Below are 125,326 nucleotides of genomic sequence, written 5' to 3' on the forward strand. Positions count from 1 at the left end.
AGAGAACTGGGGTGAGGGAAAGAGGGAAACGGAGGGGAGCGGGATCATGGGGAGGAAGAGAGCGGAAAGGGGGCGGGGGAGGAAAGGAAAGAAAGGGAAAGGGGGGGGCCGGCCCAGAGCGAGGGGCGGCGGCCAGGGGGCCGGACCGGGGTCGGTCCCCACCTGCGGGGCCCCGGCTGCCCCCAGGGGTGGAGGCCTGGGGGCCGGAGGGAGCTGCCTGGAGGCGGGCTGGGCAAGGAGCGGAGCGGAGGGAGGGGACGGGGACCGGGAGGCGGGGAGGAGCCGGCGCTCGGCTGGGCCTGCGGGGGCGGCGACGGCGGGAGCGGCAGTGGAGGCGGCGGCGGGTCCGGCGGCAGCGGCGGCGGCAGGTGGCCCCGCGCGCGGCGGCCGGCCCGGCCGGGGGCGGGCGGGAAGGTGGCGCCTCGGGCGGGGGCCGGTCCCTGCACCAGGTGACCTGTTCCGGCCCGGATCGCAGCGGCGCTGCGCGGGGCTCGGGTGGCCACGGCGGCAGCAGCAGAAACCCCCGCCGCCCGCGGTCGGCCCCCGGGCCGCAGCCATGGCCCCTCCGAGCGGCGGCGCCCCCCCGGGCCTCGGCGGCCGCCCTGCCTGCGCGCTGCTCCTGCTCTGCTACCTGGTGAGCGCCGGACCCTGCTCGGGTCCTCCCCTCCGCGCGGGGCCCCGGGGATGCGGTAGGGGCGGCCGGAGACCTCTGCCTCGCGGGCGGGCACGGCGCGGCTAGTTTTCTCTCTACCTCGCCACTGCACCCCGCGCAGTCCCGGCACCTGGGATGCGTACCCGGGGCGCGGAGAGGGGTGCGTGTACCGGACTTGCGGCGCTGCCGCTCTCTCCGGCGTCCGTTCCTCTTCCTCCGAGACCCATTCCAGACCCGTGTCGGGCTCCCCTCGAGACCCAGTCCTGTCCCCGACTCCACCTGGGAGCCTCTCTACCCTGCTTTTCTCCCCTCCTCGCCGCGCGCGGGTCTCCAGCCCCCTCCCTGCCCGTCCTGGGCTTCCCTCACAATCTTCTCGCCGCTCCTTTCCTTCCCGTGCCCAACTTCGCCTCTTTCTCTCTGCGAACGCCACCCGCCTCGACCCTCCTTTTAGTTTCCACCCGGTCCTCATGGCCCGGACCGTTTTCTACCGACGCACCCGGCGATGAGCCTCGTATTTCCAGAGCTCTTCAACTCCTCCATGGTCACTCCAACCAAGTTGCGGATGCCGGAAAGAAATCTAGTTTTTTGCAACACGCTTACCGCCAGACTGCTGACTTTAGCTGCGTCTTGAACATTGTCATTTCAGAGAACACGTTTGGCTCATGCATGCCAGTTTACTGTTTGCACACTTCTTGGCTTCTGTTTTAGTCTTCAAGTAAATGACAGTAACCTATTTTTCAAAACCAACTCTTTTAAAATACCAGAGTAATTTAGACCCTCAGAACAAGGTGGGGGAATATTCCTCATTTCCTTTGATGGCTTGCTTGCTTCTGCTTGGAATTCTCCTAAACAATAGTAAATTTACAGAAGGTGACACCCTTTCTGTCCAGCCTACCTTATGTTCCGGGATCCTGCAGAAACCTTGGGTTATCTCGCCATATATTACTGTAAATAAATGAAATGGAAAATGCTGAATCATGAAACTGATGTAATAGGAAATTCATGGAATGCTAAAAAGAAAAAGAAATTGAGCAGTGTCATTATCCAGAATTCTTTTTCATTAATGTGGCATTGTCATTATTCCGAATCTGTCTTCTCTGAGGCTAAAAACTGCTTAGGAGACACTGGCAGGAATTCGAATTTGATTCCAAAGATATTTGTCACCCAGCCCAAGTTTCTTTTAACATTCTTTACTTCTTAGATGTTTCATGTCTTGAAGCGAGAAGATGTAAAAATGTAGATTGTAATTCTACTTTTGCTTCTACCTGTTGAGCAATCCATGCTTTTCCTCATATTGTAAAATAAGCCAGAACCAGATTTGTGGTTGGATTTAGTTCCTATTTTTATAAGAAGTTGTCAGTTAACATGAATGATTTTTTTTTTACCCAGGAGATATTATTATTTAATATTTATGCCACAGGGTTACAGCACACAGGCTCATAAATAAAACTGTCATAACAAATGACAGGGTTTCAGTTTAAACAGATGATTCCCGTCCACAAGGCACTGTTTACCCACAGAGGCGGAAATGATGTAGTAGAGCAGTGTGTGAAACATTAATGTATGAGCGGTCGGAACGTTCCACAAGGGAATCCCAAGACCTGGCCAGGAAAGACCGCTTCTTGACAGTTGCAAGAAATCAGAGTAACAAGAACAATGAGGCCTAAGTGGTCCGTGGGAGCAAAGACAGATGATGGAGCAAGTAAAAGTTCTGTGTGGACCAACGGGGATTTGAGAGACCAGATCACACAGGGGAGAAAAATGGGGCTTTGGGCAGACTACGGTGAGTTCCTGAAGCGGTGTGGTAGGGCTCGGAAAAGAGATTATAGAAAATACTGTAAATGTGGGAAGTAACCAGAGCGTGGATGCGTATCTTGGCAGACAGGGAAGGAATGGATTTGGAAACTCTCATGGAGAGGGAAATGTCAGTGCTCCCTGACTATGTGGGTTTCCTTCAGATGGGCTTCAGATATGCTACTGTAAAAAAAAAAAAAAAAAAAAGACTTGGCTAAACAAGAAAGCCATTTTGCAATTGGAGAAGAAAGTTTTGCAAAATCTAGGGAAGTAAAAGTGTGACTTGGAAAGTGGGCTTCACCTATTGTCCTAAAGGTCTAGCCATTTGCTAGGGATTTTGCTCTAGAAGTATGTGCTACCCGAGAAACTGCTGACAGGTAAGCCTTCTTGACCTTGGAGAAGTTCAATTGCAAACTGGGGAAAATATAAAATGTCCGCATGAATGCATGAAAAACATGAAACCACTGAGGAGATGCATAATCATGTATATGTTGTGCATCAAGGAATATTTCCTAGAGAAAGTGATTGGTCAGGGGAGGGGGGTGGACAGGTGGAGGGTAGAAGTGGAACAGAATAGCTAGGCAGGACCTGAGAATATAGAGACACTGGAGGAAGTAAGCTACCCCATAATTTGGAAGCCTAATTAATAATAATAATAACAATAGTTTGCATTGTGCTAGGCTATTTATATTCATTATCCAATGTTAACCTTAACATTAACCTAGTGAGATAGGCGCTATTATGATCCTCGTTCAAATGAGGTAACTGAGGCTCAGAAATGGTTAAGTTAGTTGCCCTGGGCCACACAGGTAGTCCAAGATTGAAACCCAAGTCTGTCTCCTTCCAGAGCCTCAGTTCTTAGCCATGCTAGCATATTGCCTTCTAGATTTTCCTGCTTGTAACCCATTCCCCTCATTCATAGGTATATAGGCCATTAGCAAAGCTCTCTAAATTAGCAGCTACTATGAAATTGGCCAGGATGTGAGGTTATGTCTAAAGTAGCCTAAGATATGCAAAGCAGGAAGCCCGGGCCACAGAGTACACGCAGGATGTCAAAGAGAGAGAGAAAATAAAAAGGTAAAACCAGAAGATATTTGCCATCCGCAATTCAGAGGTGAAGGACGAAGCCCTTATATAATCCAGAGGCAGCCAGCAGAGTTTAGCACTTGAGTTCGTATGAACATGTGTCCAAGTGTAGAGCCGGGTGTGCCTTGGAATGTATTCCAGAGACAAATTGTCTGTGATTTGGGGACCGATTCCTGTTTCGTGTCATCCCTACCTATTTGCTTGTCATAAGGGCTGGTGTTTGACACTGGCTTTCTACATAGATGTCTTGAAGATCCTGGCCTCGTGGGGAGCATGCTTCCTGAAGCCAGGGTCCTAAGGTGATGGACACATTCATCCCCCGTTGGCTGGGACAGAGTAACCTTCAGCAGCAGCCCAAGTACAGGACTGTGACTGTAGCTAGGATACTGCCAAAGCATGAATAATTGTGACGAAGCCTGAAAGATAAGTCACGGAACGATGCCAAGCAGATTTCTGAAAACATGATCCCGGGTTCCGGCAGCTGCCAAAAAAATTATGAGGTCACTAAAGGTTAAGATGCAGAGAGGCTCCTCAGAGACGGTGGGGGCCTTGAAAGCCAAGGGTAATGGAAACTGCTTCCACTGAGGTCCCGGGTGCTGAGTGGTGTGGTCCGGGCTGGTCTTGCTCTGCCAAACAGACTCCCTTGCTGTTCTCATCCATCAGTAACTCTTACCGTCCTCCAGACTTGGCTAGAACAGCCTGCCCCGCCCCTTCTGTGACAATGGCACTTGTAGAAGGTAATTCTGTCTATTCCGAACTCTGGTCTCGAATGTATAATTTTTTTCTTTAAATGAGAAAACAGATCTCACAATGGCTGGTATTGATGTCAGCTGTAGAGCTGAAGTATTCCGAGTGGGTATTTGCTTTTGTGAGACAACCAGAGGACAAAGAAATAAGAGGGCATTAGTGGCCCAGATGTACATGGGGCTCATTAGCAGACAGTGGCTGTGACAGAATCTTGTACGGAATTCTCTGTAAGTGGCCACAGACCATCAGTTACCCTCTAGAAGTATTCATTAACTCCTTGTTTTGTGTAACACGGGACCTCGGAAGTTCACAACAAGGTATAGAGACCCTTAATTATCCAGTTTGTGTGACAGTGATCAGGGATATTTGAAATACAGAAGCCATTCTCAAACTTCACATCAGCCAGTAGCTTCCACATTCGTCCCGACAAGAGCCCCTAAAATCTCCCAAGCGATGGCATTTGCCTCTTGCCCTTTCTTCCTTTTGGCTGCCTGTGGGCAAAAGTGTAGGAGCCACGAATTGGCGGAACGGAGCAGCTGGAGGAAAAGTAGAAGAGAAGGAGAAGGGACCCAGGGAGTGCAGGGAGAAGATGGATCGGCTGGCATAGACCACACATAGCCTGATGTGAATTTGGTACCCCGTTTATTGGCTCATCCCACTCCCTGGGGAACAGCACCCGGGGCAGGAGGGTGTGCAGGACGTGAGGAATTACAGAGGGCAGAGGGTGTTCTGCTTTGGCGGCTTGTTTGTCTCGCAGCCTCACTTGAAGAAGGGCTCACTGGAGCTGGGGAGTTGGCTCAGTGCAGTGTGTGTGTGTGTGTGTGTTCGCATGTGCGCGCGCGTGTGTAAGATAATGTCTACCCTCCCCAGACACAAGGTGTAGGGACCTCATGGGATTTTAGCTCCTCACCCCCCATTTTCAAAACGGGAATGGGCAAAGTCCCAGGATTCCCCCACCTGTAGCCAGAAAGCAGTGACAGGTGTAGAAGTTAAGTGGGTGAGTTGAGGGCATCATTCTGGGTGTTTCTGGAAGGCAGGAAGCACACCATCACTGACTTTGGAGTCAGCAGCTGTGGATTTGAGTTTTGGTTCTGCTTTTTAGTAGCTGGTGGTTCTCGGGCGAGTTTCCAACACTCTCTGAATCCATTCTGTTTCCTCAGCTATAAAACTGGAGTGCTGGGTCCCTCAGGGGGCTATTGTGAGAAGCAGGTGAGAGGGAAGAAGTTCTGTGAAATTCAGTGGGAGAGGATGAGGTTAGAAGTGAGTGAGAAGAAAAACTTACTCTGCACATCCCAGTGCCCGGCTTAGAGTAGGTACTCAGTGAAATTAAACTGAACCAAAATGTAGTTTTCCTCGTATGATTTGTGTTAGAAAGAAATAGCATATCACACAGTTTTGAAGAGGGGAGAGGATGACAATGAGGAGCATTGATCATTATTGTGGTGGCCCTTCTTTAGCCAGCTCTCAGGTTGGGAAGGCACACTATTTGGCTGGGAAATGTGTCCCAAGGCGCATCTTGACTTCGAAGTCCATATTGATGCCCAGTCTGTTTAATTGCACACTTTGTTAATGTAAACAAAATTTTTGCTTATTTCAGCAGAAATCAGAAGGGTTTTTAAGCTGATACAATTACCTTTTTGACCCATGGAAAGTTTGATCCAGCCAGTTGGGAGAGAAAGTGCTCATGAGCCAAGGTTTTCTTCGGTGACCATGGGGTGGAATGGGCAGAGATGAGAAAAACTGTCAATTATTGTTTGCAATCAGATTTACCCACATACACGTGTAAGTGTAAATGAACTTCCTGTAGACAGACGCAAATGAATTAAGATTTTCTAATCTCTCTGTCCCTTCCTTAAATAACAGGGGAATCATATAGAGAAAAGAGCCAAGTTTTCTCAGCTCTTTTGAACAAGGGAAGGTTATTTGAATAGAGTTTCTTATTGATTTTGTTTAAAGGAATCAGATGCATTCATGCTAAAGAAGTTTGGGCACTATTGATAGATTTTTTTTTTTTTTTTCTATCCAGAAGATACGGAAGTTAATCTGTTTCTTGATTCCCAGGCTGAACTGAATGCATTTAGATCTCCAATTATGGGTCTTTTATCAGGAACACACATTAAATGACCCATTTCTTCCTTTTTTTTAAAAAAAAATTACAAGGCATACACAATTACACAAAGACAAAGGAATCTGTGTTTTGTGACTGTGTGGGATGTTGTCAAATTTGACTTTGATTAGGGCCTCCTGGTATAAGCAGATGTTTGAGGGTTCAGGCACCTCTCAGAGCCCAGCTCCACTGTATGCAGAGCAGGCCAGTAGCTTCCGAGGTGGAACATCTATGTGGCTTCTTGAATGGCATAATTTGAAAGGGCACAGAAATGCCCTTTGCACCCCAGATATCTTGCTTACAGCTGCAGTGCATTTGGCCTTTGTTTTTAAGGCATCGTCTCCGCGAGACTGGCACAGAAGTGCAGAAACGTGACATTGCCACAGTGCTTTCTCATGATCACGTTAACATGCGTGAACTTGCCAGATGAGCAGGAGTCCCACAGGAGGTGGAAGGATCAGAAATTTTTAAATTTTAATTTGTATTTTTGGTGTGGAGAAATGGAAAAGTTCTAGAATGTAGGGCAGTTGTCTGAAAGGTGTGGAGGGACTCGGTAGCTGAGAGAAGTTCACCCTGAAGGGGCAGGATGGGTGCCAGAATGCCCCCTTCCTTGACCTCACAGTCCCCCAAGTCAGCGCTGACCCCGAGGGACCCAATGAGATGCCAGAGGGTGAGGGCTCTTTGGAAAGGGATTAATGAGGCTGGATGGAAAACAGAGAAGTGCCAAGGGCCCCCTCCCAAAAGACTTGTGAATGTCAGGCAGTGTGGTGGAAACTCAGTCCTCTGGTTTATATGCAGGTGCCTCCAGGGCTGTGGGGCAGTCGACCTGAGACGGACCACCAGGTGCTCAGCAGAAGTGCCCCTGCCCAGTGCTTTATTTCAGCAAGAAACACTTCTCCAAATTCTACTGGGTGCCAAGCTCTACCTTAGAAGCCAGAGACATGATAATGAATAAGACATGGACTCTGACTTTATAATTTCTACACAAAGGGACGTTTGGGTGATTTTTAGCTTATGTTATTGCAACCTGGCATGTGAAAATACCTATGAAGGTTGGACACGTGTCATGCCTGTAGCTGAAACTCTTCAAGTTAATTGCCTTATGTTCTTGGCAGGAAATAGCTCATAACCACACACATGACTTGAGCCAGGAAGTCAGCTTCAGCTTAATCAATATTTAGAATGTGATGTGTTGCTAATCGGTGTTGGTTTTGTACATAACAGAGGTAGCCGCAACTCCTGGTGAAGCAGCTGCCCGCTGGGTCTGCTCCAACTCACGCAATGCCAGCTTCTTGTGTTACATGGGTGCCCACAAGACTCAGGATTGTTAATGCCTTCTGGAAGGACTTTTAGGCCGTTTGCCTCAAGCCACATGCAGTGATTTTGGGGTCCTCCTTGGGGCCAGCACAGCCATCTTATTAAAACATCGCCCCATCCCTGAAGTTGCTCTTCTTTTCCAGCTGTCGCTCATGCTTTTCCCACTTCGCGAATAATCTGTCCATGGAATTTGATCTCTTTGCCCAGCCTAACTCCAACTTCTCATCCCGCTTAGATCTTTATTGAAAGAAACATTAGCAAGATGTCAACACTGCCACGAGGGGCCCTGGGCAAAATAACAAATCAAGCCCCATCAACTACACATATGGGAAATGATGCCTGATTGGTCTATTCATCTCATTTCTCCTACATGATTATTCCTTTAAAATGCATAACTCCTGTCACTTTGTTTTCTTCCAAACTGTCTAGAATAAAAGCTTGATAATCTAGAGCAGCAGTTTGGGCAAACTATGGCCCCTGCGCCTAGCAGGCCAGCCACCCTTACCTGTAAACAAGGTCGTACTGGACCACAGCCACGCTCGCTGACTTGTGTGTTATCAATGCCTGCTTTCTTGATGGACATCGAGTGGCCTAAAAACTCCAAATAATTACCATATGGCCCCCTTTTTTTGCAAGAAAAGTCTGCTGACCTCAAATCTAGAAAAGTACCATTCGGTAGAAATATAATGTGAGTCACAAATTTGAGCCACATATGTCATTTCAAGTTTTAGAAAACAGCCACACAAAACAAGTAAATAGAAACAGGTAAAGTTAATTTTTAGTAATGTGTTTTATTTCACTCATTGTATCCTAATCTTATCATTTCAACATGTAATCAGTTTAAAAGTTATTAATGAGTTATTTTTCCAACCTTTTTTTACGTTCAGTCTTTGAAATCCAGTGTATCTTTTATAGTTACAAAGCATCTCAACTTGAATGCTTAGTATGACTGCCGGCTCCCATTCTGGAGAGCAGATGTCTGGCATCCGTCAACCTGAGATTTGCTTTTACTTCATATGAGACTCTGAAGCGGGTGAAAATAAAATTATCTTCATCTGAGTGTGTAGAGATTTCCTTGAAAACAGAATTTAAAGGGAAGACCCAGAAGAAAATACACAGTCAGGTGTCCCATACCTTCTTCATTCTCATCTCTCACCATCCAGCTGCAGAGAGATGAGCTTGAACCTGGGGTCTGGAAAGTTGTGGGTCACCAAACAATAGTGAAATTGCACTTAACTCGGAAAAGCGGGCCGGTGCATTTCTAGCAATAAGACGTAAACAAATGAGTGTGACTATTATTAACTGCACTTTCCAGTGAAATTTCATGACATCAGATCGCTTTTCCCCTTGGAATTCTGTTTCAAAGATGTTTTCACTGGAATTTCTAGCATCAGCAATAATATATATATATATATATGATTTAAAAAATCGAAGTGGGAGAATGGGGCCTGGGTGAGGTTTTAAAGTATACATGAAAAGAATGAGGAAGCGGTTTTAAGTCATTCTGTGAGAAAGAACACAATGGGATATTTAATCTACCACAGCATATCCTGGACTCTGCTTCCTATTGTCTCACTAAATAAGCAAACATCTCCTTCCCGAAGGGTTGAGAAAGGGAAGCGCTGGGGGCGTTTGGACCAGGGAGAGCCGGCCACCCAGCAGCACTGTTCTGGTCCAGCTTCCATCAGCTCCAGTCTCTGGCTTGGGCTGAACTCTGCTGTGGGCTTAACAGCTTGATTTGCATCTTGAGAAGGGGGCCCGCATCTCAGCATATCTGGCCGTAGAGGTAAACTGCCGCTCGTGGACAAATGCTGGCTCTCACTCTTTTCCTACGAAAGCAGAATTCAGCCTGGAAATGGCAACTTTTCCCTCTCTTGGTGTGTGCTACGGGGTGGAGAGTGTCAGAGTGGGCGGGAGGAAACGGAGCCGGGCTTCTGGGCTGGCCTCCGCTAAACCTCCAGCTGGAGGACGTCGGAGAACATCCCCTCTGGGTTCCCATTGCCTCATCCGAAACATGAGGCGGGCTGGTTCGTCACCAAACACTCACCTGCCCTGACATTCTCTACTTCTAATTATAATGTTATTTTTATTTTTGTTTCCTCTCCTGTAATTTGGAGTTCTAAATGAGAGCATAAAAAGATTAGATCCCTCCTGGCGGAGGCAGGCAGTTTGGACTTTACCCACCTCTTTGCATAGTTCATCCCACAGGTTTCCCATGACTAATCAAAAGGCATGGCCAGCTCTTCTGTCCTGCCCCTGCCATTTGGAGAAGCTGCATTTTCCATTTTCATCTTTTAGGACTGTTGCTTTTCTGTCCCTGCCGCCTCGACTTTTTTGGGGGAAATATTCATGTGGTACAAAAATTCAAAAAATAAGCAAAGACAGTGTAGATTTATCTCCTGCCCTCTCCCCTTGTCACCTTGTCCTTTTCTATGTGAGCAGCCAGTGCTGTGTGTGCTGCAGCAAATGTGTATTACCCATCCCCACCACCTTTTTTTAAAAGCCAAGTTGTACTTCTGAACTTGCTTAAAACAAACAAACAAACAAACAAAACTGGAGGTTATCCCGTTATCTGGACATGAAAATCTTCCCAATTTGAATAGCTGTGTGGTACTCCAGGGGCGGGTGTACTATATATAATCTATTGATCCAGACTTCTCTTGATGGGCATTTAGGTTTTCCATCTCTTGCTGTTACAATGCTGCAGTGAAAAATTGTTTGTGCATGAGTTTGCACAAGTTTGAGGGTGTATGTTTGTAGGAGAAAATCCTAGGAGAGGAATTCGAGGGCCAAAGGATAGGGACATTTACACTTGTGATAGATACAGCCTGATTGATATCCACAGACCTCACTCCCACCAGCAATTCATGAGAGGCATGCGTTCCCACTCAGGCCAGGACGATGTGTTTTTGGACTTTTTGATCTCTGTGAATCTAATAGGTTCAAAATAGTATTTCAGTGTAATTTCAGTTTGCCTCTAAGTGAGAATTTCCTTATCAATGAACAATGTCGTTCTCTCGTTTTTCTTGATTGTCAGTCTTGTTTCTAATTGACTGTCAGTGCTTTAAAATAGAAACACCATCCCCTTTTATAGAAACCTTCATCAATTCTTTGCTGTCAGTAGAATAAAAATCCACATTCTTTGGGCTAAGATTCAGTGTCCTCCAGAGCCAGGATTCTGCCTCTCTTTCATCTTCGTAGCCCCAAGTCCTTTTATGTCTTTACCCTTCTTCTAGTCTCTCATCAAACCAAGCTGCTTGCTAGACCCCCAATACAGCTGTATCTCCCTGCCTTCTTGCTCCTATTTAAGCTGTTCACACCACTTGCAGTGTCCTCCCCTTGCCTCTCTACCTAAAGAACTTCTCTTGATTCCTCGAAGTTCAACTGAGATGCCATTTCCTCCATAAAGCCTGTCCCGGCAAATCACTCTCCACTGCCTCTGTGCTCCCTTAGGGTTTGCTTATAGTTTGACTGGAACCCTGGCCAGGTTCTGCCTGGTGTCACTGCTGTTTATAAACATGAGTCCACCTTGGCCTCCCCTATAGCCCTATGACAGAATTGAAGAAAGGGGTCCCTATTCGTTCCTTCTTTGGAGAAGACCACAGTGACCTTTTTCTTTAAAACTGCGGTAAAGCTATTCATGGCATAAAATTTACCATATTAGTCATTTCAAAGTGTCTAATTCAGTGCCATTGAGTACATTCACATTGTTGTGCAACCATCACCACCATCCATCCCCAGAGCTCCTTTCATCTTGCAGAACTGAAACTCTCTACTCATTAAACCGCAGTGCACCATCCCCCTCCCCCAGGCCCTGGGAGCCATCATCTACTTTCCGTCTCTGTGAATCTGACTACTCTGGGTACCACAGATAAGTGGAATCAGACAGTATTCACTCTTTTGTGACTGGCTTATTTCACTCAGCATAATGTCCTCAAAGTTCATCCACAGGATGGCATGTGTCAGTATCTCCTTCCTTTTTAAGGCTGAATAATATTCCATTGTGTGTAATCTGCCTTATTTTGTTTATCTATTCATCCATCAATGGACATTTGGGTTGTTTCTACCTTCAAGCTATTATGAGTAATGCTGCTGTGAACATGGCTGTAAGTCTATGAACATATCTCTTCTAGTCCCTGCTTTCAATGCTTGGGTACAGACCCAGAAGTGGGATTACTGGATCATATGGTTATTCTGTGTGTGATTTTTTTAGGAACTGCTGTACTTCTTTCCAGTGGCTGCATCATTTTATATTCCCATCAGCAATGCACAAGGTTCTAGTTTCTCTCCATCCTTTCCAATGCTTTTTATTTTCTAAATTTTTTTTATAATAATAGCCATTTTAATGGGTGTTAAGTGGGCTAACATTTTTGCTGTTGTGATTTGGATGCCTAAATCACAAAGCCACATTTAGAAGAGCTCTTAGCATCCATACATCCGTGCCTCCTGCTCAAAACGTTGCCTTGATTTTATGACCAAACTTCCCAGACTTCTGGAAGTAATGTCCACACTGAGAAGGCTTCGTCATTTTAGGAACTAGATAATTAAACCGGCAGCTACAATCTTTCTTGGCATATGTGGCGCCATCCATGGTGAAAGATTCAGACAACACGGTCTGTGGTCCAAGCCTGACGGTGTCTGATTTGGAGCAATGGAAACCTCCTGCCAGCCCATTTGTCATGCACACTTGTCCTGGCTCAGGACTTAGGGAGAAAGAGGGGCTGGGTTGGCGTCCCTGATACGTTTCCTCACAGGTGCACTTTGAACCCTTCTCCTGCCCTTTGATTTGGCTGCATCTGACCACCATCTGATGTCAGGACAATAGTTTGAAAATGTCTGGAGCTGGGCTGCCTCTTTCACTCTAAGGCAGATTCACTGTTGCTGGATTTGTCGTGAACCAGCTCCTCCATTTGGAAACCAACTCTGGAATGATTGCCACGTAGCTTTGAAAGTCACATTCTGATCAGCAGATGCTCCTGAGTCTGGGGAGAGAGTTTAATGTGGTCTAATCTTCATTTGTGTGTATGCTGGTTTTTCTCCAATTGTTCAGTAGTGGTTTCGGCATCTTTTATCTTCCACATTCATTTCATTATGTAAATGGCTATATTTTTCTTCCAGGAAAATAATGATTCACGTATCTGTTAATATGATAATTTTAAAACTTTCTCTATTTCTTTTTTTTTTTTTCTTTTTAGAATTTTGTACCGTCTTTGGGTAGGCAGACTTCCCTGACTACGTCGGTGATACCCAGAGCTGAACAGAGCGTCGCTTACAAAGACTTTATCTATTTCACTGTGTTTGAAGGAAATGTCCGCAACGTTTCTGAAGTCTCGGTTGAGTATTTATGCTCTCAGCCTTGTGTTGTCAACCTGGAAGCCGTTGTTTCGTCTGAGTTCAGAAGCAGCATCCCCGTGTACAAAAAAAGGTGGAAGAATGAGAAACATCTTCACACCAGCAGGACACAAATAGTACGTGTGAAATTTCCAAGCATCATGGTTTACAGAGATGATTATTTCATCAGACACTCCATTTCGGTATCTGCGGTGATACTGCGCGCCTGGATTACTCACAAACATAGCGGTGGAGACTTGAATGTTAAATGGGAGGAAAACTTGCTACACGCTGTAGCAAAGAATTATACTCTGTTGAAGACCGTCCCACCTTTCGAACGTCCTTTCAAAGATCATCAAGTGTGCCTTGAGTGGAACATGGATTATATTTGGAACCTGCGAGCAAACAAGATTCCCCAGTGTCCTCTTGAGAATGGTAGGTCACTTGCCTTGCTGGGAACCCAATTCTCATTTCTTCAGACAGCCTGTGTCATAAGAGGAGGGCAGGGACACGTTCTTGTATTAGCAGTGGGGGACACAAGGGAGATGGAATCTGTAATTTTGGACTTTGGGGGCAAAGGGGAAAAGTGAAAAGGTGCAGAGAAGAGAAAGTAGGAGAGAAGAGGATGGAAGATGGAGGTAAGACAGGGACAAAGGACCCTGAGAGGCTTGGATCTGCTATACGTTGCAAAGGAGTGTTAATGACACTGAAACAAGGATCTGGAAAGTCCTCCTCCTCTCCCCCGACCCCCATCCACTGTGTTACTGAATGCAGGTTCGTGTGCCCTGTGAGGCCAGACAGACCGAAACGTCGGAGTTTGGAGCAGAGAAGGGTTTATTGCAGGATCGAGCAAGGAGGGTGGGGTGGCTTGTGTTCAAGAAAACCTGGAAAACCCCAAACTCCCCGAAGGGTTTCAGCAAAGCATATTTAAAGGCCAGGTAAGGGAGGTGGGTTTCAGGGTATGTGATCAACTCATGCACAATCCTCTGATTGGGGTGTTGGGGTAACAAGGAGGTCAGCACGATCAACCCCTAAGCCCCAGAAAGGTCTGGTGGCCACGTGTTCTCAATCATCAAGTGGGCAATTTCTTCCCTTTGGTGGTGGTTTTTAGCATCTAAAAAATTCAGAAAATATACATGAGATGCTATTATCTGGGTACTTCCAAGAGGAGGATATGGAGGAAGGGTCTGTCCCCGGAAGGCTCCACAGGGTCCTGCTCGGTTATACCCGGTCTCCCTCAAAAAACCCTCAAGTGTCAGTTTTAGTGCAGCATTGGCTTTGCAGCCAAGTTGATCTGGGTTCACCTCCTGGCTCTGCCACTTTGTGCCTGTGTAACTTTGGAACTTTCAGTCTTAGTTACCTTATCTGTAAAATGGGGGTAATAAATAACAATTCTCTCAGGGCAGCATTGAGAGAATTAAATGAGATGTAATTTGCTTAGCACGTAATCAGTACTCAGTAAAAAGTAGCCATCATGATAACAGAATGCAAACTCTGTATTTTATCCTAAATGTCACATGGTCCCAGGACCAATAGGGGAGGTTTCCATGCCCTTTTTCAGCCTTCTTTAAGCCCCGGGTTGGAGATCTCTAGCTCTGTGCATTTAGAAGAAGGGGACTGAAATTGTCTCTGTTGGTACCTGGGGCATCTTGCTAGGTGGAATCTGAGCACCTGCCAGCTCCTCTCCCCATCCTGCAGAGCCTACCCCGGCATGCTCCCAGGAGCTCATCTGGAGTCTGGGCAGCATTTCCTAAAGTGAGACCCTAGGACCACCTGCAACAGAATCACCCAGGGCTCTTGCTGCAAATGCAAATGCCCAGGCCTCATCCATTACCTCCTCAGCCAGGATCTGTGGGGTGCAGGGCCCTGGAACCAGCATTTAAAATACATTCCCAAGACTCTGATGCACCTTAAAGCTGAGACCCTCTGGAACAGGAGTAGAGCTGGTGGTACTCGGATCTAGAGTTGCAGGGGCTGAACACCCCAGGCAGACTTGGTGGGTGGAGAAAATACACAGGCCTGTGACAGCAGACCCTTCTATGGGACGTGCCTGACACCTCCTTGTCTCCAAGAGGACTGGTTTGGAGCAAGGTGACTTCAGGACACAGTGAAAACAATGGCAGTGAGGATTTCCTGGGGCCACCCCCAAACCACCCTACATATAATGGAAACTGAAAGGGCCAGAGCAACCCCGTGTTATTGTTGGTCAGAGGCCACTTGCCATAGAACCAATACATGTGGCATTAAAAAAAAAAAAACAACTTCATTATGAAATAATTATAGATTTGCAGGAAGTTGCAAAAATGGGAGAGAGTTCCCTATATCCTTCCCCCGGCTTCCCCTAATTGTGACATCTTCTATAACTAAAGTACAATATCAAAACCAGGAAACTGATGTTAGTCTGATACTGTTAACTGCAGACCTTATTCAGATTACACCTGTTTTTACATGCACTTTCGTGAGTGTGCATAGTTCTATACAATTTTATCCTGCATTTTTCAATAGCCCTGCTCTGTGTCTGGTTTATCTCGTGTTGGTGCAGTGCTTTAAAAACAGAGATACCTAGCAGAGGACAAATCCCCTTTCTGTGTGTGTGTTGAGGGGAGGGTGGGGTGGGCAACGAAACGTCTGGAATCGTCGCGCTGCAGGTGTCGTGGTGATCAGCGTGCAGCCCTCTTCCAGGCAGAACCCCATGCTAGCATCCTTCTGGAATGCCTTCCGCAGGGATACCTCACTTGTTAAGGAGAAGGAAGCACGGGGCACACGCAGCCAGTTTTGCCTTGCCTCCGATTGATTTTGTCAGGGCTTAATGATTCCATTTCATGTTTGGCAAATCACATATTTCTCACTGAAGAATGACTGAATTGCAAGCTGGAAGTTTTCAAATGAAGTCATTTACAAACCAGCCGAGTTCTTAGGGCGCCCAAAGAGGCCTTTAAAATGTGAAACGTCTTTTCTTCCTTTTGTTGTTCCTTCCCATATTCACAGGGCTCGGGAACAGCACAGTGGGATTTTTTTTTCTCCCCACCTCCTTCAGACTATTACTTTTGGGGTGAGAACTAGTCTAATAGAAGCATAACGCAGAGGAACACCTTTTCTAAGAGTCAGAGTCACTGGAAGTAGCGGGGAGGGGGCTTCGGCTACCCTCAAAACCAGCTGCTCGCAGGGCTGTGATTTGTTCACCCAAAAAAAGGGGAGCACTTCCTCTCCGTCTCTGAAAAAGACAAATCAAAAGAGCCTCTGCAACAGCCCTGCAAAGTGTCTGCGACCTTTGTTCTTGGTACGGCTGTGCGAGGGAAGGGGGCCCGGCTTCTGGCTTGTTCCCAGCAGGGGCTTCTTTATTCGGCTCTTGAAGAACCAGAGTCAGTCAGAACAACACGGTGGCATTAGGGCACCGCAGGGGAGCTTTTATGCCTAGCCTCGGCACAGTCTGCAGCCAGCTCCGCTGGGGGGTGCAGGGTGTAGGGGGACGTTTTCTGTGTCAAGTGCCCTGTATCCTACAAGAGCTCTGCGTCTGAACTAAGTACCCCCTGACTTGCTCGCATTTCCTTTTTTCTTATAAAGAGAGAGAGCCAAGTCCCCATGTGCCGATGTTCCATGAGCATGGATGGAGTGCCCCTCCACCAAAGCCTGAGGTTAGGCTCCTGGGGCCAGAGCTGTGTGTGTCCAGACACGCTGCCGCTTACCTCCTTTGCCAAGACCATGCAGTGATCTGATTTTCGGTGGAGGTGCCACTTACTTCTGTCTGGCCCTGCTGAGTAAACCTACCCCAGATCAGAAGCCGGCAGCCTTTCAGGACACGTGTATGCCATGGTTCAGCCACGTGCCCTTCCAATGCACCTGTTCCTGCTTTATTCTGGGCTTGTGGGTCATCAGTGGCTAGGGACACTGTGTCTGCGGTCCACTCATTGTTCCCTTGGGGGAGGTACTGGGAGGTAGCTGCTGTCCCTCACCAGTCACACATGTGCCTGACTCACGCATGAGCTCACCCAGAGAAAGAAATCAACCACACAGGCTGGTGGCTGTAGGACGCACCTGGACGTACGTCCTATTGTGAGAAGGCAGCTAGCCCAGCTGCCTTCATCTTCAGCCCATACTGCATATTCAGTCACTACTCACCACGTGTATTGCTGGCATCCTAGGCAAAGCCACCATTGTCCCTGTCTGGACTCCAGCCCTAGCCTGCAAATGGTCTTCCGGCTTTACCCTCGTTCCCCACACAGCAGTCGCTGCAAGCAGGTCACAGCACCCCCTGCAGGTGCCTCCTCCCATCACATTAGGAGGGGTCAGCCACAGCCCTTAGCGCGGCCTGTGGAATCTGTCCCCGTCCCCTTGCCGGCCTCATCTCCTGCCGTGCTTCCCCTTGCCCTCCTGTTCCTGCTTGTGTCTCATGAATGTACCAGTTTCATTCCCACTTTGGGATATTTGCTTTATTGTCCTCTAAGACGCTCCTCCCACAGATGACTACATGGCTTGCTCTCTTAGATCATTCCTATCTTTGCATGAATGCCGTCTCATCGGAGGCAGCTTCCTTGACCACCTTATCTAAGACAGCAGCCCCACCCCTGCTGCTCCTGCCCCATCCGTATCCACCTTTTATTTCCTCATATATTTAACGGCTTATTCCTATTGAGTGTCTCCATACTAGAATACACTCCGTAATGCCAGGATCCTGGTCTGTCTAGTCCTAGTGCCCGGCGTGGCACCCTGCACACAGCAGGCACGTGGTAACTGTTTGTTGATTGAGTGATGGATGCTTTTAGTCAAGAGGCAAGGACCCTTTCTTTCTTAGCTTGTGTGTGACTGTCACACTGTGACAACATCCTCTCATGGCTACAGCGGGGAGCATGTGGGGCTGGGGGGCAGCTGTGTGCCCTCCTCGGGGCCCGCACACACTCAGGCTTCCAAGTGGAGCCTGTTAGGGCTGTGCTGGTGAAGCTGTGGTGATCCTCCTTTGCAACCACACCTGAGTTCACCCTTGCCCTGTACCTGCCCTCTAGCTTGAGTCTGTGATTCCCCCTCCCCTGTGCTTTGGCTAACGCAGCCCCTTTTACCGGCAGCTGCTTTCCCTGGCTCCCTGCTCTTCCCCAACACTCCTCCTCCCCCACTGCCTCCTTTCATGTTTTCCCGGCAAAAATCAGTCTCATATTTCAGTAGCCCCCTCCAATTTCCACTCCTTCCCCACAAGCTTTTTTTCTTTTCTTCTCTCTCTCTTTTCTTCTTTTTTTGGATTCCCACATCAGAAATTAACTTCCTACCCAACCATTCTCTGTTGATACCCATCACCCCTTATGATGTGTATCATGTACAGTTCAGTAAAAACTGATTGAACACCTATCATGTACCAATTTCTGTACCAAGTCTGGAGGCTCAAAGATGCAGACATGGTTCCCTCTCTTTAAGGTGGTTATATGGGAGGTAAACATAGCTACCAATAGTATCAACCACTTTCCCTTACTGAGCACTTGCTATGTGCCAGGAACTGTGCTAAGCACTTTGTGCAAGTATCTAATTTAATCTGCCCAGTGCTCTACTGTCGTTATTTACAGTGGAGGAAACTGACTCAGAGAGGTAGAGTAACTTGTCTGAGATCACACAGCTAATGATGGAGCTGGGACTTGAACCCAGGTATTTTGGCCCCTACACACCACACCTAAGCATTAAGCTATACTGCCGGGTGCTGTCATGAAGCTATTTATTTATTTAAGTCACTTATTAATTGGAAAAAGTTACTGAGCAGTCTGCTTTGCTAGGGTTCTTCACAGAAGAGGTGACATTTGGACAGAACCTTGAAGGATGAGTCAGGTTTTCAGAGTCAGATAAAGGAATGGAGGAAGGACATCCAGGCAAAGGGGAGGAGATACAGACTGATGGGGGAGCGGGGACGAGCCTGCGTCCCTTGGTGTGAGGGTTGGCAGATGTGTTTCATCTTGCACGCCAACTCAGAGGGATCAGGAATGACCACCTTGAGCAGAGTGTGAGAAGGGCTCGGAGGCCGGGTCTGTGCTTAGGGAGCCGGGGCGCCCGGCAGGTTGATGCACAGTGTTTGCTGCAGGCAGCAGTAGCAGCACCTGAGAGATTATTTGTTCAAGTAGAGTCTCTGGTGTGAGATGGGCAATTCAGGAGAGCAGACTGGAAAGGCAGGTTGGAGGCCACACTTCGGAGGGTCTCAAATGTCACGCTAAGGTGTAGTAAGTGTTCTGTCCTACCACTATGAACGTTTTCCTGACCTACCCTCTTAGGTCAGAAACTGTGGAACATGGCAGTTTCCTTCTTTTCCACTCTCTTTTCCTTTCACTAAAAATTTATTCTCATCTTCAGACCCAATGGATTGGAAGTGGGATTTCTTATAACAAAATTCCGTTACAACAAAATCAAAGATTAAGTCACATGTTGGAGCCAGACTTTACCTGCCTCTGTGAAAAGTCTCAGTTTATTCAGTGGGACAATTCAAGTCAATGGCATAATGATACTTTTTGTAATTTTAAGAACTATACATTTGACACTTTTAGGGAAAAAAAAAGAGGCAGTTCTTTTTTTTCCCACCAGTTAATCACAGTAGTCTGAATTTTTAGTAATACCACTAATTAATGCCTAGCAGCTGCATTGCCCTTTATGATTTTCAAACCACTTTTCCCATGCACAGTGTCTCCTTTAATCTTAACAGTCCCATGGGAAGGACAGGATCCTCCTCCTCTCTTTACGGAGGGGAAAACTGAGGCTCAGGGAACTTGTTTAATGGAATCCAGTTCCTGATTCTTTCAACTTGGCTATGCCGCCTCTCTGAAAAATGCTAATGCAGTCCTAACCCAGGTTCTAAATTAGAAGGAATATGCTTTTTTCTAAGTTGAATTTTTACCGACATGAATCACCCTGTTTTCCTCACCCACTGGACTTTGCTCTTTGAAGTGGATTGAACCGCCCCGCAGCGTCCAGGGCGGGGAGGCCTCTGAATGTGGCCGGCTCCTTCTCCCCGCCTGCACGAAAATGCTCAGAGATGGTGTTCTCTTCCACTGCAGCCAAAAAAATAATACCTGGTGCCCGGTAAAAAAATCAGAGTGTTAAGGGGTTTGGGGGAGGAGTAAATTCCCACCCACCCACTCCTCTGGTCCTATTTCTAGAGGCAAACTCAGTAACACCAGTGTCTGTGTCCCCTTCCAGAGATGCTCTCTGCTCATGTAGGCTTTAAACTGGTAGCCCCTTCTTTCCATACACATGGAGGAGGATACCGTAGACTCTAACCTGTGCTCATCAACAACACAGCAGAGGTTTTTTTTCTACGGCAGTCCATGCTACACAGCCCCATTCTCTTCGATAGTTCCTTAGTATTGCATTGCCTGACAGTTTATAATTTATGTAACCTGCCTCTGCTGATGGTCATGCAGGTCATTTCTAGTCTTTTACTATTAACAACAAGATTTACCAAACATCCCTGGACATGTATCTTTGTGCAGAAAATAAATATGTTTGGACGATAAATTACTGGGAGTAGAATTTATTTATTCCTATGACTCCTGGTGTTGAATATTTTACAGACTTCCTTAGTCACTCACGTCACTGTCTAGTACCCCTTGGTGGGGGGGCGGGGGGAGTTCTGACCTAAATCATACTTGCTAGAAAATAGAGTTTGTGTTCTCAGGCTTTGGCTTTAAGGAAAATAAAACTCCTGATCGCCACTGCCTGTTCAGTGTCCTGTGTTTGGAAAGCAGACTGAGTTATCAGCATCCTAACTTTACTTCTCTGCTTTGGAAAATCTTAGCTCCTTTTCTTCCAGGTTCCCCTTACAAACTGTTAGCCACAGTTACTTCTTGCCTCAAGACTATCTGTAACTTCTCCACTAAGGGACTGAGGGCCTCAGCTGCATCATTGTGGTGTATTTGAAGCTCATCCTGAATAGGGCTTTGGCACATGGACACGGGATGCTCCCCAGAGCCAGGATCCATGTCAGGACTCTGATCACTCTGCTGAACCGGAGAACGTCCCCACAGCCACCCCACTCAGGGTGATATTCAAACTACTTAACAGATAGTTTGAGGTGGGGGCCCCAGTCTCTCTCGGGTGCTGGCCCTGGTGCCGAAGCAGGATGGTACTGGAGATCCTTGCTGTGCCAAACTCTACTCTGAAGGAGAAGCCAGGGTGGATAGTGGATGGGGGCCTTGGATGTTCAAGGCAACACCAGTCATCTAACCCATATGGATGTATTTCAGTATTTTGATAACCAGTGCAGGCACACAGGGGCATGCCAGCTGAACATCATGCCTAGTTCTCTCTGGGAGGACTTGTGAGATGTGCTATGGTTTAAGAAAAAGCCCATTGGTTTGCAGTGGGACACCAGGTTTGAGTCATACCTGGATCTCTTATTAGCTATACAACCTTCAACAAGACACTGACACTTTTCTTGTCTCCAAATGAAGGAGCTTGCACTAGGTTATATTTAATGCCTCTTCTTGCTATAAAATTTGAGAAAATAGAACAAGCACAATGGCCAAGGGATTCCAAACTGGCATTTTGGGTTTATGCCATAAGGATCACTTTTCTCTACCTAACTTCTTCATTTAAGATTAGCCAGAGAAATGGACTTGGGAGAAGGATCTGAATGAAAAGAAACTATTAATTATTTGGCTTGGGCAGCGTGGGGCACATTATAAAATTATGGAATATGTTGGGTGAAAGAGAGACACACTCAAATCCTGACTTGGCTGCACTTATGTTCATTTGTTCATTTGACTGATTTATTCATTTACTCCCTAAATATTTATGGAGCCTCTACCAAGTGTTGACCACTGTTCTGGGTCTGAGGATGGAATAATGAATGAAATAAAGTCCTTGCTCTCTTGGAACTTACATTTTTAGAGAAAATTGGGCAAGCCACTTAACCTCTTTGACCCAAGTTTTCCTCCCTGTAAATTCTTTAATGGGGAATGGCACTGGTACCATTACTCCCCATTCTAGTGCCTAGGACAACCATCACTAAAGAGTGATGGCGCTCCAAGCAGCCCATCAGTTACTAGAAAATGTTCTCTTGGGCTAGATGAATTCGAAAGTCCTTTCCTGCTCCAAAATTTCATCCTTATTAATTATTTCTAGTTAAATGGGAAGACAGTATTAAACTGAGGGAAAAATGAATAGAACTCCAAATCATAGAACTATTAAAGCTACAGTCTTTACAAGAAAACCACCATCACTTTGGTTTGATGGGATACAAAAGATACATGTTTTTGTAAAATTATTTTAGATCTTAGGTCTTAGATTTTCCCTCCACAGTCTTTTGCTGCAAGTTCTCCTATTCAACCAGCTTTACTTTGATCCCTGGATAAAGGAAAGGCTCATCAACATTCACTTTTAACTCCCTTCACTTTGGAAACCTTCCTTATGAGGCCACCTTTTACTGGAGTCAGGTTAGGCAGAATCAAATCACGCTCATGTTGATAAATGTTTCTGCTATATACTAGATAACTCAACAGCAATCACTAGCAGAAGGCGTCCCGGGGGGCTAACGTGACCATCTGGTCGCTTATGTTTTGCTCAACACGGTGGAAGCCAGCCGGGTTGGGCTGATATCAACCTCTTGGTGAAATTTTTTCCTTGGATTCTGAAGACACCCTTGCAGTATTTCCATTTCTAATTCTGTCTCCCTGCTCCCATAACTGACCAGCAAGTCCAGTGTGCCCAGGTTGAGCTCAAATTGCAAAGAAAAAAAAGATGTGAAGTATTTCTGTTGGAATTGATAACTCCACCCTTTTGGGTTTCCAAATGCATCTCTGAGACTATGAAAATGTTAATCTTATGATTTCCAAGTTATAATAAACCAGAAGTACCTCTTTATATAATACATCTTTTCCCCATTGAGATATGAGAGCTGGGATGTCCAATATCCCAGGCTGAGGCTCCTATAATTTTTGCCAATATTGGTATTTGGTAACTTGCACAGAAGTCAGCTCTTCCCTCTCTATGAAGCTCAGGAAGATAGATTGTTTCCACCATTTAATTCTGAATATTTAAACCAAAAATCATTTTGAGAAAGAGAAAAGTGATCTTTATTTCTAGGTTGTTTTTGGTGAATTATTTTTTCTTTGAAGTAGGGTGGGGGTATTGGAAATAAAAAAAATCCATATTAGCCTTGGAGGAATTAAAAATAAGTGAAATAACTCTTTCACTTTAAGATTTGTTACGGACCCTTCTCTTTTCTGGAGCCACAAAATTCTTCCACATTTGCAAAATAAAATGGGAGCCTTCCTAATTTTAAGAGGCATGGTTAGTAATATTTGCACAGGGTAACATGTTGAGTTTATGTGGAAAGTTTGCATAGAAAAAGAAAAAAACTATGTAATTTTAAGTTCATGGATCCTGAAACCAGACTGCTCAAGTTTGAATCCCTCTCATTATTTCACCCTCTCTAAGGCTTAGTTTTTTCATCTGTTAATTGGAGATATAATAGGATCTGTTTTCATCCAGATGGCCAACAGTCACATGAAAAGATGCTCAACATCACTAATTATTAAAGAAATGCAAATCAAAACTACAATGAGGTATCACCTCACACCAGTCAGAATGTCCATTATTAAGAAGTCTACAAATAGAAAATGCTAGAAAGGGTGTGGAGAAAAAAGAACTCTCCTACACTGTTGGTGGGAATGTAAATTGGTGCAACTACTGTGGAAAACAGTATGGAGGTTCCTTAAAAAACTAAAAATATACTTACCATATGATCCAGCAACCCTACTCCTGAGCATATGTCTGGAGAAAATATAATTCAAAAAGATACCTGCACCCTAATGTTCACAACAGAACTATTTACAAAAGCCAAGACATGGAAACAACCTAAATGTCCATTGACAGATGACTGGATGAAGAAGATGTGGTATATCTATACAATGGAATACTATTCAACCATAAAAAGAATAAAAATAATCCCATTTGCAGCAACATGGACAGACCTGGAAATCATCATTCTAAGTGAAGTAAGCCAGAAAGAGAAAGAAAAATACCATATGATACTGCTTATATGTTGAATCTTAAAAGAAAATGAACTTGTTTACAAAACAGAAACAGACTCGTAGACATAGAAAACAAACTTATGGTTACTGGAAGGAAAGGGGATGGGAAGGGATAAATTGGGAGTTTGAGATTTGCAGATACTATTACATATAAAATAGATAAAAAACGTTTCTTCTGTACAGCACAGGGAACTATATTCAATATCTTGTAGTAACCTATAATGAAAAAGAATATGGAAAGGAATATATGTATGTATATGTATGTCAGAAACATTATGCTGTAGACCAGAAATTGACACAATGTTGTAAACTGACTATATTTCAATAAAAAAGAACGCAAAAAAACCCATTAGAGTCTATTTCTTTAGTTGTGAAATTAAGTGAGATTATTCCTGAAATGTACTTAGCATGTTGCCTGCCATATTCGAAGGGTTACATAAATGTTAGTTACTATTTTGGCAGCAGTGTGTCCATTTCGTCATCTGTAGATTGAGGATACTAATGAGGATTGCATGAATTTTATGTTTACAGCACTGTGGACCATAGTGAGTGTTACTGAAGTGTTATCTGTTACTATCACTACACAAATTCAAAAAGCTTTTCTTAGCATTAGAAGGGCAGTGTATGTAAAATGGTTAAGCACATAGAACCAGAGCTGGAAATTTGAAATTTTGGTTCCACAACTTATTAGCTCTGTGACCTCAGGCGAGTTATTTTACCTCTCTATGCCTTGGGCTTTTCATCTGTAGAATGGGACTAATAATAGAATCTCCTTTATAGGGTTGCTATGAACACTAATTGAGATAGCTCTGTAAAGTGCTTCTCGGACGCCGGGGCGTATATTCAGTGTGCTAATATTTTCAGACTATCTCATTTAAATATGTGATAGGAGCTAGGCAGAGGTTTCCAGGAAGAATGTGATGTTGGAAGCAGTGTTTTTCTGAAAATAATTAAAAGGCAGCCATCTTGATGTTCACAGATGTGGTCACCCTCCTGGGCTTTCTCTATGCCTCCAGTGGAGAAAACACAGGCATCGTGAAGAAGTTTCCGAGATTTCAGAATCGAGAGCTGGAGGCCACCCGACGCCAGCGGATAGATTACCCAGTGTAAGCAGGGGCTGGTGAAGGGGGTCGGTGGGATGGCAGGCTCACTTTTTATCCAAGGACTAGAGCAGGCTACTGGAGCCAGTTAGGAGGACTTCCCTTTGTAATATGCTTCAGGAAAATGTTGAGATCTACTCAGCTTAGGCAGAATTTGTGGACCCGAAAACCTCAAAGTTCTCTGAAATTATTCTTGCACTTAGCAATCCTCAATTAGCTTCAGATTTCATACGTTGGTTCCAGGAATGACCCAAGTAGGGGAGGCAGGTGTTGGAGCCTGAGGCTTTGCAAGGTGGCGGGTGCAGCCAGCCACAGCCCAGCCCGATTGCAGCCTTTGCTTTACCTGTTCTGTCTTGGAAGATTGGATGAACTGCTTGAAATCTCACAGCTTCTGATCTCCTCCATTGATTTCAGCAAAATCCAGATATATATTTTTTTCCTTCTGCTGAATTGAAGATGCTGAAAATGGTTCCTGGTTCACCTCAGACTGGATGGATTTAGCAGAGTGATTTAAATCTTCCCATGCTGCTGGCTGTAGAAAGATCTTGAGTCACTTTACTAAGCGTATGTTCTTGCTAAGCTTCCTTGTAATAACTTATCTTCATGAGCTTGCTCAGCTGGTTGGGTCAGGAGGGAGCTGTGTGGCACCATCTGTTTGCATATCTCACCACCGATTTGGAGGCCATATTATAAAGCCCAGAATATTCTAAAGGTCTTGCTGGGATGTATCCCCAGAGAACTTGGCTACTGCCACTTTAACCCAAACTTTGAGTTGGTGACTGGATAATGGAGGGCATCCTCTGTACTGGTCTTGACCTTGATTCATACTTCACATGCAAGATGCAATGACTCCCAACTCATCTTTGAACTGCTGGTCACTAGCATGATGTGTGGCATCAAGCAAGTGTTCAAACAGCAAATATTTGTCGAATGATTGATGGATCACATAGCTTGGTTCAATGTGTCCTAGTTGAGTTGACTACTGTTGTTTTATCCTGACTCCACAAATCACAGATGGACAATATTTTTTTTCAACTAAAATAGCCCTAGCCCAGAAATGGAACAATTAGAGTAGCTGTTCCACATTGGTCAGCCAGAACTGTGATACTGAACAACCTAATGTGTGCATTAAAATAGGATCTCTGTGTCCCGATTAGCCTATAGTGATGCCATTTGCAGATTATGACATTTTTCTGCCTTAGGGCTTTTATCTTTGAAAGACACAAAATTGCTCAAAAAGCCCTAATTATGTTTTTTTTTAATCACTGAAATTAGAATAGCTTCTTATCAAATCACCTCTTATTAAAATCCAGATTTTTTTTCCTGAGTCTGGCTTTATAAGCCTTAATCAAGAATTCAAATGGCAGGCATGTGTGATTCTTAGAGAGGCACAGAGTTTGTGGTGCAAGGTACCATGTCTGCTTGTTTTGTACAATGATGCTTAACTCCTGTCTTTTGCAGTTACTATAACTACCTCCTTTATCTCAAAAATCAAGCTTTGCAAGCTGATCTCCCATGATGAACATGAAGGCATATTCATCCCTTCACTGGAAAGAAAACAATTTACTCAGTCGTTGTTAGCTGTAATTACCTGTTCTTGGATGATATCAATCTGCAGAATTTTTTCCCCCCTCACTCCTATAGGTTTACTGTTTCATTGTGGCTTTATTTACTCCATTATTGCAAAGCCAACCTCTGTGGGATTCTGTACTTTGTTGATTCTAATGAGATGTACGGCACACCTTCTGTGTTTCTTACTGAAGAGGGTAAGTACGAAACAAAACCTTTAGAACAATAGTGTAATTTTCTTATACTCTGTCTATTGACAGATAACGTCTGTCTAGAGTAAGGAAGATGTTCTCAGCATGGCAGGTCAATGAGAGTGATGGTTTACAAGTATGGGCTTCAAGTTAAACTTCTTTCCTGGAAGCTTAAAACAAACATCTTATTTATAGAGGAATGCACTCATATGTCTGTTTGGTTGGTTGATTTTGGTTAGTTGATAAAGGAAGAAGGAATGGGACCTAGTCTCATAGCCTTTTAGGACAATTGTTGGAAAGTTGTAACCACTTCAATCACTCTTAAGTACTTTTTTTTTTTTTTGGGTGATTTTTACCTGCTTTAATTTTTCTTTCAGGCCACTTGCATATTCAAATGCATCTTGTCAAAGGAGAAGACCTTGCAGTAAAAACAAAATTCACCATGCCTTTGAAGGAGTGGTTTCGCCTGGATATCTCTTTTAACGGCGCCCAGGTACTGGAGGCTCGCTCCCCGGCGAATCACGTCAGCATCATCACTTAACGTGGAGCATTGCTGTAAAGTCAGGGAGCTAGGAAATCTGCAAAAACAAATTTGTGGTAACTGATAAACTTTTACAACCATACACTTTTTTTAATCAAATTTTTATAGCTGGAAGTTTAAATCATAAAACTCTTATCCCATTTAATTAACTTTTCAAGTGCTTCTTTCAACTATACTGTGAATGAGTAAATAATATAGCCAGCTATATAGCCACAATTTTCCGAGCAATTCAGGCCTTGTCTCCCAGCTAGCTAGGCATTAGGGAGATAAATGTTAAAACAGCCTTGGCCATATTTATATAGTGTTATCAAATCTACAACTTTTTTTACAGGAAATTTATTGGTTAGTTCAGCCAAGAAATGCTTTGATTGTTTTTGGCAGTGAAAACAATTGCTTATGCTTGACATTAAACAGACAAATAATAACCAACAAACCTAAGTGATAATTCTGGTAAGATGGAGGGTTTTATCTACTTTGTACCATAAAATGCTACACATAACAGTTTCAAGCTCTCGTAACACAGATTTTATGGATTATGGGCAAATCTGTTGTCATAATTGAAGATAATTCCATTTCTTGATATATGCGATGTCAGTATGCTATGTTTTTTGTGGTTGCTTTATTTTCTCGTCAGCTTTCCATATTGATTTGTGATTTTCCCATAAGAAAAGTGGAAGAGACGTTTTGTTTGTTGTGTGCATTAGATAATACACAGACTTCCCTCGGTGGTTAGGTTTATCACATTTCCTTTTTCTGAAGAAAAAAGAAATCAGGTCGGTCCTTATAGCTTTCCTGAGAGGAGTCTGTAAGATGTTAGCTGGCATTTTTTGAGTGTTTGTTTCCTTAAATGATGTTAGGTGACATTGCTGTTGCCTGTGTTTTAGCTTCTCGCTGACTTGCGGATTATGATGGCATTATAGTTCGGTTGCTGCTTTTTCTTAAGGTCAGCTCAGTACCGTGGGTCACTTAGACAGGTATCAAATCACCAGAGCAAATCACAGATCTTATTTTGCACCTGCTGTATGCAAGGCAGTATGCTCAAGGAGCTTACAAACTTTTTATGAAAGTCACGTTAAGCAGGTGACGGGATGTCATAGGGTGTACTTAATTGCCGAATGACTCATATTGATTCACAGAAAAAGAGACAGCACTTCCTGCTGGGATGCTCAGGGAAGCTTTCATAGGGAAGGTTTCTACAGATGGGCAGAATTTAGATGGAGGAACAAGGAGGGGACATTTAACACATCACTGGGGGCTAGCAGATAAACCAGTCTGGAGTAGAAATTTGCAGACTGTAGAACACTAATAGAAGAAAAAATGTCTTAGGGTTAGAATGTGGAGAATCTTGAGTATCATGGAATTTGAATTTCTACTTGCAAGGCAGTATGGCATCAACGAAGGTTTTTGAGCAGAAGAGTAAGTTAAAGCTGTCCTTTCATTAAAGAGATGAATTTAATGGCAGAGTACATGATCAGGTAAAGCAAGAGAGAAGGATTAGGGAGACAGAGGGGTGGGAAAAAATGTAGATTTTTCTTTTGTAGACTTTGCCATTTGTCCTTCTTTCCTTCCATCCCATCCGGTCTCCCTAATACACGTAGATTGCAAAACAGTACTTATTGTTTTTCTACACAAAATCCAGCTCTGTGGTGAGACTACTGTATTCATCGCTTCGACTATATAGACAGATCTATGTAAAGTAAATAGTTGGTTTAGAGAAACAGCTGGTCTGAGTCATTTTCTTCTCCGAACCAGCATGTTGCTTATGGCTGAGCCGGGTTGGTTCCTCTGGGTTAGGTTGTCTTGGACACACAGTGTTGGCGCCAGTTCTTTGAGAATCTACTTAAGCCAGAACATGTTTCCTGAACACTTGCTCTGTGCGAGCGCTGGGGGAGCTGAAGGAACCCCTTCACCCCAGGGGCTTTCATGTTGCTGTCCCAGACACAAGAAGGATTCGTGACAGCTAACAACATTGGCGACGAAAACACTGTCACCATCGAAATGACAGTGATGAATCTCAGTGCGGAGGGAGAGAGGGCGGGAAACAGCAGTGCGTGAAGAGCGTTCAGCGCCAGTCTTGTTTTTCACCCTAAGGCTCTCATGGAATCAGAGTAAAATTTGAAAAACCCCTTGCAGCGTCTTACACATTTCCTTGTTTTGCTATGTAACCAGCTTTCAGGCATGAATACACCCAGTGAGTGAACCTTTGGCTTGTAGTTGGGAAGTGTCTGAAGCCCACTGTGGGGAAATTGCATTATAGATCTTTTTATCACATCGAGTCATTTGGAGAAGAATGTACACAGGGCTAGAAAACTGCTAATTTAATTTTTTTGTGGAAACTGATCAGGAGGAACACTTACGCATAATGGATACCCAGGACTGTGTTTCTGATGTGGGGTGTTGAGACATAACTGATCCTTGTGTATCTCTCCCACATAGATAGTAGTTACCACCAGCGCTGGACAGGATTTGAAAAACCACCATAATCAGACCATCAAGTAAGTGTGATTTTTCTTTGGATTCAAAATTTTGCTGGATGAGGGTTAGGGAACCTTCATACCCACACCCCACACTGTGGTTCTCCCGCCTCCTTATTCAGCTTTTCTAAGCCTGGACGATAACTAGTCTGCCCTGTAGCTAACCTTTATACATTTTTTTCTTTTTTAAACTTCCACAAACTATTTCTTCCACAATCTTTTTTTCTAAGCAAGAGAAACTAGTTCTCTCTCTGGGTCTCATTGTACATTCTTCCTTGCATGGCTCTGTATAATTCATTTTCTTTGAAAAGTACCTTCTACAAAGGATTCTGAAAAATAAATCAAAGGATTAATGTTGCTTATGGAGAAGAGTTGGTAACTATGGCTTAGTATAAAACGAACAAGCAGACTGCCTTCGTATTTATGTTTGTAATCTAGATTTGAAATGAATGCAACTATTGATGTTGCTCTAACTTTTCATCCTTGTACAATGATTCTCTACGAGAGTTACAGAAACTGAGAACTGGGTCTCTTGCTTGCATGTCATCATTTTTTAATTGACTTCTACATCCCGTGTGAGAGTGGGCTTATAGTGGCAGAACCATGGAGCAGCTTGCTTTAGGAACTCAGTATACCTTATCATAGATATATATCTATTTATATCTGTATCAATCTATCTATCTATGGTCAGATGCTTACCAAAAAATCTAAAGAACAGAAACAATAATTACCAGTTTCATATGCATAATTTAGAAGAATGTATCAGGACTGTTGGGTACTTTGGTTGGTAGAGGGGGGCCTCCATTCCTCCATCCTTTCATCATTTCACTATGCCAAGCAGATAACTGTCTCTCCAAACAGGCTCCATTCACTCAGAGTCCCCACACAATCCAAATTTTCTTTAAAAAGGAAATTTTAAAGAAAAGAAAGCCAAGAGGAGGTGATGACAGGGTATAAGGGGGGCATATTCTCTACATTTTTTCCCCTGTCATTTCTGTTTACATTTAAGTCAAACAATTTCTTTTAGGCCCTGGGCACATAGACCGGATTAAAGTTTCCAGAAAGGCTAAAGAAGTGTTATTCCTGAGCCTGCAAAAAGAAAGTCGGGGGTGACTTGATAGCTGTATTGAAGCATTGAGGCTGAAGTCTAAGAACAGAGCAGAAGCCTTTAACTCTGGTGGACTTAGACCGGTCAGAAAGAGTTCAGTAGATATGAGTGTTGTTACAGAACAGGGGCCATAGGGCCTTTGATGAAGAGTTGGAGCTTAGGAAAGGCCTGGGAATTTGCTTTGGAGAAACAGATGATGTGTGACCCCTTTGGAAATCTCTTCCAGTGCCCTCTTCTGCCCCAGAAGTTGAGACTTCAGAAGGTGAAGTCTAAAATAATATTGTTCCCTTTCTCCCCTGACACCCACCCCAACTAAGGCCATTTTTGACAACCAATTGAATCTCATAAGCTCTTTTTCATTTTCTATGTAAGGGCTTCCTTTCCTCTTAAACCCCAGAAATGCAGGTGCTGGCAGGAGTGGAGTGGATCACAGCAGGATGGAGGGCTGGGACCTTGGTGAGGCGAGAGTGAGACATATGCCCTCCGCATAAAATTTAAGGAGGCAGGCACCAGGAAATCTCAGAAGTTATATTAGCTTGCCAAGGCTGCCAGAACATAGTACTACAAACTGGCTTAAACAACAGAAATTTATGGTGGTGTTAGAAGCTAGAAGCCTGAGATGAAGGTGTCAGCTGAGCCGTGCTCCCTGCCAAGGCTCTGGGGAAGGATCTGCTTTAGGCCCCTCTCCAGCCTCTGATCCTTCCTTGGCTTGTGGCAGCATAACCTTGCATCTTCACATGGCGTTTTCCGTGTGAAAGTGTCTGTGTTTGTCCAAATGTCCTCTTTTCATAAGGACACCAGTCATATTGAATTAAGGACCCATCCTACTCCAGTGTGATCTCACTTTTAAATAACTTTTTTTTTATTGAAGTATAGTTGGTTTATAATGTGTTAATTTCTGATGTACAGCATAATGTTTCAGTTGTACATATATGTATTCCTTTTCATATTCTTTTTTATTATAGGTTACTACAAGAAATTGAATATAGTTCCCTGTGCTATATGATAGAACCTTGTTTATCTGTTATATATAGTTAGTACCTGCAAATCCTGAACCTCCAGTTTATCCCTCCACCCCCTCCCTGTTTGAGCTCATCTTAATTAATTCCATCTACAGTGACCCTATTTCCAAATAATGTAACATTCTGAGGTACTAGGGGTTCAGACTTCAACATATGAATTTGGGGGGAGTGTACCATTCAACTCATAACAGGGGCCATGATAAATAACATTTCATACAATATTTTTAAAGCTCAAAATTAATGTAAAGAATCCATGATGAACAAAATCACAAAATTTTAAGTGAAGACAGAATCAATATGCTCACATAAGATTCCAGAGATCAGAGCTGACATTCAGGTACATACCAATTCGATATTCCAGTGAAAGCTTTGCAGTGATTCCTCGCCTGGTAACGCTGGTAGTCCCCAGGCCCAAGAGTGCCCCTCACCACCACTTCAGCTGTCCATCCTGTACTCCTGGGGCCCCTTCCATCAGTAGAACAGCTGAAGAATTAACATGGGGCCCACCTGGGCTTCCCCTGGTTAGATGTTTGGACTCTCGTTCAGCAGTGAGATTTCAGAGTGGGCCAAGTCAGTGCATTGAACATCAAATATTTCAGATGGTTATAGGTATTCCAAGGAAAGCCCCTTAATTCTTCTTTTTATTTGTTCTTGTTGTGTGAACATAATGACAGCTGTTATCCCACAAAGGTGGTGTAGGAAGATGAGTAATTAAGTGCTCAGAGGTGCAGGGCTGCACACAATGAAAGGCTACAATCACAGCTGCAGACCTGTGTAGCGTGTGTTGCGTGTGTTGCGTTCATCCATCCATCCATCCATCCATCCAGTATATATTCATTCATCCAACACCTTTACCATGTGCCTGACACAGCGCAGGACTCTGGGAATAAAACGATGAGCAACAAGAATCCCTGCCTTCATGGAGCTAAAAAATCTAGCGGAAGGAAGATAGATCTTATACAAATACATCCACAAGTAAATTTAAAGTTATGAGTTGAGGTGAATGCAGGGAAGGAAATGTAGGTTGGCCTGAGAAGATAACAAAGAGGCCAGAATTTAGACCAGGCCCTGGGGAAGTGACACTTAAGATGAAAATTACTTTAAGGGATGAGAGGGACAGCTAAATTGAGGCTCTAAGTTTCCCTAAAGAACCCTCGAGCCAAAGCTGTTCCCTAATTCTGAGCGAGGCCTTTTTAACGATGGAAGCGGTTCTTTCCCACTGCTGGTCCTCCACAGTAACGCACCAGGGCACTCTCCCACGTCAGGTAAGAGTAAAGATAGTTTGCCAGCATGTCAGAGCCTTGAGAAGGGGACCAGTTTGGGCTCTTGAACCATCTAGCTCAGCTTTTTATGTCCTCGAAACTGATAACCATCAAACGATGCACAGTACAAGGAATCTCTTGCAGTCTTGGTGCAGCCACTGAGAATTCTAGAGGAGAAAAACGTGGAGGCACCGATGTAGAGGGAGGCCCAGCTGGGAAGCTCTATCAGTTTTATTAGAACAATGATAAAAAATCACAGTCTAGGACCGGAAGGAACAAGTAATGGATTAATTAGTTGAAAATTCAGTTAAAGCAAAGATCCATAAAAAAAGATTCCATAAACATTTTAATTAAAAAAAGGAAATGTACATTCATTTGTTTTCCAGATAGGGCCTTGCTTTTGAGTCTGGATCTGCTGATTGGAGTTCCCTGTGACCTTTCTCGCGTAAGCGGTACCCAATTTCTATTTCTCCCAAATGAAAAGAAAGCGAAGGCACTTGTGAAACTACCCAATCCACCTAGGTGTCTTCAGTTTCTTTTTCCAGCCTTTCCAGCTGTCCTAATTCCATAACAGTTTTTCAGTTACCATTCTTTGCTGAGTCCACCCAAAATATTCAACTTAATTTTTATAGAATGAACATCTCTTTCTTCTCCATCCATATTTTATTGGATTACATAAGATTTAATTAAAGCGTATGGTTACAGTGACTGTACAATTGGCAACAGAGAGGCTTGGGAACAAACACATCTTACTCTTGCTAAGCACTCAACTCAAGAAATCACAGCTAAAATCCAAGAGGGGACTAGGTTAATAATAATAATAACTAATAATAATAACTGGAGTTAATAGATATGGCGTCTACTGTATGCCAGGCAGTGTTCTAAATGCTTTGTTTAAATATCAGCTTACTTAATCCTCCCCCAAACCCTATAGATGGGTACTATTATTGTCTCCTTTTAAAAATTAGAAGACGAAGGCTCCAGAGTTGCCTCCAGCTGGCAAGCATCCAGCATGTCGCAGGGATGGGCCCCCAGGTGAGCTGGTGAGTTGGTGAAGCGGCGTTCCGTCACTAGAACTTCCGCCTCAGAAGCATCACTTTGTGTCCACCGAGTCCCGGGTTATTTCCTCGTGAGTGTAGCTGGAATGTTCAAATCTTTCGCAGATCTTGAAAAACAGAGTCAATTCACAGCCCTCAGAAATTGTAACTTTGTGGTCCCACCTGCAGACAAGGGAGGAGGTCATTATCTTCTCGTGGCCCTTCAAGCCTGAGATTCTGGAAAAAGAAACATAGGAGATAAAGCATTTCTTTTCCACTTTAGTTGCCATTGCAGACAGCGAACCCCTAAGTGTTCCCTCTTGCTGCCATCGGTTGATGTTGTCAGAGTGCCCGTTTCTTCACCTTTTGGTCTTCTTCTGGCCAGGAGCACCTGCTAAGGGTCGGGTTTCTGGCTAACAGTCAGTCCATCCTTTCTCCTGGGATAACCCAGGTTGCCTGGCTTCTCTGATCTGACCACTGGCAGCTGCTCTGTCCCTGTCCGTGTCACCTGGCCCGTCACTCTTTGATACCTGACCTGTTATGTTCTTTCCTGTTGCTTCCATCTGTCCCCTGCGCTCCCTGGCTCATTTGTTTTTGCCTGGCTCTTCACTTGATCCCTGTCTTGACCTCCTCCAACCCTGCTGTTCACATATGCTCTGATGGTCGCTCGTCCACCCATTCCTATTTTAATTTCTAAATAGGGAATAAATGCACAAGGTTTAAAACATCAAACCTCTGTGAAAAGGTATACAGTTAGTTGTCTTGTTTCCAGCTCTGTCCCCGTCCACTCCACCCTCTACCCCCCCCACACCATGGGGAAAATACTTTTATTACTTTCGTACAGATACTTCCAGAATTTTTCAATTCAAATACAAAAAATAAAAAAATTCATTCTCCTCTTTCTTGGATAAAAAGTGTAGTCATTGTTCTGCTCTTTCATTTTTTGATTTTTCACTTAACAATGTATTTTAGAGTTTTCTGCAGCTCAGTACACGGAGCCCTTTGTCCTTTTTTAAGCTATGTTTGAAAGAGCTCATGTTCAGGGCCCATCGGATGCGTGTGGGTACCAGTCCTCGTCGACAGACCCCTGGGTTTTCCACTCTTTTGTGAACGTAAACAATGCTACAGGGAACAACCTCGTGAATTTTATTCATGCCAGCTTTTCTTTCCCCTCCATTTTCCTTTCTGATCCTTCAAGTCTTTCAGGACAAAGCGGGCTTCCAACACATCACCCGTGCTGGCCTCTTGTCTTTGGCCAAGCCCTTTGGCTCTGCTGTGGCCTCCTTCTCCTAACTCTGAATTTGACCTCAGTTCTTATCTAATAGGGTGTGTTTTTATTTTCCTCCACAGCCATCTTCTGTCCATTCACCAAGTTTTCTTTTTTCCCTTTTAGAATAAAATACTTCCAATTAAGATGAGCAATTCCAAATAATTCCAATGATTCCAAACAATTTCACCAATATCAATAGCCAGCAAGTATTGAGTACTTATGCTCGATGCTCTAAGACTTTACATCTACTTAATCCTCTTACCAGTCTAGTAAGAGAGGAATTATCATTTTGCTAATGAGAAAACTCAGACTCAGAGAGGTTGAGCAACTGGTCCAAGGTCACACAGCTGGTAAACAGCAGAGTTGGGATCCTAGCCCAAGTCTGCCTGACTGCACCTTAGTCTCATCTTTTAGAACTCAAGAGTGAAGGGTTTGCGGAAATTGTGGGGTTTTAATTCAAGGAGTGTCAATGAAAGAGTCTCTTTTAAAAAAACTTTGGTTCAAACCCAGAGCCTTCTTAATCCTTTGTTCTTCTCTAGTTTCCGGGAGGATTTCCATTATAATGACACCGCTGGGTACTTCATTATTGGAGGGAGCAGATATGTGGCTGGCATTGAAGGGTTTTTTGGACCTTTGAGGTACTACCGTCTGCACGCTCTGCGCCTGACACAGGTGAGCCCAGGGGGCCGGGAAGCTCTCGGGTGCTCGTGGGTGATGGGCGTGTGGCTCAGGGACCTGCAGCCCTCTGCAAACAAAAGATTCATCCTAGCTGGACCTCGCATTGGCTCTGTCACCAAATATCATTAATATGGAGACTTTTCCCCCAGCAAATGTGATAATAGATTTGTGTGAACGTTTGGCTCATTTAGTACTCATAAAATGGAAACCATTTACTTCCTCTGTTTTAATAACTAGTAGCTTAATTATAGAGTAGATTTTTATCGGGCTGTTGCCTATCCAGTGATTAAGCTAATGAAAAGCGAGAATCTTAGTTATTTGGTAAAGCTTCTTTTATATGCTATTATTTAAAGTATCAGAAGAGGAGACACTCCAGCAAATTAGCATCTTGGTTCCGCTGACTGCTCTCTCCAGAAATGCAGGCCTTCGGCTCCCACTGGTGGGTTGGCTGCGGTGGTAGAGATCGTAAAGGGCTTTGTGTTCGGAACTGAATTTGCACATCCAAACCCAGCCACAAATGAGGTGGCACCGTCCAGGTCTCCAGGCCAGCTCTGGCGGGGCTGGCAGGTAGAGGAGGGCTGCCCCAAGAGAGAAACTTCAACGCAGTTGCTTTTTTTTGCCTTGGTTAGAACACCAGATACAGGAAAAAGGAGCATTGTTTCATTCCCGTGAACTCGTGGGGTTTCTTCTGAGAAAAGCAGGAGTTACTCAGCAAAGTCATTTGGAAAATGAGGCACCATATCACCCATGAGTCATCTTGGAGCCCCTATTAAGAGACCTCTGTAAGAGGAAAAAATGAAATTCATTTATTCATTTGTGCAGCAAGTACTTAAAGAGCAACTACTATGTGCCAGGCTCTGTGAGAGATGCTGAGGCATCCAAATGAATTAAGGTGGTGGTTTTCAAAGGTTTTTTTGGAGGTGATTCCCAGAAATCTATTTCTAGCATTTCTAGCAGTACATACATATGAATATACAAATACACACATACACACACACATGCACGTACATACGCACATATATACATGCACACATACGTATATATAAAACACAAAACTGAAACAAAAGTTTTACTAAGTATACGTGCCCTTGCTATGTTCAGTGTACTCTAATATTTTGTGTTCTGCTTTATAAAAATTAAAATCACTGTTGGTTACAATCCACTGAAATAATTTCATGACCCTGTAGTGGGTCACAGCTTGCACTGAAAATCGAGTTGAGGTAAGGCCTTTGTTCTTGAGGGGCTCCCTGTCTGTGTCTCAAACAGGTAACTCATGAAAGAATAGGGTATGTGCTTTAATTCAGACTCGAGCACAGTGTTTGGGAGTACGGAGGTGCCACTGTCTGCCTGGGTACATGTGTGCTGGTGGGGTGGGCTGTTAAGGAGGCTGCCCTGAAGTGATGGACTGGGATTTGGCTCTTGGAGGTTGAGGTAGGAGCCTTCGAGGCAGAAAAAAGGGGAGGAGGGCTTCCAGGCAGCATACGCAGCATCAGTAGACTTGGCATTCCTTTGGGAACTCAGGGGAAATAACTATCATTTTCTGGGGACAGCAGGCAGTGGTGGGGAAAAGAAAAGGATGAAGGCCTGGTCTCTGGGAAATCCTGACAACTTAAGAAGCTCTGCAGGGAAGAGGCTACAAAAAGAAACTGGAGGGAAGAGATCTGAGCCTGCATATCCTTGAATTACTAGTAACACCCTTCCCCTGAGAATCCAGGGTGGGTGACCTGTGTACAAATAACCACCTGGTAACATCAGTGAGAGGAGGAAATCCACCTGAACGTAGCCTCATAGGTATCCATGGGTGTTTGATGACAGTTGTTCATTCTGTTTTCTTGCCCTCTTGTAGATTTTCAATCCGCTCCTTGAAAAGCAACTTGCTGAACAAATCAACTTATATTATGAAAGGTGTGCAGAGGTTCAAGAAATAGTGTCTGTGTACACATCCACGGTACAGCAGGGGACCAGGAGACAAGAAGCATGTAAGTATTGAACTTCAGGTGGGCAATTTTTGACTCTGGTCATTTGTAGCAACACATCTGGCTTCTTTCAGGGGAGTTAAAATAGAACATATGTGACTTGACCGGTGAGGACAAGTGTGACCTCCCCAGATGGATGCAGATGAAGGTATCTGCATTCCACCTGAATTCCAATAAGACCAACAGCCAGCGAGAATCCAAACCTGCCTCGTGGCTTCAACCAGCCGTGATTTAGTTTAAGAATATAAATGAGTGTTTTGAGCCTCAAATTGCATTATGCCCATCTGTAATAGGATCTTAGGCCAGTCTAAGAAAATAAAAATGAATTGGAAAATAAATTAATCATCAAAAGTATTTCCCCATCGGTGCACTTTTGTCTTGGACCATTAATATCTGAATATTAGCTTTCAGAAATGTTGAACAATGACTTTGTTGTTTGGGGCTGGGTTTTTTGTTTTTTTTTTTTTAATCCTTGAAATTGACTCATTCTGGAAGACACTGGTAATTTTTCAACAGAAGGAATGAATTTCAAATTGACTGCTTTCATATCTGCCCATATTTGCACGGACAGCCTTTCATTCATACAGAGTGTGTGTCTGTTATAAAACTCATCCCGTCTTGTCTTCCAATGTTCCGGCTTGGATCTAGCACTTATGAATGTCTCTGGTTATAGATCTTCTTGCATGATATGGTGGCCCTAGAGTTACTCACATATGTTCCTTCTGGAAGAGAAATTCCTGTGGGGCCTTTTCCATCTCAGCAAAAGAGAATTGAGTATTTCTGTCCTGCCTAAATGTCTCAACGTCTCCAGAACTGAACTTCCCATCCCAGACCAGGGAGGGATGGATACGTCTTGAATATACCCCATCCCGATAAGATTCACATAAAACAGTCCTGGGAAGTGATTAGAGGTGGTGGTAGGTCAGTGAAGAAAAGCAGCACTTCTGCAATTTAATTTAAGAATAGGCTATACTGGTCCCCCAGCTGCCACTCTCACCGCTGAATCATCCAGAAAATATGATGCTGTCAGAAGAGGGGGGAGATATATAGGAATAGTAATATCCCAAACAGGAAAGAAACTGATTTTGATAGCTGATGCAATTTCAGGAGAGGTACCCAGAGTCTGAAGGCCAGTCTTGCATACTGATTGGTTTGGTGGCGTTGGGAAGACTTTCCTAACATCTTCTATAGCCTGGCCTCCCTGGGGGTCCCTGTGCTTTGCTCCTCGATTCACATTGCCAACAAAATGGCCTAGATATTGGCCTCCTGGGGGCCCATCCGAGGCCAGCTGCTCGTTCTGTAGAATTATTCAACAGCTATCAGCAACTTTGGCACATTTCCCTTGGACATGGCTTTGAATTTGTGACCTCAAGGCAGAGGCATCATAGCCAATTTCAAATCCCTGATGCACTCAAACCAACATCCAGTAACGTTAAGTCTGAGCTCTGATTTCTAGTTCCTCTAAGAGGAAGGGGTTTAAGGAGGGGAGACCCTCCCTCTCCTAAGGGGAATGGTATCTTGTGCTTCCCTTTCCTGTAGGTGACCTCCGGAATTCCTACCTGGACCTGACACTCAGGTACGGGAGGCCCTCGACGTGCAGAGCCTTCCCCTGGGAGAAGGAGCTGAAAGACAAGCACCAGAGCTTGCTCCGGGCCCTGCTGGAGATGGGTTTGGTGACAGGTAATTAAGTCTGCGCCTTGCCTTTGGACCCTGGCAAGGAAGGTCCCTGCGTTTCTGCTTTTCCTAGCCCTCTTTGGTGATTTTTACCTCGAAGTTATTTTTAACCCTGGTGCTCTAGCTTCATTTCAGATTTAAATTCTGCCCTTGTATGTCCACGGCTCTCAGTATCTCCGTGCCCATTTCCGACACTAAATACAAAAACTTAAATTTAGGAATCACTCGAGAAATTCTTCATTTAAAGCCAAGGCCACAGATGAACAGCTGGCAGCCAGAGCTGGCCCCCAAGTGTGGTTGCTTTGGCATAAATATTATTGTCAATTAAAAAAAAAAAAAGAGTTACCAGTATCTAAAAGCTTATATGAAAATGCAAATTTCTAGTTTTTCTCAAAAAATCCAAAGATCTGGCAACACTGGGCGTCCACTCCTACATGGCCAAAATCCCAGAGGTTGAATGGTCAGTATAGGCATGCTCTGTCCATCCACAGCCCCGTCCATCCACAGCCCCGCCTGCCTACTTCATTTATGGCTCTTACCTGCCTGGACCCTCAGGCATGTGAACTTGAGACCCCTGATTTGAAGTTCACTTTAAGCAGCATCTCAGGAATCTACGTACACATCCCAGATGTGGCCAGCTTCTCCTTAAGTCCATTGTGATTTAGGTTTGCTGAATAATTAAGTACACACTGTAGGACCATGAAGGATTGTGAAACAATGTGTTAGGAAGAGAAACCCTGGAGATGTTCTGCCTGGGGAAGGGAATGATAAGGAGGGTGATGACAATGATCGGTGAGCGGCAGCCTGTGTTCTGCATGCGACCAGATCCTTGAGACAAGGCCATGCAGAAACTGATTTCTGCTTCAAATAAGAACTTCTTAAGAACAGCAGTGTCCAACAAGATAGACTCTCTTTGCAGATAGTGACTTACCCTCACCCCGTCTTGTAAGAATTCAAGCCATACAAGATATTTCACTTCTGGTTCATTTGATATTTATTGGGTGACTGCTCGGTTACTTGGCTAGACTTCAGAGATAAGTAAAATAATACAAGTTTTCTGCCCTTGAGGGATAGACTTGAAAGCAAAGAAAATGGTAATGCATTTTTTTAAAAAAATAAAAGCTGTGGGAGTAATTGGCAAAGGCACCAAAGAAGAGAGTGGGAACTTTGACTTGGAAGACTAAGGTATTCAGGGAAGGCTTCCTGGAGGAGGTTGACACTAGGATTGTTCTTGAAGAGTCAGTTGGTGTTTGCCAGATAAGCAAGGTGGGGGTGGGTATTCCAGGCAGAGTAGAGGCAGAGAGCCGGGAAGAGCACAGCATTTTTCAGGATGTGCAAGGGGTTTGGGAAGCAGGAAAGGGCCTGGAGAGTGACGATTCTGACTAGAGCTCAGACACCATCCTGGAAAATTTTGGCTTTCCCTTGTAGGTGACAGGGACCCGCTGAAGGATTTCAAGCAGGGGATAGAGGCATGATCAGATTTGGGTTTTTGTGGTCACCCTTGGCAGCAGAGGGAGGTTGAGGGAGATGAACTAGAGGGGTGTGGAGCCGGACACAGGGGTCCACTGCATGGTCCAGGGAGGAGAGGTTGCAGGCTTGAATGGGACAGAGTGATGGAGACGGAGCCCAGGGATGTAAAGGGGTTGGCTCTGAAGGATTTCATGACTGCCTGGATCCCGGTGAGGGAGGCCACATGGAGTTGGGGACAGCATAGCCTCTGAAGCCAGGTGACCTCGTTCCGATTTTCACTTAGCCCTTGCTAGCTGTGTGATCTTAGGCAAGATACCTTGTTTCTCTGAGCCTCAGTTTCCTCATCTGCAAAATGGGAGTTCTAATAGTCCTTCTCTCCTAGTGTTGGATTAAATGAATTGATACTTAGACGAGTATCAGCACTTAGTAAACTCGATGTAAGCAGCGTTTCTCAACCTTGGCACCACTGACATTTCAGACTGGGTAATTCGTCATTGTGAGAGGTCTGTCCTGTGCATTATAGGATGTTTAGCTACACTTCTGGTCGCTACTCACTGAATGCCAGCAGCACTCACTACCCACCCATGGCTCCCCCTCTCAAGTATGATAACCCAAAATGTCTCCAGACATTGCCAAGTGTCCCCAAGGAGGCCAAATCGCCCCCAGTTGAGAATCACTGCTGTGTAAGTGTTATATTCTTATTACCCGGCAGAGAAAATTCTTGGGTTTTTGTGGGTGGTGGCGGGGCTGCCCCCTGAGACAGGCGAACAGAAGAAGGAGATGCATGTTGGAGAGGGTAGGCTAAACGGGCTAAAACCACATCCACCTCAGCACTGGTTTCATGAGATTTCTGATATATTTAAATACAGTTTTGCTGATTGGGAACAGAAGTGAATCATTCTCACAAAACATTCTTTTTAAAGCAAATACTCTCGATAAAAAGTGTTTTCATGTTATCTTTATAGCTCAGAAGTTTTGCTTATAAGAATTTAGAAGGATTTTATTCTCTGTGGAAGCCTGGAAAGGGAGCTAATTAAAAACCCAGATCAGGAGCCCTCAAACCTGAAGGCTTCCTGGGCTGCAATGCCTTGGAGCTGTCACACTGCAGCACAGAAACGCCCTCTGTTTGACTTCCGGGGGGGCCCCCATCCGTGATGGGAGATGGGGCTCAAAGCCAGATTTGCCACTTTGGGGCCCACGGCTGGTGCCCAGCCAGCCAGTTGAGTCCTTCTGGTGCCAAGTCTGCTTAGATCAGTGCCAACAAACGTATCCTTGAGGGGCCTATGTCTCTGGGCACACAGCCACCTCTTTTCCTCTTCTCCTACCATTTCCTGGGGCCCAGGAGCAGGCCGAGCGGAAGGGCAAGAAGGGTAGGCAGATCTCCAGAGCCCACCTCAGGCCCCCATTCTGCCTTCAGCCCCTATTTTACCAGTCCCATCCATAGGGACTGGGGAACCTTCTGCAGAGATAAGGCACTCACTCCTCATTGCAGTTCATCTCTCACTGGCACACGGCCCGTGCGTGGCGCTATCATAGCGTCCTCTGGCTAACCCTGGAGAGTGGTGTCACACATTGTGCCCCATTTCTAACAGTCCTGAGAAAAATGCAGAAAATTTGATTTTGTAAATTGAGAGTTAAAAAAAAAACTTCACAAGTTTACATTATTTACATATCTTTACTCTGGTCTCCTATAAAAAGAGTAGTAGTCAGACGGGTGTGACTGTGTGTCTATTCCTGGTGCCTCACATACCTTTTCTTCCAAGTTTATCTTGCCGTGAGTGTCTAGCGGCTTTGGAGGGCTTGGGGCCACTCGAGTCAATAGGAACTATGTTCGCATCATGTTTTCTGCTGCTGGCCTGAGCTGTTTGGTCCTGCTGACTTTCCTAGAACACCCTCATCGTATTACATTTCCCGTATCTGAGCTGAGCTACAAGAACGGACCCAAGTATCAGATGTTGGCTGCTTGGAATGTCTGCTGTAGGAACTGAGTGGGCGCAGTAACAGATAAGGAATTTAACTATGTGAGCAGCTCCTTAAGTCGCTCACATCACAACCTTCCATTCATTCACTCTAAACACGTATTGACTAAGTGGTCCCTGTGAGCCAGGAGAGAACAAAGATACGGCTGTGTTTTCAATGAGAGTTACTTAGGCTCAGTGCAAGGAAAAATGTCAGGTCCCGTAGTGCTCACAAAGGGAATTAATTGGTGGAATTAGTTTTTGCAGGCATTAAAAAATACACATATATGACAGCGTGAGACAGTGGCCTGTGATCTCTGCTTCTTTGCCACAGAGACACCGTTTTCTTGGCCGCATCGCATCACGTATTTGGCCAATCCCACTTCCAGGCGGCTACGCGTACGTGTGTCAGGCTTCAGTGTTTTCTCCCCATGCTGTGTGGTTTTAGATGGATCACTGCTCCCGTTCCAAGCCAACAGTGCGCTTCAAAGGAGCTGTGAGAGCGTTGCAGGGGGTGGAGAGTTAGAAGCCTGGGCTTTCTCAACAACCAGTGGGAGTGTCCTCTGCATCCTAGCCCAGTGAGACCAGGAGTGGCCACCACGTCCATTGTTCCCAAAAGACTGAGCTCTGTTTTTCTACTACAAAAAAGAATTGCCCAATATTCACACCCTCACTTTTGAAGGCCTGTAATTAAAAAATGTTTTTTGAAACAACAAGTTCCTGCACGATAGTGCAGGGAACAATATCCAGTACCTTGCAATAGCCTATAATGAAAAAGAATGTGAAAATGAATATATATGTATATGTATAACTGAATCACTATGCTGTACACCAGAAATGAGCACAACATTGTAAATCGACTATACTTCAATTAAAAAAAAAAAAAAGAAACGGTGGTAAAAGACACATAACGTAAAATTCCCCACTGTAACCATTTTCAAGCGTGCCCTTCAGTAGAGTTAAGTACGTTCACATTGTTGCATAATCAGGTCTCTAGAACTTCTTCATCCTGCAAAACTGAAACTCTGCACTCATTAAACCACAAACCCCCATCCTGCTCCCACCCCCCAGGCCCTGGGAACCACCATTCTCCTTTCTGTCTCTATGAACCTGATGAGCAAGGTGCCTCATATGAGTGGAACCACATAGTATTTGTCTTTCTGTGACTAGCTTATGTCACTTAGCATAAAGTCCTCAAGGTCTATCCATGTTGTAGCCTGCATCAAAAATCTTCATCTTTTTTTTTTTTTAATACGAAATGCTTCACAAATTTGTGTGTCATCCTTGTGCAGGGGCCACGTTAATCTTCTCTGTGTCGTGCCAATTTTAGTGTCTGCGCTGCCGAAGCGAGCACAGAATCTTCTTCATTTTTAAGGCTGAATAATATTCCACAGGATGCATCTACCACATTGTGTTTATTCATTCATCTGTTAGTGGACACTTGGGTTGCTTCCCCCCTTGGCTATTGTGAATAGTGCTGCTTTGAACATGTGTGCAAGTATCTCTTCAGGACTTGGCTTTCAATTCTTTCAGATATATACTCAGAGGTCGACTTGCTGGACCATCTGGTAGTTCTGGGTTTAATCTTTTAAGGAACCATTGTACTGTTCTCGATAGGGGCTGCAGCATCTTACATTCCCGTCAGCAGTGTGCAATGGTTCCTGCTTCTCCACGTGCTCACCAACACCTGTTACCTTCCGGGGTTTTGATAGTAGCCATCCTCACGGGTGTGGAGTGTAATTTATGTTTGTAATTTACAGACTAGGGAAAGTCTGGCTTCATAGGAATTAAGAACATAATGCTTTCATGAAGTGACAGCATCTGTGAAAGAGCTTCATGGACAGAAAGGTACCCTGCAGAGATAAGAGATAGGGTCGCTCGAATAGAGCTCATCTCGTCTGCCTTGAGTTGTAGCTCTTTGATCCTCTGTGTGTCTGTCACTTGCTCAGTCGAGCTTTTTGAGGGTCGTGCAAGAAGTGTGCATATCCCCTTACACTTCCTGTTCTTGCACCGTGTCTGCAGTGGTGTTGGGCATCTGTTAGCTGCTTAGTTATCAGTCCTTCTTCCGTGTGACCCTCACTGCACATTTCTGCACCACTCCCCTCAGAGAGCACACCTCACTCTCCCACGCTCCTCGGCTTGCCTGCCCTGTGGGCAGCCTCCAAGTCCAAGCTCAGTTACTGCCTCCTTGCATCATCCTTCCTGTCCCCCCCAGGCAGTCGGCTCCATCTCCCAGGCTCTCCTTGCCACTTTGTAGGTCTCTCTTTAACAGGACCGGTCTTACTGCGTTACAATACTGATTTGCCTGTCTGATCCCATAGTGAGGCTTAGACATCTTCAAAGACAGCAACAGGATCCAGGGGTTTTTTGTTGAAGACCCTCAATAAGCATTCTTGAGTCACTGAACACACTCCAAATGAATACGTGATCCCATTGTAAGCACTAAAAGCATCTCTTGGGCGTCTGTGAACCACTGAAAGAACAAGGAACTTGACTTCCAGGAGATACAAGGTCTGCGCTGGCCACGCCATGACGCCAATCCAGACTGATACATTTTTCTCTTTTCTCACACACTTCCTCAGCCTGCTCCACCTCAGGAGCTGCCATCCTGGCTCTGAAAACACCTTTACAAAATAGTCCTGTTTCCCAGGTCAGTCGGGATGCTGTCAACCAACCCTCTCTCATCAACAAAAGCAGACCAGAATCCTTCTCAGTCTCTGCACACCCATCATGAAAGAATTCCCAAAATTCAGCCCTCATGGTTCTTGCTTTCATGTATCTGTAGCCTTGTTGCTGAAGTGTACAGGTTGCCAGGTGTAAAACAGCCCTAAGGGACATGCAAACCCAGCTTGGCACCCATGTATTGAGTGCCTCCAAGCCCTGCGCTGGGCCCTGGGGCCACTGTAATGAAAAGTGTGGACCGGCCCACACATGACTCTCTGCCAAGGGCCGCGTGTGCGGAGGGGGGAGGCTTTTTACGTATTGACAGCTGATGCGCCAAGCCAGTGTGAAATGCAGCTGTCCCCACTGGTGGTTCCCACTCTGAAGTGTCACAGGACTTGTTCCCCGCCATCCAGAGCCAGCACGCCTTTGCTTTAAAGACGGTAGCCCTCCTCAGGGCACCCGGCTGTGGTGCACATAGATGTGCGGCGCGCTCGTCCTGCCCCCTGGCATTACGGAACCTCGGCTCAGCATCCTGATTTCCTTGCTTGGTCCAGGAATTCTCCCGTGCTGCTCTGTCCTGAAGTTCACCGCTCTCTAGGCTCTGGGTGGCATCCAACACAAGACCCCACATTCGAGACTTCAGGGGGAGCATACTGATGGGTCGACCTCTCTGTTGTTTCCTGGAGAACTGCCAATTCCCTAGGAAAATGGCTCCTGTCAGAGCATAGGAATTGCCCTATTAGCATTTGGGCTTTTTCTATTGCAAGGATGGGAGTCTTTTAGTATGCAAGCTTTTTCATCACTTAAGAGGTGTGCTGGCTGTTTCTTTTACTCTCCTGTCACACCTTTCTTGTCAAAATGGAACCCTTTGAATTCCAAAACCTTGTGATCAGGGCTTTGGCATCTGGGAAGAGAGGTGGTGGGAACTGAGCTGGGAAGAGGCTGTAGGAATGGCAGTGCCAGGCAGGGCTCTGGCCAGAGAGCTGGCAGTGGTAGGAAGGAGTGAGCAAGAACACAAAGGCTCAGGTGCATGTGGGACTCAAAGGCAGGAGGGCCAGGTAAGCGAGACAGGTGAGCCGGCCAGCCCGCCCCACCGGACATCTGCCCCGAGGCCAGAACTGAGTACTCCCCTTCTTCCTTTCATGCTGGGCTGGGCCCCTTTGAGCCCACGGGAGCTGGTGACTGTGGCTACAGGACGGCTGGGATCTGCCCGCAGATGGTTCTCGGGAGGAGGCCAAGTCTGAGGCCTGGACTCCCAGGGCTGAGACCATCTGCGTTGCTTCTTCAGGACCACAGCCTGACTTCTGCCCCGGGCCTCGGAGAGCTGAGTGCAGGGGACCGGGGTCCTCTGCATGATGTGCTGAGGGGTTGCTGGCTGCACTAAGGTCATTCTAGCTTGTTTCTAACTCTTATTTTTGCCAACAGTTGCACTGTTTATTTGGAGACTAGCATGCAGAGCACGGAAAAGATAGAAACACAATGATGTTATATAATAATGCCAGGATACTGTGTCCTTTCGTAGCTATGTTTACTCTTGTTCATTGAAGGACTATTATCTCATTTTGTCTTAATTTAAGAAAGCAAATATTACCATTTAAAAAAATACAGAGAGAGAGAGAGTAAGAGAAAGGGAAGGAGAGAGGGAGTGGAGAAGGGAGGGAGAGAAATTACGTGTTTAAAACCAGAAAACCTGCACAGTATAGAAAAGTACAAATATTTTACTTCTTTTTTGTTATTGAAGTATAGTCAGTTACAATGTGTCAATTTCTGGTGTACAGCACAATGTCCCAGTCATGCATGTACATACATATACTCATTTTCATATTCTTTTTCATTAAAAGTTATTACAAGGTATTGAATATAGTTCCCTGTGAATAGTTTACTTCTGAGAGAGAAGTAAGCCACCTCTTGAGGTCTCAGGAACCCAGCAGGGCTCACTGAGTCAGAATGCAAATGAAGAATGTGCCCTGCTTTTTTAGGCTAGGAAACGTAGTGAGGATCTTCCCTCTTCTGGTTAAATGATATTTTCTCCTTTCACTCCACGCCCCGCCTTTCAAACTTCTACTCTGGTTGCATTACACCTTTTGGAAGCTTGGAACGAAAAATGACTTTCCTATCGATGTCCTGTTCCCCTCCCAAGGAAAGAGTCTGCCTTTCTCCTCCTGAATTCTCAATCAGACTCGACTCTGGCTTCCTCAGTATGTGACTACCTGCTCATTTTCTGCTTTTTGCCTCTTTTAATGAAGAGCGCACATACAATGACCTTATGGCATGGCTGGAAAAAAAGAAAAAACAGCAAAATAGAAACTGCTGGGCTACTTGGAAAATAGCAAGAGTTGATCAGTGGTGGTGCCTTTTGTTTCCTTGGCTTCTGGTGCAGGAAGAAAGGAAAATGGGAAAATGGCTCCTACTTCTACTTTGTTTGTTTTTTGGTATATCATTAATCTCCATAAACAAGGCATGTTTTTTAGTTACAGATCGACTAGAAAAAAATGCATATGCTAAACCAGATGGGTGAAATGAACAGTTTTGGTAAACTGATTTTTAAATTGCCAGTTTTACAAGATCACCAGTGGCATTAGAGCTTTGATTTTGTGCCACATTTGGAATTTGAACTTTCAAGAATGTGCAAAATGAGTGGTTTTCCTTTAGAATTATTATAATTTTATTGTTATATTCACTAGTGCAGAAAATTGTCTAGATTCTTTTGCAGAGGAAATACTGATTGGTAATGTTTGAGGGGAGTTAAGAATTTTAATGGGTAAAAGAAATAATGCAGGCTTTTCAACCTGCCTGCGTTTCAGTCTGCAGTCTTGTGTGTGTGCACGCTAAGGATTTGAGCTTTGTAAGGATTCCCCTGCTGCTCCATATCGTCCAGCAGTCCCAGCTACATGGGCACTCCGGCTAATGATTTCTGGGGTTCTGTGCCAGAGGTCAGCAGGGCAAGTGTTTCATTTGGAGCTTCATTTGGTTTGGAGTCTCTTCTCTCCTCTGAGCCCACAAAGCCCATGTCCGTGGGTACTCAGGCAAAACTGATCATCTTAGTTATGTCTTTGGCAGAGCAGGTGAGGCTGGGATGAACTGTTAATAAAATGTTAATGTCTCTTTGCTCATAATGTGTAGAAAGGGGCATCTGAGATGAATATGCATTTAAAAGTAAATATACGAAGAAATAGGAGTGGGCTTTATTTTGCAACTCCATCTGAGTGCTGCAGGGCGTACTGAATCCAGGGGACAAGGTTCTTATCCTGTCTAAGTGTTGGGTAGGATGAATTTCATCTCTCAACTATGCAAAGGGAAAATCCAAAATGAGATCTCCAGACTCCTGGTGGAAAATGGTGTTATTATTCAGATCCATCGCAACAAACGAGCAGAGGGAAATGCTCAAGGATGTTCATGGCTGTGTAGTTGGTTATAACAAAAACACTGGAAGCAACCTGAGTCTAAAAGTAGAAAACTGATTGGGAAAACATCACTGCTATGGAATGCAATACTATGGAAACTTTAGAAAGAATGAGCCTCTGACTGCCATGGATGGGTATTCGTGGTATGTGGTTAATGTAAAAAAGAAAGTTGATAGATAACCAACAAGGATTTACTGTACAGCACAGGGAACTATATTCAATATCTTGCCGTAACCTATAATGGAAAAGAATCGGAAAATGAATGTATATGTATACATATACATATATCTCAGAATCATTTTGTTGTACACGTGAAACTAACACAATATTGTAAATTAACTATAGTTCAATAAAAAGTAAATTATATTCATAAGGGAAAAAAGTTGCAGGTCAGAATCTATGGGAGCTTTTTGGAAAGGAAATGTGTATGTGTATGGGCAGACAGATGTGTAATGAATATTGTCTATGCCAAGGAGAAGTCTGGAAGCATATACACCAAGCTTTTAACATTTTGTCTTCACTGTTAAAGAAGGATTAGGAGAGAGGGGCTTCTGTTTTTGTTTTATACAAATCTACATTGTTTGACTTTTTTTTATATCGTGTGGCAATTTTGTAGGGATTTAAAAAAATGGAGCAAACTCCATTTGCTTAGTAAAGAGGCTTTTTTTCAGCACCTGCTGCTTGGGATGGGAGAGAGTAAAAGCAGATCCAAGCTGCTGCTTCTCAGAAACCCAGAGAGCTGGGGTGAGGGTTTCCCGGAGCCAGAAGAGGGGACTGCCTTGGCTCTGGCTGGACGTGGTGGCTGGGCTTCTTCCCCACAGCTTAGCAAGTAAAGGCATGTGCCCCCCTCTCAGGGGCAGGCAGCCCCCCTATGTGCCCAAAGGGATTGCCACCAGCTCATAAATAATGGCTTGAGTTTCACAGTTTCATCCGTGGGTCCCACTGGCTTCTGTGTTTAGCATCCACCTCTGCAAAGGAATTGCCCTTAAATCTAATCTCAAATCCTCCCATTGAGAGTTTTCCCCATTGGAAACTCGTCTCTATTTATTCCTTGATGGAGTGCTGATAAAGTCTCCTGTTGCCTCCTGCAAGTTGTTAGTAACATTGTAATTTCGGATGGAATGAAGAAAACCAAAGAAGAATGTTGGACATAACTCTTAGGGAGAGAAAATTTTAGTTTTGAATCAGTTTCCCGTATCTCTTTAAATAGAAATAATACCTGTGCAATTCTATATGGCCTTTTGTAACACAGCATCTAATAGATGAACAGAATAGAAGAGCAAACATTCATTGACTAAATTAATAAACAATAGAGATGAATAATGTAGACAGACTTCAAAAGACTATAACACACTGTAGGGCCATAGGACTTGCTTATTTGAATTTGTCAGTTTATGGAAGGATTAGGTAAAAGGAAGTATCATATAGCTTAAAGAGGTTAGGTAAAGAGATCTCTGCCCGTGGTGGTAAGGTACTTATTAAGACAGCTGGTTGCCTGTTAGTCAGGAGGTAGGTGTAGCAGAGTGAGTGGGAGTCTGGCTTTTGTGACCTGCCAAACTGGATTCTAAGTTTGGCTCAGCCACTTGCCAGCTTCTGTAATTTTAGACAAGTTAGTTGACTTCTCCAGGCTTCAATCTCCTCATCTGAAAAATGAGGACACTAATAATAGTACCTGCCTCATAAAATTGTTTTGGATTCCATGACATAATTTGCATAAGACACCCAACCCACTATTGGGCATCTTATAAGCCCTCAATAAAAGTTGACTCATTCTTTTTATTGTATTTAGAAACCTGCAAGAAAACCTGGAGGCAAAAAATGATAAGAAAGCATCTCAAAATAAGGTTCTTGTGCTCAACTTTTTAGAGCAGCACCTAGGAACTATTTCCGAGATAAAACACACTCTTCTTCAGAGTCTTAGAGGCGAAAAAAAAAGTCTCTCTGCAGTTTCGGTGGTCCTGATTTGGTGGGGAGTTACACTGAGTAAATTACTCTCTTGAGGTACTCTCTCAGCTCTAGAAGGCACATCCTTTTCCCCTGGATACTAGGCTGTCATTTAGAGCCCGAGGAAAAGCTATTTACAGAATGACATCCTGGCATCCCCCAAGGGTTTGATTTACCTCCCCGGAAGGTGGTATATATCAAGGCACTGCAGGCCCAGTCATATTAATAACTCAGGTAGTTTAATTGGCTTTTCCCACTTCTTCTTAAAGCCATGTCGATTCCATGGTAGTTAATTGTGTGTGCTGTGAATTGTGTTATTTACAGTGCCAAGGAACCAAAATGAATCTGTATTAGAAATCGGTGGGAGGATATTCGAGAAGGCTGTTAAGAGACTCTCCAGTGTTGATGGTCTTCACCAAATTAGCTCTGTCGTCCCGTTTCTGATGGATGCCAGCTGCTGTGGGTACCATAAAGCATCCTACTACCTCGCAGTCTTCTATGAAACTGGATTAAACGTACCCCGGGATCAGCTGCAGGTAGAGTATTTCACGGGTTCCAGGAACATCAGTCACCTGCGTTATATTTGCAGAGTAATGCCCTCATGCCCCTGGTGGAAGTGGACGTGTTCATGCTCCCTGGAGTCCTTTAAAATCTTTACACTCAAGAAAAACAGCCTAGGGCTGTGTCAAGTGCAGGATCTGCTGCTTTTGGTGAGTGAAAAAGGGCGCTTCATCCCTTTCGGGGCCCAGGCATGGGGATATGACTGGCACACTGTTGAAGAAATAGTCCGGGCGGGGCTTACCAGCATCCCAGTCCTTCAAGAACAGCTGCCTCTTACCCAATTCTTGTAACTGTTCTGGCTGTGGGTCCATTATCCCAAATGACCTTTTAGCTAAGTGCCGTAATTTGGACCTCTAAGCCAAGTATTGTCGCATCCAGCCTTCTGCCATTAAAATAAAATAAAATAAATAAAATAAAAGTCATACCGGACAGTTTCTTTCATGGTGTTGATCCCGAATTTATTATGCAACCGTTCTAACATTTGGAATCACGCTGTTGTAAGCGCTGCTAAATGGCCCCCGACCACTTTCAGTTACTGTATTTGTACACGCGGTTGTTCGCCCTGGATTTGAAGAGACTCAGACTGCTTAGGCCTTCCCAGTTGGTCCCCTGTTCCTTCTTTTTGCGTGTCTCTGGCTCATAGAAGCTTGTTAACTGATGGCATGCTTTCCCGAGTCCCTCAGGTAATCCCCGCCAAGGTGGAAGAGTGCGGAAGATTCTAGCCTTGTCTCTGCCACAGAGTGGCTGGTAAGCCAAGGACATGAGACTTCAACTCTGAAATGAGGTTGTTGGACTGGTTGATCGCCAAAGACTTCCCAACCCTGATGTTCTGAGAGTATGAGGCTGGACACGGCCCACTAGTCAGATCGTCTGGCCGTAGGTGACATAGCTGAAGCAGACCAGGATCCCTAGAACAGTTGGCAGAGACATAAAGAGACACTGTGAGATAAGTCAGGGGAAGACCGCTGTTTGCACTAAGAAAAGAACAAAGGAATTCTAAGCTGTTAGACATGGAGGAGGACAAATAGCTGGAAATTTGTAAACCATGTGGAAACTTTTGTGGCTTCTTTTCGCAAGTGTTTTTTAGAAAGTACATTTAATGTGTTTCTGGAATGACTAGGCACCTATAGAGGGATGGAGCAGATGACCTTTTAGCCTTAGGATTTTATGACCCTTTTCTACACTCTTGTGAACGCTGTCAATTTCTCCCCAACAGGGCATGTTGTATAGTTTGATTGGAGGCCAGGGCAGTGAGAGGCTGTCTTCGATGAACCTTGGGTACAAACACTACCAGGGCATTGATCACTACCCCCTGGACTGGGAGCTGTCCTATGCTTACTACAGCAACATTGCCACGAAGACACCCCTTGACCAGCACACGCTGCAAGGAGATCAGGTACAAGAGAGAAGCGGATGGACATGGTTATGGTCCTGCTTACGAGGGCTTCCTGAACAATTTTATAAAGTGTCTGCACCTGTGGCTGCTTTATTCCCTGGCCTTCAGAGTATGAGCAGAATCCAATGGAAAGGAAACCTTTCTTGCATTCTCCAGTTCATAGTTACTCACTGTGTTCTCCGGCTGAATGCAGGAACAGTCCTGCACCCATGCATGAAAAGCTTTCCGTGAGTGGGAGGACCGGTATGGGAAGGGTAAATACGGCTCTGGACAGATTTTGATTTTGAAAAAAAAAGTGTATACCAGAAACATAGGTATTTTGTCTTTGTTCCAAGACCGTGGGAAGTAGGGGTCTGGAGATGTTAGGAGAGATTGGGTTGAATTGGGTGAGGGCAGTAAGCCAAGGGCTCCTATCAATACATGACAAGCAAGCAGGGTCTACAGTACAAGGAAGCCACCTCCATCACAGCTATGTCCCTGCTGCCAGGCACCTTGAGGAGCATCAGGCCCATAGCATGAGCCTTGCTAGTGCAGTGCTCCCAGGTGACCGACAGTAGGCAAGGTTTAAAGACTCTGCCCCATCCCGGATTAAGGGCTGGATGAGGGGCTCTAACTCCAGCCCCTCATTTTGCAGGCTCGTTAGGGAAAGAAATCAGTGGCTCGTATTTTGCCCAGAAAATGTAATGTGCTACATGAGACCAACTGATGGTTTGTTTTGGGGATCGTGAATAAAAGGGTGTAAATAAAGGTGACACTGTAAGAATAGAAAGAAAGTTCCTTTTAGATGGTGGCACCCAGTAGGAGTGGACTATGACGTGGTCAGCTTCTTGGAATGTGTTTTTCTGTATCTCTTTCTCCAGAATGGATTTAAATTGTCTTGATGGTCATAACACTTGAGGTAGTTGAGTTGAGAAATGCACAGAGGTCTGTGCCGGGAGTTGGCCATTTTTTCCTGTAAAAGGCCGGATAGTAAATATTTTAGGCTTTGTTTTTATAGTCACTATTGCAACCACTCAACTCTGCCAGAGACAATATATAAACCAGTGGGTTGCTGGGTTTGTGCAGTCATTGACAGTTGGTTACTGCCTGATTGGGTTTGGCTCTGGTCTAGACCATAAACTTTTTTTTTTTAATTTTTCTGGGGGTAGTTAGGTTTATTTATCTTTTTTATGGAGGTACTGGGGATTGAACCCAGGACCTCACAGCATGCTAGGCATGCACTTTACCACTGAGCTATACCCTCCCCTAGGCCATAAACTGTTGATTTGCCTGCTTATGTTTGGTGAGCCTAGGGGACAGGTCAGGATAGTGGAATCTTAGGCAGAGCAGCTACTGGAGCCAGACCACTTACTGTTCCCTGCACTGCTGCTGCAGTGCACTCAGAAACCCCCAGTGCAGAAGACTCGTGCTTTGATGATTGAGAATAAATGGTTTCTGGAAAAGAAATCTACAGTGGCCACTGGATAGTTATGAAATAAACGACTCAAAGATATATGTTGTCAGTGAACATTAAACATGAGTCAAGATATAAAACACCAAGAGCCTGTCTACAGAGACATTCTAACTCCTTTAGAAGATAATGATTTCTTCTGAATGAACTGACACACTCTTATTGCCATCTGCATTCTCTCAGCGTATATATGCTACGTGCAAAATTTGCCCTCAATTTGACAGGAATTAATTTGTTAATTGATAAAAGCTTTTTGGAAAAAAAATTATTCTGAAAACACATGCATACGAAATCAAGCTACAAAATAATATTGCCATTGTTCTGCTAAGCCTGAATGTGTTAATAGTGTCCTATATGTATATACTGTACTTTCAGGAATTCTCATGCAGCATAAATTAGCAACGGGAAATGGTATGTTGCTAACAAGCCCATTTTCTTTTGAAGATTTGGCATATGAAATGTTATGATTATGAAAGAAAATGTTTAATTGGTCAGAACCAGAGAAGATGAATAGAGATGATCTATCTTGCAGCTGGGAAGTCGTATGATTAAGACTCATAGATAGGAATTATACAGTTAGAAGAGTTGTATCGTAGCTCATTTTCTTAAGAATGTGTAATTAATGGCTTCTGGAGAATTTCAGCAGGTGTCATACGTTGATTTAAATGTCTTTTTGTTGAGAAATCTATTAATTCAACAGTGGCACATAACAAATGAGGAAATAAGGAAAACCAGACCTCTAATTAACAAACCAAGGATCCGTCAGTAACTTCCTTCTTGATTCTTGTTTCATTTTCCCTTTTATGTAACTCGTGGTTCACATCATTTCATTTTCTTTATTAGTAATCTTGTTTCACGTCACTTCTTGATGATTTAGGGAGACTCTGCTTCAGCTTAAAGACAAAGAAGATGCTAGAAGGTTTTTTGTTTTTTGTTTTTTTGGTTTTTTTGGCTTGTTTTTGTGGCTTCATCACAAATGAGTTCTCATTCTCTTCACTCCTCAGAATTCGCTCTTCCAAAAGCTTTGGTCCTCAGGCTTCTCTCTCTACATCTTCTAGAGGGTTGAGGGGTCTCACCCACACCCCTAGTTCCAACAGCCCTCCACATACTGATGGCACACAAACCTTTTTTTTACAACCCCATCTTCAATCTTAACACACCCCAAAGGAAACACAGCATCTCCTCCCCTCCGTTCCCTACAACACCTCAACCGATGACAGCATCGTCCATATCAGCAACTGGGGGGTCACCTGGGGGTCATCTCGGATCCCCCCATCACCCTGTCAGTCGTAATCCCTGACAGCTTTACATGCTGATTTCTCTCTCCTCCCATTTCCATCCAACGTGCTGCCGCCACCCACAGTTGTCCATCGTCTCTCCCTGGAGCCACTGTGACAGCCTCCTGGATGAACTGACCCCTAAATTCATATGTTTAAGCCCTAAGTACCCCCCACCCCCTCGTATCCCAGAGTGGGACACTGTATTTGGAACTAGGGCCGTTAAAGAGATAATGAAGTTACAATGGAGTCATTAAGTGGCCCTGCTCCAGTGTGACTGGTGTCCTTACAAGGAGAGGAGACTAAGACACAGATGAAACAGAGGAACATGTGAGGACACAGCTAAGCAGAGGGGCCTCAGAAGAACCTAAACCTGCCAGCATCTTGATCTTGGGCTCCCAGCCTCCAGAAGTGTAAGAAAATACAGTTCTATTGTTTAAGCCACATGCGGTCTGTGTACTTTGTAATGGCGATCCTGGCCGATGAACCCACCTCCTAACTGGCCTTTCTGTCGCCAGTCTTGTCCCTTCCCATTCTCTTCCCACCGAGGCCGAAGGGGGCTGTCGGCAGTGGAGATTCCCAGCGTGGCTATACATCAGAGTTGTGTGGGGGCTCAGAGAGCACCTCTGTGCAGCTCCACCCCATGTCCTGTGGAAGGGACAGAGGGTGGTCCCAGTCATGTAATATGCACACGTGTACGTGTACTTTTAGACAGCTCTTCGGATGATCTAACGTGCAATCAGTGTTGAGAAGGACTGACCCGGAAGCACTAAGTCCCGCTCGTCACTTGGCACAGGAGTTGTTCCTTGATCTGGTTTCTCTCTGCTTCCCCAGCCTCAGTTCTCAGCAATCCCTGCTTGATCTGCCCTCTGGAAATACCAAGTCTATGGTCACACCATGCTGTTCACACCCCTGGCCCTCCTGGGTCTCCTCTGCCTGCTTTCTCCACGCCCACTCGCCTTTTCCTGTCTGCAGACTCCTCCTCCTGCTAGAACCTGGGCTCAGACGTCACCTCCTCCCTGGCTCTCCCCTTTGCTGTGCTGTCATGGTACCCGGGCACTGTGATGGCTGCTGTGTACAGGGTCTCAGAGCCGGCTCTCCCAGTAGACTGTGAGCTCCCCGAGACAGGCACCTTGTATCTTCACATCAGTGTTGCCAGTGCCCAGCACTGTGTGGACATGTAGTTGGCACTCACTGTTTACAGATGGGGTGATGGATAGGATGAGAGTGCAGAGCATCCAGTAATAGATGTAAAGTGATCATGATGTCTTGTTGACTCTCTGGTGCTTTTTGATGTGACCAGTGTTCACTGTCAACAGCAAGGACCCAGGGCACTTGGCCTTCAGCTCCGCCTCTCTTGTATTCAGCATGGGGCCTCCCCCATTTGGGGAATCCTGGGTACTTGATGCCCTGTCTCTCCATCATTACAACTGATATTCCTCCATTCTTACTTTAAAATTCCTAAAATGTTAAATTTCAACAGAGAAAACCCACATCCCCTATTAGGAGCCAAACATTAAAGCTGACTTTAAACGCTCTCAGAGGAGGGCTCCTTATGGTGCTTCCCACAGGCCCTGAGAGAGAGGGTGGTTTAAGTGTAGGCTCTGAAATTACCCTGCTCCTGCGTTCCTGGGAGTGCTGGCTGAGCCGTTGTATTTCACAACTTCAGAGAATGCAGATACTCTGAAAAGTGGGGGGCCGCTGAGAGCCTTTGCTTCCCAGCTGCAAAGGCCACCACATCCTTCACCCTTCTAGCCCCCTCCCCGCTCTGCCCTCTGTCCTGCCTCTCCTGTGAGCAGTGGCAGACAGCAGACATGCTGAGAACACTGCCCTTGTAGCCTGTAGGCTGAGCAGAGAGCGCGGAGGTAAAGCATGCGAAGTGTCAGCGTCCCTGGGACAGGGTGGAGCCTTCCCTGACGCTGGGTCCGGGGTGGGGTCTAAGGACTCAGAGTCTCCGGATGTTGGACCTCCTCTAACCTGGTCAGTGGGTTCTAACCCTGCGGTGTAGGAGATGAACTGCTCGTTCCAGAGACGTTGATTTCATAACATAGCAACAGAAAGAACACCCTGGAGTCACAAAAGATCCCAGAACTGGTCAGTCTGGGACTGGGTCCCTGCCAGCATCTCTCAGCTCTGCCCCCACCCTCACCCCCACTGTGGCTTCTCCACACCACGCCTCTTTCGGGATTGGTTACTTTCCCATCTGAAGCATCATTCCCTGGTCTCAAACTGTTTGCTGGACAAACAACCCAGCGCTGCTCCCTTTTAGGGATGTTCTTTCATCAGATGTCTTTGTAGATGGTTGGATTTCACAGAAAGCTCTGGGTTCATGGCCCTGACCTGGTGCCGGTTGCCACTGTGGTGACCTCACAACTGTGAAGACATGGCCACCTGCCTGGCTGACGAAGGCAGTTGTGGTGAGGCTCCAGGTCCCAGATCTGCTGCTCACTGGGTGTGCAGTTTTGATAATTCCAGTTGCTTCTCTCTCCCTGCACAGTTTTCACCCGTAAAGCGGTTGCCAGGATGGTCTACACCTCGCGTGGTTGTTACAGTGTGAATAAGAGAGTCCATATAATGTATGCTAAGCGGAGCCCAACACACACTGTAACTCTCTCAAATGTTTCCGGTCCCAGCACCCACTCCTCAAATCTATCCTTCCCATCTTCAGAAGCATCAAATTCTCTTAGATCTTTAGCTCCACAAGGTGAGGCTTGGAGCTGTGCAAAACTGCAAACACCAACAGAAAAGGTAACGTTCTAAATTGCCATCAGCCTTTTCCATGTTAGTGTGAAATAAGGACCTAAAAAATGATGAGTTGCCATTCCTGAGAGCTTACCGTGTGCCAGATGCGCTGATAAGATCTCTCACAGACAGCTCTATGAGGTCAGTTCAGGTATGGTTCCCATTTTACAGATGGTGCAACCGAGACTTAGAGAAGCCAAAGAACTTGCCCAAAGACACACTGCAAATGAATAGCAGAGCCTAGATTTGAACCTAGGTGCTTCTAACTCTTCGAACTATAAAAAATAGTGGCTAAGAGGTTGAGTGCTTTTGGTATAGCAGGTACCTGTTAAGCTCTGTTTTACGGTTGTGGAATCTCAGTCTCAGATAAATAGAGTTAGTGGCCCACGGTCCACAGGTAGTTAGTGACAAGTTAGAATCCATGTCCCCTGAGTCTGATGTGAAGAGCCGTGCTCTCAATGACCCCGCCCTGCTGCCAGGCTCTATGGTCCTACCCAGAGGAGCAGGAGGGGGCTAGGTCAGGGGACAGCGGTATAAAAGATAAAAGTGTTACTTCTTCAGAGTAATGCACGGTTGCTCAGGCCCTCTGGAAGCATGGCCTTTGCCAAGAACTCCCCTCAACAATGTTAGCTGGAACTCAGGGTATACAGGGGAGATGATGAAACAGCCCACTGTTGGCTTCCTCCCAGACGCACGAGTCCTTTGCAGGGTGAGGAGGCTGACGGAGGACAGTCAGCCCCATAGCCAGCCTGGGTTTGATTCCTAAGTTTAAAGAACTAAACATTTGACCTTAGATAGTTATTTAACCTCTCTGGGCCTTGGTTTCCACATCTGTGAAATGGGGATATTGATAGTGACTGTCTTATGAGGTTACAGAGATGCAGTGAGCCAATCTGGGCAAAGCAATTAGAACAGTGCCTGGCGCATAGTCCTTGCCGGTGTGATGTATCATCACTGCCAGAGAGTGGCAGAAACGTCTAAGAGTATAAATCCTTGCAGGATAGGAACTGTGTCTTCATATGTTATGTCTTTCACTTAAGTCCCATGACAAAGTTAAGAGGTAGAAACAAAATAAGGAAAAGAAAAAAACAAAAACCCAAATCCAAACACCCCAAATCTCCAATTGAACAAAAAAAATCTAGCTGAGGATTCCATTGTTTGAGAAGCCCAAACTCCAGCCCTATTCCAGGCTCATCACAGGCAACAGTCTCCCCTGGAGTCTGAGCTGCAGCGCCTGCTCCTTGGCCATGCACTTGGCGAAGAATCTAGGTGAGAGAGGCTGGTGCCCAGGCCGGGTTCCAGGGCCTTCCCGCTAGAGGGCGACATTGTAGGGGAGCCGGTCAGAGCCCTGTCTTTGGAATCAGGCCATTCTGGCCTCCCGGGCCACCTCTACAACGTGACCTTGAGTTCATGGTTTCACCTTCCGAACCTCAGTTCCTTTGCCTATAAATTGAGGACAGTGGTATTTAGGTCACGGCCCTGTTGTGAGGATTAAATGAAAAAACATTCATTAAACACCCTGCACATAGTTGGTTTCAATAAAAGGTAGTGGGCATCACTGTTCTAATTGTTGCTCTTTGCTCGGTGGCATCTTAAGGTTCACCATCCAGCAAGAATTGATACCCGCTGGGTTCTGCGTCCTAGCACTGTCCCCAAGTCGGCCCCCTATTGCCCCTGATAGGCACCTCTGGCTCCAAGGGGCCGCAGTGGAGGAGGCAGCTGAGCGACCTTGTCACAAATGGGGCTGCAGGATAGAGTTTGTGAATCTAAGTACTTTTCTTCCCTGACAAACAGAAAAGGTCAGGGGGGAAATCAGGCCTGGTGCCTTGTTCTCTGAGGCTTCTTTCCCAAACTCATCCACATCCAGTTTTTGTCACCATGTGCCCGTGGCATGCTCTGGGCTGGGATCCCTCACGGTTGGATAGAGTTCATTTTATGTAAGGGGAGACTAAAATGGCAGGACCGTTTTTTGGATAAACAGCCAAAATGTATACATAAAAATGAGTTATTTTCTTCAAAGGAGGCAGATACCTGGGAGGCTGTGTGCAAATTCAGAACGTTTGGTGAACCTTCCCTTCAGTTCACCTTTAGTGCCTCCAGCCCCTTCTTGCTCACATCCTCAGAGTCGACGTGCCCTCTTTTTTTCAGAGTAGATTTAATTTTGGGAAATAGCCGAAAGACATTTGAGGCTGAGCCTGCTAAATAAAAAGGGTTAGTCATGCAGGATAATAACACTTTGGGATAAAAAAAAAGTAATAAGGTTATACTTAGAAAAATATTGATTTACCTTTTATGATGCTGTGGGTAATCTGGCTCTGAAACTGGCGGCCCAGAAGTGAACTTCCACGCCAGCTGGAGTGATGGAGGCAGAGGTGAAATAAACTTTGTCCTCTTCAGGCAACTTTGATAGGAACAAAAATCCCCGTTTAGATACATGACATGTGAAACATTCATTTTAAAAGGGTTTGATCTTACGGCACTGTGGACACACCTCATATTTTAATTATTCATATAGTTTTTGCTTGAGAAATTGCTAGTTTAAGAATAATGTCATGTTTTTTGCATGCCGTATCATTTAGAGATTTTCATTCTCCCTTCTTCCCCTCCCCACTCCCTCCCTCTTTTCTTGCCTTTCTTCCTGCCTTCCTTACTTCCTCCCTCCCTCCCTTCCTTCTTTTTTAGGCATATGTTGAAACAATTAGACTAAAAGATGATGAAATACTCAAGGTACAAACCAAAGAAGATGGAGACGTCTTTATGTGGCTGAAGCATGAAGCTACCCGAGGCAACGCAGCAGCTCAGGTAAAAAATGCAATCCACTGTCTTGGAAATTCTCTCAGCCATGATAGACTGGGTTACGCCTTGGTAGCAAAATAACCCAAACCTAGCAGCTTAGCACAACGCCAGCTTATTGTTGCTCATGTGCCCGTCCCATAGGGGTTGGCATGGGCTGTGCTCTCATAGTCCCCTGGGAGCCCAAAACACCCGCTTCCAAAGCCATTGCAACAGGGCAACGGCGTGACACTTAATCCTTAATCCTTCTGCTCCGAAGGAGCATGAGTCACTTCTCACATTTCATTGGCCAAAGCGAGTCAGTTGGTCACTCTTGACTTCGAGTGGGCTGGAAATGTAGTCCAACCCAGCACCTAGAGGGGAGAGAGCCACAATAAACAATAAAATAAAAGGAAATATTAAAAAGCATCTTGGGGTGTAGGAGAGATTAGATGGGCATTGAGAAGAAGGCCACAAAGTCAGCTAGGAGAATGAGGGAAAATCTGGCATGACAGACCAAGAGGACCAACCTTGTCTCTTGAACATGTCTTTTGGACAGACTTGTAAGGGGTACAAGAAAGGACAGGGGGCTGGGACAATGTCCCCTATCTGACTTCTTGCCTGATTCCACTGTGAAGAAAAGACTTTATGAGAGCCAGCTAAGGCTGATGGCACCGGAGGGAAGACACCTCCTTCCCTAAGGATGGATTTAGCTTTTGCTCCGTGCTCCTGGTGAGCACACAGCATCAGGAGGCGCCTCCGGGTCTGCTAAGAAGACAGAAAACCAGAGATGAGAAAGAGAAAGAAAACCAAAGAACAAACGCATTGTCAATCAAACACTTCAGAGTCCCTGTAGTAACGGATCTCCCATTCCTCCTTCAAGGTTTTCTTAGCATCTCAGGAGATGCTTTCCTGGAAGTTACAAAGTTTAATTTCTTGGTGGGGAAGGGAGGTGAAAGAGAAGAGAAGGAGATGAAAAGAGAGCTAGAAAGAAGGAAAGACAATAAGAGGCCCACGAAGGACCAGAATGTTAACAAGCGTTGCTTGGGTCCCCTTCCCGGGGTCTGTGCCAGGCTGCAGCCTTTCTAGTGCAGGCAGCAAATCCAGCGCATAGTCCAGAAACAGCACTGCCACAGCCGTTTCCTGAGTGCCCCAGAGCGTGCATGAACTTTCCTAACAGTGGACACCTCTTCCTTCAGTCAGGGAATCTTAGATGGGTAGCTTCTGTAAGTTTCTGGTGAGTTCTGCTGGGTGGGAGCTGAGGGGACAAGGGCAGACAAACAACCTCTTGAGGTCCCTACCCGCAAAGACTCCCAACCTCAAGTCTGCGGTGGAGCCAACCACAGGGACAGACACTGGGATAGGAGGAGACTGGTGCTGTCGGAGGCACCCTAACCAGTACGGATGTGCACTGGCCACACCGCTCACCGGAGCAAGAGGATGGGCAGTACCTCCCAAAGGAGAGGAGATAGCGTGTTTGTTGACCAAGTTCCATCCAGCTCTGGTCTGGGTGCCATAGATTCATTCACACACACGCACACACACATACCCCATTTCCAGCTCATGTTAAGGACTTGTATTTATACAAGTTCACCTTCAGGGCTTTGGTCCTCGGTAGGAAAATGACACGTGTCTACCTAACTCTTGCGTCTCAATAGAAAACCATTTTAAACTAGGTTTGCCCTCTCCCCACCCCCACTGCCTTTAAAGTCTTACATGTTAAGCATTACACAGGCAAGTCATTATTCTAAATTGCTGCTGTCTTGAAGCAACGGTTAGCCCAGATGCTGTTCTGGGGCCAGCAAGGTGTGGCCAAGAACCCGGAAGCAGCCATCGAGTGGTACGCCAAGGGCGCCCTGGAGACTGAGGACCCCGCGTTAATATACGACTACGCCATTGTGTTATTCAAGGTGAGAATCACGCAGTTTGTGCTGAAATCGCACAATTCTTATCAGACTTCCCAAGCGGGTTCCTGTAGGGGTGCAGGCCAACAGGGAGTCTGGAGCTGAAGAATCTTAGTATATGCTTCTGTCACTCTTGGTGGAACGTGGTATTTGCTGAAAAGGCAAGAGTCAGAAGTGTTTCCCTGGTCTCATTTTTAATCATTAGTCTTATGTTTGGATTCTCTCTGCTTTTGCAAGAACTGTGGCATTCTGGAGGAGACACCCATATTTTATGGAGTGCTATGTGCCCAGCAGTCCCCAAAGGTGCTGCAAGTTTGCCACCAGGCAGAGTTGTCATTGAATCACAGCTGAGACAAAGTGCATATTTGGGCTGGATCCCAACAGTCCCATAGATTGAAACAAAGATCTTGGTTTTAAGCCAGTGGGAGAGCAGGAGGACGGATGGGGTGAGCTTTAGTCCAGGAGACAGAGAATGGAGTTCAAGTCCCTCCTCTGCAACCATCAGCTGTGTTCTACTTACCCGATCCGGTGGGACAATGGTCATGACCACAGATGGAATGAGATGACCTAAGGAAAGGGCTTCAAGAACTGAAAAATGTTATCCTATACAGAATAATAGTAGTTCACATTGATTGAGGTGGTGCTTATTCCCTGATGTACGTGTATTAACACATCCAGTCCTCACAACAACCTTGCAAGGTAGGTTCCATGGTGTATTATGACCGCTGCTTACGTGTGTGGTAGCAGAGGCTCAGGAAGGTTTTGTAACTTGCCCAAGGTCGCATCACTAGTACATTTCAGATCTGGGACTGGGACCCAGGCAATCTGGCTTCAGGATCTGTGCTCTTCACCCCTGAACACAGAGACATCAATTCACCAATCTTGAAAAAGTAGGAAGCCGTTGGCTCTAGTAAGGAAACCTCTGGCCCCTATGTCCAGGCCCAAAGGAAGCAGCTGCCTGCAGATACACATGTCTTCAAACAAGGACCTGGATGCCCATGGCCAGGTTCATCTCCAGAATACAGCTGTGGCTGCTCATTGATTAACAATCATGACTTTTGCTAAATGTCTAACTCTCTAAAGCCTTAAAACCTATTAGTTGTTATGGTTTCCAGATTTAAAGCCCAGACTTTCTCTTTGTCATCGTCAAATCAACATGGAAATTGTTTGACTCTTAGCCATATGCCAAGGCATTCATGTATTTGAACAATAAACACCCATTAAGGGCTGACAAAATGCTAGATTCTGTGATAGAGGAGGGACACATGGATGCACGAGCCACATCCCTGACCCCAGGGATCTCAGACCCTCGAGGTGAAGACAGAGGAGAGGCACCTGCCCACTGGGGGTGGGGCCAGCTACTGCCCAAAGTGCAGGAAAGATAAAGGCATGAATCAGACATTTCTTCTGCCCAGCGGGAGCTTGAAATCCAGAGGGAGAGTCAGGAGGTGGCCTAGAAACCTTTTTTGGTTTTCCTGCATTCTAACTGAGTTATCTTTGAGTGGGATGAAGGAAACCTTTTATCTAACAGTCCTGTGCACTTGGCTTATTGTCTTGTGTGGGTACCTGGCTTATTGAATTCAAAGATGGCTCCACGATGATGGCAGTAGTGTGTCCGAGATGGTGGAGTCCGTCCCATTTCATATCCACATGAGGATGGAGCTTTGACTTCTATTGCAGCAACTGTCCTCCATGAATTCATTCAGTGGATAGTTACTGAGCACTTACTGTGTATCAGGAATTCACATTCTGTCACTTGACAACTTCCGGTACTACTCACATTTGTGCATCGTGTGTTGTCTTTTTGCCAGAAACCATCCCACCTCTCATTACATGATTATCCTGAAAAATCCCCGTCCTAGAAATCAGAGCATCTGAGTTCTAGTTGCAGATCTAATTGTGAGGTCTAGAGTAAGTCAACCTTTCTGAGCCCCATTTCTATTCCTTCGAAACAAAGAAGTTGGAGAAGATAAACTTTGAGCATAAGCAGTTTATAACATTCTGTCAGCCTGATGGTTCTGATTCTTTTCCCAAAGTCCAAAAAGGTCATCTCATTGCCCCATCCAGTTATTCCAAATAGTCTTCCTGTCCATTCTCTTTCCTCTCCCTCTAATTAAATGAAGTAATGGTGCACTTCTGAAAAATATTTTCATCTTCCAGTTTGCTTCAGCTCATTGGTTTTATTCAATAAGTAACTTAAAATCTAGTAGAAACTCAGTGTATGTAATTTAACCTTTATCTAGATTCACAGTTTTACTTTGAGTCCTGAAAACTATAAGGACAAACATAGTTTGCAGCATGTTTTCTGTATCCTCTAAAAAGGTTACAAATCTTTATAGATTCTCGGCATAGAAATGAAAATATATGGGAGAAAATACAGTGTGGCAGTTACAAACATGGACCCTGGAGCCCACCTGCCTGGGTTCAAATCCTGCCTCGACTTCTCACTTGCTGTGTGATTCTGGGCAAGTTTCTCCCATAAGAAAGCTGGCAGCACTGTGGGGGAGAGCGGGGAGTGAGGGTTAGAGGTGACAGGAGGGTACTGGGCTCACGGTAATTAGCACAGGAATGTTTGCTAGTGCTGTCTTCACTTACTGTAGAGCTGAGCATTTAAACAGAGAGAACAGCTGTATTCATTGCAAAGCCCTCTCACATTGTATCATATGTGACCCCGTCCAGTGCTGAGTCTCAGACCAGGAGGGCTCCATGCAGTGTGCGGGTCAATCACAGACCCAGAGTGCGCTTAGAAGCATTGGCAGTTTTCATCCTGCTCCTCTTGCCTGCCATCTTCATGGTCACGATCAGATCTATGTCCAGAGAGGACCAAGGACCACCCCCACCCTCCCCAGACTCACTGTTTTTCCACGTGGTCCTGCAGACACAACAGTGTGGTCCCACAGATTTCCTCTCGTATAACAAGGATCCCAAAGCCATTTCTCTCTGTGATGCACAAACCATCTCTGCTGGAAACCCTTGATTTTGCTGGAGGAAGCTTGTCAGTTTGTCAGTGTCTGAGACAACTGATTCCAAGGGGCCCTTCGCTGCTGGCTCTCCAGCTGGTTCTGAAGCCACAGTATTCCACGGTGGGGTCTCCCACGAGGACCCTGGAAGGCTGCAAATGACAGCCTAATAACTCTTGACTGTCCAACACAGATCAAGTGCTTTATCTGGCACACAAATTAGGGAATCCCCAGAGCAAGGCATCCAAGATGACCACGCTCATTTAACCTCATTCCTGGCTTCTCCCAACAGCACTTGTGGATTGGCGGGAATGGGATTCACTTGATGATAAACGGGGAATCGGGGATGCTAAGCTGGGAGGGTGAGGTGTGTTGCCTCTGCTCTACAAATATAAGCAAAATGATGATGGTGGTGATGATGGTGATGATGATATGGTGATTGTGATGATATAAGAGCTCCACATATAGAAATCTTCAAGATTAGCTTTTTAAATAAGAAGGCCTGGGCTTTATTTCTAAGTATCTCCTATCAAACACTGATGGATCTGTGTGATGGTTTTGCGTATACTTTGCATTTATTTTCTTCTTGATCATTGCTGTTTACCATTGTTTAGGGTCAAGGAGTGAAAAAGAACAGACGGCTTGCCTTAGAGCTGATGAAGAAAGCAGCTTCCAAGGTAACACTTGTGCATATTGTCAGAGCGAAACATTTCCACCACACACACCCACGCTCTCACATGTCTCCGAGAGTAAGTGGGCAGCCTTCTGAGGAAGGTAGACTTGCAGTGGGGAGGGAGGGGTCCCTGGCGTCACAGTGATTAGTCATTTTCGAGCTACAACACACACAGAAACCCACCCAATGGGGATGGCAGAATTCAAAAGCCAAACTCCCTTTCCAGTCAATAGACTTCAGACCGATTTTGTTTGAAGGCTAAAATTATAATCAAGGGCTGCCCTGCTAGCAAGCAGCAGTGGGGGCTCCTTGAAACCGAATGAATGTAAATGCCATTGAATTAGGAAAACCAAAAGCCTGATTCCTCTGAAGATTAACCTCGTCATGCCCAACACGCATTTGCTTCTCTGGGCTTTGATAAACGGGCTGTTTATCAAGCTTACTGCCGGCTTTCAGAATTAGCTTTCTGTTGTCCCTATTTATTCTTCAAAGTTATCTTCAAACCAGTTAGTTTCAACATTGCACTAGAGGATGGAGGTTATAATATCACTTGTGAGGGGACGGACGGACACACACACACACACACACACACACACACACACGCACAGAGGCATACGTATCCCTGTGTGCAAAGACACACACCCAATGCATGCAGACACACACATGCATACTCCCCGGTGCCTGCATACAGATTTGCAAACAAATAGATTTGGAGAAACCACTGTAATTTTACAACCTTGACAGGGCCCTTTATAGCCCTTCAGGCTCTGAATGTGCCTCCATCCCCAAGGCTGCTAGTACTCGCCCTGTCAACCAAGACTCCTCAAATAACCAGGCTGATTTTCCTTCCTCATTCCCTTTCTTTAAAGAGCTCAGAGTGTCCCTTTGTAGAAAGTTGGAGCATGGAGGAAGAAAGCCAGGAGGCTTTTTCTCCACCTCTGTGGCCTCGAGAGGGCCAGTGACCCAGGAGAAGGGAACCCACCAAAGGGAACCCACCAAAGTGCACACTGGCTCCCCACCCTGATGCAGACTATAGAAATAGAAAACAGCTTGATGGCGGTCATTGAGGGCACTGGTTCCAGAGCACTCTAAAACGGGAGAGTGATGGGGTTTCCTGGCAGGTGTGCAGTTTGCATCCCCTTAGTCATGCTAGTGGTGATCTGTTGTCTAAGGTGCTTTATTTTGAATGGATTTTTAGCAGCACTTAGATGAATATTGGAGGAAATGCAATTTTATGGCCTGGAGTAGTCGCAGTCTTAAAAGCATTACAGGATCTCACTCATGCCCTCATCAGGGAGTTATTAAGCCCTTACTCTTTGTCAGGCACTGTGCTGAAGCCCATAATTTGATTTTTGGAATTAGCTAAAAGTCACTTGGAAGGATATCTGTTGATACAGTTATAAATGTCCAGAACAAAGTGTGAGGATTAAGAAATAAAATAAGATTTCTCGAGGGGCTTCTGGACTGGTTCTAAATACAATTTCCAAAGGAAGTTCTGTGAATGTTTTGAGTGATGACAGGTACCTTTGAATAAGCCTGTGGCCTCCTGCGGTGAGCACTGCACAAGCCGTTTGGATGTCTATTCCATAGCTTGTTCCAAAGCTGGTTCCCACCGCTTTATAGTAGGGCCTGATCTGTGGCTTCATGGAAATGCATTCATCCCGCAACTTCTCAGGGGGCTGCCTTGCACCTGGTACCGTGCGAGACTCAAGAGGAATGCGTCTATGACTGATCCACAGCACTGACAGCTCACTGGCCCATGTGTCGGCTATCTGGGGGGCCTGCAAATCTGAACACTACCCTTAATCCGCAGAGTGTAGGATTTGGATTCCATTTTATGTGTCATCAGCCTTCAAAGGATGGCTTCCGTTCACTTGACAAACATTTGCTGAGCACTGACTCTAAGCCAAGTACTAGTACAGGTGCTTGGGGTACAAAACAAAACTCCCTGCCCTCGTGGAGCATCTGATCTAAGGGGCCTTGCCAGTTTCTCCTGGTCCTCCCGGCACCCCGAGTCCAACATAAAAACTAAGACGGAGAGCGTTTTAGGAGCTGCTGCGGACTGAAAGGCTGCAGGCTGCGATCTTGGCATCTGTGGGGAAAGACACCCGTCCCCCTCTACTAAAAGGTGGGGCGAGAGATTTGGCTCCCCGCTTGGACTCTGCTGGGTCTCGCAGATGCAAGGGCACTCACTGTTTGCTTCTCCAATCCCTTTTCCCCTGCTTGTTCGCGGTCCTGTGGATGCGGCAGGAAAGAAAGAAGGAGAACACTGAATGCCCAGGTTTGCATACTTGCACCCCTGCCCGGCTCCTGAGCCTTCAACAACCAGGCTCCAGGCGGCCGCACAGAAGCAGGTGGGAGCACCTGGGGAGAGCAGAGGCGGGCACCTGAGAGCATGAGTCAGCAAGAACAGGGAGGCTCCCATGAAGCAGCCCCTCCCTGGGACAGTCCCAGGCTTACAGGTCTGAAACCTCCCTGCCTTCTCCACCGCCCTCTCCTCTGTGTCAGCCCCGACCAGATGCTACCCGGCAGAGACGGGATGCTGAGCGATCACACGACACCTGTGCTTTGCAAGTAGGATGTTGTGGCTGCTTTCTGCAGAGGGTTTGTTGGTGTTTGCGGCAGAGGAATCAGCAGATGGGCAGGCAGGCCACCTAGAAACCGTCCCAGCCAGGGCAGACTTCTGGCCTCCTATCACATTTGAGCGCTCTTGAATTTCAAGGGCATCACTGATACCGCAGGGCAGTAAGAATCCTTTTGTAGACAAGGATGCTGCGTAAGAGCCCCCAGGGGCTGAGTGATGACCTGGGGTCCAGCATCACTGCTGAGCTGGAAGGCAGAAATCCCAGCAGCAGCCGGGTGAAACCCTCCCAGGAAGACACTAAGGCGGCCTCTGTTTTCCAGCATGTAGCTTTCCTTTAATGCCATCTGCCCCTGAAAAAGAGTCAGGAAGGTTTTGGGTAGACTCAGGCAGAATGCCTTCACAACAATTGATTCTCTTTAGGTTTCATTTAAAAAAAAAAAAAAGTAATTCTTGTTCTGAAATCCAGGGACTGCATCAGGCTGTCAATGGCCTGGGATGGTATTACCACAAATTCAAGAAAAATTATGCCAAAGCAGCAAAGTACTGGTTAAAAGCAGAAGAAATGGGAAACCCAGATGCCTCATACAATCTTGGAGTCCTGTATTTGGATGGCATTTTCCCAGGAGTTCCTGGAAGGAATCAAGTGAGTAAGACCTGAGACCAGCCATGGCCCCAGGGTTGGGACAGACACCACCCAAGACACAGACCATGATCTCAGGGAACTCAAGGGCCCAGTTAGGAACACAAGAGAGGGAGGGCAAAGGCTGACATTAGCCAGATGCCAAGTATGTGCTAACTGCCAAACAGTTCTCAAAAGGGGAAATAGTAAAGGCTGAAGCAGTCAGGAAGGCTTCATGGAAGAGGAGGCCTGAGCACAGGAGAGGAGAAGGAGATGATACAAGGTGAGAGTGAGTGACAGAGGGTGCAGAGATTGGTGATTGATCTTACTGGAAGCAAAGAGCTGGATCTAAATAGGGTTGCCCAGTATGAGACCAGATTTAATAATAATGAAGACAACAATTGAAAAACAAACAATAATGAAAACACAATCTTTAGTGTTTGCTGAAGACTTCCTCTGGGCCAGAGACTCATAAGCACTTTCCGTGGGCTGTCCTGTGTCATTCTAACCACCTTCTGGAATAGTTACTATTACTACTTTTCTGTTATGGAATAAGCAACCGAGGCTCTGACAGGTTACATAACTTACTCAGAGTCATACTCCTTGTAGAGTCAGGCCCTGGTCCTCTTGTGAAATGGAAGCCCCTTGTTATTCATAATAATACTGATGGTAATAGTAATCCGAGCACCATTCAACAAATTACTGAACACCTGTCCTAGGTCAGGCACTCTTCCAGGCAGTGGAGATGCAGCAGCAGACAAAACAGTCCCTGCTTTGGGGAAACTTACATTCCGATGGGGCAGAAAGATAATAAACAAATGTGTAGTATGAGGGCAGGGGGAGATAAGGATTATGGGAAGAAATAAAGCAGGATAAGGAGGATCGGGAGGGTGGAGATTGGGGGGATGCTATGTGATAAGGGAGATCAGACACCTCCCTGATAATGTGACATTGTACAGATTCCTAGAGGAGTCTCATGAATATCCAGAACATTCCGGAAAGAGAGCAAAAGCCCCTAGAAGAAAGCAGGTTTGGCAGGTTCAAGGAAGAGCAGGGAGGCGGGAGGGTGGGGGCAAGGAGCAGAGAAGTGGGGTGAGGGGGAGAGAAGGTCAAGGAGGCAGGCGCCCTGGTCCACGTGAGGATGCAGCTGCTCTGGGCGGGACGTGCCAGCTCTCAACAGGGCAGTGATATGCTGTGTTTTAAAAGGCTTCTCCTGGATCCTGATGGAGACCAGGCTTGAAGGAACAAGAGCAAGAGCAGGGGGTTAATGATTGAATCCAAGTGAGGAAGAGTGGGTAGTATCAGAAGACGGGCTGAGATGGGACTAGATTCTGGATGTATTTTGAAGGTCAAGGTGACAGGATTTGAAGATGATTGGATGTCAGGTACGAGAAGGGGAGAGGAGTCAGGATGACTTCAAAGTATTTGGCATGTATTGAGATGGGAAGAAAAGAGGGGGCATTTGGGGATGGGCAGCCTTTGGCAGCAGATTTGCGGCTGAGGAATCAGATTATTTTTTGTGAAGCATGGTGCCAAGCCTCGAGAATACGTTATCTCATTGAATCCTTGAAACAAACTTTCATGCTGGATACTCTCCAGAGGCACTTTTTTCAGATGTAGAAATTGAGTTATTCTTTTAGTTGGAGAGATCAACTAACACACCCAAGGTCGCACAGCTAGTTGGGAGCAGAGCTGGATTTGAACCCAGGTCTATCTGGCTTCAAAACTTAAAAATACTTTTAAGCCCTCTGCTTAAAAATGGTGGTCAACTGTCTGGGAAAAAATCATAGTAATCAGTGGAACGTATACCCATCTAAGTGTTTGTTTTGTTTTTTCCCTCTACCTCTCTTTGACTCCGTGTGAGGTTGTATATTTTTATGCCTTGCAAATGTCTCAGCTCTCCCACACATCTGCGAGCCTGGATTTTTTATTGTCATATTCTAATTCTCACCTTCCTACTGGGGATGCAGTGTTTGCACTTGAATTCGAAGAAAGGTATTAAGCAAGGTTAGGAAAACAAGTGCCTGAGTTTCCACCTGGTGTGACTTGATGTGGTCTTCTGTCTAGCTGGTGGGGGTTACTCGAGGATCCGATGAGAGGGCAATGATACCGGCAGCGTCGTGTTGTCTTATTTATCGGGCACACTTAACAGAATAGCCGTGGTCAAGGGCATCACATAGGGAGGCCAGCTTGTGCGACTGACTGTCTTCCTGGAACTTGACTTGGTCTTCTTAAAGATAGCAGAAGTTATAAACCTGTGATGTTTGTATCAGTTACCTCACCAGTTAAGCTCTGATGAAACCAGCCCGGGAGGACTTCTCCCTCATGAGAGTGACATGTGTTCATCTCTTTGCAGACTTTAGCTGGTGAATATTTCCACAAAGCTGCACAAGGTGGACACATAGAAGGAACCTTGTGGTGTTCTCTCTACTATATCACAGGCAACCTGGAGACGTTCCCTCGCGATCCTGAGAAGGCTGTTGTGTAAGAACCCTGCAGATGCTGCGTGTGAAGGGAAAGCCATATACTGTATTCACCATGCCTAAGAAAATAGCGTTCTTTTTTCTTTTATTCTTTTTTTTGCATTAAAATTTGTTTATTTTAATTTTATCATTTACACGTGCACAGAGTTTAAAGAGCCAAATCATTTGAGGCAAATTTTTAAAAATTTAATTAAAAAAATAATTTGACGAGTGAAAACAGGAAGTCTCCCCCAACCACACTCCATTTTCTGCTCCCTAGAATAAATCACTTCTCAGCGTTTAATTATTTCTTTTTTATTTGCCTCTATCTCTAAATAACTACTATTTCTTGTTCTATTATTTATAGGCATTGTCTGATGATATGCCAGTGGGAAAGATAAAGTATACAGTTCCCTTTTACTCTGCCACCTCTTGCTACCCGACACATTCACACTTCCTACCCTCTCCCATCTTCCTAATATGTGCATCACTGGTTTGGTTGGGCTGGTATCTGGGTTTACACTTATTTATTATGACTGTTTAACACTGTTCACAGCTGAGCCATGTGGTATACTATGACTGCTTTTTCTTTCTTGCATAACTTTTGGTTTTCTGTGGAATAATAATCATTTTTTATTGTTATTTATTTCCTTCACTCCCTGTGTACTTCTCATTTCCTGTATACTTGATCTCCACATTCTCCTTCAGTTTTCTAAATCTCCTCTCAATACGTCTATACCCATCAGTTCTTCTATTCATTTAATCTTCTTGGTGACATCTCTCTAGGAGTCTTTATTCAAGAAGAGCTGTCCTCCTGAAATTAACTTGATCATCATTGTGGGTTTCCCTTCCCTTTCATCTCTGTCTTATTTGGTTCTCCTCTTTGCTGGACCATTTTTCTTCCTCTTTCTTGGTTGACTCCTACATCTTGGTAGCTACCCTCCAGTAGCTTCCTGACTATGACTAGGAGGCACATTTTTGAGGTCTTACGTATCTGAAAATGTTTTACATAGATTTGCAAACTATGGCCAACGGATAACATGTGGCCCACTGCCCATCTCGTATGGCCCCAGGAGTAAAGAAGCCTTTTTATATTTTTAAAGGGTTTTATATTTCTTTGGTGGAGGTAGGTAATTAGGTTCACTTACTTATTTTAGAGGTGGTGCCGGGGATTGAACCCAGGACCTCGTGCATGCTAAGCATGCACTCTACAGCTTGAGCTACACCTCCTCATGGGTTTTACATTTTTAAAAGGTTATACAATGAAGAAAATACAACAGACACTGTATGTAGCCTACAAGGTTTAAAATATCTTGCCCTTTACAGAAAAAAAAGTTTGAATACTTCTGCTTTAGACACTTCCACCTCGTATGTATAGTCTGGCTCTTCAAAAGGTTATTTTTCATAAGACATTTGAAAGCAAATTTAATCTGACCTGAACTCAGTGATGAAACTTGGCTTAGACAGACTTGGGGCTTTTTATCATTATTAGTTAGGCTATTTGGTGTGAACATTCATATGTTTCATATTTTCTTGTTTGCCTTTTGTTATTGACTTCTAGCTTAATTACACTGTGATCTGAGAATATATTCTGAATGACTTCAGTCCTTTAAAATGGGTTGAGGCTTGCTTTATGACCAGAATATGGTCAATTTTTATATATGCTTTATAGTCTCTTTAAAAAAGTGTGTTTTCTGAACTGGTTGGGCACAGCATTCTACATATATATCAATTACATCAAGTTGGGTAATTGTGTTGGTCAGATCTCCTACATACTTTCTGATTTTTTTCTTCTTGTTGTATCAGTTATTGAAAGAAGTGCATTAAAATCTCACATTATGAGTGTATACTTTTCTAGTTCTTTAAGTCCTGTCAATTATATATTTTGAATATATAATGGATCATAGAGATTGAAAATTGTTTTACTTTCTTAGTGACCTTTCTATCATGTCACAATGTCGTCTTTATCTCTGTTGGTGGTCCTTGCCTTAAAGCCTACTTTTTCTGAGGTTAGTTTAGGTACACCTGCTTTTTTTTTTGTTACAGTTGCATGTTCTATCTTTTCCATTCTTTCACTTTCATTCTCTCTCTGTCTTTTAATTTTCATGTGTCTCTTGTAAGTAGCCTGTAATTGGGGATTGTGTACTTTTTGTTTAGTCTTACAATTTTAGTTCTCAATTGATATATTTAGCTCATTTACATTTAATGTAAATATGGTTATATTTAGTTTTAAATCTGCCATTTTACTGTTTATTCTGTCTGTCCCATCTGTTCCTTGTACCTTAATTCTCTTTTCTTGCCCTTACTTTAAATTAATCAAGTGTTTTTTTCAAGTATTTTAAAAAATTATTGTATTTGCCCCTTTTCATTAGTTTGTCAGTTACATATTTTTATAATGTTCTTTCAGTGATTGTCAATCTAAAGATTACAACAGACTAGTTTATTATTAGTACTCTTCTGGGATAAATTAAGGGGCAGAAACAAAATAGGGAAACCTTATAATAAATCAGTAAACATGTTTTAATGGAGACAGTACTAGAACGCTTGATAAAGGTTATTTTTTTTTTCCATATTGGCGGACATTTTTCATGTCTTTGTTTCCAAGAATGAGAGTGCCTAAGATTCATTAGAAAGGGCACTGAATGCCAGGCACTCAAAATGTATCTTTCTTTACCTTCTTAACATTCGGTTCTGGTTTGTTGCTCCATAAAAATTCTCACAAGCAAAATATTCCCCAAGTGGGATTTATAAAATCATATGAAGCAAAAAGCAATTGTTTAATTTGCCACAGTTTGGATATTTTCTCTTCTGTTTCCTTTCCAGATGGGCAAAGCACGTAGCTGAGAAAAATGGCTACTTGGGCCACGTCATTCGCCAAGGCCTCAACGCCTACCTGGAGGGCTCTTGGTAAGTTAGATTGAACTTTCTCAGTCCTTACCTTTCAATCTGTCAGCGTAGTCTTATGAGATGGAGTCTTAAAATGCAACTGAAAAAGCAATTTGCAGGGAAATCATAGCCTCCCAGTAATGATATTCAGAGTTTCACTGACTGATTGGCTGTTGATTGGAAAACATAGCATTTCCATGTTTAATTATACACAAAAATTAGTTCTTTGGGGGGAGCGTCCACATTCATCAAGCTGAGAGACACACGAATACTGTTGACTTCTCTTCCCTTCAAGCTCACTCTTCTCGGTTTCAGAGTCTGGAGATAGCTCAGGGGATCCTAGCTGACCCTCTGTCTCTCACTAGCAGGCCACAGAAAGTCCAGGATTTCCACCTTGTTCCTGGGAAGGAGAGAAAGCTCAGGCTACATCTTCCCATAGATATTTCACTGCATCTTCCAGGAGCCTAGGGTTGCTGGAATTCACTCACTAGACATCCATTGTCACAGCCAGATAGACTGTACCTGTAACCTTCTTCTGATGGAGTTAGCAAATCCTGTCCTGTACTGACTGGGTTGAGACACCACACGTGAGGACTTGTAAATACCCTCCATTTGCTTTCACTTGATTTTACAAAAAAGGACACACTTTTCCAAACTCAACCTGAATCCATCTTTTTGTTTCTTCTATCAGGCCTTGCACTCCAGCTTACTTTTCCTTGGGCCACATTTTCTTGGCTCGTTGATTACCTAAGTGATCTGGGTATTTCCATAATAACTAAAATGGATATGCAAATCAGCACACATCCCATTGGTCCACTGCCTCAAAGACATTAGAGCAGACCTATCATCAATCATACTCAGATCCAACTCTTAATTAGAAATTAATATATAAGTCCAAAAGAATGCCATTTTCTCCTTTGGTCCGTGGGCGCCCATGTAACCTACAGAGAGCATCTCAGTGAAGGAGAATCTCAAATTAGAGAATGAGTCCAGTGCAAAAAGCATGAGATAAAAGTGTTTATTATTATTATCCTGTGAAAGTTTATCACCTGTGGCCTCATTTTGCATAATCAGAGAGAAATCTTTCAATGCAATGATCATTTTCAGATTGATACAGCTTACAATTTTTGTGCTGTTTTATCTTGTTTCCCAAATGAGCCTCAGTTCATAAAACTGCACTGACTTTGACTTTCACTTGTTCTCTATGTCTCACCCTCCAAGTTCCCCTCCCTTTACTCCCCACTGCTTCTTAGGGGAAACTAAGCATTCAGACCTCCAAGTGTTTATACGTGGGGTTTTCCCAAAGGGAGAGCATATCTGTAAACACCCTCTCAACACACACACACCCCCAAGATGTCTGACACTTTTTCCCATAAAGAGAGTATCTGCTAATAGCTTAGCTTCCTTGCCTACTTTTGAATTTAACATCACAAAGCAGTTCAGGGCGCACACTTAAACATTTGCTGTGAAGGTCAAGAGGAATTAAGGTTTTTGTTGCCTGCTGTCCTCAGAATATTCAGCCACATTGCACGATTGATTTTTTTTTTTTTTTTTTTTTTGCAGGGGGGAGGAGGGCTAAATGTGTTCTACACTGTTGGTGACTTTGGGTTCAGTTCAGCAGATTTTACTGAGTACACTTAAATGCAAGGTACCTTGCCGTAGCTGTAGGGGATGCCACGAATAAGGCTGGGGGAAGTCTGCTGCCTCTTCTCTTCCTTGTGCCAAACTACCTGCCATGCCCATATTCTCTCTGACCTCTGGGGCTTTGCACTTGCTGTTCCCTCTGCCCAGAAGTTCTGCCTAACTCCTTACTCCTTTTTGTCCTTGCATGGATCATGATTGCTCTTTATTTGTTGATTGCCCTGGGGTGTGTAGCCCAGTGCCCAGTACCCGGTGACACCTAGGAAGTACTCAAAAACTACTGAGAGAATGAACTAAGGCCAATAGACAGAACAACCATAACTCAAGGGCCATGAGCAGTATTTAAAGAATATCAAAGAAATAGGAAAGTTCTGGGTATGTCTAGAAAACTTTGTCACCCAGTTTGCCTTGAGGGTAAAATTTGTAAAAGGGAGGGAAAAATGGCAAGATCAAAGTGATGATGCATTGTGGACTTTTGAATAGCAGGTCATATACTTTTTACTTCATTTGTGGGGCAGTGGGGAGCCACTGATGGTTTGGGGAGAGGGTAGTGACATGACAAGGCTGGGTTCTGAGATGCTTAATCAGACACCTGTGAATGGTGGTGAAGAGAGGGGAGAGCGTGAATCCAGGAGCTAGTTCGCAATCCAGGTCAAAGGAGCTGAACTTTTGAGCTGGAGCTGTGGTCTGAGCCAGGGAAGTTGTTCTCCTGTCTTTTATCACACAACAATTGATACAAACCAAATAATGTGTGCCATGTGTGTAAGTTCCAAAGCCTAACAACAAAATGAACACCTGTAAGCCTACCACCCTATTTAAGAAGATGAACTGTTGAAGCCCCCTCCATGTCCTGCCCACATGAAACAAGCCCCGCCCTCCACCCCCGGAACTAGCCGTCATCCTGAGCCCTGCTGTTGCCCTGCCGCTGACTCTCTTTAGATTTGCCGTATGTGGATATATTCCTAAGCAATAGATTTGACTTGGTTCTGAACTTTACTTCATTAGAATCATATTATATATAATTCTTCAACTGCTTTTTTTAATTTGTTTGCTTAACCTCATGTTTCTGAGATTTATTATCTTTTGATACAGGTGTCCATAGGTCATTCATTTTCGTTGCTGTCATAAATCACAATTTACTTAACAATTCTCATATTAACATATATTTGGGTTGTTTCCCATTTTTTAAAAAAGAGCGATGTGGCCATAAACATTTTTTTGTGTGTGTATCCTGGCACATATAAGAAGAGTTTCTCTAAAATATAATCTAAAGAGTGGGGTCACAGGCTAGGCGTGTGTTCAACTTTACAAGATAATGCCAACTGTTTTCCAGACTATTCTACCAATTTATACTCTGTTAACCATGTATAAATCTCTGTTTCTCCATACCCTTGCCAACCTTGATGCTGGTGCTAAGTATTGTAAAAGATACGTCTTAATCTGGACTTGAGACCATTTCCTCTCAACAGGAAGAAACATCTAGTATCCATCCCAAAGTGAAAAATCTTTGTCCAAATATATTTGACACAAAGTGGTTCTATCTCTTCTGCTCTCTGAGCCTCCAAACCGGCCCCCTGAGTTTAACAGGAAATAAATGAGTGTTGGCTTCCCCACACCACCACGTGGCGTTTTTTTGATACCATCTATTTTGCTGTAATAGAACTAAATCATCCATCAGTGTCTCAAGTCCATCCCCTTTTTTTCATTTTCCATGAGTGAATTTATTCTGGACATTATTTTCAAATTACATGTGTCAGTTTGATGAGCTTGTGATTTTCTGTGTTGTTCCAAGATTTATATGGGATAGTTTAAAAGAGGACCGTGATGGAAAAGGGAGCTTTTCGCTGTATCGGCATAATATGGAAGATAATGTTGTCCTGCCCGAGGCTGTCCTCGGACATCAGGAGAAGTCAGCTAAGGAGAGGCTGCCCGTCATGTTTCATTTCCCTCCAGCGTATCCCTCTCTCTGTGTGTTTTATCTGTGAGCTGTGTGTTCTATTGTCCTTTGTCTTAAACATGCCCCAAATGCTTAGCCCAGGAGGTTAGCCAGATTCTCGTAAGCTTGAGGCAAGACAAGCAGGCACGCAAAATTCCACTTGAAAGAGACGCATCTTTTTGCCACAGAGCAAGGTTCTTAAATTCCACTGAGACACCAGATCTTTTTTTTTAATCCTTCCACTTTGAGCTGCTTCAGACATTGGAAGAAAAGAGCACAGAGAAAATAATAGAATTGTTTGAGAAACTGCTCAGAGATACTCAAATTCACAATTCACAGCAAGCAGCCACATGACTGATTATTAAGATGCATCGTTATGAAAGTTCTGTAAACAAATGTGCCGAGTCTGAAGTGGAAAGGCAGCAAATATTCCCCTGAACTCATTCTTTATTCTAAATCCCCTCCTCTCTGCATACCTCCACCCTATCCCCATCAGAATGACTGCCTGGAGGACAGTTTCACTTTTGTGCGTTGGAAATAAAGCTGGATGCTCTGGTCGACTTCCTAAACCTTGAAGAAATTCACGGAAGGACAGTACAGTTTTGTGGCTTGTCTTTGGGCTTCCTGCACAGAGCAAATACCGAGTAAATATTTGTTTTATGAATATAAGGATAGAAATACCTGTAATTAATACTTTTAGGCAGTTTCAGCTGAGACACAAGAAAGAGCAAAGTGCTGGGAGGCTGAATGAAGATAGGGTTTCTGCAGAGATGTTATTTCTGCAGTCTTTTAATAAGCTGAGAAAGTCTTGTCTTCAGTGTCCTGACCCTTGCCTAGAGTTCACTCTTCAATATATGAAAACGGATGGTGGTGGTTTTAGAGTCCACCATCTCTTATGATGGCTTCTGCAAGATGGAAGACTGCGTAGATGTCTGTTCACTGCTTCTATTGACGCCAGTGTTTTTAGACGTCTCTTTTTGATGGATTTCAGTGCTTCCTCAAAGGAAATGCTTGCGAATTCTGTGAAATTTCCTGCTGACTTATGTGATATTTGGACAATGGAAGTCTTCCTCTAAAACGTGTTCCTCCCTTCTCTACCCCTCCACCCAAGTAACTTTAGAGACAAGATATTGTCTTTATAAAATTTAACATGGTGACTCTGTTCTTACAGGAAGTGTCAACCTTGTACCCCACCCCCTCCCCAAATCCTAATAGTCTGCCCAACTGCTGTCTAAGAAAAACTCACTTTATTACATTGCAGTAACATGAGCCCCATTCTATCCAGTTCCAGCAGCAGAGGGAGCCTGCCTGATATTTGACCTTGGGCTGGCAAATCTACACCATCTCCTTCCCTCATTCATCTTGGGGGAAACTGAGGCACTGGGGAAACCTGAGTGTCTCCAAAGAAGCCTGACATTGTAAGACCTTTGGAACTGGACCTTACTGTACAATGATGGGGACTTTCTGCTGAGCCTCCCTTGCCGGTTCTCCCATCTGAGGTCTGCTCTGAATATTCTTGTCACCAAACGTGACTTTTGCAGGCTGTGCAGAAAGTGCCTGGGGGTCTCTGTGTCGCTGCAGTTGTGGGCTTGTTATCTGGCTTGTCGGTGCGGGGACACTGCTGAGCCAGCCTCCTCTCTTGAGTGTGAGTCATGCCTGACTGGTCAGCTGCCTTGGGTATCCCAGGGGCTCAGAATTAGCCCAGTCAGCAGCCACACGGCCCGTGACTTGCAGTCTGTCTGATTTAAGGTCTGCCTGTCGTAACTTGACCTCCAGGTCACCTCTCTTTCCCGAGGGATGGCCTGCCGGAAGCTCTTTGGCAATGTAGAAAGGATGACTTCAAGATCTGCTTCCTTATGCCCCTACCCCCGCCTCCCCTCACCCTTCCTTAAACCGGTTCCTAGGTGGAGCTAAAACTAAGAAAGAGTTCTTAATATCAGCTACTGAAAATAAAAACTAAGCTTTAGGAACAACTGTTTATGACTAAAATAAATTTTTATTCATGAGATGGGTAACAGAAAGAAAATGGAGGAAATCAGATAAATAAAAAGAAAAATAAAAATCACTTGCGTTCTCACCACCTGGAGCTAAGTCCTATTAACATTTTGGTAGATCATTTTTAGGTTTTGGGTTTTTCCTCTGTGTGTATATATATATCCGTGTCTGTGTATCCATGTGTGTATTCAATTTTATTTTTGTTTTACAAAAGTGGAATTTCACTGTTTTTTTTAATCCTGCTTTTTTTTTTTTCACCCAATGGAAAATTCTGTGTAGACATCTTTCTACTTTTTTGAATACTCTTCCTCCACCTCATTTTTAACGGCCTCATCTGAAGGGGGCTACACCGTGGGTTCATTTAACTAGTCACTGATTTTCAGGTATTTGAGTTGTTTCTAGGTTTTTTGTTTGTTTGTTTGTTTTTCTTCATGCACATAGACGCTCTGCCATGAACTCTGTTGCCACAGAATCTTAGCATATGTTTCTGATTGTTTCTTTAGAATAAACCCTCGGGAGGCAGAACTGATGGGCCAGGTGGTGTGCACATTCTTAAGACTTCCCATATTTTTGTGTGTGTTGGGGGGTAGGGGTATGTATTTGTTTATTTTTTAACCGGAGGTCCTGGGGATTGAACCTAGGACCTCATGCATGCTAAGCACTCGCTCCACCACTGAGCTAAACCCTCCCTGCAAGACTTCCCACATTTAATCATTGCATTAATTGGCCTGCCACTAGCAGTGATTGTAAGAATATGTCCGTTTGCCCCAAGCCCTTGCTGCTATCCGTATTATGAATTGGACCTTTCCAGCCTTTCAACAGATGAAAAGTGGTCTCTCATTGTTTTGCAAGTACTCAATTGCCACTGGTGTCGAATACATTTTTTTTCAGATGTGTTTTTGGCCATTGGTATCAAGCCCCTTGTAAACTGCTTCTCCTTTGCCAAACTTCTAATGTACCACAGAAGCTCAGCTTTAATTAAGCTTGTTCAGAATTCTAAGCCCCATAAAGCCCTTCACAAAACAGAGGACTGGAAAGTGCAGGGCTTTTTCTTAATGCCACTTATCTCCTCTAAGCGAGGACGGAGGATGGAAGGATTCAGGACTGAAAACTAACAGACAGCTCCCCCGCCAGCACGAGTCATACCATTCGGCCAGTAGAGGTAGCTGTTGCATCAGCTAGCTCCCAACCTTGTCTGTGAGTTCAGCCTTTAAGACAGAAAATAAATCAGTGCATGCGGTATTTTTAACAACAGTATTTATTTTAAAAAAAAAAATCATGATTTTGTGATTTTTAAAAAACTGCTTATTTTGTGCTCTCTTATGTGTGAGTATAAAGCTTTCCATGAATATTAGTAAGAGCCACTATGTGAAATTTATTATTAATCATCTATTTTTAGGCACGAAGCTTTGCTGTATTATGTTTTAGCAGCAGAAACTGGAATTGAAGTGTCACAGACAAATTTAGCACACATCTGTGAGGAGAGGCCAGTAAGTAAATGGATTCTTCCCAGTCTAGAAGCTCTAAGGTTAAGAGTAATGAATTGGGTTTTATGAAGGCAAAATTACTCACTTGGCCGAAATATTAATGAGTTAACTTTTTCTTCCCCTTCACCCTCTTAGGACCTGGCCAAGAGATACTTGGGTGTTAATTGTGTTTGGAGATACTATAATTTCTCTGTTTTTCAAATCGATGCTCCTTCATTTGGTATGTATAGAGAAACGGGCGCTAAATTGAAGCATTGGAGGCTTTTAATCTTTAGTAACAGGGAACATCCAACAGCTTTGTGGGGAGTGTTATATTTCTAAACAATTAAGAAAGAGAGTGAAAAATCTCAGCTATTAAGATCTTGCCTAAACTCTGCTTTCAGCCTCAAGCAATACATTTCTCTTCTTCCATTGTCCATCGAATGCTTGGACCCACAGTTTCTAAGGGATCAGTGAGAATTCGAAAGAGAAAGCTACTATGGAGAGATTCTCTGGGCCAGTCATTGCCTTTTGGCCCTCGGATGGATTCCCTGTCTTTCTGGCTCTGCAGGGTGTGTTAGGAGGCTGACCCTCAGAAACTACAGTTCCCAGACTCCTTTGCCCTGGGTCATCTCTTAGTTACAGCCAAAGGGAGGCCCTGGCAGGAAATTGCAGGGTGGGAAGGGGTAAGAAGCCCAAGTATTTCTCCCCTTCTCTCTTTGCTTTGGGCTGTTTCTGGCAATGGCTGCGTTTCCATGGTTCCAGCTCCTGCCCGGCAGTCCATCCCCTGTGGTCTCGGCTGGCCCCCAGCCCCGGGAAGGTAGTAGCTTCTTGCCTTGCTAACCACTCTTTCCCATTTGCACCTTCAGTTCTTCCAACCAGTTTCCAGTATTAAAATCCCTCTTTTGAACTACCTGACATAGATTCTATTTTGCTGATTGGACATTGAGTGAAATATACACTCTTAAACAAAACATTTTCTGCAGAGGAAAAATAAAGTATGTGGCTCAGACAGAGTAAAGAAATGCCCATCAGTCATCAAAACCAGGCAGCAAAATGTTGGTGCCCAAAACAGCCTTGGCTGATCTGGCTTTAAGATTGTAAGACACATTCAGGAGAGCTACCTGGCCAGGCAAGAAAACGTACCTAGAAATGGGGATGCTCAGTGAGAAACCCTTTTTTCCCCTCCCAACGTACCGTAGAAACCTAAATATGTGTCTGTATTCAGATTCTGGTGGGAAAAACTTGCAGTCACGCATATGAGCCAATCATTTAAAATGTCGGCCTGAAATAAAGCCACTTGACAAATGGACCTGTGCTTTTTGTCCTGCAGCCTATTTGAAAATGGGAGACCTTTACTACTATGGCCACCAAAACCAGTCACAGGACCTTGAGCTGTCTGTTCAGATGTACGCCCAAGCAGCCCTGGACGGAGACTCGCAGGTAAACGGCCACGGGAGCTCTTGGGGATGCTCGTTTGTGAGGTTGCAAGGCCCGGAGTCCTCACACACCCACCCATCTCTGTCTGCCTCACAGGTTACAAAGTCACTTCTCATCCATTTTCACGAGCCCCTCACAGCACCTCTCAAAGTACACTGACCATAGTGACGGACATTTATTGAGTACTTACTGTGTTTCCCATGCAGTCATCACAGCCATCTCATGGCAGGGGGGATTATTATAATTATTTTATAGTAGAGAATAGCAAAACTGTGGAAAGTTGCCCAAGGCCAGACAGTTAGTAGCTGAAGCAGCCATAGTCTAAACCCAGGTCTTCTGGCTCGAAACCCAGGGGTCTTTCTACCAGATGCCATCAAACTAACTCACCAGAATCTCAAGAAACTGGAAGTGTGGTCCAAATCCGGAGTAGTTTACTTGTATAGTTGGGCCAACACTTTAGTGCTAGGACTCTGCTCTCAGTAACCCTTTGATGGGGGGAAGTTCTTATTTTGAAATATTTTTAGATTTATAGAGAAGTTGTGTAGCCACAATATCGTTATCAAACTAAGGAATCAATGTGGATTCAATAATTACACTTTAGACTTTATTTGGGTTTCCTTAGTTTTTCCTCTGATGTTATTCTTCTGTTCCGGGGTTCCGCTCAGGAGCACACATTGTATTTAAGTGTCAAAATTTTTTCAGTCTTCTTCAATCTGGGACAGTCTGTCTTTGCTTGTCTTTCATGACTTTGACACTTTGGAAGAATCTGGTCAGATATTTTGTAGAATGTCCTTCGATTTGGGTCTGTCTTCTGTTTTCTCCCAAATAAATTGAGATAATGCACTTTGGGCCAGGATTGCCCAGAAATGATGTGTTCTTCTCAGTGTATCATATGAGGCCTTATTACTGGTGAGGTTAATCTCAACCACTTGGCTGAGGTGGTTTCTGCTGAGTTCTCCCCTATAAAGTTAGTATTTTTCTCTTTCTAATTTACAGGTATCTTAGGGAGACAGTTTGCAACAGTGCAGACATTCTATTTCTACTCAAACTCCTGTCCACTGATTTTAGTATCCTTCAGTAAATCTTGCCTGCAGCCACTAACTGTGGTGTGTGCCAATGATAATTTTCTATTTCTCTCATTCCTCCTACATTCGCTGATCGGAATTCTCTTGTGAGAATCTCAGGGCCGTTTCATGACGGAGGCTGAAATAGTTGTTACCCTCTTAAGCCACAGGTTCCTGGTGTGGTGGTTTGTGATCTGCTCACAGAGCAAAAGGTGGACACTCCTCCCCATCTCAGTCTTTTTTTGAAGGAAGTACTGCTTTTACTTTTACCCACATCCCTGTCACTTCACAGCTGTTTGGACGTGGCAAGTCCCTCAGTCACTGTCCTCGTGTTCTCACTTGTGAACCGGGGTTAATGACAGCCTCTCCCTCATAGGTTATGAGGATTAAATGCGATGTTTGACGTAAAGCACGGAGCCCAGCCCTGAGCAAGCTCAGTGCACATGATCTGCTCTATTGCTATTGAATTATTGGTGCTGAAAGGACTTGCTAGAGAGCCACACTCCCCTGGATGATTCCTGCTGTTACTCAGAATTAGGCCTGGACCTCTTTTTTTTTTTTTTTTCAGTTCTGATTTTTATTTGTTTGGAAGAAAATGTTATAAAAATATTAAAAAATAATTTTTAAAGAGAAAAAAAATCAAAGAATGCGCCCACAATTCCATGTCAAGAGTTTTATTCCTCCAGTTTTCATGTCCCTGTCTAGTCCTGGCCACAGGCGAGTGGATCTCTGTAATGGTAACTAGTGTCCACTTGAAAAACCTGCCTCTTTTCACGTATTGTAGGAATGCGTGCACTTTATTGCAGGGTGTCTGTAATTATTACTCTTAACTGCTGCCTCATAGTCTGTTGAGCTGATAGACTGTAATTTATTAAGTTTTATCTTATTGGTGGTCATTTATTCTCTTGTTTGCTAATTTATTTGTTGATTTGGCACATATTTATGTAGTCCTGTCACGTCTTAGACACAGCTTAGCGGTGGGGACGGAGGATTAAAAGATAGACAATATTTCTGTCTTCATGGGATTTACAGTCTATTAAGGAAGACGTGAAGGTCGTTCCCAATTACGTTGTAATTATAGCTAGTGCTACAATGAATGCTTCCATATTTCCATTTTTTTACTTCCATTTGAATAATTTCTATATAATCTGAGGGATAGTATTACTGAGTCAAACAGCCAGAATGCTTTTATGGCTACGACATAATAATAGTATGTTGCCAATTGGCTTTCTGAAAGGGTTTCCCAATTAATACATCACCAAGCAGTGCTTAAGTATAAAAGGATAACTGAAATCTTGTTAGCACTGGATGTTTTCACGACTTAGTTTTGCTAATTGAATAATTATAAGTTGATACTTCCTTATTGTTTTAAATTGTATTTATTTGACTGCTACTGGGGATGGACATCTTGACATGTATTTGTGATAATTTCCTCTTCATATTTTCTTATGTGAATTCTCTATTCTTACTCTTTGCCTGCTTATCTTTTGGAGTTTTGATATTTTTTTAATTTAAATTATAATTAGTTCTTTATACATTTGCCCAGTAGATAATGAACCTTAAACTATTACATTACAGACAAATATTCCCCTAGTCCATTTTCCCATTTATTTTAGTCTTATTATGTTTCCGTCATTCAGAGACTTTAAAATTTAATAAAGTCATTTTTTTCTAATACCTCAAGCTTTAAGAATACTTTCCTTTCAAGAAGTAGAGAAACAGTCTATTGTCTGTCTGTGTGTGTCTGTGTGAAATTTAAAGATGCCTAACACTTTTATCTGTTTAGAGGTTATTTGGCAGCATGGTGCAGGTTAAGATTTGAGACTTTGGACCCTGTCAGCTTGCGTTTTAATCCCAGATCTGCCCCTTTCCAGCTGTGTGACCTAGGGTGGATTTCTTAACTTCTCTGTGCCTCAGCTGATTATGAAGAAGGATAATAGTACCTATCTCAATTTGTTGTTATAAGGATTAAATAAATATATAAAAAACAGAGCAATGCCTCACATACAGCGAGCACTCAGAAAATGCTGGCTGCCATTATTTTTATCATGATTATCACATAGCCTACTTGTGAGAGCCCTGGTGTTTACAACCCGGGGGGGGGGGTGATTTTTATTTAGAATCAACTAAATGAAAGGAAAGGTAGCAGGGAGGATATAAGTCATTAAAGCGTGACCATTAATTCTTTGAAGGGCAACAATTCAGTGAAATTTATAAAGCCCTAAATATAAGTAACACCTCATTGTTTCTTTATTTCTTGGTCTGGCCACATGCTCAGCTCACAGTGGACAGTGCCTCTCTTCCAGGTGCTATGATAGTTTCCATCCTTCATGAAGCACCTCTATCATCAGGCTCTTAACTGTGTTGTTGTATTGGACCTTCACAGCCCCACAAGGCAGGTCCTACCCCTAAGAGTCAAGAACACAATGTATAATAAGAAAGAGGTAGGGAAGCGTACCAGAGAGGGGGTCTGTGCCAAAAGTAATCGAGAGAAGAGGTTTTCCACGCTGACCTAGGGAAGATGAGACAAACACCTACACATTATTCTGTGCATCAGAGACCCTCTCTACTTTAAACATGAGCCATGAGTAGCACCCCTAGCCACAAAAACATTTTGTTAGATTTCTGACTTGCTGGTGGTGACCCAGGGTATAGTCTGTAAGTGACGGACATTGCCTTTGACTCGATATTCTGGTTTTGTTGGTGATACAAGGGCACATTTTCCAGCAGGTTCTGTTTCGAGAGAGTGAGCAGGAAAGGACAGATTCCCCTGGTTGACTGGCTCTGAGCAGATGGGACGCAGCATCTTCTGAAAGCCTCCTGGTTCTCCTGCAAATAAATTTCTCAGATGCATATATTTAGGGAAACAATTCATCAATGAAGATGACAAAACCATCTGGCTCTAGGGACTGAAAAAAAATCTTAATGTTGTAAAAGTTTACATTCTGACAAAGGGTGTGCGTCTAGGTTTTATTATACGGAGGGAATGAGTTTTGTTTGTGGTTTGTTTTCAGGGATTTTTTAACCTGGCCCTGCTGATTGAGGAAGGTGCTAAAATCCCACATCATATTTTAGATTTCTTGGAAATTGACCCAAACATCCATTCTAATAATATCTCCATCCTCCGGGAACTGTATGAAAGGTAAGTTCAGAGCCTCTTTATTTTCCACTGGGGGAACCCAAGTGGGTGCTGTTTGCTTTTGGTTTCAGTTAGCCTTATTCTTATTTCCTAATGTCAGTGGTTGTAAAGGGCTCAGGATTTGTTTCCATTAAAGAACACTAAGCTGGACCCAAATTCACTCCTTTTTTTAGTATCTGAGGCTTATGATACAGAAAGTGCTTGATCTGAAGTTAAAATGCTGACCAAGGTTTTCAATGATCGTGGAAAAAATAATGTGTCTGATCCGCATGCTGTTCTACAAGATGGGGAGGCATTCCAATGTCTGGACTTTAGACAGACACTCGGAGAGAAGTATTGCTCAGCAGCCCCCGCGCTTTAAGGTCCTCCTTGACCTATTGGCTTTTTACGAAGGACAGGACTGACCTTTTTCTGAGATTTCTGCCAGAATCCTAGAATTTCAGGGCAGGACTAAACTCTTTAGAACTGGCTCTATTTCTTTTTCTTCTCATTTTACGTGTGTTCTTTTGACCTGAAGCAGAAGGATGTGGGTTTGAGGATCTGCTAATACGGGTCATAAGTAATACTACCAAAGCGGGCTGATGCATCTGGATGCCCTATGCTCTTTGTGTGCAGGTGCTGGAGCCATAGCAGCGAGGAGTCCTTCAGCCCCTGCTCCTTGGCCTGGCTTTACCTTAACCTCCGGCTTCTCTGGGGCGCCGTCCTGCACTCTGCACTGGTAGGAACCGTCTCCCTTCAGCCCTGCCCTCAGGGTCCCAGCCCTTTGTCAGCATCTGACATGTGTGTCCAATGTTTGCAGATCTACTTTCTGGGAACCTTCCTGCTGTCCGTATCGATCGCCTGGATCATGCAGTATTTCCAGTCTGTCTCAGGTAAAAGTTTACAAAAGGCCAGGGCAATAGAAAAAGTGTAGGGATTCTTTCTCCCCCACTGGAAAAATGACACTGTTCCTCCTCAGGCCATTAGGATGGTCATTCACAGTGTGGGGGTCACCCCGAGGGCTGTAACGTGACCTCTGGCTGATGAAAGGCTCCAATTGTATTTTTCAAAGTACGCAGAATTTTCTTTTTTAACAAGATGCTGAAGAAATTGGGCAAAAATGTCTTCTCCTGTTGAAAGTACACCTGCTATCAAAACTATACCTTGTGTGCCTTAAAATCCAAGTTCTGAGGCCCCTCCAGCACGAAGTCTTCCTGTTTATCCTGGTGAAGTAGTCAAACCTGTGGGATAATAAACAAGCACTTGTAATGAATACCCAGCCACATAGATTCAGAGAGAGGCGCCGAGGAGGACTGTGAAGCCAGCGTGTGGTCTAGTGTGGTTTCCACTCATCACTGTCACCTCTCTGAGCTAGTGCAGGGCAGGACTTAAGGAGATAGGCACCCCTGTCCTTTCGAGCTGGTGTAGAGTCCAGGCTTAGCTGTTCACTTAAGTGTGACATATGACCAGTTACCTCACCTTCCTGATCCCTCAGATTCTCATCAATAAAATGAGGTTCTAACAGTAGCTACTTCTCGGGGATATCAGGAGGGTTCAGTGAAAAAAATACACATAAGACGCCAAAATGACCACTGTAGTTAATATTAGCTGTTCTATTTATTTGACATACAATAGTGTTAGCTGTCATGTTTATCTTCTCTATAAGACCACAGGCAGAGTCAGAGGGAGGCCTTGGCCCCATCTCACACTTAGTAGGTGCTCAATTTTGCCAGCATCTCTCAGTGGTGAATTCCCACTCCCACCATGTTGGATGGCTACGGCAGGACAGAATCCCTCACTAACACCAGTGGGGACGTTTACAAGTAGAAATGTTAGGACCGGACATGGCGTTGGAGCATTTGCACAGCCATTATTCATGTCACAGATGATGAAAGGCGAAAGGAGAGCATTTCACCACAGATTCGGTGGTGAGATGGAAGCCACTGTTCCACGAGGCTAATATGGAATCACTTCCCTCTGATTTACCTGAGGAGGTTAGCAAGGAACCATCAAAAGCCCTTCCAGGTTTGATGCCCTGTAGCCGGCTGGCTGATCCATTTTCTTCATGCAAATTCTGTCCCGTCCCTAAATTTGTTGCCAGGTATAGCACATTTATTTTGCATCTTGCCAGTGTTTTCCATTTCAAATTATCTTTGTCATTTTTACTCTGTAGAAATATTGTTATGATTATTACAAATGCAATTCTGTTAGAGGAGCTGAAAATTGTCTTTATGATTTTATGCCAGCTGGTAGCCATGAAAATTCATGGGCTGGTGGAATGACTTTTATCCGCAGCCGTCTTTTGTTTCTTCTCTCTGCGACTTCATTGTCAGTCCCTCCACCTTCCCGTCTCCCTGTCCCTCCTGCCTTTTGAGATTGTTTCCCTTCCTATGTACCCTTTGCTGTTTCACACATTTCTTCTTCATGTCTTCAAACTCTTTCGCTTGCTTCTTCCTGTACATACTATGCCCCCTCTTGATTCATGTTGGAAAAGTCTGGATAGGATTTTTAAAATAATTTAATTCTATGCCCTTCATGTTATAGATGAAGAAATTGAGGCCAAAGGAATGATGTTGCCTGCCCAAAATCATACAGTCAAGTCCAAGAAAGGATGCAGGGCAACAGAATTCCAAAGTTTTCCACACTCACAATACTTTAAAACTGTGGCTACCATCTGTCTCTGACCCGTTGTCCCCTTACATAAAGACATATTTTTTAACAGATTTTTGGTACCCTGAAATAAACGACAAGTAATCTGCTTACACACCTATTTTAAAAAATAATGCCCTAACAAACAATATAAAGAGAAAGAAAAAGAAAGTAATTAAAATAATATATATTCCAATATGTAAATTCTAGCCCCGTACTTATTAATTTTAATATGCACATGAATCTCCCAGGGAACTGGTTAAATGCAGATTCTGAGTCAATCAGTCTGAGATGGGCTCTGAGATCCAGGCTTTCTCACAAAGTTTCAGATTATGTCCAAGCAGCTGTACCATGGACCACACTTAGAGTCCTAAGGGCCTGGAAGTAAAAAAAAAATAATAATAATAAAATAAAATAAAATCTCCACATATCTCCAAAACATGCCCCCACAGTGGTACCTACCAGCCCTGTTAGAACTAGTGTTGAATTAAAACATGTAGTAAATTATTTTTAAAGTCCTCAACATAGTGCAAATTTGTCAATAACTTGAAACAGGAAGGTTCTCTGTCAGTGACTAGGCGATGGGGCAGGAGCCATCCAGGCACAAAAAGCAGGAGAGAAGCACTGCAGGGGGGAGCACTGAGAGGGCAAAGAGTCCACCTCTGGTGTCTCCCTGATCAGACGGTGCCCACGGTCCATGACCCGCCCCACGGGGAGGAGTGGGGCAGACGGAGTTGACGCTGGTGGTAACAGTGGCGCCGTGAAGCAGGCACAGTACGGCCCCCTGGGTGCTGACTGCCCGAGTCAGGAGGGGCAGGGTTTGAGAGCTGGGAGCCTCCCTTAAGTCACTTTTTGTGAGGGGTGTGCTGTAAGTGAGGGGATCTTCATCACTTCATGATTTGCATTTTTTCCAGTCAGTTGTTTTTTAAAAACTAATGATTTATGGTCAGACCTTTAAATTGAGCTGTCCATCCATTTCGCGTTCAGCTCCAGCTACCTTCATTTTCCTCCTGAGTTTATGCGCTCTGTGATATATAGTCAACACTTCACCGCATTCGCCACATTAAATTGTCCTGCATTCAGAAGGCTAGCAGCGCGGGACGGTAGCTAATAGCACGGGCCGCCAAGATTCTGGCCCGTCGCAAGCTGTGTGACCTTGGGCAAGGGAGGGACCTATCTGTGCCTTAGTTTCCCGTTCTCTACAACAGCAGAAATAGTAGTACGCCTACGTCGGACTGTGGTTGAGAGAACCAAATGAGATCACACAGTGCCGAGGACTTAAAACCCAAGAAATGTTAGCTGGAAAAAGAATGAGCCAGTTATAAAGACAGAAAAAAAAAAGAAAAGTAATGTTAGCTGGTAGCTCCTAAGAAGTCATGCCCTCTGGGGCATTTTATGTGCAATTAAAGTATGCTGTGGGGGAAAGTATAGCTCAGTGGTAGAGCGTGGGACTAGCATGCACAAGATCCTGGGTTCGGTCCCCAGTACCTCCATTAAAAATAAGTAGACAAAAACCTAATTACCTCCCCCACCAAAAAAAAAAAAAAAAGTATAAGTAAATAAATAAATATTTGAAAATGTGAAATTGAAAAAAAATGCTTAAAAAAAGAATAATTGAAAAAAATGTTTAAATAAAATAAAAAAGCATACTGACACCAGGTAATGCTCACACTTAAATAAGCTTGGTTTACATCAATAAGCAGACACGATTACGAGTGTAGAGTGCTTTTCTATGCTGTTAGACTCTCTAAAACATAGAACTCTCAGGGGAAGTAGTAGAGCACATGCTTAGCATGCATGAGGTCCTGGGTTCAATCCCCAGTACCTCCTCTAAAAATAAATAAACCTAATTACCTCCCCCACCAAAGTAAAATAATTAAATGATTAATAAATCAAACTCTTTTTAAAGCAGCTAAACAAAGGCATTGTTGACTTCTCTAGCAAGAGTGCAAAAATGAGTACACAAAAAACCACTGTGTACACAAAAATCTCTTTTATTTCCTTTGAAAGAACTTGTTTTTGACTCCTAGCTTGCATTCCCCAAAGCAGCTCAGTCTTTCTCGAAGCCAGTGCCTCCCAGGGACATGCCAAGTTCCCTAGGTCTTGGGTAGCACTCGTCACTCAGATGGTCACCCATCTGATAGCAGAACAGACATGGCCCCGGGCCAGCACCATCCTTCCAGGTCCATTGGCTTTGCAGCTTCTGGGTCACCTGCGAGTCCCATCATCTCTGCCAAAGCTGAGCACCTTAGCCTTTTTTTTCTCTCGAGTCTTCCTTTCTCAGATGGCCGAAGGGACAAGGTGAGGGCCCCGCTGCGGGGACACCCACAGCCAGGCGCAGCCACTTTCCCACAGTCTGTACGCCTCCTTTCCCCGCCTCATTGCATCTCTAAAGCACTTTCCCTCTCCCCTCCCTGTCAAGGGACGCCAAGCATAATTGCCTTAATAGACTCGGGCTTTTGGAAAAAAACAAAAAATTCCCAAAGTAAAGTATGTCTAGAACCATCTCCATTTCTGCCCCACCACAAGCCTCCCCTGAGACCAAAGAAGCGTGGAGGCCGGCTGGCTGCCTGGCAGGAAGGTGAAGGGGAGACTTAGAGGGACAACATGTGAATGATCACTTCAAAGAGAGAGTCCTGCCTTCCTGGTGTTATTATAGACTTTATGTCTAAATGAAACGCACGGGACAGAGCACAGTCTGCACAACTAGCAGCTTCAGGTGTGACGGGGTCACCTTTTAAACCAATGTCAGCCTATTCAAAACATTCATCATTTAAGCCAACTCATCCTTTTCGCCTAAGCAGTTAGTCTAGTGGTCTTTTTAAAAGAGTAAGACGGTATGAACAAGATTAATTAAACCTGTTCCTACTCTTTTCCTGTCCTCTACACTTCCAGTTAATGAGGTTTCTACTAAAATTACAGTAAAATGTCACAAAGTGGTTCTCATGAAAAAAGCAGTAGCCTTAAAGTCAGGGTGATTTAATGATGAGATTTTACTTTTCTCCTATCTCATTACCCTTGGTGCCCTCCCGGTATCTTTACTCATAAGAAATGTTGAAATGATGTGCATCTTATACATGTACTGGGCCTTGCTGGATCCAGGGCCCAAATGAAGTAGATTAGATTTTATTCATAGCATATAATTTCCATAGCCTTCCCTCCCTCACCTCCTTGCCCCCGGTCTTTGTAAACGTTCTATTATCTCTGGATTCACCCGATACATTCACTCATATCTTCTCTCCTGTATCCTCCCATCTGGTCAACTGGCAGCCAGATATTTTTCCTACAGTGGTCCGCAACAGAGGTTGGCAAACTTTTTTGATAAAGGGCCAGATAATAAACATTTGGGCTTTGTGGGCCATTTGTATCAAAACCACTCAACTTTTCACTTTAGTGCCAAAGCAATCATTGACCATACAGGAAAACGAATGGTGTGCCCGGTTTCCGATAAAACTTTGCTGTGGATGTGAAGATTTGAATCTCATATGTTTCTCACATGTCACAAAATGGTACTCTTCTCTTGATTTTTATGCAACCATTTAAACATGCAAAGACCATCCTTAGATTGCAAGCCGTACAGAAACAGGCAGCCAGCCACATTTGGCCCATGGGCTGCAGTCTGCCAGCTCAGGGCCAGCTCTTGATTATTCTTGCTAATGTATAGAAAATGGTCCCCCAGGCAGCAAATAATCCAACAATCATTTCTTTGGCTCTGGAAAATACTCTGTAATTTTTTAAGCAGCACGCTGATTTTCCTGGTTACCTTGATTCAAGTCCGGTAATCAAATTAGCTCGGATTCCAGGTGAGCGGAGACAAAGAGGCCACTTTAAAATTATGATGAGCCGTGGGGGTGCTGGTCCAGTGACTGCAAACCCCCCAATGGAAATGGGAGAGTTCTCACATGGATAATAACAAACTAACTGGAGAAAAGCGTCGAGCATTTTTATTATGCTCTGACAAGAAAATGTAAATGGCGGCGATGCTAATTACTCATTCCTTCTACATTTACGCACTGGCACTTTTTTGTTTTAATCAGAAAACTGATTGCTGATTTATCTTGTTACCATGGTGATTTAAACATTTCCCTGATCTTCAAAAGGAAAAATACATGACTTAGTACTTCATTAACTTCCTCAGAGAGCATCAGAAAGATAAATCTTAGGGCCCAAGAAGGTCTTGGACACCGGCGGATCCAAGCCCTTTCATTCACAGATGAAGAAACCAAGGCCTGTGAGAGCCAAGCATCTTAGGACTGAAATGTCTTCATTCAGTATCCACCCCCAGAGTCACCTATTAGTGGTAGATAAATGAGACTTGCCCAAAACAGGTCTCCTGACTCCATAAATGGTCTTTGTACTGCATCACTGGGCCTCCTGGTCCCTGCCATGGTTACGTCACCCACCAGAGTGATGGCTTTGACTTGCAAGCATTACATCATTACGCAACACCTGAGTGTCTCCTCCCCACCCTGCCGCCATTACCACCACCACCACCATCCTGTCTTTCAGAACAGTCTCTGGATTCACAAGCTCTTCTGTAGATATTGGAAAGGGTTCCTTGGAGAATTCCTGTACGTATTCAAAGAGGCCAGAGGCTTTGCAGCTCATTCCTGAATTTCCTAGAATAGCGTCTTGGAGGTGAAATTCTTAAAAGGTTTATCTAGAAGCCAGAATGTCAGCATTGTAGTGGCATCTTGTACATGTCAGTACATTTCAGGATCGACATTTGGGGACTTTAAAGATGGTCCCACCTGCTGAAAACTGTATAAGACTCAAGGACTGCTGAGTTTAATTAAGATCACTGCTTAAAAGCAAACTAGCCATTCTTCGCACAAACTGGGGACTGTGCCAGCCACACATTTCTGCAAACTGCTACCCTTATTGTATAGACAGAGAAACTACAGCTCAGAGAGATTAAGTAACTTCCTCAAGATCACTCAGCTGCTAATTCTTAGTACCATGTAGCTCCTGGGCTTTCTGGCTTCAAATTTTGGGCTGTTTTCATAGGCTACTAGGGGCTAAAAGAGGACTGTAGGCATCCCAGAAATAAACACCCTGACTCTTTCATCGGTCCTGTAAGTCAGACCCAGAAATTGATAAATCAACACATTTGAACAGTAAACCAGGTGTTGAGTACCTATGAGGGCCAGACACTGTTCTAAGCACAATATGTACATGAGCTCATTTAATGCTTACAGCAATTCAGTAGGTATAGGTATTCTTATTTTCCCCAGTTTTTAGAGGCAGAAGGAAAGTAGGTAAGTGGGTCTGATAAAGGGCAGAGAAGCCAGATTCCAGAACCCACCATCTGGTGAGCCAGGACACCCCTCAGTCCCAGTACATAGAGCAGGATATGTCAGCCTCCCCACTAGTGACACTGGGAGCTGGATCATTCTTTGATGGAGGCGGAGGGAGCGGGGAGGAGGCTGTCCCAGGCATTGTACGATACTTAGCAGCATCCTTGGCCTCTGTCCCCTAAATGCCAGCAGACCCCACCCTCCAGTCTTGACAACCAAAAACGTCTACCAGCATTACCAGTTGTCCCCTGGAGTCAGTCCCCAGTTTGAAAACTACTGACATAAAGTATAAAACTTTATAAGCCTTTATGGTGGTCCAACCTCTTTACTAAAGGTAGATTGATAAACAATTAAACCTAATAATTATGTTTGCCAAAACTTATAGACATTTACTTAAATAAAGCAATTTACAGCACATTTGGAATGTCATCCAAATGGGATAAGAATGTGAATAAAATCAGTACTCTTTTCTGATTGTTATGATTCATAGCTTGCATTGCATCCACACCAGGTGAAAAAAAGAGATATGACCACAGGAAACAAAGACCAAAGAATTGAGTTTTTCTCCTTCCTTCCTTCTTAAAATTAAATTATTTGCCCAGAACTCACAGCATAAATGCAGGACTTAGAGTCTCAGGATGTCAGAACCATTGAGATCTTTGCATGCCTATTCCAACCTGCCATGTTATAGGAGGGGACGTCAAAGTCCAAAGAACCTAGATCGTGGGTCCAAGTTGCTCTTTTAGTTAGTGTCAGGACCACTAGACTAGAAGCATCGCTCCTAGCTTGCTAGGGTCTAGGTGTGGTTGTGTGTCCTGCACATACTGTTTTGAAACTTCAGCACCTTTTGTGCGTGTGTCTCTGCAGCCAGCGGTTCCCGTCCAACACCAGCCCAGGCGTCCCCAGACCCGACTGCCCCCACTGCAAGTCCAGCTGTGACTCCAGCTGCAGACGCCTCCGCTCAGGACCAACCCGCGGTCACTAATAACCCAGAGCCACGTGGGTGAACTGTACACTCCAGGTCTCACTGGATGAGAGAGAATCCTTTCAACAGCTGGTATTGGAAAACTGGGGCCAGGGCATTATAGACCTTAAACGTCTTGTGAACTGGATGCGAATTTTGCACTCGGTATCTTTTTTTTTTTTTTCTTTTTAACTAAGGAAATACCCAGAGCAGACAGTGGTTATACCAAAGGTTAGCAGATAAATACAAGGAACATCCGATCACAGGGGCACGTCAGGGAGGTTAACGGATGATTGTGTATATGAGGAAGTCAGTTTGTCCTGTGGTGGATCTGAATCCTTACACACTGACATATATTTTAAGAATCTTAGCCCCTTGCTCATTCCCTTTTATTAAAGAACAGAAAATCATGACTTCTCTACCACTCAGATAATATTTTGGTACGTGTGTTTGCCACTGCTCTGCTCCTCGCCGTCCCGTGGGCAGATTTCAATTTGACTTCCAAGACCCAGCAGTTCTAAGGCACCTTGAAATAAATAGGTTATAGCTGGAAATACAGGGAAGGCGATGGCTTTGTAAATTGGTTTACATTTTTCTCCTTGAGGTTTTCTAGGGTCGTAGTGCTTCCGAATCATTTAATGACACTGTTGGATATCGTTTTCTTTCTTTTTTCAATTGCAATCCATACAATAACATTTAGAAAATTCTTAGTATTGAAGTGTAGTCTTCTCCATGACTTACCTATTAGAATAGACTGGCAGCAGTGGAACATGCAGAAAACAAGCCTTCAGCTCATAGTCTCATTCCCGCCCCCTTATGCTTGCCTGAGTCTGTGTAGGGGTGTGTATGCGCGCGCATGCGTGCATGTGTGTGTGTGTGTGCACGTGTGTGTGAGAGAGAAAGGGAGGGAAAGGAAGAGAGAGCAGACTGTCTGAACACTGTATGCTGTTAAGGTAGTAGATAAATCAGTAATGCAATATTGTGGGTTCAAACTACTCTTTGCACTACTTTATTTACAGTAGTAAATAAAAATTATTTTTATACCATTGACTCCTGGGAAGTGGATTTTTTTTTTCTTTTTAGAGTTACTATTGTCATCATACAAAGTCCTAAGATCTATGCATTTTCCTCAAGAAGGCTAAGAAAATCCCCTTACGAGAGGGATTATTTCTGGCAACTATTAACATTTACGGACACAGAAGTGACAGGAGGCTCTTCTCCGGGAGCCCGAGTGCAGGGTCTGGCCCCTGTGATGTTTGCACAGTATCAGCCATCGTTTCAGGGTTCTGGCTGTTGTGAGGCTGCATGTCTATCAGGTCTGGGTCGTCTGCGGCCCACCCTCATTCTCCCATGTACGCTGTGTGCACTGCCCTTGCTTTAGCAAAGGTTGTCCTTCCTGTTTGCAAAAGAGCCAGACTTTGGAGTCAAACAGCCCCAGATTCAAATTCTGGTTCGGTAGCTAGTATACCAGCTCAGTCTTGGGTGAGCGATTAACCTCTCTGAGTCTCAGATTATTGTTTTATAAAATAGAGGCAATGAAATCCAGCTTTTGGGCTTTTCGTGAGGTTTAAGTGGGATAACATATGTAAAACTCCCAGGACAATGTCCTCAACATGGTTGGTTATTTTTATTAGAAAGAGAAGGTTGAGGGGCCTGACCAAGGGCTCTTTGCTCTACCCAGATCCTCTTCACGGCAAGCATGCCCATTTCCCTGCTGCTGGGAACATAGGCTGCTGACAGTTCACAGCTGCGTCCCTCAACTGCGAATCGCCATCAGCTGCAGGGATCTGCCCACGGTTAAATCCTTGCAAGAGCAGCTCATGTCCAGTGGCTTGTTGATATAGTGGGGGCTTTCTTAAACCCTGTACTACTGACATTTGGGGCCAGGTGGTTCTTTGTTTTGGGGGCCGTCTTGTGCATTAGGATGTATAGAAGCAGCATCACTGGTCTCTACCCACTAGACGCCAGTGGTAAATGCACCCCCGCCACACACACCCCAATCCCCGAGTCATGACAGCCAAAAATGTCTCCAGACATTGCCACATGTTCCCTGATGGGGGGTAGGGGGTGGGAATCACCTTCCCTCCTTCACCTTGAGAATGACTGTAGGAAAACAAAGGCTCCTTGCCTCAATTTGGAAGTCCTGAAGGGTCACCCCACCCCATCCACCACAAACACCACTTGGTAGCACTCTCATTATAGTTCAGTTTCTCCCTCTGCCCAGTTCTGTCTTCCTTGTTTTCACATACGATTTCCTGACACTGCTCCCATGAACCTTCACATACAACTCTGTACCCCTCCACAGTCTGTTTCCAAGGAACACAACTATCTTAGTCTGCTAGAGCCGCTGTATCAAAGTGGCACAGACTGAGGGGCTTAAAGAGCAGAATGTATTTCCTTGCAGCATGGAGCCTGGAAGCCCAAGAGCAAGGTGTCAGCAGGGCTGGTTTCTTCTGTGGTCTCTCTCCTTGGCTTGTAGACGGCTGTCTGCTTCCAGCATCTTTACATGGCCTTTCCTCTGTGTATGTCTGTGTCCTAATCTCTTCTTACGAGGACACCAGTCATATTGGATCAGGGCCTACCTCACTGATCTCATTTTACCTTAATTATCTCTCTAAAGGCCGTATCTCCAAATACGATCACATTCTGTGGCACCGGAGGTTAGGACTTCAATATATGAATTTTGGGAGAACAAAATTCAGCTCATAACACCAACCCAAAACACTATGCGAGGCTGGTCCAGGTCCAGAATATGGACTCACAGGAGCCACTCTGATCTGAGACAGTTGTCCAAATATGTTTATCTCCAGGTGATGCTGGAAAGAGCTGGAGTGGTTCCAATGCCAAACCACTTCAGGTGAAGCTTGTAGGCCACACATCAATTCCTGTCCCAGCTTAGACTCCTGTTCTCTTGAAAGTTCTCAGCCTACATGATCTAGGTCCAGACCATACCTTTGCCAGCCTTGACCTTCCTCTTCTCTCCTCAAGTTCTAAGCTCAATTCCTTCCAGGCTGGTGTCCAAGCTGGCTGGAGTAGAACCCTGCAAAATGAAGTCAACAGGGAGCCGGAGGAAGGAAAAAAGAAACGGAAGGATGGGGTCCACAGTTGACATTCAGTTACTTCCCTATTGTCCCCTCCCCTTAGGACATTCTTAGACCAGAGGGTGCAGCCTAGTAGATCATGAAACAGATTGAGCACACAGATGTGATTTCTTTGGCCCATCTAGTATTTTTTTAAAATTTTGATTAAGTTGTTATCTTAAAATCAAGGATTTGGGGCTTTTCTTTAAAAAAAATCTACAGATGTGAAAAAACTGAGCTTTCATTGCTGCACGGCAAGAATTAGCTGAAGCCGAGTAGGTCTGCTCCTTCAAGATAAAGCTTGTGCTTTCTGATTTGCCCCAGTCCCCACCATTCCCTGCTGTTTTACACTTAGCCCATGTAGGCATTTGAATTTACAATCCATGCTTTAGACTTCCTTCTCTTCATTCCTAATGACTTCATTTTGGCAAGTTTGAAACAGACCACCAGATTCATCTACTGCTTAATCACTGTCAAGTTCCTGGAAAGTGGGGAAATGGTAGTCTTTCTACTCTTTGGTAGAGGGAGATGCTAAGCTGTGCATCATTTAAAGTCCCAATGAAGTATTCAAAAATATTTCTAGATAAAATGTCAATTAAAAAAAACAGTGTACACCAGAAACTAACATAACATTGTAAATCAACTATATTTCAATTAAAAATAGATATTTCCTATACCAGCAATAGATAACTAAAATATAAAATATTAAAGAATTATATTTATTAAAAATAAATATTTCATTTCTAAAACAATATAATTATAAAAAGTTTGATAATTTATCTAATAATGAACTCACTAGATCTTTACCAAGAAAATTTTTTAAAGTACATAAAGAAGATATAAATAAAGCAACATACCATGTTCATGGGTGAAATAATAACATATAAATATGTCAATTTCCTCATAATTAATGTATAAATTCACTGAAATTTTAATCAAAGTTCTAATTTTGTGGGGAACTGGCAAACTAATTTTAAAATTTATATGAAAGAATACAAGTCCATGAATAACTAATTTTTAAAAAAGAGGACTAAAGAGAACTGACATACCAAATATTATTATACTACAAGGCCACCGTACCATAGTAACAGAAGCAGTGAGGTGATAATGTAGGAACACACAAATGGTTTCAGAGAAAAAAATCAAGAGCCAAGGAGCAGACCAGATTTATATGGAAATTTGGGGTATGACCAAATAATATCACAAATCAATTGGACTAAGAGTGGAATATTTCATATTTAATATTTAAAGAGTTTGGGAGTCAGTCAATCACATGCAGAAAAATAAGATTGAAACTGTATTTCATGTCTTTTATTTTAAAAATCTCAAATAAATTAAAGATTTAACTGTGAAAAGTGGAACTGCAAGGCTAGTAGGAGAAATTGAATGGAAAATCATACTAGTCAGCAAGTAATGAACTAGACCTGAGAGGAGCAACATAGAAAGATGTTAAAAACATATTGATAAATGAGAAAAGTAAGAAATTAAAGCAGATCTATATGTCAATAGTATTTGTGTAAATTCAAAATCAAACCCTCAAAAACATTTTACACATATGTGGGTAAATATGTATATGTACATGTAAATATTCATGTATCTATCTATCTATATATATATACACACACACACATACCTTTTTTCAGAGTTCATACACAGCTCTCAACCTCAGCAAGGCTCACGTTTGGGGCTAGATGGGTCTTTGTCGTAGGGGTCTGTCCTGTGCATTATAGGAGGCTTAGCAGCATCCCTGCCCTCTCTCTACTAGATGCCAGTAGCACCCCCTCAGCTGTGACAGCCCAGAATTTCTCCAGACATTCCTAACTGTACCTGAAGAGGAGGTAATGGCAGGCAGGAATGGCAAAACTGTCCTGGTTGAGAACTACTGGCTTAAATCATATATCAAATATATTAGGGTGGCTAGTTAGATATTCAGAGGTGGGGCTTGGGAGATGGATTGTGTGAGGAAAGGAAAAATATTACAATAAAAAGAGAGCAGAGTCTTGCACACAATGTTGATGGTGTGCCATGAACTGAGAGAATGATTAACTCAGCTTTGGGTACCTGAGATCCAAATACAAGAAATAAAGAAATATAAAACAAACTAACATCGGCCTCAGTGCTCAGAACTGGCAGGTGTTTGTTGGAGTTGAGTCTGCCACAACCTGACTATCCTTGAAGGCAAAGAAATTTAGCATAGTATATAACCTCTTGCTTTTTGGCTTTCACTGTGACTTTACACAGAAAGCCTTGGCTTTCCTTTAATTAGTCTAAGCTGGAGTGTATTTCACAAAAGCTCTAGTGTCAGGGAGACTGTGCCCGATTAGCCAACAGATTGAGATCAGTCGTGGAGATCCGCAAAGCAGAGAACCAAACACAAGTTAGAAAAGATCAGCCCTGATGAACTTACCTGGATTTTACAATAAGGAAAAGCTAGAAAGAAGCCTTTTATGATAAGTAATATTTTCTAAGAGTAGCATATTACTAAAGTTACAAATGGGAAATAAGAAAGCTCGAGTAGCTTTATTAATATCAGACGAAATAGACTTCAAGACGAGGAGTATCACAAGAGACAAAAAGGGACATTGTGTTATATTCAAAGGGTCAGTAAATCAAGAATATTAAGTAATTATGAATATATATATATGCCTAGTAACAAAGTATCAAAAGTGTATGAAGCAGAAACAGAGAAATAAGGAGAAATAATCAAATCACAATTGAATTGTAGGTGTCAACACACTTCTTTCAGTAATACAGCAAGAATTCAGAAAGTATACAGAAGATCTATATGACACTGTCCAACCCCCTTAACCTAATTAATATTCACAAAACACTACACCTTAATCATCACAAAATATACATTCATTCAAGGGTGCACAGAATGTTCTCCAAGATAGACTATATCCTGAGCCATTAAACAAGTCTCATTAGAATTCAAAATATAGAAATCTCATAAAGTATACTACCTGACCACAAGGAAATAAACTAAAACAAAAATAAAACAGCTAGAATAGCTGGGAGATAACACATTGCTAAACAATCCATTGGTCAAAGAAGAAATCTCAAAGGAAATTAGAAAATATTTTGACCTGAATAAAAATAAACACATAACACATCAAAATTTGTGGACATTTATAGCATTAACTGTTCATAAGAAAACAAGGCAGATTTCAAATCAGTGATCTAAATTTTTACCATAAGAAAAAAAAAGAAGAAGAAGAGCAAAGTAAACCCAAAGTAAGCAGAGGAAAGAAATAATAAATAAAAAAGAAGATATTAATGAAATTGAAACCAGAAAAATAAAGAAAATCAATAAAATCAAAGCTGGTTCTTTGGAAAAAATCAAGGAAATTGATAAAGCTCTATAAAAAGACACAAAATTGCCAATATCAGAAATAAATGAATGATTTCACTACAGATCCTATAGACATAAAAATAATAATAAGGGAATATTATGGAAACTTTATACCAATAAATTTGACATCTTAAAATTCCTTAAAAGACATAAACTGCCAAAGCTAAAGTAGGAAATAGGAAACTTGAGTGGCCTACAGCATTTAAGGAAATTGAATTCATAGTTTAAAGTCCTTCCCCAAAAGATAATTCCAGGGCCAGATGGCTGTAGCATTGCTTCTATCAAACATTTAAGAAAAATATAGTATCAACTCTACACAAACATTTTCATAAAAAAATAGAAGAAGAAATATTTCTGAACTTATTTTACGAGGCCAACATGACCTTGAAATCAAAATCAGACAAACTATAAGAAAAGAAAACTGAACTACAGATCAGTATCTCTCATAAACATAGACACAAAAATCTTTAACCAAATATTAGCAAATTAAAACTAGCAATTAACAAAAAGGATATATCCTGGCCAAATATAGTTTATCCTAGTTATGCAAAGTTGATTTAACATTTGAAACCAATCAATACAACTCACTATGTTAACTGACTAAGAAAGATAAAACATAAGAGCAGCTCAATAAGTGCAGAAAAGCATTTAACAAAATCCAACATTTATTTATTATTAAAAAAACACATCAAATTAGGAAAAGATGGTAACTTCCTCAACCAAATAAAGGATGTTTATAACAAAACTTACAGCTATGTTGTATTTAATGGTGAAAGACTGAATGCTTTCCCCGAAGATTGGGAATAAAGCAAAGATACCTACTCTGATCAGTTTTATTCAGTAGTGAACTGAAAGTCCTTTCAAAAATTCTAAAGAATACAAGAAAAAGATATTATAACTACTAAGTTACCTCAGCAAGGCTGCAGGATCCTAAGTCAACATACGAAACCAATATATATTTTGATACATCAGCAATAAACAATTGAAAGATGAAAAAGACTTAAAACTATTTAAAAGAGTTGTCATATAGTATGAAATACTAGGGATAAATGTAGCAAAAGATTTATGAGATATGTATTCTGAAAACTAACAGTATTCTGAGAAAAATTAAGGTAAACTTAAATAAAATGGAGATACATATATACTATGATCATGGATCAAAAGACTTAATTTTTCAAGATGTCAATCTTCTCCAAGTTGATTTATAGATTCAGTTCAATAACAATCAAAAAATCACAGCAGGATTTTTTTTGGTAGAAATTGCCAAGCTGATTCTAAAATTTGTATTGAAGTGCAGAGGACCTAGAATAGATAAAGCAATGTTGAAAAAAGAAAAAAAGAACAAAATGAGAGGACTGACACTACCTGATTTTAAGATTTATTATAAAGCTACAGTTATTAAGACAGTGAGTGTGGTATTCCCATAAAAATAGGCATATATATAAATGGGAAAAGATAGAGATCCCAGAAATTCTCACACTTATATGGTCAATCGAGTTTCAACACAGTTGCCAAAATGTTTAATTACCTTGGAGAAAGATCTTTTCATAAAAACAACTTGAAAGCCATAAGCAAAAAAAAAAAAAAAAAAAAAAAATCGGATCCTACCTCACACCATACATAAAAATTAACTCAAAATGCATCATCAATTTAAATGTACAGACCAAAATTATAAAACTTCTGAACAAAAATATTAGTATCCTCAAATTTGGCAAAGATTTTTTATGTAGGACAAAAAGGACAAGAACAAAAGGAAAAAATATCAATAAATTGGACTTGATCAAAGTGAAAAACTCTTGCTCTTCAAAAGACATTGGTACACAAATGAAAAGGCGAGCCACAAACTGGGGCAATATATCTGCCGAAAATGTGTATGACGGAGGATTTGGATACAGCATATGTAAAGAACTCTTACAACTCAATAATTAAAGACCAGCAACCCAATACAAAAAAGAGGAAACAAACTGAACAAAACAGGGTCCTCATCAAGCTAGCAATAGAGATGGCAAGTAAGCACACTGAAAATACACTCAACATCATTAGTTGTTATGGAAATGCAAATTAAAACCACACTGAAATACCACTGCATACTCACTAGAATGGCTAAAATTTAAAAGATTGATCACACTAAGTGCTGACAAGGACATGAAGCAACCGAAACTCTCTTTAACTGCTTGCAGGAATGTAAAATGATAAAATCACTTCAGAAACAAAGTTTGGTAGTTTCTTAAAAAGTTAATAGTACTCTCCCTAATTTAGTGTTGCCAGATAAAAGACACAAAGTTAAATTTGAATTTCACATAAACAATGAATAAATTTTAATATAGATATGTCCTAAATATCACATGGGACATATGTGTACTAAAAACTTACTTGCTGTTTGTCTAAAGTTTAAATTTAATTGGATGCTCTCTATTTTTATTTGTTAAATCTGGCAACTCTGCTTCCCATACAACCCAAGCCATTTCATTCCATTCCATTCCAACCCAGCCAACCCAGTATTTACCCAAGAAAAAAAAGGAAAATGCATGTTCATTTGTACACCAAAGTTCACAGCAGCTTTCTTTGAAATAGCCCCAAACTGGAAACAACCCAAATGTTCATAAACAAAAGAATAAATAAACTATTGTATATCCATAAAATTGATTACTACCCAGTAATAAAAAAGAACAAATTACTTCATAACTGTGAGTTTGAGATTTGCAGATATTAACTACTATATATAAACTAGATAAACAACAAGTTTCTACTGTACAGCACAGGGAACTACAGTTAATATCTTGTAGCAACCTATAATGAAAAAGAATATGAAAAGGGGTATATGTATGTACATGTATGACAGAAACACGCTGTACACCAGAAATTGACACAACATTGTAAACTGACTACACTTCAATTAAAAAAAAAAAAAAAACTAAAAAACAAAAAAAGGAATGAACTACTGATACAAAAAAAAGAATAATTAACAAAGTAATTATACTTAGTAAGAGAAGCCAGACCAAAAAAAAAAAAAAAAAGAGTACATATCAAATTGTTTCATTTACATAAAATTCTAGAAGATGCCAACTAATCTATCGTGACACAAAGCTGAGCACTGACTGCCTATAGCATGTAGGATTGAGGTGAAGTTACGGGGAAGAATGTTTTTTAAACTTGGAGTGATAGATGTCTTCCTTATCTTGATTATGATGATGATTTCATTCGTGCATACGTAATTCAAAACTCATCAAGTTACATTATTTAAATATAAGCAGTATATTGTATGTCAATTATACCTCAATGAAGCTGTAAAATTTTATTTTTAATTTTTTTTATCCTGTATATAATAGTGTGTGAAACTCTGGTAGATGAAACAAGCATTTTACTTACTTGTAGAGACAAGACCAACAAATAGAAAAAGTTAAATAAAAGCACAAATGTTAAACAAGATGAAATTTGGGTTAATATTTGCAAATATCAAGCCAGTGTATTTTAATTTACCCTACGACTCATGTTCCTTTGCAGCCTTCTCCCTCAGAGAGAGACCCCTGAAGCTTATACCAGAGACGGAAGAAAGCAGATATTTGACTTCATTAACAGAGTAATGGACTTGCAAACTTAGCATAGTAGAGATGGGTTTCCTACAGTCTTTACTTATATCAAGAGATAGATTTGGAGTACTAGTTCAAAGACTTTTCTAAAGTAGTGTGGACAGTATCCCTTCCATTTGTGACAACTAGATACTATGGCTGAAAGAATATAATAAGGGAAGTAAAAGAAAAATCCACTCCTTCCAGCCTGAAGGGTGGTGGCAAAAAGAAAGAAGGGAAAAACAGAGTTGAGAGGAAGAATGCAGATCCCTCAGTTTTCCTTTTTTATTATCCTCTGAAGTGCCCAGGAGGATTGATCCTCAAACACGGGAAGGTCCTGGGGCAGAGAGATACTCTCTTGCTTCCACTGGAAGGTATCAGCCTTGCTGACTCCCTGCCCATACATGGGGCTCAAAAGTGCCTCCGTTTGCTGCAGCCAAAGGAAAGAGCCTGAGTTTGGTTTCCCCGAGTCTTGCCAGCTTTCTGTGTAGTTAGAAGGTGTCTAGAAACTTTTATGTGCTCCAAGGAGGAGATGTGGAAATCCGCTGAGGGTGCTGGCTGCCAAGATGTCAGCAGGGACTGCAGCTTTGGGAATTTTTAAACACCAGTGGAGCCAAAAGTGGAGCCCATCAGCAAGAGGAAGTTGAAGAGGGTATCTGGGAGTAATGCCCTAGAAAAGGCAAGGGATCATGAGTTTGCTGAAGCAGATGTTAGCTTCAGAGGCTGACCAATGACTAGACAGTATGAGGACATTATACACATCACCACAAGCATCCCACTGTGAAAGAAAAATCAAGATGGAGTTGGTATCGCTAAGATGGGGCTCTAAAATGGAGCCAGGAGGTCATTAAGGAAGTGTGACTTTTACACATTGGCCTGAATGGAATCTCACGTTTTGACCTGATAAAGTGGCGTACAGAAACTGCCAGAAACTCAAGATACTTATCGAATCCTTACCCTAAAATAACTCATGACAGTCTATGTAAGTGTCAGATCCCTACCCTAAAACTAATTGTCATTCCTTGAGAACAAATATTTTCTGACTCTGGTCAGAGTCAATCACAGTTCTCACCAGGCAACTTTTAACAACTTCACACGTTTTTGTTTTTATAAGTCCCTCTCTCTTCCTCAGAACATTCTTTTGGAGTTACCCAGTATTCTTTCAGAGTAACATTCTCTTCTGTATCTTCCAAACTATAATTCTTAAGACCTTGAATAAACACTTTTTAAAACACTGTACACTGATAAACACTGTTTCCATCGTCATGGTATCACGTGGAGGGTTTTCACTGCCCTAAAACTCCTGTGTGTCCCTCCTGCCCCAACAGTCACTGCTCTTTTCACTGTCTCCATAGCTTGGCCTTTTCTAGAATGCCATGTAGTTGGAATCATACCGTATGCAGCTTTCTAGATTGGCTTCTTTCTCTCAGTAATTTGCATTTAAGTTTCTTCCATGTCTTTTCATGGCTTTCTAGCTCATTTCTTTTCAGCTCTGAGTAATATTCCATTGTCTGGATGGATCACAGTTTATCTATTCACTGACTGAAGGGCATCTTGGTTGTTTCCAAGTTTGGGCAATTTTATTTTTAAGTTGCTCTGAACATCGATTGCAAGCTTTTGTGGGCACAGAAGTGTTCAGTTCATTTGCATAAATACCAAGGAGAGTCATTGCTGGATTATATGTTAAGAGTATGTTCAGTTTTATAAGAAATCACCGAACTGTCAAAGTGGTGAACCAGTTCGCATTCCCACCAGAATGACTGAGAGTTCCTGTTTGCTTCTGTAGCAGGACCCGCAACCTTTCTTGTTCGTGACTTCTCTGCAAGGAGTTCTGCCTGGCTGAGCAGCTTGGCCCCAGGAGGGGGCATGAAACATGAGCCAGGCCAGTTCTCAAACACTGACCAGGCACTTTCTTCATGGAGTCAACAGGAATAGAAAATAAGAGCGTTCCTTATGGTGAGCCAGCTAGCCTTTGTTCTGAGTCCCTGGTTTCCTTAAGTTGACCTACTGGGAGAATGACCCTTGGTGTTTCCAGGGCCTCAGCCATGCGCTCAGAGGGTCACCCCAGCCCACCGCTGTTTGCTGCTCAGGCGCCGGGAGCCGCCCCACAGCTCCTCAGCCTATTCAGGAGCCAGCTGACATTCGGGTGGCCACATTCTCTGGCTTTCTCTTTGCAAGGTCTCCAGGAGGCAAATCCAGGCCCTATCAGAGCCGGCCTTTTCTGAGCTTACTCATAGCTGCGTTCCCAGGTCGGGCTAACCAACGGGGGGCACCACAGGCCCAACAGGAGCTCTCTGTCCCACCCTCTCCCTGCTGTTGCCTGAACCACACATGCACACCCTCACCTCCAGCCCTTGCTCTGGTGGTTCCCCTCTTCTGACGTGGGCCCAATGCTGCCCATCCCGTAAGACTCAGCCCCACCTCTGTGACTATTTCCCATTTACTGGCCACCACTATTGCCCTGGGACACTGAATGCTTTGAAAAACATCTCTTATCTTATCTTGGGAGTGGTTTACAAATGTATTACACTCTAAATTCTTTATTTTTTGCCTGTAATCTAGTTTTGCTTTTGAGTGTACGTCCTCTGGGTACTGGTGGGGTTGGATAGAGGAGTGGGGTCAGAAAACTGTTTACTCCAATGTAATAAACTAATACAGTGCCATTGGGTAGTTGAGTTTCTTCAGGGAAAACGCCTACTCGCTCAGAAACCTCCTCCCCACCCCCACCCGCCCCACCGCATACACACCCTATTCCTCTGCAGCATGGCATCATGTTGGAGCTGTATCTCCGTACCTTCCCTACAGTTTTGCTGTGGGCCTGAAACTAATCTAAAGAAATAAATTTCATTTAATTTTTTTAAAGCTAAAGGGGACCAGTAACAGTTCAAAATTAATAACGTTAACATTTGAAGAAGAGTCACAAATATAAGAAAAATAGTACTCATTAGGACTTTAGGAAATATTTATAGGAATTCTGAGAGGCCTTAAAATAATTTTATCCCCAGTAGAGCGTCTTCTAGGACCCATAGGTCCACAGTCGCCCAGAGTGGGGACACTCGGCCTATATGGCTTGCTGTGTGGCCCTGAGCAACCAGCAGGCCACTTGAACCCACTTCACCGGTCTAGTTGTCTTCAAGCTCTGACCTACAGTGACTGGGTTTTTAAACTCACACTGGGCACAGAGACTTCTGGCCCCTCTCTTTTTCATTCAGCCACTCCATAATCCCGGTTGAGTTTCCTCTCTTCCAGGTGGAAGAGAATCAACACTTCTTGACTATCTAGCATTCAGTGGTACTTGCCATACTTGTTTCTATAAGCTGGAATCCAAGTAGGATCCAATCTATCCATTGGGAGTGGTCAAAGGGTACCCCGTCTCTCAAAAAACCATTTGCAAGCTCATCTTCGGGTGGAGGCTGGAATGTCTTCTGGGAATGTATCTTGATTTGCTGTTCATGCCTGGGGCTCAGACATGCCTAACACACTTGAGGGCCATGGGTTGGGAAGCCCTTACAGAAGCCAGGAGGGAAACTGACCCTAGACAGCCATGTACCCTTGGGGCTGCTGGGGAGAACTAGATCGACTTTACAGACGATCCCTTCTTAACCCTGCCGTTCCAGAAATATGTCACACTGGAAAGAGCTGTTTCCCTAAATTCTGATTCTCTGGGGCCCTAACAGGCTGTAGAGTGTAAGTGAGGGAGGGGATATTTTGTATCCCATTCTCCTTATCAGAACCATTACCCTAAGTCACGAATCCGGCTCCGTGTGCTGCTGAAATCCATTGCTGAGTACTCTGAAGACGTTTGTTAAGTAAGTAAATGGACCAAGCCATCCTGCATAATGAAGTTCAAATCTTCTGCTGTTTATCGGTGAGTCTCCCCTGCAGTTCCATCAAATGACCAGCCTGAGCCAATTAATACTGAGGAAACTGAACTGAGAGTGGTCCCCTGGCAGAGTTGTGGGAACCAGGGGCTGCCGGGTGAGGAGGCACATCCCCAAACTGAGGGACATCAGGGCTGTTTATGAACCTGCTTCCAGGAAGGGAATTTCCTCATGAGCGTAGGGGCCCTTGTCAGTCAGGTATCAACATTAATGCAACCTCAGTTGTATCCTCAAGTTGGGGAACTCTGAGACATCAAGTTCATATTTCACTTAATTCTCACGATACCACTGCAAATAAGCTACACATTTCCCCCATTTTATGGATGAATAAACTCGTGTTGCAATCATACTGAGGAATGAGTAACTGTAAAATCTCAGTGGCACACAGCCATATGCAATTATTTCTCACTCAGGCACCTGTAAGTTGGCTGTGGTTCAAATGATCTAGGCTCGGCTTAGTTCCAGGCTGTAGGGTGGGTTCAAACTTGCTCTCGGTGTTTTTTTCTGGGGTCTGTAGGCAACTGGGGCATATTGCATGGGATCAGGATATGCAACCCCAAAATATACCACTTTGGCATAAAGATTATTGACAGTCAGCAGATGCAGGAAGAGTTCTCTGCCCTTTTCTTTTCTGCCCAAAAGCAGGGCATAAATTTTCCTTTGTGAAAGTGCCTCCTTCTCTCCTGCACCAGCAACTCTTATCAGTGGAGTTGGAGAGTCAGCCCTGAGATGAGTCTGCATTAAAAAAGCTTACTAAAATAACCCATGTGTTCCATTGGTTTCTGCACATATTTCCTAGTTGCTTCCTAGTTTATCCTTCAAATCCCAAACCCCCTTTCCTTTGTTAAAATGGTATACAAGCTCCTTTGTCTAATCACTTCTTTACATTTCTCTTTTTCTCATGGGTGTAATATATTAATTAAAAAGTATATGCCTTTTTTTGGTTAATATGTCTTTTATTGGTTTAATTTGCAGGCCCCCATTCACTAAACTGAAGAAGATGGAAGAAATTTTATCTTCCCCAACCATCTCATAACAAAAGTCTCAAAACTCAACCAGGCAAGCATTTTGAAGCTTTCATTTATGTTAACTCCACTCATGTCCCATAAGCTAAAGCAAGTTATATGGGTAACTAAGTGAGTAAGGAGGGAAGAGTATGTCTCCTGTGGAGGTGGGTGGGGGCTGGCTTCCAATTTCCATTTGTCTGACACCAAAGCTGAAGCTGCTGCCTTGCAGCCTTCATTGACTGCCCCTCCTATGAATTCCCCAGGCTCATTGACTTTACCACTCGATGAAGGAATTAGTTACATACTCTTGTCACATTGTCCAGGCCTTTGTACTTCGGAACTTGCTTTGTTTCCCCAGTAGGATTGCTCAGTTATTAAAGAAGGGGCACTTCAGGGTCCCCCACCCCTAGCCCCTGTACAATGCTGGTACAGAAAAGGATCACAGTAAGTCATTGGAGAAGGGCTGGTCAGGTTTATTTTTCCTATTTTCGTACCAAGAAACCTGTAGTAAGTGCCGCTGTGGGTATCCTGGTGGATTACATGCAAATGAGCCCCAAAGAGCTGAGCATGTACCTGTGGCCCCATGATGCTGGAAGAATTTGACATCTCCTCATTATTTCGGAAGATTTTCCACCAGCAAGTACATCTGATTTAATCAGCACTGTATCCTCCTTGCAGACTTAATTAGTAGCTCTTGTCAAAACTCAGCTTCTTGGTAAGAGCAAACTTAAAAAAAATTTTTTTTCCCAAGATTATCTCCTTATTTTCAGTTACGTTTCATCCAGATGTGAGACCAAATTCTCACTTCCTCTTTTTTAAGTTGAGCTATAATTGACATATAACATTGTGAAGTTGAGGTGTACAGCATGTTGATTTGACATGATTTATATGTTGCTATATGATTACTGCTATGGCGTTGCTAAGACTTCCATCACATCACATAATTATCATTTCTTTGTGAGAACATATAAGATCTAGTCTCTTAGTAAATTTCAAGTATATAATATAGTATTGTTAAAATTAAAAATAGAACTACCATGTGACCCAGCAATCCTACCTCGGGGTATATGTCCAAAAGAAATAAAAAAACAGGGTATTGAACAGGTGTCTGCACTCTCATGTTGTCGTATTAGTCACAATAGCCAAGATAGGGAAACAACCTAATTGTCCATCAATGGATGAATAAAGAAGACATGGTATGAATGTATAATGGAATGCTATTTAGCCAGTGAAAAAAGGAAATCTGGCCATTTGTTTCAATATGGATGGAACTTGCATCAGTATGGATGCTAAATGAAACAAGACAGAGAAAAACAAATACTGTATGATCTCGCTTATATATGAATTCTAAGAAAAGCTAACTCATAGAAACAGAGAGTAGAGTGGTGGTTACCAAGGCCTGCAGATAGTTATGAGACTCTGGCTTGATTTTAATTTTTTTCTGAATAATGTTTTTTACTAATTACAAAAGTAACAAGTAAATTACAGAAAAATCTGGAGAACATGGAAAAACACAAAAACCTCCATAATTCCTATAGCTGAGGTCTCCTGTTACTAGTAGGGTTTACATTTTCAGGTTTTGGAGCTAGAGATAATGGGTACACAGACAATACTGATTTCTAATCTTTCTGACTTAACTCTTGTTTTTCACTTAATAGTTTTCTATGTCAAAAAATTAATTTTCCTTCACCATATTTTAAATGGCTGAATTATATTTCATATATGGATATATTTATTTGGTTTATCCAATCCCCTTATGTGGGACAGTTATGTTATATCTGATTTTTTGGTTATTGTATTAAATTCTGAGAAAAAACAAAAAAACTTGTAGCCAAATCTGTGATTTCCATAGTAATTCCCTTGGGATAAATCAACAGAAGTGGCATTGCTGGACCAAAGGGAAAGTGCGATTTAAGACTGGTTGTATATGGCTCACCGTGTTCGGCAGCTTAGGTTGAGGATGGCTTGACTGCTCAGCTCAGATGCTTGGATTTTCCACGGGCTTCTGAACAGCTCCAGCCTCCTGGGCTGAAGCTGCCCTGTGGGCTCAGCCGCTGCTCGTCCTTGCTTGCCTGCTGCATTTCCACCCTTGGTAACCAGATATTCCCGCATCCATCGCTCTCTCCCTGAAGGCTTAAAAGTAGAAGCGTCCACTGCTGGTGGGAATGCAGTTTGGTGCAGCCACTGTGGAAAACAGTATAGAAATTCCTCAAAAGACTAGGAATAGATTTACCATATGACCCAGCAATCCTATTCCTAGGCATATATCCAGAAGGAACCCTACTTCAGGATGACACCTGCACCCCAATGTTCATAGCAGCACTATTCACAATAGCCAAGACATGGAAATAGCCTAAACATCCATCAGCAGATGAATGGATAAAGAAGAGGTGGTATATTTACACAATGGAATACTATTCAGCCATAACAATGAGAACATAATGCCATTTTCAGCAACATAGATGTCCTTGGAGAATGTCATTCTAAGTGAAGTAAGCCAGAAAGAGAAAGAAAAATATGATACGAGATTGGTCATTTGAGGAATCTAAAAAAAAAAAAAAAAAAGACAAAACAGAAATACAAAACAAAAATAGACTCATAGACATAGAATACAAACTTGTGGTTGCCAAGTGGGCGGGGGGTGGGAAGGGACAGACTGGGATTTTAAAATGCAGAATAGATAAACAAGATTATACTGTATAGCACAGGGGAATATATACAAGATCTTGTGGTAGCTCATAGCGAAAAAAAAATGTGACAATGAATATATATATATATGTTCATATATAACTGAAAAATTGTGCTCTACACTAGAATTTGACACAACATTGTAAAATGACTATTACTCAATAAAAAATGTAAAAAAAGAGAAAGAAAGAAAGAAAGTGAAAAGACAACCTGTGAATAGGAGAAAACATTTTCTTTTTTTTTTTTTTTTAACATTTTAAAATAATACATCTGATAAGGGTTTGGTATCTAGATTATATAAAAAAAACTCTTAGGACTCAATAAAAAAACAAACAACTCAATTGAAAAAAATGGGCAAAGGACTTGAACAGACAACTTTCCCAAGAAGATGTACAAATAGTCCAGAAACACATGAAAAGATGCCAATATCCTTAATCATTAGGGACATGCAAATTGAAGCATTTAAATTTCACACTCACTAGAATTTTTTAAAAATGGAAAATAACAAGTATAGACAAGGGTGTGGAAGGATGGAAACTCTCATACTTTGTTGGTAGGAATGCAAACTAGTTCAACTGCTGTGGAGAAGAGTTTGATAGTTCCTCAAAATTTAAACTTAGAAGCGCTGTATGATCCTGCTATTCCACTTCGAGGTATATATCCTAAAGAATTTAAAGCAGAAACTCAAACCAGTAAATGTGCAAGCATGTTCATAGCATCAGGTCTTATAGTAACCAAGAGGAGGAACCAGTCCAAATGACCATCATTGAAAGAGTGGATAAGCAAATCATGGTATATAAAATGGAGTATTATTAAGTCATAAAAAGGTTACTGATACATGCTGCAATGTGGATGGATGAACCTTGAAAACATTATGCTTTGTGAAAATAGCCAGAAACAACAAAGTCATAAATTATATGATCTGTTTATATGAGATATCCAAAACAGATAAATCCATAGAGAACACAGACAGGAGGTAACCAGGGACTGGGGGAAGGTGTAACGGGGAGAAACTGCTTAACAGATAAGCTGTTTTACTTTGGATTGATGAAAATGTTTTGTAACTAGATAGAGGTGGTGGCTGCATGGTGAATGTACCAAATGCTACTGAACTGCTCACTTTAAAATGGTTAATTCTGTGTTATAGGAATCTCACCTTATTAAATTTCTTTTTAAAAATCACGAGAGGTCCAAAGCCATTCTTTAACAAACAAACGAACAATCCAGCTGGAGTAGATAGGTGAGCACACTCTCGAGGGGACGAGGGTATGTCTCTTGGTCTGTGAAATAAGGATGACAGTAGTTCCGGCTTCCCAGAGCTCGTGAGGAATCGATAAGTTAGTCCATGCAAAGTGCTGAGAACAGAGCCACACGCACGGTAAAGACCCCATACGTGTTTTCTATCATCATTATTAATAATTCTCGCCCAAGGGACCCACAAGAAAACTTCCTCAAAAGTCCTAACAAAACTATTTCTTCCTACATTCCTATGAAGATTATAAAAAAAAAAAATCAACAGCCACCTCTGCATTTGAAAAAAAGTGAGACAGAACTAACCTGAGTGTAATTCTTTAGGAATTCATTATTGGATTCTACTGTCAGGTCCTTAGCAAATCCAACCACAATTATCTTCCATCTTCTGGGTAAGTATAGAATCTCCATTTTGCAGCTGGGGAAACTGAGGCTCAAAGAGGTTACATACCTGGACCAATACCTCGCCAATGGTCAGTGGTAGATCTAGAGTTCAAACCTAGTCTGGCACTTACCCAAACATATATGCTTCCTAGGCCATTGCACTGCATTCTCTACTCAAAGTCACTTTCTGAGCCAAGCCTATTGGAGGGGGACAAGGGTGAAAGGAGAAGGAGGAAGAGGACGAAAGAGCCATGGTGTAAAGGGAAGGCCCTCCAAGGGTGGGGACCAGAGGGAGGGGCAGTGGGGTGCACACCCTGCTGACTGGTATTCCCAACCCCGCTGACTTTCTAATTGGCCTCGGCAACATCCTTGATTCCTTTCATGATACATTAATCGCAAGCACCAGACTGGGACCAGCCTGATGTGGTCTCGCCTCGCTACATTAACTTGCTGATTTGAAAGGAGTTCTAAAATATTGGCCAGGACAGATGCATGGGAAATCTGAGCCCTCTCTCTGTCCTCTACTTCCAGTTCACCCCTGCCCCACACCCCTTGCATTACTCAGCCCTGGAAGAGAAGAAGCCTCTGCTCGTGCTGGGTCTGAGGGATCAAGACAGGCGTGTCTGCCCAGATCACCTCTTCATAGGATGATGCCTTGTCCCTGCCTTCTGCCACCCACTAAAACCTCAAAATCTTGCCCGGTAGATCCAGACTTGCCCAGATAATCAGCAATATAAAGCTGGTCAGGGCGTGGAAGGATGACCTCAGCTAATCATCATATGCTTTAGTTGCTTAGGATCAGGGCCAACCAAGAGGGAAGCAGGAGCATTGCTTCCTTGCTGAAAAGCTGAGCTGGTGGTAAGAGAAACTATAGATTCACACTTTAATACTGAAAGGCACCAGCCTAATGGGCAGCCTGTGTCTTCCTAAGGTTGACGGCAGATCCTTATCCCTGGGCGTCTGGGTGCCTGGGAACTGACACTAAGCTCCCCCAAGGACTGCTCTCACTGGTGTCACTGTAACCTCAAGCCTCCCCGGGGCTCTCCTTCTTCCTCCTGCCTGCTGGGGTCCTAGGTACCCGGGAGGCTGCCTTGGAACTTGCCTGCTTTTTACCCACAGCTAGAGAGCCTGGTTCCACATGTAGCTCACTCAACTGGAGGAAAAGACAGCAGGTTGTACACCCACCTTTGGGAATAGGGCACAGAAGTGAAGGAAGCACTTGCACGACCCTGAGAGTTAGTGTCTCCTTCACTTTTGTGGCCCGAGTGCCTCTCTTGCCTCACCCTAGCCTTGTCCCTCTTGATCCTTAGCCATGCAGGGCTCAGCAATCTGCACACAGAGAGCAGATATGACTCTCAAGGGCTCCATGGGACTCCATGGACCCTGTCTGGGAGGCTGGTGACTAACACTAGAAGGCCAATTTAATGCCATATAGAGTTTGGGGTTTTAATGCAGCTATAGATTACAAAATGGGAGGGGGCTATAAGAATAATACCAAGACCTTACTGAACTTCTACTATGTACCATGCAGCATAGTAAGGGCTTGACACTCAGTAGCTCACACAATCCCCAAAACTCTACGAGACAGATATATGAATACATTATCCCCATTAGATAGATGAAGAAACTGAGATCTAATAAGATTAGCGATTTGCTTAGGATGATGCAGCAGCATGGAGGAATCCTGATGCAACCAGCAGTGAGACTAGTTTGAAGACCATTACAAATCATTGAAGTAAGAGATGAAAAGGGCATGAACTGCAGGGGCAGTAGGCGCACAGGATTTGATCAGTATCACAGAGGGGACGTTGACAGGCTGCTTGAGCCCGGTTGTGGAGGGCGAGGCGGAGTAGGGAATTGAAGACAGCTCCCAGGTTTCTGGCTTTTACCACTAGGTGGGTGCGTGACAATTTTAAAAGCCGCAGCTCTTTCAGACAGAGGAAGCTGACATCAGAAGCAAAGTGCTCGTTTCTGCTGAAATCAACAGGATTTATGTGGAAGCCCCAGTTAGTGAATGAGGGGATGAGAACTAGGAAGTGAGAGAAGTGTTTTTGCAGGTTTTTCAGGCAGCCTTGTGGGCCTTTCGTCTTGAGCTACTCCAAATAATTCTGAGATCTTCCTGGTCTTTAAATGTCACTGTCAATGTGACTCCTTAGGGTTTCAACCTATCCACCTGCATCAAGTCCAAATTCCTCCTAAGAGCGTGCAGGCCCTTCTTAATCTGTATCTGATGACTTCTCTACGCTTCCAAGCTCATCTCTCACACGCTTCCCCTCATACCCAACCTGCTGCCCTGCAAGCAGTTCCTCAACAATGTTCTAAGGTCCTGTTCTGCTCCTACCCTTGTCCCCTTTTCTTGGAAAGTACCTCCCTTGGCCCCTCCTCCTGCCCTTTATCAGTCTGATGCTGTGTTTAGATGTCACCCACTCCTGGAAGCCTCCCCATCCCAGCCCTAAGGCATTGGGTCCTCTCACCTACTCTGTGCTGACTTCTCAGAATCAACAAAATTGTGTGTATTTCAGCCTTATCAGGCACCAAGCAAAATAACTAAGAATCTCTGTATTTCTCCATCTAAGTGTTGTAGTTATACCGCAGGGGGTCTGTGAAATGATTCTAGGTGGATTTGAATTTCTATAGCTATCATTTGTTTTAATGTTCATTAGAGAAAAAATAGGACTCACATATCAGAACCACTGATTTCACAAATATTGGTGCTTAGGAAGCAAAGTGGGTGGCGATGTTAATGAACTAATTGTAGAGGTTGCAGAGAGATGGAGTAAACATTCTAAGGGAGAGATGCTAATTCCTGGGGCTTGGGGAAGTCTCATTTAATCCTTACAACCACCCTGTGAAATCCACATCTTCACATTTCTGAGATAGCAACCCACAGAGGTAAAATAACTTGCCCCGTGTCACAGGTCTACAGGAGGGGCTAGAATTTGCTCTGAGGTTGGGTTGAGCCCTCCTGCTCTAGCAGAACTAGCACACTGGCTTTGTCTGTGTGTCTGTTTCTCTGTGGACAGACAGCTGAAGTTCCTTGAAAGCAGGAATGTGTGTTGCTGCCATGGCCAGCGCACTCCTGATGCACAGTGGAACTTCTGAAGGTTTCTGTGGAAAGAGCCAAGGGCTGCAAGAGGGACTGACTGCTGGGCACACTTTGCAAAGCACATTCACAACCATTTTTATTTGATTTCCCCCAAACCTTTCTGAAGAGAAGATGATCTGTTGCTCTGCCCACTTCACAGGTGAGAGCGCTGATGCCGAGTCTTGCTAAGAGCAATACAGAGCAGGATCAAAGTCACCAGGCTGCCATCGAGGCCCCAGGGGACTGTCGAGGTGAGGCAGGAGGGAGGAGGTGAATGGTCAGCAGGACTCTGCAGACCTGAGACAGATTACGTTTCATCTCAAGCACAATTTCCGTTTCCAGGCTGGGGGCTCAGCTGGCCAAAGCCACGGGGAACGTCCTGTCCGAGGCAACACTGACAGTCACTGGGAGATTTCTCTGGAGTCACAGGAGTTACCCCCTGGGTATGGAGATAGATACAAGGAGATGAAGCCTTGTCCCTGAGCAGAGGGAGACTCCAGGGTCCTGTCCACTTTCCCAGTCACTCAAGTTTTTCTTTTCTTTATTGTTTTTTTTTTAACTAATGACAAAATAATATAAGTTCAAAAAATTGGGAGGAGGGCCAAAAACTATAAATACAAGTGTTTATATTTTCTTATATATTTATATATGTGAATTATAAATATATAATATAAATATAATATATATACAATTTTCTTTATAAATATTTCTTACCACCCAGAAAGGACTGTTGACATTTCTGGAGGGAGGGTATAGCTCAGTGGCAGAGTGTGTGCTTAGCATGCAAAGGCTCTGGGTTCAATCCCCACCCAGTACCTCCATTTAAAATAAATAAATAAATAAATAAATAAATAAATAAATAAATAAATAAATCTAATTATCTTTTCCCCACCAAAACAGAAAAAAAAAAAAAGAAATAAAGAAAGAAAAAGAAAAGAAAGAAAAGAAGGAAAAGAAAAAGAAAAAAAGAAATAGCTTTAAAAAAAAAGAACATATGTTATACACTTTTTAAAAAAAAAAATTTTGTGTGTGTAAAAAAAAGAAGGAGGAGAGGAAGAAAGGAAGGAGAGGAAAGAAGAGAGAGGAAGAAAGGAAGGAAGGGAAAAAGAAAAAAAGGAAGGATGGAGAGAAAAATATGAGGCCTGGCAAACTTGATTAAAAAGGGTCTTAATTTTTGCCCTTTGCTGGGGGCAGAGTCCTTCCAACTCTGATCTCAGGATTATCAGCATCAGAATCACTTGGAACATTTACTAAAAATGCAGATTCCTGGCCCTCGACCTACTGAATGGCAGTGTCTGGGATGGGCCCGGGGTTCTGCCTTTTAACCGGTTCTGTGAAAGTGTGGTCACTCCAGGAACACGTGGCCCACAGAAGGCATCCTGAAGATGGGGCCCTGGAGGGGCCGCTTCTGGTGGCGGAAAACCTCCCCAGTGCTCATGCCGGGGCCTGGCCTGGACGTCTGTAGGTTTGAAGAAACAGCTCCACCGTTCTGCAGAGCCAAGAGTCAGCGTGGCTTGCCGGGATGTTCATTGATTTGGGACTTCCTCTGTGGACACCGGGGATGCAGGGAGATTGGAGGTCCCTGGGCCTGGCCGGAGGGGAAATTGAACCGAGGCTGCGATCTGAGAGGAAGGAGCTGGCAGAGATGCAGGGAGGTAAGCCAGGGGGAAAGCCGGATAGGGGAGCTAACAGACTGAGTTGAGATGAACGTTTTCCTTCTTGTGTTGTCCACCCTGCGACATTTGCAAGTTTTTAAGAAAGCCTCTGACTTTAAATAACAGTCTTGGTGCTTCAGGAGCATGAAGGGTAAAAGCAACACCGAGTGAGCAGTAATGCGGTGACCCGACCGGGAGCTGCGGGCAGGAGACAAAAGGTGGTTTGGAACAAAAGGTGGTTTGGAACAAAAGGTGACCAGTCACCACCAAAGGTGTAAGTAAGTCCTCCTGTTGACCTGCAGACCTTGATGGGAGTGAACCAGAACTCCTGTTCTCCTAGACAGAGGGTGAATTGTAAAGGAAACATCTGGAGAATATAGTGACACTTGTGTATCCACACACATCCGCGCACACAAACACCTTCTCCCTGTCTCTAGGTTGGCCCTACGAAAATGGAGGTGAAAAGTTGGCCAGCAAAGACACCCTGCCCTAAGCTGGGGCTGTGCACTCATTGAGAAGGATTGGGCCATTAGCCCAATTCAGTTTCGGGCCCCAGAAGCCCATTCTGCACGCCATCTGGGATTAAAGGACTTTAACCAGATGGAAAAACTTTATCACACAGCATGCTTGCCCTCTGGTGTCTTTTACAGCCATCTAATTGCCTGCAAGTTTCAAACTGACTCACTGAGGAATTTGAACTCCCATGTCCTAACGTTCAACTCTGGATGAATAGAGACATATTCCAAGAAATAGTATTTCCTAAGTCGTCATGTGGAGAGGAGGACATGCACCTTGGCTCCAAGTCGACTTCTTTCCCATCTTCTTTCCCTCTCCTAACACTGCAAACACATCACATTTCCCACCCCAGCTCTCTCTCTTGCCAGGGATTTTTTAATTTTTATTTTGTTGCTTTTGCTTATCTTTTTATGATTGTAAAATTTATGCTTATGCTTAATGAAAAGTTTAAGATAGTATAATAAAAAAGTTACCTATTATCTATGCATTTTTTATTTAATAAAGATTATACTGTGTATAAAATTTTGATTCCTTCTTTTTCCATATTTCTTCCTTGGTTTCTAATGGCATTGTTGCTATTGTGAGTGATATTTCTTTGCACTTTCTTTAGAAGTGGCTAAAACTTTTGGAATCATGGTAAATAGTTGTGGTGGTAATAACTGTGGAGACTTTGTCTTCTTCCTGATTTTAATGGGAATGATTTTGGTGTTTTAAGCATGATGTTAATTCTTATTTATAGCTGTTAGATGTTGGCTATTGAGAGAGATGTTCTATATCATGAAAAGAAATCATGTTTTTTAAATTGAAGTTTACTTTTTAAAATCAATCAGAAATAGATACTGGAGTTTATTAAATTTTTTCAAAATTATCTGCCAAGAGAACAGATATTGATGTGAGCTTTAGAAGTTTTATATTAAATCTTTCTTACATTCCTGACCTAACGTCATTTGGTGTTTTATATATATAAAAATTACGAATTCTGGGTGCGACTTGATGCTGATATATTTAAAAATCCTTACGAAGGATGTGAGCCACACGTGAAATGTAAATCACCAAACTTGACTCAAGAAATAGGTAACCTCAACAAAGCAGTAACCATGAAAGAAAAGCTGATTGCCTCCACAAAAATGCTGGGCTGAGTACTTAGAACATTCTTTTTAAAAAGACCTTTGAAGAATAAGTAATCCCCATGATAAAGAAATTATTCTAGGACAAGGAAGAGCAGAAACTTTAGACTGTGTCACAATTCCATTTTTAAAGCTAATTCAGGCACAAAGTTTTTTTTTTTTTAAAGGGATAGATGATGTTTACTTACATAAAGAGAGACAAAAATTTTAAACAAAACTCCAGTACATAAACCTAAGCATGATTGATTGCTAGATCTGTCAAATAGAGGTATACCAAAATGTGCAACAACTTTTAAGCGATTATTGATAAATTACTTTGACTTCTCTGATCCTGGCTCCTGAAATGCAGAAAATGAAAAACAGAGATTTTAATGCTTTGTTGTTCATAAGGAAGTTGGCAGTAAGCTGCAGTAGGTAAAGTGCATAGTACCTGGTACCTGGGAAATATTTGATAAATATGGGCTACTTTTATGCATCTAATAGTGGGTATTTGAGTTTTTCACTTTCTTTTTTACTATAAGTTCTTTTTAAAATAGATCTTAAGTGAAATTTTATCTATTTTATTATTGTTTATTAAAATCTGAGACTGTTTACTTATCCCTTCCATTTTCTGATTTAATTTTTTTTTTCTATTTTATCTTTGTACTTCCTTTCTCTGGACTTCCTCCAGGCTACTTTGCTTTCTAGCTTCTTTAGTTTACTGCATCATTCTGTTACTGTCATTCTTGCCTGTTTAATAATGAAAGCATTTGCCACTTTGAATTTGCTTCTAATTACAGCTTTGTCGGGTCCTACAGGCTTGCTGTGTACTGTGCCCATTCCTGCTATTTTCTAAGTATCTTACAGTTACATTTTGGTCTCATCTTTGACAAAAGAATTACTTAGGAGAGAATTCCTATATTTTCATAGGGTTGGCTCTTTCCATTGATCCTATTTTCGTTATTAATATTGACTAGGGAGTGCGTTGAATAATTTGTGCTTTGGGGAATGTATCAGCATTTTTTTGTTGGACATATATAATTAATTTCATAATTATCTGTGAGTAGAAGAGCTTTATGTTTGTAGAAAAAGGGAGTCCAATATTTATCTATTAACTTGATCTTATTGATTGTATCATTCAGACTTTCTGTATCAGTGCTGTCCATAGAAATATTCTGTGAGCAACATATGTGACTTAAAGTTTTCTAGTAGCCATGTTAAAAAAAGTTTTAAAAAGGTGAAATTAATTTTAATTATCATATTTTATTTAGCCCACTATATCAAAAATATTATTATTCCAACATGCAGTCAATATAAAATATATTGAGATAATTTACATGATATTTTTCATAATAGGTCTTTAAAATCCAATGTGTGTTTTACATTTATAGTGCATCTCAATTCAGATGCTAAATTGTCATCAATTATTGATCTATATTTAGATCCTATAAAACTTACAGTTGAAAAAGGAGATTCACATAACCAAGTTGTTCTCAACATTCTTTAAAAATTGTTGACACTGAATCATTTCATTTTAAAATTTATATTTAAATTAATTAAAGTTAAATAAAATTAAAAATTCAATTTCCTGGTTACAGAAGGCAAATGTGCACAACACCTGTGACTCTGTGTGCTGTATTGGACAGTGCAGCTCTATACCCTTATCTATTTTATTCATTTATGATTGCTAGATCTGTCAAATAGAGGTGTATTAAAATGCACAACTACTTTTAAAAAATTATTGTTAATTTTTATAGATGTGCTAATGGCATTGGATTTAAAATATTTTTATTGAGACACAATTGACATATTCTAATGTTTATTGTATACTTAGTTTCAGGTGTACAACAAAATGATTTGTTGAATGCATATATTGCAAAATGGTCACCACAACAAATCTGGTTAACATCCATCATGCTGTATTTTTTAAAATCATGTTTATCATTTAGAAATGCATGTTGAGAAGGTCCTGAGTCAGTCTCATAGAAATCCATGTTAAAATGTTTATGAATGAAATGACATGATCTTTGAGCTTGGTTTCAAAACAATGTGGGAAGGAAGGAAGTGGGTTGGGCATAGGTGAAAAACTACTGTTTGAGTTGATAATTGTTGAAGCTTAGTGGAAGGTACATAAGAATTCATTATACTTTTCTGCTTGCTTTTTTATGTGATTGAAATTTTTCATTATAAAAGAAGAATTAAAAATTTTTTTTGACTAAACATTTTCCATTTATGAATTTTTTCTATCAGATTTTCCCTGTATTTTGCTTGCTGTATTTTGGTGCTATATTGTTTTCTGTTGTTATTTTTATGATCATAATTGAACAATTAAATAAATATGACTAGCAATATACAATCAGAATGCAACTGTACTTTTTCTTTCAATGGAAATTCTTTCTTTGCTTCCTCATCAAAACCCACAATTTTTGTAATCCCTGTTAGGTTAAAAAAAGTCTTAGGATCGCTTAAATCACAAATCCAATGTGGTGGATTAAAGATGGCTTCGACATTCTTCCTATGGAA

The 125,326-nt window shown here is 43.3% G+C and overlaps 1 protein-coding gene and 1 non-coding gene across 2 annotated transcripts; one reads left to right on the forward strand and one right to left on the reverse strand.

Annotated features, from left to right (window-relative positions):
- Positions 1-428: 428 nt before the first annotated feature.
- Positions 429-98,279, forward strand: SEL1L3 (SEL1L family member 3). The gene is made up of 24 exons (XM_031436439.2): positions 429-634; positions 12,899-13,469; positions 25,011-25,137; positions 26,776-26,897; positions 27,269-27,384; positions 29,869-29,927; positions 36,145-36,277; positions 38,130-38,262; positions 39,799-39,939; positions 51,698-51,909; positions 53,151-53,330; positions 61,482-61,601; positions 63,341-63,481; positions 67,050-67,112; positions 70,159-70,335; positions 72,668-72,795; positions 75,597-75,680; positions 82,631-82,721; positions 82,854-82,938; positions 84,031-84,140; positions 88,216-88,343; positions 88,956-89,058; positions 89,140-89,212; positions 97,133-98,279. Exons 1-24 carry the CDS (start codon positions 557-559, stop codon positions 97,270-97,272), a joined length of 3,315 nt encoding a protein of 1,104 aa, XP_031292299.2. The 5' UTR covers positions 429-556; the 3' UTR covers positions 97,273-98,279.
- On the reverse strand, positions 44,609-44,715 carry LOC116149156 (U6 spliceosomal RNA). Its single transcript, XR_004132787.1, has one exon. It is a non-coding gene; the product is annotated as a U6 spliceosomal RNA (small nuclear RNA).
- Positions 98,280-125,326: the final 27,047 nt, after the last annotated feature.

This window comes from Camelus dromedarius, chromosome 1 (assembly GCF_036321535.1).
Source record: "Camelus dromedarius isolate mCamDro1 chromosome 1, mCamDro1.pat, whole genome shotgun sequence".
NCBI classification, from domain to species: domain Eukaryota; kingdom Metazoa; phylum Chordata; class Mammalia; order Artiodactyla; family Camelidae; genus Camelus; species Camelus dromedarius.

What these genes read in the sequence shown, in the direction of transcription:
- SEL1L3 (XM_031436439.2), top strand. Translation starts at nt 557, where the DNA reads ATGGCCCCTCCGAGCGGCGGCGCCCCCCCGGGCCTCGGCGGCCGCCCT. An exon ending in TGCTCCTGCTCTGCTACCTG is followed by an intron (nt 635 to 12,898) that starts GTGAGCGCCGGA and finishes TTTTCTTTTTAG; the next exon opens with AATTTTGTACCGTCTTTGGG. An exon ending in CCGTCCTGCACTCTGCACTG is followed by an intron (nt 89,059 to 89,139) that starts GTAGGAACCGTC and finishes CAATGTTTGCAG; the next exon opens with ATCTACTTTCTGGGAACCTT.